At 39.5% G+C, this 144,179-nt stretch overlaps 2 protein-coding genes across 2 annotated transcripts; both read right to left on the bottom strand.

Annotated features, from left to right (window-relative positions):
- Positions 1 to 63,282: 63,282 nt before the first annotated feature.
- Positions 63,283 to 113,402, bottom strand: IL17REL (interleukin 17 receptor E like). Its single transcript, XM_067289974.1, has 17 exons — positions 113,301 to 113,402; positions 95,272 to 95,299; positions 87,056 to 87,205; positions 86,160 to 86,269; positions 84,606 to 84,720; positions 81,224 to 81,268; positions 80,245 to 80,384; positions 80,008 to 80,079; positions 77,690 to 77,744; positions 74,235 to 74,398; positions 71,770 to 71,817; positions 71,058 to 71,115; positions 70,560 to 70,705; positions 67,907 to 67,966; positions 66,826 to 66,883; positions 64,390 to 64,444; positions 63,283 to 63,310 (listed from the first exon to the last, which is right to left on the bottom strand). The coding sequence occupies exons 1-17, from the start codon at positions 113,400 to 113,402 to the stop codon at positions 63,283 to 63,285; spliced, it is 1,434 nt and encodes a 477-aa protein (XP_067146075.1).
- Positions 113,403 to 122,690: 9,288 nt separating this feature from the next.
- On the bottom strand, positions 122,691 to 142,492 carry TTLL8 (tubulin tyrosine ligase like 8). Its single transcript, XM_067298865.1, is given in 12 exon segments — positions 122,691 to 123,221; positions 124,387 to 124,825; positions 125,718 to 125,964; positions 126,845 to 126,993; positions 128,369 to 128,558; positions 130,373 to 130,495; positions 133,470 to 133,584; positions 135,386 to 135,514; positions 136,785 to 136,828; positions 137,906 to 138,059; positions 138,838 to 138,929; positions 142,414 to 142,492. Coding segments are annotated over 12 exon segments (2,292 nt in total).
- Positions 142,493 to 144,179: the final 1,687 nt, after the last annotated feature.

Below are 144,179 nucleotides of genomic sequence, written 5' to 3'. Positions count from 1 at the left end.
CATTCAGAAAATAATAAGTATATCAACAGAGAAGGAGGGGAGAGGAAAAAAGTTATGGAGGAGGTGGCAGGGAGAAGGGGAGAGGAAAAAAGAGGAATCCTAAATGTAATTTGTTAGAATCTGAAGAAACTACAGGAATTCTTTACGCAAGTATGATCCAAATTCATATGAATTCCTCCAGGATGGCATCTTGTTAATATATAGTCTATGAGCACTATATTTAATAACACTGATGAAAAGTTAATTTATCATAGATTTGACCACAGCTGTACATAGCAAATCTCAATATTGATTCAAACACTGAATACATTTAGCAAACATTAGAACACAGCAAAATGGTTTGCACTGCTATTGAATATTACAAGATGCTATCATTTTTATATCCCATATCTTTGGAGAATATCATAAGAGATAGATGAAGAGAGCAGAGATGCTTAATTTTTTAATTGAAATATGAAGGAAATATCGAAGCAATTCCAGGAGATTCTATTACTGAACACAAACTCCAGCCTCAAAATTGACAATAACACTAGCAATGAAATATTGAAGGACTGTGGAATGCAACTCTGACAAATTCCCTTGTCTGGACTATTTTCCTTTATCCTGTATTTTAGAACAGAAATAGTTGCATTCAAAGAATATAAAAAGAGGTAAAAAGCTGGGAGGGGAGACCATTTAGAAAGCTATAAAATATTTGTGTAGTTAAAGCAATTTTTTGCGTACCTACTTGAACAGCTGACAATACAGGCAAGATGATGCTAAACTAGTGAGCAGGCTGCAGCAGAATTTTGAATCCAAAGCATACAAGAGGTGCTTTACTCCATTTCATGCATCTCTGAAAACACTAAGTTACAGAAGCTCCCTTGAATATAACAGGCAAATGCATTCTTAACATCATAGCATTAACATGGCTGAATCCAATCACTTCAAGAAATAAGCAAAGAAACAGGTAAGAAGAACATTGAACAAAAAAAGCTTGGCAGGAGCAACCTGTGCAAAGTTAGCTATAAACCAGAAAACCACTGAGCTGATCAGGCAGAAGACACCTAGAATAGAAATAAACAGGGTTTATGAACTATCTTGCATTGCCAGTTTGAGGTTTTTTTCTATTAAAATATTAAATATTAAATTTATCTTCTAATAAAGTATGTATTTGTTGTTTCTTTTAAGATCCTTAGGTCTTCTTTGGGGACGTCACTGAAAGGAAAAACTCTAGGCATATCCACCTCATAGTTCTGACTAACTCACACTTCAGCCTCACCTAGGATATACCAAACAGTCTTCACCAATTCTTGAAAGAGATCTTTGCTGAATTCATGATTATGTTGGAATTTCTCCTAATTTAAAGGATAAAAGTACTTCAGTTCCTTTTTTATGCAAAAGGACAAAAATTGTTTGAACTACTGAGATTAATTTTTGTATTTAGTTCTCATGTCTCTAAAAGCGCTGCAAGGAGACTCAGGTGACTTGGGCAATGGAAGCCATATTCTTCAGTTATCTTCAAGAGAGAAAGTTCAGAAGCGGCTTCCCATTCTTTTTCTAGACTAAATAAAATATACTATAAAGATTACATTTTTAATACCTAATAGTTTGAAACATCTTTCTTTAATTATTCCCTCTTTCTTCTTCTCTCTTGTCTCCCTTCAGATATCTTGAGTGGCGGGAGTTCACATCCTTTACTTTTATTTTTGTAAGCAAACCCTGTTGGGAAACAATCCAGTAGAGATAATGTAGCTGCATGGGTACTTCATAATTCAGCTCTACTGCCATAAATTGAGATTCTGTTCCATAAGCTTCAGAATAATGATTCCTTTCCAAATATAAATATGGCAACTTAAAGTAGATAAACTGGAGAATTTGTCCGATAGTCTGTAAATCAAATGCAATCAGAATATACTAAAAAATAGAGAATATTAGTGTGGTCAGCATCATGGAACAACACCACAGTTCCTGCAACCGCCCTTATTTTCCAATAGAGACAGTCTGGAAGGTCTATTTTCCCCATATTCTGCCTGCAAAGGAAGTTAGGAAATGTGTGGGCTCCAGTTCTTTCACACACATCAGTTCTGTCTCGGCAAACTTGGAAATCCTATTTAAATGTTTACAGGTTCTGCCTTGTGGGATCTTCAGAAGGCACCTCTGAATTTTGTTAAACTGTGCCCTCAGCATAAATATTGCAAAATTATTTCAGTATGTGGAGAGACAGAGACAGAGACAGAGACAGCATTCATTAGCTTTACAAGATTTAGAATTCTATTTCTCCTTCGCTATAGAAGACCATCAGAAAGAGCAGCTTGAAGATCCAATGTGCATCCTGCTTCCAGGTTGATAAATTGTGTTGTGCTGCAGTTCATTAACTGGTTGCCTCCTGCATCAGAATGTAGCAACTTTTGTTTGCAACTGAGGTGCCCCAGTCTAGAATGTCCTTCCTGCAAGCGTCAAAAAGGTACAATACGAGTCAAAGCTGCAAAGACCCAAGCTTACCTTACTGCCCACTTACTTATGTAAGACATATGTAAGACATATGCAAGACATATGCCTACCTTACTCCCTACTAATGCAAACAGAACCTGTTCATAACAACCATTAAAATTACATAATGATCTTTCCATTAGCTCTGCTTTCAGATGCTACTAGCTTCCAACAGCTTCATCTTCTGTATTTTTCCATTCCTTATTTCTACAGAAATTTTCAGTGGCAAAGTTTTAGCACAAGCTGATGAGGTTTTTTTCTTTTTTTAGTAGGCAGATAGTAAAAATGTGTAATTTTCTCCATTTCTTCCTCTTTTATAAAATATGTTTGTGGAGGGGTCTTATCTTTCTTTTTGCAATTATTCCTCTGCTACATGGCTGCAGTCTGAAATAGGATATGGAAATAAGCTTCCCTAAAGAGAAGTGACCTTCAGGAAAGCTATCTCCATTTGCCTTAGCTGAGTTTCTACTCTAGGAAATTATGAGTTTTTTTCACAGAAAATGGGTTTTGCCCAGAATGAGTTTTAAGATCTCATAAAATTCCATACCTTTGTGAGCACTATGTTATACCACTGTGTTCTTCCACTGTGAAATGGTCTGTATTCACCTGAGTTACACAACTTATCTAAAGAGGGGATTCTCAATGCATCATAAGATGGCCTACATGCCTATAGATGTTCTTTGCAAAACATCCTCTCTGTGTTGTACCCTTAAAACTCTGGGGGAGAAGGGGTGATTTGACACTCAACTCTTATCTTGGAGTATAGATGATGAAAAAAACAACAAACCAAAAATGAAAACAATAAAAAACTAAAAAAAACAGAATGAGGGTGTATTCTTTGGAAGACAAAGCCCACACCAAGTCCCAAGGGATTCTGGACTTGCCAGAATACTGCAGACTGGGTCCGTTCCTTTCCTGTATCTGAGACAGGGAATCCTATCCAAATTAGCTTTTGATGGCACATAAGAGTAGGGAAGAAAAATATACATAGGACACTTCTAATTATAAAATCATTTCTCTAAAGTGATCTTTTGTTCTCCTTGCTAACTAACCCCCTACTTTCAATAAAACTATGTGGCCGCATACCCTGGAAAGAGAGAAATGTAGCTGAGTTGGCCCAGCTCCATAACAAGCAGTTAACAGAGGTGGGATTGTATCTGGGTCCCCATCTGGGAGGGACAGAAGTGCTTTTGTTTTATTGCAGCAGAATCCTGCAGGAAGGTTAAACAGCAGACAGAGAACACGACAGAGAAGTGATAATACTACATAGGCTACAACCTGTGCAACACACACAGGAACAGTAGTATGATTTATTCATAATTAAATTGAGATAACTTGACTCTTTTGTCAGTGCCCATGAACAAACTGATTGCCCTCAAGCTGGCTGAGGATTCAAAGAAAATGTTTACAGGAAGTGATTACAAAATGTGATATGATGAGTAAAAAAATTAAATTACTGAAATATTCAAATATTTGTGGAAATTCTTTTGCAATACTTATTCAGCTCTAATGGAAAACTCACTTCGAAACTTATCAAAAGTTGCATTTTAGTGCATATTGTAATTGCAGGTAAAACAGAACAGAGCACACTAGGAATTTTCAATAAGCTCAAATTCAACCACTGCATAGAAAAGACTTCCCAGAATTTAAACTATAATTTCACAAGGAGGAGCCTAAATATATAGTTATGCTAAGAACCACAACAACTTTGGAAAGACAATGCATTTCAGAAACTGAATAAAATGTCTAACAGAAGTGTGGGCTCATATAACCAATCAAGATGTCTGCTTAAAATAAGAGCTCTTTAAACCGATTACACAACACATACAGTAAGAAATGACCTTGCTGTACATGTTCACACAGCAGACTAGAAGACATTCTAAGTTACTATTATGGCCTATTAGATGCATATGTAATTTTCTTCAGAATTCCTTAAATATACATTTATCTATTAGACCAGAAGAAATTCTTTGTAACTGAATTAGCTCCACACATTAGCTCCTACACTACTGAAACATAGAACATGCAGCAAACCATTGGTGCAATTTAGCTAATTATCTATATCAGACAATTGATAATCCTGTTGTTTCAGCCCAAACTGTGCAGCAGGCAGTAATAGGATAAGCATGACTATAGAGAGAACCCACTCCTAATTAACAGTAGCTGATCCTCTGGAAATTTTCATTTAAAAAAAAAAATTTTATCTTTTCAATGCAGGCGCATTTCACAGAAGCATATCAGGAGGGTAGACAGCGAGATGCACCAAAACAGCCATGGGGATCCAGGCTCTGTTCCCTGGACTGTCCAAGTGAGCAGGACTCTACCAAGCTGTAAATCCAGCACATCCTGACATAGTTGTGCTTTCCTGAAAACATTTGCAAGGTGCTGTTTTCACTGAAATGTTGAGGACGACCACAGGTAGAATGCTGGTTGCTGAATATGTACTTAAAAAATTAAGAAGGTACATAAACATGCCTTTAATATTAACTATTCAGCACTGGTTATTAGACAGATCTAAAGAGGTTTTGTTCAATTTTATGGAAAATGTTTGAAGAAAAACTGTGCATACCTCACATGGCACATCCACACACATTACATTATGTATTTAATCTTACAGTATGCATTGAGTTGTCCAGTCTCAAGTGATAACATCATTATTACTAAATAGACATGTATATTTGAGAGTTCAATAAGTTAGCATGCAACACCTTTCTTAATCCAGTTGACTATGCCCCTTGTTAAACACAAGCTGAGATGTTCTTGTTGCTTCTGTTACATCATGCATGGAATGTATAAGAATAGCGAAGAACACCATTAAATGATTTTATAATGGACCTTCTGAGGAATTTGTACTGTCCAAATAGGGGCTTCAAAAGATTATGCAGAAATTTTAAAGCCACCATGGGATCTGCAGTGAAATATAAAACCTGGTGGATTTTATATTCATCATTTCATTGTAGCTTTTTCACTAGGCCTGAATGTATTCCATAACATAAGAAATAGTTTAAAATTACCTTAAAAGATAAAATAATGGTATATGTAGCAGCTTAGCAAACTTACTACCTTGACGAGCATATGGTCAGTTTAGCCTATATGCTACTATGCAATAAGATAGCTAGAAAATACTAGAGATTAAAAGATTCAGAAGCAAAAATGATCTGGAGCTTTCCCAAGACAGAATGCCCAGCCACAGAACAGCCCAACAAATACACTTGTATTATTAATAGATGCATGTATTTACCTTGTATGGACCAATATAATTAATATTCATAATGTGCAATCAGCTTAATAGATGAAATTATCATTTCATTTTTTAAACTGATCCCCCAGTTCTCTGCAGTGGTCCCACTGGACACTCCTGCTTCCCTGTTCATGCCGAGGGTCGATGCCAGGGCTAGCGATCACAGTGATCGCCCCCGCACAGAGCTATAGGATGGCAGTACCCGGCCACACTCCCCTGGGGTCAACCCCTGGGATGGGAAGAGCGGCGGCGTGACGAGTGGCCCCGCGGCCTCTCCCAGTTCCCCATGAGTGCTAGAAGGAGCAGCCTCCTTCCCAAGCTACGGGGCTCACTGCTAGCACTACCAGCCAGATTTGCAATATTTTGCCTTGAGGGAACTTTTAACATTAGGAGTGCCAGGAATTTCATTAAAACGCAACATTGACTTAACAGCTCAAATCTCTGGCAGTTTTTCCTGGGAAAAAATGGCAGGATTGGTTCCAGGCTGCTCTTTCCTTTACACAAAACCACTTTGCTTCCTACACAGACTACTGACTTAAAGGGATGCTTTTAAACCTGCATTACTCTTCCCCCTAGAACAAGGTGTAGTTTTTAATAGCTGCTAATAATAAACCAGTATTTTGATGATTTAGAGTGTCACAGCTGATTCTCAACTAACCTTTCATTATTAAATTCAATGCAAATTGCTAGAGAGGAAAAACGTCCTGTGAACATGAATTGGAAGAAAAGGTTTCCTTCTGTGAAATGTTTAAATTAGGAAAAAGTCTACTTTCGTCTTTTTTTTAATGAATATGCTGTTAATAAGCATTCCTAATTCAGATGCTGCACACAGGCCGGCGGCTCCTAGGGGCTGGTGTTGGTGGGGACTCCTCAGGGCCATGGTGAGGCTGGAGCCGGCACCACTGTGGCATCACAGGGCATGGACTAACGGGGCCGGGGCTGGGCCAGGGGGAGAGGCCCCAGGGGTGGGCAAGGACAAGGAGGCCTAGGGGTGCCCTCAGGGTCCGGATACCTATCCCCAAATCTGTGGGGTCACAGAATCCCTCTCCTTGGGGCTAAGAAGAAAAAGAGGAGAGACAGGGAGCAAAGGACGAGGAGAAAGAAAAAAAAAAAAGACAGAGAGAGCTTATATCTTTCAAAAATAGCACAAGAAATTACCAAAAGTACAAAATGGTGCATCATGGCTTTCCTAAATTTGGAAACAGACTGAAACAATAGATCAAGGAATGATATAAATGTCTAGTACAATGACTACATCCTTATGATGTTTAATATTTACACTCTGTCTCTTCCAGGGGAACATTCAGCTACTAACATTGTTGTCAGTAGTGGATCCAACCAGTAGTTTATCAGTGCTGGATCCAAGAAAGAATTTGGTTGCCATCAGTGGTAACGTATGTACAGAACTGCTCATGGGGGGAAAAAACGCAGACTCAACCCTTTCAGACTACAAAACAACTCAACTGCTTTAAGAAAGTTTACCCCAAAATTGTTCCCAGTCCCATTTATCTCAATGCCAAGCATCTCAGTTGTATAAATGTCAGATAACAGCAACTATGGATTTTCAGAATAAAGAACTGCAACACATAATACTTTGAAATTGGAAGTACTGTGTAATAACCTGAATTTTGTGTGGAAAAACAACATACCCAGATTTGGAGTGATATTATATGACACATAATTGATTCAACAAACCTTGTTAATTGGACATAGAATTTGTACACAGTGTTGATCTTTGCTCTTCCAGAGTGTCTCAGAAAGCAAGCAGCTTCCTTGAAAAAAGTTACTCCTAATGGAGAACTGAGCTTTCCTTTTTCCCCCCTGCTTTTAAACTAGATAGTGGGTTAGTGAGTGGTTCAGAGCACAGATTTGTACACTGGAATAGTCTTTCATTATTGCTTGCTCCAAAAGACATTAATCAGACCCCCTCAAACTTACAACTTAGACTTGAGACACAATATAAGGTTTTTTTGTTTCATTAAGATTTTGGCTTCTCCCTGCTTACGTCCAGTGCAATTACTACCTCACACAGTCAGCTTAAAATGGGAAGCAGAGTTTGTCTTCTGCTCCCCAACACTAGTTTCCTTCTCAAACCTCACATCTGCCTTCAGGTTCCCTCTGCCTCCCACAGCGGTGGCCCTGCAGGTTGAGGATGGGGTCCCCCTGCACCTCCCCAAATTCCCAGGCAGGTGAGCCTGACACTGCCCTTCCTCAGCTCTTCCCAGCATTTCTGCTTGGAGACATCAGCAGAAACAAGAGAGTTCTTCATTCTCACTTTTCAAATCTACAACCGTAAGAAAGGGGGAACAGGAAAGAGGGAAGTAACAACAGATGATTTCAATTTATTTTTGCATGAGGATGCAGAAGCAGATTTTCCCTGAACTCTGCACTCTTTCTGTTCACTTTACTATTCTTGGAGAAGAAAGCACTTCCCTGTATATCTTTCCTGTCTGAAAGGTTTCTACTTTTAAGGGGTAGGAGAGAGCAGAAGCTCCCTGTTAACTGAACTGTTTCTCCCCTGGAGGCAAGGAAGTGCAGAAAGCAGCCATTTCTCTGGACTTTGCACTCCAAAATCACATGTAGGCTTCCAGCATCCTCAGGAGCTTGAATAGAGCAGGGGTCAAAAGCTCACTGTAATAAAGACATGAGAGACAGCAGCTCTGCTTATTTTCTATGAAGTGTGCAACATTGTGAGGCCTCAGAACCTCTGGACACACAGAAATAAAACTAATAAAGTCTGATAACTGCACAGGTAGAAAACTTAAATGACTATACTTTCAGCCTAAGTATCGTCTTTGGAGTTTTATACTTAGTCCTGTTGAATAAAAAACAGTACCCAGCTGATCAAAGCTGCATTTGCAAGAGCACTGTCAACTATGAAGTGCTTCATGAACTTTCAGAAACATTTCCCAAGTCTTGTAGTTTAGCCTTGAACCTTCAGAATTAAAAAAAAAAAAAAGATTTTGAATGGCAATACATCAGCAACATTGTACCATATACATTTGTTCTGTTTGTACTGTTTCAACTTACTAATAATATTGAAGGAGTTGCCTAGATTTAGCTTTTTCTAATCCACTAGAAACCCTACTGTGACGGAAGACAAGTTCCTCAGCTAAGACACATGTTTTGTGGTCTCCTAGCTCTGAGTCCTCACTGTCTGTCCTTGACAAACCCCAAGCGATGACAGAAAATTGAACCCTGCCATCAATTAGCATTTAAAATAGACAAGCATGTGCCCTAGTAAATGTTATTAATAAGAAGAAAAATCTTAAAAATAGCTACTGGCACTCACAGAGAAAACACAAGTATCAATCTGTTTATTCAGAGTTTGAAAGTAAGTTAGTCCAGATCAAAAATCTGAGACTCACTTTAAGAAAAACAAAATATTTTGTTTCTGGAAGGGTCAATTTAAAATTATAATACTTTTTCCATATCTAAAAACATAATGAACAATGTGACAGACCTTAAAATGTAATAAGTGCTTTGTTTTTTTTACCTAAAATAAAAATACAGAAGAGAGGAAGATACTGACTTCTATATAAAATACAAATCATGAACTAGAAACTAAGAAACAGATAAAAATGGACAAACCTAATAGGAAAAAGAGATGACTCACTGTTAAGTAGGATATGATATGTGATTCACAGAAATGGATACAGTTAGGAAAAAAAAAGTTCTGGTTTCAGTTCACCTAGTTAGAAAAGTGGGGCATAATTTTTACATTTAGGATCCACATTTCTAGCTTCCTCCTCCAGCAAAACCCGAAACTGAAAACTCTATCCTATTTTACCACAGATCATATATATCCCAAAACAATACATTTCAAGAGGAAGAAAGAGATTCTGAAATTCCTTCTTCTCTAGCAATGTCTTTGAAACAAATAGTAGGTTTGTTCACTTTATTTTTTTACTGCAGCATTTCTTAGTCAGCAACAATTTTTATGACAATTATGCAGACATTTCTCAGGCTTAATCAGGCATTTTAAGCATTTCTAGCTACCAAGAGATGGCCCCAGACAACATTTATTCTTCGAATTTCTGCCATCCCTACAGAAAAAACATTTTGAAACAATGACAATGTCACATTGCCATGCACAAACCCTATCATTCATTACCGTAGCAAATTTCTGGACAAATACATCTCCAGGTGTTTTTTTAGATCAGCATGCTGTACACCCCAACATGTATTTTCACAACAATTATATGAACAAAATGCAGACACTTTTGTTTTAGAAATACTTATTTCTGCTGCTTAAGCCCCAAAAGGTAAACATCCATGATAAATATATGCCTTTAGATATACAGTGTAGCAGCTTATATTTTATCAAATGAAAGACTAATTTTCTCTCGATATACAACAATCATTCTCTTTAGTCAACATCCCATGTCTAGTCCAGAAAGTTTCAATACAACTATTTCTAGTAGAAACAGGCACACAACTTCTCTGTCAGCAGCATCTATTTCTACCACAACTGTATCTGTGCAGAAGACTAAACCCACAGCTCATCTCACAAGTATTTAGACAAACTATTAGCAAGATATTCCACAGAGAAGTGCATAATGGTCTCATTTATTTTACTTCATTCTTCTAGGCCCAACAGATGTGAAATAACGCATAATCTTCCATTTCTAGTGACCACTGGAATGACTTCATAAAATATCATCAATTTAAAGCATACGGAATAAAAGACTAAGCATATATCAATGCTGTATTAAAGGAGAAGGGAAAAGTACACTTTCAAACATTTCTGCTTTGACATATTAGCCTACCAACCATCTAGCCTACAAATAAATGGATTTATTCTTTTGTGGATTATATTCTTTCCTTAAAAAATTGACTGATTCATCATTATTATTGTCAAAAAGATGATGTTTATTGGCCACGTTTGTCTTTCTGTAGGGACACATCAACTTAAAAGAAAAAAAAGCCAGGCAAGCAGACCATTAAAATCCAAAAATCAGATATAAAAATGTAACCCTAATTTTAGTTAAACCTTTGTTGTTTTCAGCTTTTGATTGTTCCTTAATTCATTATAGAATGAGAGTTGTAAACACTATTTTTCTGAAAACATTTTATGTACTCATGCAAACCAACAGATCTTGGAAACTTGGAAGAGCCAAATCCAAAAATGACCTAAGGTAATTTATACATTAGGAGGATCCATTAATCAATACTATCTCTTTCAATTATGCAAATCCTGTATGTTTAAATCTGACCTGATGTTGTTTAACACACTCAGCTACTATGGTTGGGAAGTTAAATATTTGTAAAGGAAACCAATGTTGCTACCTACTGCTTGTTTCAAAATTTTTTTAAAAATCAGCTCTGATTTTGACATTAGAAGCATAGCAGATGGACCAGCAGGTGATCCAGACCCATATACACACACACAGGTGATTTATACAGGTGTCCACATAAATATTTTGTATTCCCAAGTTCATTACAGGAGATTTGTACTGTGATCTAAGGTTTGGTTTAGTTTTAATGATTACTTCCTCATTAAATTTGAAATATACTAAATAGCCAATATGCCAAAAGACTCCTTTCAGCAATTTGGCCATCCTTTTACTAAGAACTGATGTGTAGGCAATAGGCTTAATTTGAAATAGGCACAGCACTAATAATAGATGAAAGATACAGGCAAAGTGATATACACAAGAGCTAAAAATTAGCCTTTTGCAGGGAAATAAGAGAACGTTTGTAGAGCTAAGAAATGTGTGCAGTACCTGTATATTCAAGCAGATGGCAGCAATTTAATAGTGACCCACAGATTTGTGATAAAAAGAAGTACTTTCAACATTGAACTTACATCTGGTTTATCTTTGAAAGCATCTATATATAACAATAATTCCTCTATGCAAAAGCAAACTTCTCTGCTGCGATAAGAGACAAGCTGCTGTATCCTTCTCTCTCTATAAATACCTCCTGTATACAGCAGTTCAGATGATCAAGGCTTTCAGTGTGACATTTACAATAGGAAGTTAGGCCACAAGAATCCTTGCATATTGTAATATCGTTATGGAAAACAAAGGCTGTGAACAGTAAGCTATAACATAAGGCAGCTGGAATGAGACTGTGCACTTAAAAGCATATTCTTACCAAGCCTATTCCCCTGAAATTTCAGGACAGAAGTCGTCGTATACATTTACTCTGGCTTCTTGACTGATGAAAGGTTTTCAGGACAGAAAATTTTTGTTCAAAATGAAGCTATGTTCAACAGAGGTGTGAAGTCAGATAATTCATAGCAAATGTAATAGGCTTGCTTAGAGGATTTGTTGTGCATGGAGGTCACCTGTAGCAGAAAAACAAAAAGCCAAACCATTAGCCAGCCTCAAAGGATGCAGAAGAAAAAGGAGCTATTGCAGCCTGGTTTTGCATTTCTATCTTACACACACAAGCTTTCTCCTAAACAAGTCTGCTTCTAAATGAGGCATTATGTTTTCTTTGCCTTTTTTGGAGCAAAAGGAAAGATATGAACTAATAATAAGCTGGAAGAGCAGCTAAGTTTCTTAAGGCACTGCAAGAAATCATAATATTTTTGGTGTTTACAGAGATGAGCTAGCTTGTTTAAAAACATGCGTAAAGGTTGTTTTGCAGATGAACAGTTCTCAGTTCCTTTGTGTAACCAAGCAAATGAAATTCTGTTATTTGGATTAAAACCTCTGAAAACTATAACTCACTGAAAGACAGATTGTGCTATGTTTTGAACTGGTGTTACAGGTTTCAAAGCCTTTCAGATGCCTCTTCAGTTTCTAGTACAGGTGTTAGGCTACTATCAGTCATTGAGTACAGGTCTGGAAAGTAAAATCACCTAGTGAGGATCAGGAAACCTTTCTAAACACAAACTACAATGTTTGGGAAAAGGGAATAGGGAGAAGAATGAAGAGAAATGGGCATTATAGCATTCAATTCTCCCCATAATGCAGAAGAAAATGTGATTGTCTGGATTCCAGTCTCTCCAGAAGTTACAGATGAGACACATATGGTATCAGCTATGGCTAAAAGCTCCCCTTTGTCCTTCATAGTTTGGCAAATGTTGCAAAATGATTTATGCTCTTAGATTCAGTGAAAGGGGCAACAAGTTACTGACTGAGATACTGAGAAATGGTTAAAGCTCTAGAGGGCAATAAGAGTGCAAGTGTAGGAACAAAAATGTGAACAGAACCTCTGCTATTTTCACTGTTACCTGATGCTCTGCTTACACTGGAGGGTGGGAGATTTTTGATCTTTGGTCATGACAGTTGTAACACAGATGGGCTAGTGCAATTTCTAGGACAAAGAATTAGAAATGGTAAAATTGATAAAAAGCTAAAAACAAAAGTTGCAGCTGGCTCAAAATTTCTTCACAATCTCCTCTGTAACAGATCAGGAAATATGGCAGCAAAAACAAACTATTATTCTAGGGAGAGTATCGGTGAGATCAGTCTTTGAGCCATTTACTCAGATCTTGAGAGGCGATGAAATTAAAAAAATATATATGCATTCAGCTTATTGCAGAATTTGGCTACTGGCACCAACCTCAGAGGTTTAAAAAATGCAGATTAAATTAACAAGTACAAATTAAATACAATTAAAAAGAAGACAGAAATCAGACTTATTCTTACTGCCAGTAACATGACTTGCTGCTTTCTGAATCGCTCATTGATGATTCAGAAGTCAAACTCCCTCCGGAGTGTGTGTGCTCAGTTGCCTTGATGGAGCATTCCCAAATCTCTGCTTAGAGCTACTTGTCCAGGTCCCTCTAGCCAGTTTATGATCAATGGGCAGAATCCTCTGCTCATAAAGATGGGGCATACACTTTTAAATGATTACTGAATGCTGTTGCTCCTTCTCCATGACCACCTCAGTGTTTCATCTTCTTCCTCCTAGAATATTCTGTCACACAGCAAATCCTCCTACATTGCAAGCATGGTGCTCTTACAGTTTAAGCAGACAGAGAACTCCCCTTGATTTAAGTAATTGTGAATTAGGTTCCTCATCTGTACAGTGAATTTCCCAGCACACGTGCTGTTGCTGTAAAAAACAAATGGTGAGCTCTTATTCACTCTAAATGTAGTAGAGAATTACTAAAGTCATCAGTGCTTCACATGTTGAAGCTACATACTTTCAACAAAGCTGGCTAAGGATGGCAGTGTCAGGGGAAAAACTGATTGCATGGTTGTGTTTCCCTGGCAATTTAAAGATACAAGTGAATCTACTTGTTACTTTCAACACTCCTCAAAATTCTACCAACTGTGCAAACAATATGTCTAATGGCACTAGACTAGCAGAGCCTGCTTGAAATTAGATATGTGCTCTGAATAAGAATGTCATTGGAATGCCTGTAACAAAAATTCCCCTTAAACTACAACGTGAAGTGAAGTATGATATATCCCTTGCTATCATCAGTGGAATCAGAGCAACAGTGAGCCCACATCCACAGCGGTGCTGAACTCTGAGGAACCTGAACCTGGGTTTGTGTTTTGCAAGAGTCACAACCTCTGAGCTAAATCAGAACTGAATATCCAGATACACTCACTCTGACCTTATGATATACTATTTCTTGAGAGGTAATAGTTCATGTAATTAGAGATTGTATGCACAGATTAAGGCACAAGGCTGGAAAGCAACATTTACTTTGAGCTAGACTGTGACTTGGATTATATGTCTCTGTGAAGAAGCAGCATCCTGACCTTACTGCAAGTGGAATATTTAGGGCATAAAAGCAGATCCATTTACTCTGGTTAAATATAGGTGGGGACACCTTCATTCCCTAGGGCAAGGAAATAGTTGACTCCTGATAAAAGTAAATCTCAGACTGTATGCATCCTGTATGCATCCTGCACTACAGAAAAATAAGGAAGAGAAATAATGAGAAAAATATCTACATTAGTGAGCAGAAAATGTTAATAAATGGGATTCTGAAATCCCACCTCTCCCAAAATTGAAGATAATAGCCCTCCAGCACAACATACATGCTGTGTGAAACTGCATGGACAATTCAACACTTTTGCTAGAACTTATATCATTCCTGTAACCAAAAAGAAAAGAACAAGCCAGTTATCCATACAAATGGGGTGTGACACTGCAACAGCCTAAGGGTTAAAATTCAGTCTTCTCCAATTACAGAAGTGATGCTTACCTGAAGCCCAACATCTCCAAGAGTTTCTAATTAGATGGCACATGCTGCCAACTGTGGCTCAGAAATCTGTTTTAATTCTCATGGTTTGACAAATGTTGCAGAGTGCACTGTGGTCTTACTGTACTTCCTCCCCAAGTAAGAACTGGGTCAAGGCATTTCTCAGACTCTTTGCTTTCTCAAAAGAGTGTCCTCACAACCAAGCCAGAAGATATAATGAAGGGAGTAGCACTCCTCATCCCTGCTATTGAAACTTTAAAAAAAGGAATTCACAATTTGTAAGGCCAGAAGAAGAGATCAGGGAGGACCCTAATACTACAGACTAGTGGTTCACCTGCTTTGGAGGAACCTGAGATTCTGCCATTTCTTCACAGGACAGTTGCTTTTGTGTTGCGCAGTTCCTGGGTAAAATGCAGGCAGTATCAACAGCAGAGACCACACCAACAGCTATTGGCTGAGCTCTTTTGGAAAGGAATGGTTTAATCACCTTTGAACAACAAGTGGGCAAGCAACCTAAACCCAACCCATCAGAAAGCATCCAGAAAAAGCCACTCAACACACATGAACAACTGCAGTGCTATGAATGGAAAACAAGGCGCTGTGAAATCATGCTGATGGCAGATATGCTAGGCAAGGTGTATCTCCTGGAACATAACACAGCCCCCCAAGTGAAAAAAAGAGACTGAAACATCAATAAGCTGTATCATCATCCCATCTCTCATGGGAGTCTCCAAGTCATCTGACAGAGGTCCCAAGGGAATAAATCATGGTTAGTCTGGGTTAACCTGACCACAAAGAGCCAGTGCCAGAGAATGCTATTCTCTGCCACCAGGTGACTATTAATCTCTAGGTGCAGCATAACCTGTGCTTTATTTGAAGAGAATCCATGGGGATTTAAGAATCCCAGAAGCACAGGTATGAGGTTCAAATCTTATATGAAAATTCCCAAGTAATGTCTGACAGGCATGTACTAGTCAGTCATAGAGCCAAGAAAACCAGGATTCGCATTGCCCTATCTATATAGAGAGGTGCTGTTATTAGAGAACAAACTTGGAAAAATGCAGGTCTCTAGTTTTTCATTGAAGAATCTGAGTTCCCTACAAAGAGACATCTCTGGAGAAAGCACACTGTTGAATCCAGCAACAAACCTGTCTTCTCAAAGTAAAATACAAACCATTAGGTTTTATCCCTAGTTTAAAATACCATATGCTTCTGAGGATGTGCTCCTGAAAGAAATCAAAACAACTGTGATCATCTACAACGAAAAGCTTTAGTAGGTTAATTATAGTATTTCTTTTAACCGAGGAATATAATTGATGGTATTTGGGCTGAATTTTGAAATGCTTATCATGTTTCTCCAAATATGAGATTCACATTTGCTCATGCTGTGCATTGGATTTCTGTTTGAAAGAGAGAGACAAGAAATATTTATCAGAGTGAATTCGTAATATGGATGTGTTGTTCCAAAACCCGCAAGCAGAACAAAGATATTACTCTGAAATGAGACTCACTACTCTAATCAGCAAGCCACTTCAAATTAAATCTAAGAATAAATTGTACTTTCAGTCCTCTCTGCCTTTTCTGTTTATAAAAAACAAGTAAGTCTTATCTTTCATGATGTCTGCATTTTTAAACTAAAATTGAGTTTTAAATATTTAAACAACAGCTAAATAACACTGATATGAGCTGATGTGGAGAAAAATTAGCATTTAGGAACTGCCATCATTGTGTCAATAATAGTTTTTAACACTACAGAACTTGTACTGCAGGACATAAATCTTTAATTAACCTATGAACAGTTTATTATACATTAATCCGTACTGAAAATGTCATTCCCACAGCAGAACCACACAAAGACAGAATTATCACCACATGGAAACCATCTGCAGATAATCCAAGTTACCATTGTTTAGCAACTGACTGATAAGCTATAGGTCTACTTAAATGTGTATAAGAGCAATTTCTTTTCATCACATCCTATTTCTGTCAGACTGACATTATGACATGAAAAAAATGTAACAAGACTATGCAGCACAGCTGGACAGCTCTTCCAGGCTTTCAGACAAAACACAGTGTAAAAGTTATTGTCCAATACACCTTTCCTTTCCATTTGCTTATATGTCACTGCACAATCAGTGTCTACAAAGCTCCTACTTTGTAGAGCACCTTGAGATACATGGCTGTTTTAGAAAGCCAGGTTCTTTCTCTCAAGAAGTTGTAATGATAGAAGTAAAACCATCTTTCCTTTAAGGAGGTTTGTAGCTATTAAAGCAGTGAACAAAGACAGTACTTGGTCTGAATTTGCTCAAAATCACATACCAGGAAATAAAGAATTGCAAGTTGCATTCATGTGCAAATGTCCACATTAGTCTTTGTAATTTTACACATTACTCCTGCTTCCTTTTACTTTTCCCCATTATAATTACTTATCATTCAAAGCAGTAAGTATCCCTGACAATTTTACTTGATTTTTCAGCAGTCTGATATGGAGGTGATGCTGATATGCCTGCAGGAGGCGTTACAGCTGAGCAGGATTACAATGGCTTGTTCACTCCTGTTTGGTTGCTACAAGATGGTTGTAATTGGCATTTGTTTCTGTTCCCTAAAGGCTTTTGTGAGTGAGGTCTCACATCATTCACTCTGGTTCCCTCCCTGGTGAACATCCTTGAAGGAACCTGAAGTGTTCAGATATTTGTACTTATAACACAAGAAGAGGCAGATTTGAGGAACTAATAATGAGCACCCTCTCCCCAAATCACACACATTAAGACTGTAGAGTTAGAGTATTTGAAAGATATGGGATATCTGGTGTTAGAGTATTTGTGGGATACAGGACTCCTCCACTTCCTAGGAGAATTTCAACTCCCATCTCTCTCCTCCCAGGGAGAGAGTTCCAACCACGCCAAGGTATTCTGAAGTGTAGGTCCAGATTACATAAAATACTTAAATATCCACTGGGGCAAAGAGAGAAAAAACAGGCAAGACAACTCAGTTCCTGTCCCTTTTCCACTGAAGGGTTTGGTATTCTGTGCAGTGCTGAACATCATTAACAAGAGTACTTGAGAGAAACCCACTCTGGAGTAACATATACAATAGTGGATAGTGAATTCTGGTGTGAGATATGGGCTCAAATCCCCTTGAACTGCAAGGGAACTGAATCCAGGTCTCTGACATCTTCAACAAACATTCCAGTCCGTAATGACTGGATTGGAAAAAGAAGACAGACATTCTTCTGTCTGGCTGTTTAATGAATGATGCACATCATTTCTTCGTGCCTTTACCACAAACGTGCAAAGATACAGTTGTACAGTTGTCAAAGCTGGTCTTTTTCTTTTGGACACAATGATTTGGTGAATCTGGCATTAAATTCGTTCATATTTTTGACTATACCAGAACTGAATTTTTGACAAATGAAATAAACCCCCCAAATATTATTCCTGGTTCCACTTATAGTTTAAAAAAGAGAGCATGCAAGGACTAAATAGCTCAAGTTTTCCTTGTGCAAAAATGTGTATGAAGGCAAGGACATTGGAACATATGCATTACAACTGACAAGTTAATATTCTTGAACTATTTTTGACAGTTTCAGTGGTACCTCGTGGGTAGTGAATACAAGTTGTAGTGAGAAACCTGCGGAAGATCTGGCAAGGAGTCAGCAACTGGCAGAGTATGTGGTAGCAGGCCCAGTGTGTGAAACTACACACTGACCAAATTCCTATCAGGGCCAGGCATGCATATTCCTTTTTGTCAATAACATTTAGCTGCTTCCGGGGCAGTAGCTATTCAAGATTAGCACAGCTGAGGTAAGGAAATAGTTCTAGTAGATTTAAGGGGCCCTTACAAACAATGAGTTGAGTACCGTCCATGCGTCCAACCTGCGCGTCCGACCCATAACTCCAGCAGCCTCCCATCGGCAACCTCTCTTTGCGGTTCCCAGGGCTCCCCGTGCAGTCTGTAGTGTAAGTCCTTTATTAAATCTCTCCTGTTTAACCCCTTATGAACCTTGAGTCTCTCTCTCCGCCAACATCTGATCGTCTCTTGCCTGCCTTGCGGTCACACAAGTGTTTACTGACTGCATTTTAGATGCTCTTGGTGCCTGTTATTAGAGCTAACTCAGTGCTTTTGAGAACTGCAGACAAAAACTGAACTTGCTACCCTACATAGCCTTAAGGTGAGGGACAAGATTTCATCTTCATCATAAAAGGGAGAATGCAATTTTGCAGCCATGGCAGAGTGGATTCCAGAGGAGAGGAAGGAAGAGTATCTCTCTCACTACACTTCTCAACCACTTACTCTGGCTAATCTGGTCTACTTGGGGAGAAGTAGGCAGTACTCATTTTTAGGAGTCTTGCATTGTGGTGCCAGTGAAAAACAGTATTGGCTCAGGCCCAGAATGGAAGAGGCAGAGGAGGTTTTGCCCTGCTGGCTAAGAGGATTCAAGATCCTTCACCTAACCTAAGAATTTTTGTGTTTCCTTTGAGACCCACTCACCTAGGCTGCTCCTGTCTTGGTCCCTGCCCAGGTCTCTCTGCATCTCTGAAGTAGCAAGGCCTCTTCTTCCTATATCTACCTCATAATTTGGGACCCATTTCACCAGCCATCTTTTCCAGAAAGACCTACTGACACCCCTCCAGCACCCAAATGCATATTTATCCTGGCCCCAGTCTGCTTTGCTTCTATGTCAGAGCCAAAAGAATAAGTTTCCAGCCCCTCACAGCACTGGGTGCAGGGGAAGCAGAAATTAGGGCTTGGTCCCTCTCCCCAACTTGCAGTTCAGCCTCAGGTGAGTCTAACATACAGAAAGCAGGCTCTAGAGATCCCATACATTCACCTTCTCTAACTAGAGCCTGCCCCACCTATTACTGTTCTCAATCGAAAGAGATTTTGCAAGACACAACTGATTGCTGTGCAATATGCATCAGTTAAGAGCAGATGCAGGAAGGTTTCCAGAGTAAGCTTTCTTTATATGTGAAGATTTCCTGTTCCATGAACCAAACTACCATATTCTTCAACTTGTCTTTTCTTTGCAAAGCACACCCTTTAAGACAGTAAGGAGAAGGTTTCTCATGTTGTGTTGGAATTCAACATTAGTACAGTAAGAGACAACAGTGTTTGTCAACATGTTGATCCAGAAAAAATCTTTCCAGCATTCCTTCAGACTGTAGAGTATAGTTAATACTGCAGCCTAACACTATCAAATCAGCTAACAAACAATCCAAGTAACCCTGGTGCAGTAAGCTGTAGACATACTTACATCAGCCATGAAGTACTGAAACAAGCACTCTGAAGTGCCTGTTTAATTTGGTTGACTTTCTCCAATATCTACCTCTTCCAGATTAAGAAAACATACTGAAATGGCTCTGAGAGCATCCCTGCTCCTGGAGGTTTGTCTGCTGGAGTTCAGGGCCAACATAAAGATAGCACAGCTGAGGGCTGACCCCTTCTCTTGCTGGACAGAGCACTCCCAGGCAGTGAGGTCCCTGCCAGCCGTGGTAGCCCCCTCGGCTGCTGGCTCCCCGACCCACAGGGAGCAGCCAGCTCTCACTGCACCCTGAAACATACCTAACAAAAGCACTCATGACATCCCTGGTTCTGAATAATATCAGCCAAACAATTCAGTTGTTTATGAGAAAGAAGTTAAAACAAGTTTATCCTTGAAAGCTTTGGAACAAGCTTTCAAAATAGCAAGGAAAATGACTTTTGCCACCCTCAAGAAAAGTCTGCGTAAAGTGCAGCTGACGAAAACCTCTAGGAGAAGAGGAATGCAGATTGCATGTCTTCAACAAGCACTTCATAGCCCCTAGCAGCTAGTCTCTGAAGATGGTGTTTTTGCAGACAATGATTTGGAGCTGAGTTTCAATCAGCTTGAATCAATCAGCCCAGTAGAACGAGCAGCCCTTTCAAGACTTCCAGTTCTTATTTCCCAACCAAACTCTTTCTCCTTCTCCCACCATTTTCCATGTAACTCTCTCCTTACCAATTGCTACTGCCTTTCTCCTTTCCAAAGGCTACACTTTGCCAGGCCAAATGGAGGCTATATGTGCTGATATACTGGCCACCTGGCAAGAAGTATGTAATGACTGGCTGGTTACTGCTGCTTCTCAGCTCTTGGGAAAACCAAGGAGGCAGCTTCGGAAACTCATCTGGCCTCTTATAGCTCTTCCTGCTTTATAAGTGATGCAGGGACCATTCCCACAGACTCACTGAAAATACTACAGCCAAGGGATACAGGGATTTAGCCAGACAATTTCTTTATTGAGTATTTAGGACCAGAGTGAAGACAGGCACTGCAGTGAGAATAAAAAACCTCATCTGTCTTATGCTTGTCTCTCCTGACTGCTGGCAACCAGACAGTACTAAGGAGGAAACCACTACATTTAAATATTTTGCAGCTTCAGTAGTATTTTACCTTGTAGTGTGTGTAATTTTCTAGGATCATGAACAAACAAAATGAAAAATTCCATTGTTTTATCAGACCTCAGAAATGTTGGTCTGCATGTTTTTAAGTGTGCATTACCTTAAAAGCAGTTTACTGGTAGTCATCTTCTGGTTCTGTACATCGGGTCAGATATATCTGCAGCTTTTGTTGTTCCAAACACAAAATTATCTCCAAAATCCATTTTCCCATCCATCATCTCTTTTGTTCGGAACAGTAAGGAACAGACTACAAAAAGATGTAGTATTTAGCATGTATTAAGTACATCATATGAAAGAAACAGGTCTAGCTTGGATCTGTGACTTTCATAATTTTATTTCATTGTTCTTGTCTTTGCCAAGTCCCCAAAACAACATAATTCAATTTAATACCATTCAAATGACTGCCACTATTACATGATTAATATACACTACCAGTGTCTGAGAAAAAAAAAAAACAAAAAACAAGAGCAGATGAACATAAACACCAGGGGATGATTCATTCTTGGTGTAATTTCAGTGTCAATGGAAAATACACCAGGGATAAATTTGGCCCCATGACGCAGAATTTCCAGGAAACATGAAGCTATTGTAACTAGAAATCTCTGCTGACGTATAAATTGAAAAGCAAAATAGAAACGAGGCAAATTCAGCATGGGCATAAAAGGAGTGAAGCCAGCTCTCTTAATTACCCAACTGAAAGAAGATAAAAGCCTGGATCAAAATAACCTAATGTACAGAAGGAAAAGGATGAAAACATGAAGCAAGAACAACAGGACGATGAGAGATTTGAGAAGCAGCACATAGTAAATAGGATGACTAAAATGGAAAAAGAAAGTGTTTTCTATGACATTCAGCATTTAAGACAAATCTTTGACTTCTGAGAAACAAGCTTCACAGAGCATTCAATGAACTATATCTTTCAATATACATCCTTTATGCACATTAATAACCAAAGTAGTTTGCTAACACCACACACGCACACAGTTTTGAAGAGATGGCTTCTGACCTGATGAAATTAGGGTAAAGGTGATCTCTTTCTGCATAACTGGTACTGTCATTTCCACCACTTCAGAAGGGCACGAGTGCCAGCTTATCTCAGGAGACATTCACACATTCAGTCTGAACTCACATTAGGATGAAATATTGGCAGTGGAGAAGGGTACAGAAGAGCAAAGGTCAATATGCATTTTATTTCAAATAAACCTATCTTCCTGGCAACCTTGATTTCCAAATTTTATAAGAATGTCTCAAAATTTTCAAATACTTTGCAGTCCCAATCTTCTGCACTGAGACACCTATGGGAACATGTCACACCTTCCTCTCTCCCTACTTGTCTGAGTGTCCTGCCAGCGGAGGATGGTGGAGGCTGGCCACCCACATCTTACTCCAATGTAGGGTTAGACACAGCCAGGACAGGCACTTGGTGCCCAGTGACAGGCAATAGCACAGGAACACTAGCTGCGCAGCAGCAGGTACAAAGGATCAAAGTAGGCTAGAAGAAGCAAGAGAGAGGCAGCATGAGTCACCAGACTCCTTACTACTGCTTGGCCTGAGAAACTTCCTAGCAGCCCAGTCTTCATAGGAACATGGACTTCACCACTATCAAAAAAGTTTGGGAGGGTCTCTAACACTGCTAAATATTTGTTCCCTTTGTACTATATTTATATTCAGTATTCAATCCCATTCCAACCCTTTGTAATATGTTTATACAGACCCTTGCACAGCTGAGTCCTGGCTTCCAAATTCCCAGTCCAGGACAGTATCTCTAGCTTCCCCACTTCTGCTTACTCCAGGAAGTCCTAAAAGTGTAGGGATAACTTCACTGACTGGCTATTCTAATTTTCCCTCCTTTTTTATATATATAACTGGGAATATTTTTCTCTCAGTGAATTAACTTGCAGTTTCTAAATTTCCTGTGTGCCTGTGGTTAGAGAAAAATGTCTTATGTGATTTGTGTCAAATTCTAGATAGAGAAAAACAGAATAAACAATTTGATCTTTGTTTTTAATAGAGATGCAGTGTTACTACCCTCTATTTTAGATAGGGCTTAGCCTGTTCTGTTGATAAGGGCTTGAATTAGTGCACTTTTGTGTGAAGCTGATTCACAGTCCAGCAGTCTGATTTATTAATGTAAGTCAGCACAGCACCATTGCTGCCTCTTTGTATAGTTTCTTTTCCCCCATCCTCACCCATTATCATTGCTAGATATATTCAAGGCCTTTGTCATCTCCACTAAGAAAATAATTCTCTCTCCCTCATGCCTCTCTTAGCCACATCTTCAGCTCAGTAATCTTAGATTTCATAACCAGGCTATGCCAATCCCTGCTGGAGCAGAAGCATCCTGGAGGATTTCAGGAACAATTGCTTTGGTTCTAAACCGCACTCTCCTTTTCTGTCTGAATTACCAGCTTTTGTTGTGTGGGGTCTCTTTGTTCTTCATTACCACACCACATAACCAAGCATATCTCTTCTCTGTGACTATAGTGTAAACCTACAGCAGGGGATAAAAAACTAAAAATCTGCTCTACCCTACTTACGTCCATGACATCCAGCAGGGCTTTTAGGGAGCACCTATTCTCTGTTAACTCTGTATCTGGATACTCCTGCTATGTCACTGCATGGGAGATGTGCTTTGAGAGACTAGGGATGCATAGCAAGCAGAAAATAGTGGAATGGTCACATTAAATTTAACAATAGAGGCACCTCCTAATTATAAAGCAATATCCCTTATTTTCAATGCAAATTTTTCACTATAAAAAATAACTATCTGTCCCTAGTGACCTGATCTGATCCATGTGATCGTTATATGAGTAGCGCTACAGATGTAGGGCTATTTTTCTGTATCTTAAATTTATTTTGCCTATATCTAATATTCTTAATATATTATCTAGCCAACATAAACATGAACACACTGTTCCATACACATCGTGTTGATGGGGGAAGCTATGTATGAATTGGTGACCTTGTTAAGAAGTTAGCCCCATCTCCTGTGGTTTTGTCATCTAAAGAAATTTATGCCACACTAGTCACCTCACCAATAAAAACATAACATTGAGAAATTGAGGAAGGAAATGCAAGGAAAAAGTGATGAGAAAGAGTAGGGGTATAAGCAGAAAACATAAAAAAGATGAGGATTATTTTCCTTAGAAAAATGGTAAATAAGAAACTACGTGATTAAAATATATAAAGAAGTACAGAAGAGCAAGATTGGGAGATACCGCTCCTCTGTGTTAAAGCACAAAAGCAAGGGGCTGTTCAATCAAAATAAAATATCCTCTCACAAATAGAATATCCTCTCACATGACATTTACTCAAACTCTGGAACTACATTTCCAGATGTCACAAAGATCAGGAGCATAGCAAGATGGAAAGAGAGATTAGATGTTTAAAAGTAGTGTAAAAAAATACAGAACAGAGCTCACAGCATTTCAGAGGAGATTAAATTTCATGTTTCAGGGTGTAGTGAAAAAATGTCTTAACTAAAAATGGACATTTCTTTCCTGGGGTACCTGAGCTAGCCCCTGTCATAGTAAAACTGAATGTCTTCAGGCCACCTGGCTAGACTGATATGTTAGATTAACATCTGGGCTAGTCTTCATCAGCAGGGTAGAAACTCATTGAAACTAAGCATGGAACAGCTGAGTTTTTCTTTCTGCTGTAAAAAGCCAGCCAAAACCTACAGCTGCATTCACTTTTCCACCCCAGTACTATATTTGCTTACCAGCCTACTATCCATACAGTGAGAGATTGCCTTATCTTTCCCTTTGAAATACTGCAAAAATTCCAATACAAAGAAAAGCAACAAGGACAAAAAGAATTTTAAAGATCAAAAATACATGTGTTCACATGTGGAAGGAAGAAGCTTACTTTCACCTGCTGAAACCAGATTTATTTTGAACTCATAACTTCTGCAGGAACCTGGGAATAGCTATGTATGCAAGATATGGGACATAAAATGGTCTGAGTAAATCAGGCATGTGTTATCATTGCAAAGAGCTGGAGGGACATCTAGTGGACTTGATTACAAGTAGGAAGGCCTTGTGTTATCATTCTACTGCACTGTTCCACATCAGAGAAATTTTGTTTATATCCATCTTTCCACTAAATGAGCATATGAAATGCCAGAATAGTACTAAAATCCATGTCATGCAAAACAGGCAGCCACCTATAAAACATGCTGCCACCAACTCTAGATCTGTAGCACCATTCTCATATCCAAACCAAGCTACAATTTAAAGCCAATCTACAGCTTACTAAAGTATTAGACCAGAACTACATGTTTAAAATACAGACCTTAGGCATTTTAACTATCAATATGAATAGCATACATTGTGCCAGGCTTCCAAAAGGTGTTTATGGTTTAACAGCTATGAAAATTCCTTTACAGGTTGCAGGCAAGAGATAATTCTATTTTAAATATCTTCTTTAGGGGTAAGAGAGAACTATCTTCTGACTTTACCCTAATCCTATTGGCTTCAAGAGGAGTAATGCATTTTAGAAGGCAGAATGAGCCATTCAGTAACATGTATTTTATAGACACCTTATTCTTACCCAAGCTATGAATATTTACTTCCACTGGCCTTGCTCAACAATGTGTCTGAACATTTGCAAGCTTCTTAGTAATGCAGTTACAAGCATACTTGCACATTTGGGGAAGTGAATAGAGCAGAGCTGGGGAGTGCTCTGATACCGGGGAGTACTCCTACTAATTTCAGGTACCTTTGGAAATCCAAGTGCCCCTATATTTTAGTGAATAAACATTTTTAGAGCCTAAATCCAATGGATGTATTTAAAGACAGTTAAACATCTGCAGCTAAACATCTGCATCTTTAAGAATCTAATGTTTTGGTAATCTGTTTTCTAACTCCCACTAATTTTAATTTGGGTCTCTTGACCTGAAAATGTTTTCAGCTTTGTTCCAGAAATTGGAAATTTATTTTCTATTTAACTGAATTCTTAAAGTATTTTAGATTAAGAAGCAACTGAAAGAGAATCAGACAAAAGCCACTTTCCTCTACTCTCTACCTGAGTGAAAAGCTAAGTCTGCTTTCTCTTTGTTGAAATTATATAAGCACGAAAGTCCTCCAAACAGTGAATTTCAGCAACATTTTCAGCTTTTCAAATATAAAAGTTATTTCATTCTATGGTCTGTTGTGATTAATGTGAAACAGGCCAATGTCAAATTAGGCCAATTAAAGAAATTAGAATGAAAACAATTTCTGCTGAAGAAGCTGATAGCTGAAAGGAAAAGGCCAACTTCTCTCAGATGCAAACTTATTAATTTACTGACATCCTCCCAATCTGCAAAGTCATACTAAAACTATAATTCTTGAAAAAGAGGAAAGTCTCATGGCAGTGGAAACAAAGATTAAGAATGAAACCAGAAAACAAAAAAAATTAAAAATCTTTTTTAAAAATCCCCCAAAAACCTCAAGTGTCTTTTAAATGATTTTGCTGGAGCTTAACAGATGGTTCTTCAGTCCCTGACAATGCAGGGCTTACAGGCATAAGGTGAAAGCTGCATGCTGATAGCTCCAAGCTATTATCCATTTGAGCTCTTCGATCTGTCTTCTGTTTCCATCTGGAAGTTTTGTCCAGGCAGACCTGTGAGGACTTCAGGAATCTGAGTCAAGCAGGTGGTCATTCAGGTGCACCACAACAGCAGACATACAGTCACTCTGACCCAGATGGGATTCAGTGGATCCTATTTTGGTTGTGCACTTTATGGCAAACTGCATGCTTCAGATCTGCTATGAGTGATCCATTTCAGTCTGGAAGAGCAAAAAGAAACACAGCAACTCTACCCTGAATAAAAAGCTCAACAAGTATATGCTTAAGTTACACAGCTACACTCCCCAGCGGGAATCTCTTTTCTTCTCCAGTCCTCACAGACTCAGTTTTCAGGTCTCCCAGGTATTCATGATGCTGCCCAGAAAAGCAAGGACTGCATCCGGTAAGCAAAGAGATCCCTTTGTTCCTAGTCTGAGCATAAAATTTGTATCATGTATTTCTGACCTTGTTTCCCACCACGGCTTACTTCCAAACTGGATGACCCAACACTGTGCTGGGACCCAAAGCAAGGAGACTCAAAATGCTGTGATTAAAGAACTAGACCTTGGAACAGAGACATACTGGACCCTGTTCAGTCTCCACAGGGACAGTCTATGGCACACATTACAAGAAAGTTTAGAAGAGGGACCTTTATCTGAATAAGACTAATTTTTCATCACATTAGTGAAAATACAATTGAGAAAGCTACTTTTAGAAAACAATTACTTTTTCAGACACCTGCATTCCTCTCTTCACCCTGTGGCCCAGAGTCCTTGGTGTTGACTTTGTAAAAGAAATCACTAAGATTTCTCTCACAAGTTTTTGACCTTACAGGGGGGTTTGCTCTTCTTTTCTAGAATTATGAACCTTGGCTACACGATGATAAGTAAATAGAATCAGTGTGACAGAAGGTAAACATGCAAACAAGACAATCACACCGGGAAATTTTACTACATTGTTGGTTGTTTCATACTGAATAGATATCTGGCACCACAACATTAATGGGCTGTGGGAAAACAAATTTTATATGCATTATTCATTAGTGGGAGGCTAGGAGGAATCTAATCTTCAGACAACTGTGAACTCATATGTCAAAGAAGATACCTACCTTAAAGAAAGTGAAATCTTTGTTTGAATCTGTTTCTCACGAAAAATGCTCATTTCAGGTTATTTTGCTGTGCTTGAATAACATGGTCATCTGTAATCCAAGCACATTTTGCTACACATCCTCATGCACTTAATCCTTGCATTAAGTGGAGCTCTAACATGTCAAGTTTTAGGAGCTAAAACACAGGTCTATACACCTGAAAATCATCAATGCCTTTCAAAGACAATCAATAGTGGCCTCACAGGGCCAATGGCCAGCTCCCTCAGCACTTGTGGGCGCATCCCATCATATCCCATGACTTGTTATATCCAGTTTGTTTAAATGTTCCCTGACCTGATCCTCCTCCACAGAGGGTAAGTTTTTCTTCCTCCAAATTTTCCCATAGGTCTCAGGGTGTGGAATTCCCCAAAGCAAGTCTTACCAGTAAAGACATAGGCAAAGAATGCATTGAGTACCTTAGTCTTTTCCATGTCTTTTGTCACCAGGTTCCCTGATCCATTCAGCAGTGGGCCCACATTTTCCCTAGTCTTCCTTTTGTTGCTGATACAGCTGTAGAAGCCCTTCTTGCTGCCCTTCACATCACTCACTAGAGTCAAATCCAGATGGGCTTTGGCTTTCCTAATCCCATCTCTGCATGCTTGGACAGTGTCTCTATAGTCCTTCTGGGTCACCTGTGCCTGCTTCCACCTCTTGTAGGCTTCCTTTCTGTGTCTGGGTTTAGTCAGGAGCTCTCTGTTGCAAGCCTCCTGACACCTTTGGTTGATTTCCTGCATGCAAGGATGGACTGTTCTTGAGCTTGGAGGAGGCGACCTTTGAAAATCAACCAGCTCTCCTTGACCTGCTGCCCTCCAGGGCCATGTCCCATGGGATTCTTCTAAGCAGATCCCCGAACAGGCCAAAGTCTGCTCTCTTGAAGTCCCAGGTTTTGATTCTACTATTTGCCTTGTTCCCATCTCTCAGGATCCTGAACTCCACCATCTTATGGTCACCACAACCAAGGCTGCTCTCAGCCTTCACATTCTCAACCAGTCCTTCCTTGTTTGTAAGTATCACATCCAGCAGGAAGTTGTCGTCAGTGCACTCCAGAAACCTCCTGGATTGCTTGTGTCCTGCTGTGTTGTCCCTCCAGCAGATATCAGGGTGGTTAAAGTCCCTTATGAGAACAGGGCTTGCAAATATAAGGCTTCTTCCCATTGTCTGAAGAAGGCCTCATCTACTTCTTCCTCATCAGGCAGTGTGTAGCAGATACCTTCCACAACATCACCCATGTTGGTCTGCCCACAAATCCTGACCCATTATGTCTCAACTGGTTCATCATCCATCCCTAAGCAAGGTTCATCTACAGTGTGTAAACTCTATATGAGAACAAAGAAAGCATAATCATCAGACTCACTTTCTAAAACAGAAGCCTGTACAACTAATAAAAGAAACATATGTTTCCTGTTACACTAATGCAACTTAAAGCAAAAAAACTGTTGACCCATGTCTTTACCAAACATGAGACAACATTTTATAGTCTGCAAAAGTATGGAAAGTATGGTCTTACAGGTAGACAACACTTCTCCACAGCAAGCTCAGAGATACAAATACAGATTAATGAACTTTTGAACTATTATGAACTTATGAACTATTGATGAATTTGCTTTCATCAATACTGTGACTAAATTCTCTTTTAGATTTTTAGATTTGCTTTAATCAAAACATGAAAGCAAAGCTCTTGAAATCACAGAATCACAGAATGGTTGAGGTTCTGCTGGGCTCCAGTAGCTCAATGTCTCTCTTGTACTGGGGAGCCCAGAACTGGACACAGTACTCCAGATGTGGCCTCCCCAGGGCTGAGGAGAGGGGGAGGATCACCTCCCTCGACCTGCTAGCGATGCTCTTCCTGATGCACCCCAGGATACCATTGGCCTTCTTGGCCACAAGGGCACATTGCTGCCTCATGCTTAACTTGGTGTCCACCAGCACTCCCAGGTCCTTCTCCGCAGAGCTGCTTTCCAGCAGGTCAGCCCCCAACCTGTACTGGTGCTTGGGGTTATTCCTTCCTAGGTGCAGGACTCTGCATTTCCCTTTGTTGAACTTCATGAGGTTCCTCTCTGCCCAAATATATATATACATAAAAATATATATATTTCAGATCTGCTATGAGTGACCCATTTCAGTCTGGAAGAGCAAAAGAAACACAGCAACTCTACCCTGAGTCGAGAATATATACATAAAACTGAAAACAATCTCATTAAAAAAAGTCTGAGAAAAGTCTGGACAGATTTCTATAGCTGGATTTCCTGGTTTGTTTGTTTGTTTTCTTAACATTCTGCACAAAACCCTGAATGGACTAATAATTTCTGTCATCTCACAGTGTTTTCATGGATGAACACAGGAATGGGGAATAATAGCAGCATTTGGTCAATGAATTTTCTAATTGGATCATATAAAAGACACTCCTCGAAAGCTAGACAGGATCAAGTCAACTGTTGAATAGTTGTTAACAATGTAGAATTTACAGAAAAGTGATTAGGAGGATTAATAGTTACCCAAAGCTGAAGCTGAGGTTTTCCTTGAATAAGGATCCTGCAATGCGCAGTTTAACAGAGAAGCTGACTGCTATGTTCCAGAAAATTTCAGAGAGCCTCCATCTGGACTGCAGGAGTATATTGCTGCAGTCTGTATTGCTTGATGTTCTAAATCCAAGTCCAGATCTACACTTTAAAAACTGATTTTCATTCCTGTGGCATTTAAAATACATAGTTAAAATTAATTTCTAAAAAGTTGCCATGAACAAACCCATGCAAAATATTCAAACAGCAAAGCTTGCTTAGACCAACCTGTAGAAGACAAAGAAACCTATTTATTGCTAATCTCACTGCTGAAAGAGGCAGCCAGCCAAAACACAAGGTTATTCCCAACAGATTTAGAGACCAGCAAAAAATCCCCATCTCAGGCTTACAATCCTTTTGACTGAGTAATAATAGAAGTACTATGTCTACCAGCGCCCTTCCCATTCTTATTCATATTTCCACCACAGCAAATTCAACAACAAAAGGAGAAGAAAAATCTCTATCTGTCCAGCCTTTAGGATTCAGAGAGCAAAGAAAATCTTCTCCTCTCCTACTACCTTTTTCTTTTTCACATTTCTTTTTAAAAGAGGATATGTCTCTTGCTTTAAAAGCTCTTTCCTAGAATCACAGAAGGTTGGAAGTGACCTCTGGAGATTGTCTAGTTCCAATCCCCTGCTCAGAGCAGGATCAACTAGAGCAAGTTGCTCAGGACCACGTCCAGCTGAGTTTTGAATATCTCCAAGGACGGAGCCTCCACAACCTCTCTGGGCAACCTGTTCCAGTGTTTGACCCACCCCCACAGTAAAACAGTATTTTTTTATGTTCAAATGGTATTTCTTGTGTTTCAATTTGTGTCCTTTGTCTCTTGTCCTTTCACTGTCTACCACTGAAAAGAGGCTAGTCCATATTGTTTACTCCTTGCCTTTAGGTATTTATACAAAACGATAAGATCCCTCCTGAGCCTTCTCTTCTGCAAGTTAAATAGTCCCAGCTCTCTCAGCCTCTCCTCGTATGTGAGGATTCACTCTAATCCCTTGACCATGTCAGTGGCCCTTTGCTGCACTCACCCCAGGCTGTCCATGTCTCTCTTGTGCTGGGGAGCCCAGGACCAGACCCAGCACTCCAGGTGTGGCCTCACCAGCACTGAGCAGAGGGGAAGCATCACCTCCCTCGACCTGCTGGCAACGCTTTGCCTAATGCAGCCCAGCATACCATTGGCCACCTTTGTTGCAGGGACACACTGGCTCATGATCAACTTGCTGCCCACCAGCACCCCCAGGTCCTTTTCTGAAGAGCTGCTCTCCAGATGGTCAGCTCCAGCTCGTGCTGGTGCAGGGCATTCCCAGGCCTCCCCCAGGGCAGGTGGGAGTTCCAGCAGTGACCTTTTCTTTCACTGTCTGTCTAGGACCTCACAAATACTTTCATGTTGCTCTCCGTTATCACACCACTAGGACAGAAAGATGTAGCTAGTAATCATTTGAAAGCCCAGCATGGAAGATTTTCTTTTTTTGATATTTATTTACAAGTTTAGGAGTTCTGGCTTGAGAAATGGAGGGGAGGAGGGAAAAGGGGTCAGGTTTGAAGCCCACCACTGTTCCACCTCTGAGCCTAAAAAGCTGTGCACTCCTAGTAATCAGCTTTAAAGTCAGCTCAGCAATCATCTTGCCCAACTTTTAAATGCCTCCACATCTACCAGGAATCACTGTGTCCAAGTGAAGTACCTTGGCTGCCCTATAGCAAATAGCTGGGGAGATATAAGCATCCACCAGTGGGATCACAGAAGTCGGTGGGGAAGGGAAAAGCAGGACCCAAAAGGTCATGATAGCTATCAGGAAACACTGAACAGGGGCTTCTGTCTCAAATCCCTCCTACTGCTGAGATTTAAGTTTCCTCCACTCTGGACTCCAAAAGCCCTGCACACTTTTTGTCATGGTATAGCTGGAAAAAGAAACAGGAGAATCTTTCTTTTAGCCAGGACTTCGTGTTATGTCTGATGTATTGAGTCCTAAAGTTCTGCATATATTTCAAAATCTCTAATTAAAATATGAAAAACAAACAACAGATATTTTTAAAGTGCTGAGTAATGGTGAATTGGACAACTGCAAAGGGCGTAAATACAAACTGCTGATTTCTCTATAGAAAGTAATACAAAACACTTCCCCAGGGTGTGATCATGTGAACTAGAAGGAATAAGAACCCGTAACATCCCAGACAAGAAGCCTAAACACAAGAAGTCTATAGAGGAAATTCCCACTGATAAAATTTCCATTTGTTGTCAGAAGCATATGATCTTTTTACTGGGTAAGAAGTATACCTGGCAGAAAGAAAACCTGCAGCTGGTCTCTAAGACTATTAATACAGAGTCATGAAAGGCTGTGTGGAAGAGGACTGGATGCCAAGACCTCCTTTCCCAAGTGAACACTGGCCAACAGAACCATGCATATGTTCAGCTAACATGATTTTTTTTCCATCCCAGTTGGAGCATTTTGTTATTCTGACAGAAATCTGAAATCTAGTCTCCTATTTGCAAGAGGAAATGAGATCAGAACCTAAAACCAAACTGGACAGAAAACCACCTCCTTTGTGACTCCCCAGGGGACTCAGGTACCCAGCACTAGTACTCAGCACTGCTAAGGGAGAGTTGGGGATGGGTCTGACTCTCGGCCCATTTGCTGGGCCTCCTCCCGCCCAGCCCCGGCCCCATCTCAGCCCCGCTGGGGCCGTCAGTCGCTGCCCCGCGACACTGCAGCAGTGCCGGCTCCAGCCCTGCTATGGCCCGGCCCCTGCTCAGACACGGGACCCCCGGCCCCCACCCCGGCCCGGCCCCGCGGCAGTGCCCGACACCCCCGGGGCTGGGGCTGCCCCAGCTGCCCTGGGCCCTGCTCCCTTGGGGCAGGGGACAGGCCCTGCAGGCCGGCCTGGCCCTGCCTCACCAGCAGCCCCCAACACCGGCCCCAAGGAGCCGCCACCCCACAGCACCCTAATGGACTGATGTAATTTGAGAACATGTAGGAAAGCTGCTACATTGCTGCTATACAACTCTACTTTATAAAACAGTTCTTAGACAATAAAATTCCCTACTGAACCATGTGAGATTTTAGACTACTTTCTACTGAATCTTCTCAGTTAATTCGTGGTAAATCTGCAAGGGATGATATAAATTTGGAGAACCATCTTTATCCTGTGCAGTTGTTTCCCACATCTCCATCAGAACTGAAGAGCAAAGCCAGAGTCATCCCTGTCAAAAGCAGGGCCTCTAGGGACGCGAGGCTCGAAAGCAATTGCTAATGTAAGCAGACGTAAGACCGATCACCCTTCATGCTTCCAGCCCGCAGCTCTTGAACCCGGGTGTCGGGCTGATACCCGCATTGGCCACAAAAGCAGGCCTGGCGCGGATGCCAACCAAGCGCCGCGCTGCCGGGGGTTGCTGCGGGCCGGGTGCCCGCCACCCGCCAGGTGGCGCCCGCGGGCTGTCGCAGCGCGCCGCCGCCCCGCCCCGCCCCGCCCCGCCCCGCCGCGGGGGAGCCCGCGCCCGCCTCGGCCCCGCCCGGCCCCGCCCGGCATGGCGGGGGCGCGGGCGGGGAGCGCCGGGATGGCGTCGGGCCGCGGCGCCCCCGGCTGCTGGGCTCCTGCGCCGGGAGAGGGGCGGTGCGCAGCCCCGCCGAGCTGCAGGGAGGGCGAGGAGCGTGCTGAGGGCTCTGCCCCGGTAAAAGGCGGGAGCGGGTCGGAGAGGCAGAGAGGCAGTTAGCGGGTCAGGGGCACTCTGACTTTCTGGGTTTTTTTCTGGCCAAGAGAGGTGAAATCCCGGAAATACAGTTTCACATTGTTGCCAGATGATACTGACCGAATCGAAATGTAGTGAGTTGCAACAGTTGGGGATTGTCTCTGGATCAAAACTCCGCAGGAGTTTTTGCGTTTCAGTAAACAGAATATGTGTAGTTTGAAAAAAGAGTTGGGGGGGGCGGTTTTGGTAGAGCAGCTGACTTACAGAGAGGATACATTTCCATTTACAAAACAATCTCCAGGACTGACCTTTGGTGTGAAGCTATATTACTTAAAATTTATGTAAAGCTTTTTTATTCCTTGATGATAAAGCAAGAAGTGAATATCAGCTTGGAGTCATTGCACATGAGGTAAAATAAATCACAGAGAGATTAAATAGCTCATTTTAGCTCCCAAACTAAGTAACAGGCCAAGCACTGGCCAGCAGGCAGATTCACCACATCCCCATCCTCAGCCCTGTACGCCAGCATGCTCTAATACTGCGCTTGTACGGCAGTTCACCCTCTCCCACATCACACGGTTTGATGTGGTTCAGTGCGCTACACTTCCCTTGCACGGCTTTAGGCTCCTACAGCAACTTCCTTTGGCAATTTCCAAACCCTGTACGATACAGGGCACCTTTTCTGAGTTGAGTTTGGGAGGCGGCCCATCCGCCCACGTCTTGTCCAGTGCGTGGCATTAGGTGGACGGAGGCAGCATCTGCGTCTAGCTGGAAGTGCCAGAATTAGGGGCATGGTACAGCCAATAGGATTTGGGTTGCCCGAACTTACACCCCACAGATGAGCCAGCCGCACCAAAGTCCCTCCACTTCGCAGCCAGGTAAAGCACAGACGGAGTACCAGCGGTTCCAGAAGACTGAGCAGGCTCACCGTCCATGTGAAGACTTTTACTCTGCTTTGAACTAAAGGTTGGCAACATGCCTCATCTACTGACCGAGGTCAGGTGGTAGGTTGTCACCACTTGGTCCTGCTGTCTCACTCAAGGCCAGAGGACCTCACAGGGTCCACACCCTTCTACAACACCCAAAAAAGAGCAGACATTGGCTCAAGGGGACCACTGGATAGGTCTCCCCTGACCATTAGTCGCTCAAACAGCCGACGGGGTAGACAAGCAAAGCCATGCCCGCTCTCGTAGTAGACATGCCGTGTCATATCCAGTTAATGTGTGGTTGATCTGTTTCCCTGGGCAGGCCAGAGTCACAGTGATGGTCGTCAGAACCGCCACCACACCCATACATTGAAAGATCACCACTGGACCAATGGCATTGAGGGGGGACTGGGACACCTTTTTACAAGCGCATTAGGTCCCCCCTTTACTGCCAAAGATTGAAAAGATACTTCGACAGGGCAGAGGCAACTACTAGTCACCACCATCACACTTGGGACAGCTGTGCCCTTAGTTCCCCAGTAGGGCTATCCAGCAGGACCACGAGGAGGTGTCACAGCCAATTCGAGCCCAGCCCTGAAAACTGTTGCCTTTTGGGGCAGGAAGGAACCATGACCAGTTTGGGATACTAATTCTGATCTGCAGTCTCAGACAGCAACTTTATGTCTACAAATAAAGTATCATGGTTCCATTAGAGCCAATTCCTGCAGTTTCAGAGAGTCCAAGAGACCATTCTGTGTGTGAAATACTAAAAAAAAGCATTCAGTTCAATACCCTGGGAGTAGATCCTTTTCTCGGTGCGGAGATCAAACTTCCTCTGAAAGCAGGGTTTAAATTATACAAAATGGCTAGAGAGAGATGATCTATAAAAGAGGTATTCTTCCTGCTCTCCCCACCTTCTCTCTGGCCATGCAGTCCTAACCCATCTCACTAAACAAGCAGAAGACCATTTTTTTTGCTGGGTCAGTTTTCTGCCAAGTAAGAGAGTTAAATCAGCTCAGGGTCAGACATGCAAGTTGATGCAAGATGAATAGTGAAATCATACTGCTGAGAACAAGGGGAGAGAAATGTAGGAAGAAGGGCCTCAATCCTTCAGCTGGGATGAGTGACCCAAGCCATCTCATTGACTTAATAAAGTCACAAGTGAGGACCCATAGCTGAAGAACTGTACAGACCACCTCATCCTCCCTGAGTGAGGATTAGCTTTAGAGCTTCTTATAACTAGATTCCTTTTTCTTAGGTCTTTAGGTCACCTTAGCCTAAAGGTGCAAATCATGTTCCCCAAAAAAAAGAGAATACAGCTTTCAGTCCTTTCATAGGGGCTTTTCTCAACAAGTTCTATTAAAGACAAAGTCTATGAGCAAATAAATCTCCCCAAGTCCCAAGTGCAGCAAATTGTCCTAGCTTTAAGTACCATACTCTCTCACCTAACTTAAAGGCAAAACAGTGTTGAACCATCTTCACAATGAAATGGAAGCACTCACTGTTCCTAAATGAAATAGCCCAGTGTTGCAATGTAACTTCCTATTTTTGTTTTTTTTTCCAGCTTCTCGGAATCGTACTTGCACAGAAAAGGCAGCAGTTACCACTCATGCTTTTGAATTCTTACCCATACTTGAGAAATACTTCGGGTTTCTACTCAAGCTGTCTCACCACAGCTGGAAGACAGTACTATGCTTGGCAGCACTGTAGATTCTCACGATGGTGACCATCCCCCCAGAAGAGCAACGGTCTTGCGTAGTCTAGCGTTCTCCCCCTGCACACTGGCACATGTTTGAGTGACATTTCCGTTTACTTCAGTGGCAGTACCAAGCAGATACCAGAAGGAGCAGGACTCCCTGCTTCTGCACTGCAGTACGCTTGCACTTAGGAGTATCATTTATCAAGACATTTGGCTGTTCATTAAGATCTGACATATGTAAACAGGCAATACCACCCTGTCAGAGGAGATCTGCAGAAACGATGGGAATATTGGCAATGCAAGCTGAAGTATGAAGGCAGTGAGTTCAGGCACATCTCAGCTCAGCTGAGCAACAGATGATACCAGCAGAGAGGAAAGCGCAGGTACCTGTCCTTCAGCCTGCTATGGGAGCACATCCATGTGGTTTATGGACAAGTCGCAGGAACATCGTCTTTCCATTCACAAGTGCAATTTCTGCACTTCTGCTTGTGAAAGATAGAGCTCATTGACATGACCTGAATGTGTCTTCACCTAATTATTATCCTATTAAAATAATTATACTGCAGTTTTGAGCAGCAAGCATTTTTGTCCTATACCTTTGCACACATTAAGATCTCCTGCCTGCTATAGTGGATGCAATATGCAATTATTTCGTTAGGATTATGTCTTTGTTGTATTAAATATCTTTTGCATTGCAGTTATAATTTCCATGTTCTTGGCAGCATGAACTTTGATGCGTAAATACTTCAAACAGGTTCTTGGAATAAACAGCACAGCTTTCTGGAATCGCCAAAAATACCTGTTCTGAGCAAAATTTTGGAATAAGAGAGGCTGGGGAGAGTGGGAGCCACAGCTCGGACTAGCCTCTGATAAGGGATTACCAAACTGTATAAGCAAGTCATGGTGCACAAGCAATTTCAAAGCATTGTTATGTGGGAAGATGCAGTCAGAAACTGCTGCTGCTGCCAAAATGCCAAAAAGAAACAGCAAAGTTTAAATTATTTCTGGAATTATTATGAAGTAGGCCAGGTAATTTCTAGTTACTACGTAAAATGTGACTAAAACCTCTGACAGAGGTTTCCACTTTCACTAAGATTCCTGTACATGAGCTAAGACAGCCATAGTTTTAAAACATTTGACATGCCCAGTTCCTGGGAACTCAGCAAAGATACCTCATTGCTTGTGGACAACACAGGAACATTTGGAAACCTTTAACATGGAAAAAAAATGGCTGGTTAAGAGTTCTTACAAGTGGGTTTATCCTCAGTCATTTTCAGTGAAAGAAGTTGAACTGGGATCTATCAATCAAACCTATCTTACATTATTTTCTTTCAACCCATTTGTCGTATAAAATGTTAATAATTTGCTCAAGTGTTCAAGTATCTTGTTACCCAGCAGAGCTACAGATAAGGACAGCTTTTATTATCCACTGGCAACTGGCTTAGGGTAAAAGAAATTCAGTCAGTTCTCCAAGAAAATCCAGACTTTCATTTTTAGCTATGACCTGAAAAATAAGCTTCAGAAGCATAGGCCTCAATCTCACAAGTAAATAACACACAAGTGCTTGTTTGATTCCACTGTGTTCCACTACATCCTGATTCCACCATTACAGGGGAAGGACTTGGACTTAGACTGACGCTGGTATATTCTGGGGTGGTAGTTTGCCTTTAGGGACATTCATGACATGCACTTTATTTCTCTCCCTTCAATGTTCTCTTTGTTTAAACCCATTTGTTCAGTGCATTGCTTATGACTGGGGAAAAGCCTTTTCTTCAAAGCCTGGAGAACTTAATTTAATTTCCTCAATTTAATTTAATTTTCCCACAGTTCTGCAAGGAAGTCCAAAATAGTGTGTGTTTGTGCTTATTTATTAGGGATCCCCAAGGACCGAGCCTGGCCAAGAGACTGAATCGTCCCTTCTGCCAGTCGATCCCTAGCAGAAAGGTTACATAAGTGAAGATACCAGTTACCATCTCACTGGGCTGTGAGTCATCAATGAGATTGTAAAAGAAAACCAGTTTTAGAAGTGAGAAGTTATTTTAGCAGCGAGCATGTGAAACTATGTAAGAGCTCTTGGCTCTTGTACCTGGCCTCGCAGAGTCTTTGCTAGGCAGTGTGTATGGTTATATAGCTATACCTATCTATATAGGTATATAATAGGTGTAACCTCTGTGGTGATTCATGCTTTTCAATGGGGAAACAAAGGACAGAATGTGCCTATAACATAGCAGTTTCCCTTGCTGAGGAAAACAAGACAGGTCAGGGTAGGCAACACAGTCTGAAAAACTCCAGCAACTTTAACATGTTTCCTTTCCTTCCCCTTTGAGGGGATTTTCTGCTGTGGACCAGACCAAGCTCATGACCAGTGTACTTGGGGAACTGAAGGAGAATAGTGATTACATTAATGCTTTGCCAGCTATTAAATTTAGAGGTTTCTGAAAATGTGTCATTAGAGATTTTGGTTAAAGCATACATGTGCCCTCCAAAGACCTTTTTTCACTGAAACTGCTGGGAAATCTCTGACGCTCTGTTTGCTTCACTGTGTGAAAAAAATAAATTTAATTAGCATAACATCAACAGGAAATGGTCCATTAAAAATGCTCCAAACACTATTACAATCATAAGTCCATCCTGACCATCTTGTAAGAGCTCTTTATGCAACCTGCTGTTCTTTTAGGAGAATTCCTAAATTGTTGAAGAAGGGCATATCCTCCACCTCCATTATGGCCACACAAGGAGACAACCAAAATATTTGACCTGAAGTCAAAGAATAGGATACATCTCACATCTAGAGTTTAGAGCAGTATTTCCATCTAGGATGTGTGAGCTCTGGTGAAGAATATAATTGAACCTTTTTAGTTTATCTAAGAATCTCTGACCATTTTCAGCAGACTGTATTTTTAAGAAATACCTTGTCCAGGTAGAAATCATGTAGTCAGGATCTGCTGACATAGCATGATCAAATTTAGGGACAAGCCGCTTCAGTACTTCTTGCATCTCCAGAAAGTACTTTACGGTTTAGAGTTACAGTATCTCACACAGTGTTAGATATTCGGTCACAGACAGGAAATCTTGTTAAAACACCAGGTGATTCTGCCTATCAAGGTTTCCCTGATGATGATTAAGGTGGCAAAGATTAGTGGACAGTAGTGTCTCTAATTACAAACACCACCTAGCTTTAGGCTGTGGGGTGATGAGATGCTTTTCCTCTGCCCTCCATTCTGTGACACCAGAACGGGGTACAGAAGGTTTGGGTTAGGTGGGTGCCAGTCGAAGGTTTCCTGTCTGATTTTTCAAAGAGCTCTAGCAATCCACAGAAGCTGAGAACAAGCATATAACAATTCCTTCATTATCCATGAGAAACTGGAAAGGCATACCTAACTCTGAGCTCTTCAGAAATAGAAACATTTACTTTTCTTTTTGGTTAGTCTTGTAAACAAGTCAAACCTTCATAACTACAAAAAAATGCCTTGCTGTTCAGAATCTATGCCTGTTCACTTCTGATATTAAAAGACATGTCTGATTAAGTTATCCACCAGACTCTTCTAATAACTGCAACACAGCGTGTTTGGATGCCAGATGCATGAGTTCAAAAGCTTGATTGCCTCCTGGCATTCAGAAGAAAATCTTCTGAATAAATGCCTCTCTCTTCATTGTCATTCTCTGTCATTATTTATACTGATTATCCTGAGATATGCTACAGAGATCACTCAGACCTTCTGGACTGTTTCAGGCTCCAGTGCTGGAGGAGATCACAGAGAATGCCTATCTCTCAGGCAGTATAGGCATTAAAATACCTAACAGAAATGTACCTAAATATGATAAAATAAGAAATGTAAGTTGAATATGTTTCAGGCCTGCCCCTGTGTCCTTTTGTCTCCATCATGTCTAAAGTAAACATCTACAAAAAGATTGCACCCAAAAAGGCCTGTTTCTACTCATTAAAATTACCCAGAATTAGATCATTAGCTCAGTCTCTCTGTGGGTAAGTTACATGCATAAAGTAAACCTTGTTCATTTTCCAAACAGTGCTTATTTCTTTCTGATGACTATAACAAGAGTGTAGACAACCAGCTATAGATGTCTACACCTGGTAGACATCCCATCCTCAGCCAAATCATTGCCCTAACTACTACGTTAGAGGCTTCTCAGTCCCTACATTTTCCATTGCAAAAATGTCTTCTTTTGATCACTCTGCGTAGTAATATTACTTCATTATGCTGGGTGTCTGATGGGAGGTGAAGAGCTGGAAATGAATCATTGGGCCAACTTCAATAAACCAAAATGGATTCTTTGGATTGCGGACTATGATAACATTTCAATTAGATTTTAAAAACAGTAGAAAAACTACTAGATTTTTAATTAAACTTTTGTGGCAACATCTGTTCTGTGAAGAACTACACGCTTCACATTTTTTCTTAATGTCTAACAAAAGCAAATGTTGAAATGCTGGATTTTGCTTCAGATTGAAACCCTGGGTTTTGTTTAGCTGCACTAAAAACATACTAAGTTCAGCCAATTAGGTCACCAAGTTACCAAAGGACATTACAGCAAAGAAGAACCTACAGTGTTTAAACAGCTTTGTAGCATTTTCCTTTGACACTTGCTTTAGTAAACCATAATACTGACTGCTACGAAAGACTAGCCACATCTGTATTTTTAAGTTGGGCAGGTGGGTCATTTTCTGACTGTGCAAGCAAGACAGCATGGCTTGCACCAGCATAGCCAGACCCTTTTCCTCTCCAAAACAGTGTGGCCTTATCTGTACTGCCCACTGCAGTCCCTGGCCTCTGCTATCCTTCCAGCCACTCCTGGCCATCATCTGAGAGAGTGCTAGTGGTCAGGGGCCAAAACTGGGCCAGGGAGAGTGATAGTAAACACCAAGTACTGTGAACGATAGATGGTACTTCTTATGCCTTGATCCAGTTTAGCTTACTTTAGGTTTGCTTTTCTTTACTACTGCTATATAAAAGAAGACTCAGGGTGGCAGAGACTGGCTCATGCCCAGACCGCCTGGGGTTAGTTCCCCTCAGAGTGGACTAGACTTGGGTCTCCCCATGCCATGCCCTCATACTTCTAAGATACTGTTACTATTCTGTGTGCTGTCTTGTACTATTCAGTTCAAAGGGTCTAAAATAATGTAAGAGGTGTATTGCAGTCCATCAGCATGATGTTTTTATAGTGAGCAAGATATGGTGTAAGAGTGTGTGGAGGTGTGTGTGGGGGCAAGGCTGCTGGTGTGTTGTGGAAGGACTGTACAGGGGAAGACAGCCAAAGCCAGGGTAGCCTCATGCATACTGCCTTTAAGGAAAAGACCCCCAGAACTATGCCTGGGCTCTGTATTAGCAAAAGCTGGTTGAGGGCCAGAACAGAGCCAGGAATGAAACTACAACTAAACAGAGTGGATGACCAAGGTCATCCCTTGCACTTGTTCATTTAGCAGCGGCACCTTCAGGTTGCTGAAGGTCAAATCAAATGTTTAACAATTTCCATCATTACCTTTGGGGACTCCCCACAGATTGGAGAATCAGATGCTAGGGCCAAACCATGCTTAGCTCTTAGGTTCTCTAAAGCCAAAGCTTTCCAATGTCAAAACAAAATCTTATTTTCAATTTCAGAACCAGTGAACCTACAGTTTATGAACAAAGGATAACTTAAACATTTGCTGCTCCAAACTGGAGCATGTTTGTGTATGCTTACTGGCTAGGCCTTGGAACAACACTGTGTTGCATGGTAACAGAGAAAGTGACACTATGATCTGTCTTGTAGAGATATGATTTTATTACAGTGGTGCCCAGTAAAGAGCCCCCTATAATAAAAGATTCATAAAAGTCTATTTTCAAATGGCCTTATCTGAACCATAAAATTTATCTTCAGGCATGTGCTATAAAATAAGACTGTGGCACTCAAGCATGGTTTTATATCTTTTGGGAGTAGCATAGACAGTATATTTAAATCTGAGTGGATTTGCTTAGATTCAGTCTTTTTTGGTAACTTAAGGGATGTCACAAACTATATCACATTTTTATAGTGTTAGATTTTAAAAAGAATTTCAGAAAAACCCAAAAGAAGGCTTGTTTTATGCCTGTAATTTTTATGGACCAATAAATCTGTGAGATGGACTGATGTTTCACAGCCAAATTCCAGCTCTGTGCATGCATGTTATTTTCATTGTCTTCGTAGAAACATTGATTACTGTAACCAAGACTCTGTACAAAAGCTTGTTGATACAGGTTTGTAATCTACTGGGAAACACCCTGAGGAATCACTTTTTTTACACATAGTCTTTTATGTTTAAAGCTTAACCTGACTGACTGGGTGGTTCTTCACAGAAAACTATTGCTATTCAGAGCAATAGCAATAAACAGTGTAATAAATGGGAAATCATTTCAGATCTATACGGTAGCGTCTTCTGTCAGTTAAATGAAGAAGAGTTCTTCTTTTTTATGCACAGCAGGGCCTAACCCAGTTCCCTGGGCTGGAGGTGGAGGGGGCAGGAGTTCTCACAGTGATCCAGGGACTCTCTCCTTGCCAGGCCTGGCACACTTAGATGTTTATCTCCAGCAACAAACTCCCTAAATACCCAGTATTCCCGTAATTGCTTCAATACCTGACAACTGCACCTGCAGCCTGCCTTCCCCAATCCCCAGTGCATCATCCTCTCTCATGCATCATCCAAAATGCCTGTTAATTCTGGGCCCTTCCACCACCACCTCCACCCCCAGCACCACAGACACTAATGTCATGCATAATCCCTCATTTTAAATCCCTTATCTGCCGCTAGATCTGCCACACTCATCAGCAAAGTCATGCAATTGCTAGCTACAGAGCAACTGGGCTGTAGATCCAACTGGGAGCTGTGCAGCCAGGCTACACAGGACACCCACTGATTTGCTATACTCTGTGTTTTTTGACTTCAAGGTCCCCATTTTGGTGGGTATGGTGTGGAAAGAGAGCGACCACCAAAACACAGAAAGAAATCTCAAGAGATGCACTGACAATGATATAACAAGCTTAGGAAAAAGCTAATGCTATGAACCGAGGTAATGCATAAGTAGTTTGGTTTCTAGGAAGAAGTCATATTCCAAAAATACTGAGATTAAGATAAAACCAGGGGTCACCCAAATGATCAGGATGATCCCTGCACTACCGAAAAGGAATTAAATCTAGAAATTAAAAAAAAAGCTAATATGAAAGGGACATGACCAACTAAGATGTAGTGCTGTTCGCATGGATACAGCCATGAGCTATATGAAACCAAACATGGGAGGGATATGGCTGAACACAAGTTATAAAATTTATTCATTATATTGTATAGGTAACAAGTGTGCTGGCAAATAAGTTGTCTGCACCCCTTCCCTATCCTCACGCACTCAAACATCTTTTTTTTACAAAGCCAACAGTGTTGCATCTCTGTAATTGAATGTTATCACTATTGAGTTCACCTATGTTCCACCCTTACTATTTAAATTAAATCACAGTTACTAGGTAGACCTGCTTGAAATGTGTAAGGTTTTCCTGCAATTCAGAGTTTTCAAAATGAAAACAGTTTCCTTTTCTTTTTTTCAAAACCAGGCTGTCGGTTCCTGGTTTTGATAGGAGGCAAAAATTGAAAGTCATCTTTCCTTTAACTTCAGGGAAGGGAAATGAAGAAAAGCAGACAAGGGAGTGGAGATATTGTGTCCCGGAGAGAAGAGGTGGAGGAATTTCTGTAAATAACCTTGTCAATTGGTGAGAAACTCCCAGCTGTAGAGGACAGTTCCTTACTAGTATTAGGTACAGGAAGAGAGATGAGCCCAGAACACAGATACAAAGTACTGAACAGCTGGTTGCCTGAAGCCATCTCTTAAAAGCCTTCCAGCAGCACATGGCAAGTGTTTCCGGAAGAAAACGTCCCCGGGAGTGACAGCGCAATATTACTCGCACTCCAGTCCTCAAGCCTGGTCCTATCTATTCCTGTGCTGGAAAGTCACAGTCACTGAACAGTTCTGCGGATGCCTTTTCAGAGAGGCATGCATTTCCTCATTTCACAAGCCTGATTATCTACACCACGATACCAGCATGTTGCACTTAGCTCTTTAAGAGCCTAGTAAATAAGATGGATAAAGCCTTATCCTCTTTATTTTCATTTCCCTGTCCCCAGAGGACTTTTCGCTGCCTGTATCAGCATGGAAGTTGTTAAGTTTCTACTGCTGCTGAAGCGGCACTGATGCCACTTGAAAAAGAAGCGCACAAGGCACTTCGCCCTTCTTATTTAACCCTATATGACAAATTATCATAAGGGGGACACTTCTTTATGAAAGGACCTATTATAAATCTTTTTGGCCTGATTAGGACTCGCATGACCACAAAAAATCCTATTTTTTTTGTCTCGTCCAAATTTGAAATGTGTATTACAGATGTGATCAACTCTGTCATGATTCAAAAGCTAGAAAAAATTGTTACACTTTCCTGTTTAGCATAAATTTGTTATGGATATTTCAGATAGGTCTAATCAGACTGATAGAAGTAATTATTTTCTGAAAAAGTCATTAGACAGTGTATTAGCCAAGGAATAGAATGTTTTAAAGTCTAAGACTGCAAAATGATTCAGCATACACGTGAAAGCTGAAAAGTTCACCCGAAAGAGGAAGCTGCCATTTCTTATCACCTTTGATTTGCTTACACTCATCTGGCTTACTGCATATCAGCAAGAAATTCCTGTTAAGTATTTCCATAATTCATATTGCTGTGTCATCATCCAGCAACCTGGCGTGAGCTAGCTTGCAGCAGAGCAAACATCTAGAACAAACTGAACATATCTATCTGTGATCGATCTCTCTCCTCGACTTTCGTAGTTCATATGCCTCATTAAAAATGAAAATGATGGTTCATTCCCCCCATACCTATGTGCAGAGGAGCGGTGATAAACCACGCAGTTTGGAGTGCATTCAGCATGACTGTCCTCAGCAGCCAAGATCTTTGAGGCCCCTAAAGCTCCACTGAAAATAAAACCGTTGCAGTATCTCCTGACTACAGTTTAGGAACAGCAACTCCCTGTGTTATTGATCTGCTGGGTAACCCCAAATTTCCGGTTCAAAATGCCAGCAGAGTTAAATGCTGGTGGGAAACCATCAGGCCAGCCACTGCAAAGCCTTCAGCCTACTTCCTGCAGAAAGCAGTGTACTGGAAGGAGTAGTTTCTGATGGCAAGGTATAGACTAGATTGGGATATGCTTAAGGCATTCAGATGTCCCAACTATCCAGGGAGCTAGGACACTATATCCTTGACCTCCTCTGAAGGTTCTTTATCCTGCTTCCTACAGGGAATAATATTAGGAAGAGTAAAGTCTGCAGAGGGTTTTAATTTTTTAATTTGACTTAACTGACCTTGCAATTTGAGTAGCTGCTAGTTGGTTGAGGACAGGATTGGTTTGCATGGTAAATAACAGTGATTTAGATCTTCCCAATTGATCTGTGCCCTTCTTAGGTGCAGTGATTTTTTTCGGTTCTACAACAAAGCAGTTAAGAGCATTCAGATGAAACAGTCTCAGCAACAACAGTCCCTCGAGGAGTGCAGGAGTCCAGCCCTCAAACACCAGAGTTTGTTCAGAGTTATCTACGTAAATTCCAAGGGGGTTTCTCATCTGAAATAACTCATAACGAGCAGAGAAGAGGAAGTCACGCTTCCTTATACACCCACATAAAAGATGATTGATATTAATGACATTTGCTGTATTGCTGGAGTTTCTCCTTTTGTCTCACTGTGTTGCTCTAATGGTTCTGTCAGGGTTTCCCAGCACAAGCTGACTTGGTCTTATCATGAAACTGTTAGGGGAAACTTTCTTTCCTGTTGTTACTGTTCTTCAGGATTCACCATTTAGGATTATTGCACCAATTATCAGAAGTACTTGTTAAGTGGAAATTCCCAACTTTGAAGAAACTTACACAGATTACAGTCTACATTATATTTGCATAGTTTCCTTATAGGAAACTGGGTAGTGGTTATGCTTTTATTATTAGCTGGTTTGCTTTCCTTGAGTTACCATCCTCCGAAAGTGAATTCGAAACTGTGTTGAAACTAGTAAGAGAACAAGGACAAGGAGTTCTGTAAAGGGGGATGTGTCAGATCACTCCCTGGGTCATTGCCACGCTGGCACCCAGGCTCAGCTCCCCAGCACAGCATACAGCCATGCGAACCAAGGAAGTAACCTTGTTACCTGGCAGAAACAAACAGCTCTTACCCTGCAGTGGTACAGCCACAGTGGCACAAACATTGATTATATGAATTGCCCCCTGAAATCTTTGGCATAGTTTTCATACAGTCTACTTGAAAAAGTGCCTGGAAACACTCTAAGCATCCACTTATACAATTGTCTGAAGTTAAAAGTCAAATTCTGGAACAAGATCTGACATTGAAATGATTGCTATTATTGGTGAGGCTCCAGTTAAAAATCAGTTCATTAATTCAGCTTGAAGTTAACACAGTTTAAGAATTGGAACAATTTTCAATGAGGCCTAGAAAAAATAAATAACGCAAGAGGTAAGCAAGGATAATTGGTTTCAGGTTTTAGATTCCTGCCTGTTAGTGAAACAATTCTGCAAGACAACTCTGAATATTAAAAAATATTAAAATATTATTCATATTTTTGTGAAATTAAAATTCATATGAAAGACAAACATAGATGCTATGTCCATATTCATACCCAATGACATATTACATCCTTCTGCAAAAATAGTTGGAGAATGTAAATGACCAAAGTTAAATAGATAAGTGCTAAAAAGAAAATGCAGAAATTACTTTTGAAGCCAGTACCTTACAGTGAGGAGCATATAGAGCAAAATATACATTTGAAAATCTCTGGCAAAATAAAGGATGAAGGGAACAAAAGTTAAGCAAACAAGTGTATCATCACAATTCAAAAAAAACTATGTGGGGTTTTTTGTTTGCTTGTTTTCCACTGAAAACTAATAAAAGAGAAAAACCAGAGAGGACACAGAGATAGAAGTGAATCTTTGGTCTGTAGGGCTGGATCCAAGAGGGCTATAAGCAGACTGAGAGATAATTCTTTGTGTAATACTGGGAGATATATTAATACAAACTACTACTAAGCAGGGAAAACCAAGACAGAAAAGCCAAGTCACTTTGGATGTCAGGATTCACAGCCGAGCAATTTCTCCTTCTTAGCCATCACTTTTTTATGTGTGCATGTGTGGTCCCTCAAGGGTTGCCTCTGTAATCCATACTTCGGTCATTACCTAATAGGAGAGGATAATTTGAAGGGAAATTTATCCTTTGTATGTTGTTTCAAAAGGTACCAAATTAGTCATAGGTTGCGCAGTCCTCTCATGCACATTCCTCTCTTATATATCATTTTAGCATTCTCCTTTTGTTCCCCTTGCACCTATGTGGAATTGAGATTTTATAGAAAAAAAATTTTTGAACTTGCATTCATTTCCCCATTTGTGTCTTTGCAAAGTGGAAAGACCTCCCTCAGGGTCTGACCTTGCTATTTTAGGAAGTAAAGTTAATCAAATATTTAGAGTTAAAAAGCTGTGGAGTGAAGTAGAAATGGACATACTTGCTGTTTTGAGTGTGGCTTCAAGTTCGAACTGGGAGAATGTTTTGGGATCTCCGTAGCTGAAACAGAAGCAGCATGAAATGGAAACTGCAGGGTGATCTGCAGTAGATAGAAGCTGGTAGGAAATGTAGTGTTTGAAGACAGATGAGAAACAAAAGGGATCTGGAAAATTTACTCAGATGCCTTGACAAAAAAATATTGGAGGACTGTGGATTTAAAGCTATACAAAAACATTTATGATGATTCCCCACCAATGGGCCCATTTTCCCTCTGAAAGCTGTCTGTGGAGTAACTCTAGGGAAACCAGAAGAGACACATCTATGGAGAGCGCAGCCAAGCCCCACAGCCATCATGACCACCACTGCTTTTCATGAGGAAAATAATTCCCAATAAATAATATTACGAGCCACCACAATATAACTATTTAATATGCAATTAGCTTTCATTTGGTTTTGTGAACCCCTATTGCTTTTTCCATGAAGCAGCAGAGAAGCCACCCCCAGAGAAATCCCTGTACCTCGGTATGAACAATCACTCCTCTGACCTGGACCTGCTCCCTGTACTCCTGTGTTAATTGACATTGCATACGTATGTGTTTGCTTTATGAAATACATGTTAGGACAGGAACGTAGAATATTTCATATGCCTACTATCTAGCCTCTTTTCCAAATAAATGCTTAAGAGGCATTTTCCTGGAACTTGGTAGGCTCTCAGTCTGTGAGCTGGCCCAGACCCCAGGTTTTGCCATCTATCTTCAGCATATGCAGCAGGAATTCTGCATTCCCACCTGCCTGAGAGTGCTCCCACGAAAGCTACAGTTCTGCCTTTATAAATACCACAGCATAGCTGTATATTCAGGTGCCAGCTCTTGTGCTCTGCCTGAGAGATTCCCGTTTCTTCCCATGAGTTACTGAGATGCAAAACAAAGGCAGCCCAGAGACACATCAGTTTTGGGATGTTGGTCATAGCCCTCCCCCTTCAAGTTTGCTTTGAGATTCAGTCTCTTCAGTCCCCAGCGAGAATTTCCAAGGCCCTAGTTTACATTTACTGTTGCGTAGGGACTGGAGCCCCTCTTCCCCCTCCTCTTTTCTGCGAGACCCAAGAGGTGCACTGTTTGTTTCCCAAAGTCTGGGGACAGGGCATTACAGAAAGTCAAGCTCTAGATGAGGCCTGATACCACAGCTCAGAAACATACTGCATTAGCAATCACCTGGCTTCACATGCTAGTGAATAAGCTACTAAGAAACTTCCAAACCATCATACTGTAACCTTCAAGGCTCAAGGGCAACAAGAGAGGTAAGGAATCTGTTCCTTCTTCTGTCTCTCTCTCTTTTAAGAGGAAAGAGTGGTTAGGTTTCTGCGGAGGAGTCCCATTGGGCCTTGAAAATACATGGAGCAGTGGTGTCCAGAAAGAGTTTTCCAAATGACCTGTCTCTTGAAAAATCAAAGAGACTGAAGGATGACAAGGAGTGAATGAATGAATAAACAAATAACTAAGTGTCTGAACAATGCATGGAAAATTTGGCTATGCAGTTTCAGAGGAACCATGTGACTGTAGAAGTAAATTTCAGCACAGATTGAAATTTCCCCTATCAGACTCCCAAATGCAGCAGAACTTCAGTTTAGGCCCAATGTGTAGTCTCTTCTTTCCTTGCCAGTGATTAGGGTTTGAATGCTGTGTTCAGTTTTTCACAATTAATCAAATAAATGCTAAACCTACGCAGCTGTTAAGAAATGCCTGATAAAAATCACAGCTGAAAAGGTAAAGGAGAATGACTAATCCAAAGCAAACACTGCTTTGCATAAATTAAGAAATAAATATGGAGTGATATATTGTAAACTGCAGAGTACTTTCCTTTGGAGCACTCCATGGCTAATTGCAAGCCAGTACAATTCCGCCCCACAGTTGTTTTTTTTATGGCCCCAGCTGTGTTGTTAAGCAATCTATCTGGAGACAATGATGTCTTCTAGTGACAGCAAATTGAGGGCAGGATAGAGGGCATGGAAAATATATCTAGTAATTTAAGAAGGAATATTGATGGAAATTTTTACCATTCTAAGCACGTGTTGGTTTCTCAACTGTTCAACATGCTCATAAATTATCTAGGCAGCAAAATAAACCATTTGCTGATGATACTAAGGTATTCAAGCTGAATATGACAAATTGCAGATGGGTTTCACAATGAGCAACTAGTGATAAAATGGTAGGTGATATTCAATGCTAATAAAGAGTGATGTGTGTGAGAAAAAAAAATCTTGATTTCACTGATACAGAAAACTCCATTGACACGGTAACCACCATCACCACCCCGACCACAAAAACCTTAACTTCAGAATGCCTCCTCTGCTGGCTTACAGTAACTTAGTAGAGTAGTGAAAACAAAAGCTACCCTACATGAGTAGGCTGCAAAACTTTTCTAAAGCTAAGGCCACCTTACAGAACAATATTGTATTTTGTACATGATATAGTTATGTACAGCCTGCTGCATCTGCAAAGCTTGCACTAGATAAAAGTGGTTTGGCCTGGAGGATCAGGACCATTTTCCCTTGAAACTTGACTATATAAAGAACATAGAGTTATAGCAGTGCACAGGCACCATTGTCACGAGCAGACACAACCCACTTACCGTCCAAACATCCAGGTAAGGACTGATCATCCTCAGGCTGAGTGTTCCCTGCATTTTGGCACATATGCATATTAATGTGCATGTACATGCTACCAAAAACTTTATAATATAAGGCAAATGATAGCAAGTATCATTTTATTTTCTTCTGATTTTGTTTAGTTAAAGAAGTAATAATGAAACCTGTCTCTATTCTGTCCAGTCTACACTGGGCAGGGTCTGCCCAGAGCATAAGGCTCCAGTTTTTTAATAACATTACATGGTGATAAACTGATTTAGCCATAACCAATAAGGAGTGAGATCTCAGATTTGTAACAAACAGTTTCATGTAAACATCAACTCAGTACTTAGCAGTACTGGTCAAAAAGACAGGTCTAGTGTTAGGGATTATTAGGGAAGGAACAGAGAACAAGACAGAACATAACTATGCCATTTTATAAATCCAAAATGCACCCACTAGCTGAACAGTTTGAATACTGTACACAGTCCAAATGGTTTCCATATAAAGAACGACTAAATGGACCTAAATTCTTCAGATTGTCAAGCAGATGAGGAGGTGATAAAATAGAGGTTGACAAATCACAGGGGATGTGGAGAAGACAAATAAAAGGAAACTGTTCATTGTCCTTTACAGTACAAGACCTAGAGGACAGTGAGTGATACAGTGGCTGGTGACAAGTTGTAAGCAAAGACAGATACTTCTTCATATATCACATACTTAACCCATGGAGTCCCTTGCCACAAGAAATTGAAAATTTGAGAAATTTACCAGAGTTTAAAAAGGCTTAAATAAATTCAAAGAAGAAAAAGCCTTCTAGAGGCATTAGAAACAAAAACACTACTTTTCACTCATCAGATTCTTAAGACATGGACTCTGAGGTGTATGACCCTATGCTTGTCCTGCCTATCTGCAAATGGCCCTGTAAACAACAGAGTACAAGCTAGATGAACCTTTGATTTGGCTCAATACAAACTCTTATATGCCCTTATATAAATGAAGGGCAAGACTTCATGACGCGATAGAAATTTGAATAAGATAATGGTGCAGAAAAGCTCTACTGAGAGCATGCATTGAAATCCTGGCTGACTCATCAGGACGGGCTTTGGTGTCTTCTGCAACAGGCAAGAAAGGATGGGATTTACAGGGGAAAGGATTTAACTTTTCCTACTTTGTTTGCCATTCCTCACATTTACCACACAGCACTTTTTGCTTCTTTGGGCTCCTCAGCCCTGTTTGCCCAGATACAAATGATCACCCACCAACCATATGTGGGCTCCCAGAACACGAGAGAAGATGTGTTTTGTATGGAACCAGGGAATATGTACCTCTAGCTCCAAGACCCACAAGACCCACAAGATCCCCCAGGATGGGCTACATTTGGAGGTGAGGGAAAGGGAAGGGGCTTTTTTCATCATGTGACACAACATGGTTGAAGGAGGAACATCTTTGTCACAGCACATAATCCTGGCCACTGTGAAACAAGAGCTACCCCCACAAAAAATCAGGACTACATCCTGCCCTGACTCAGCTCAATGGTCTTATAAGCAATTAGGGGAACTGGCAATGGTGATAGCAAAAGTATGGAAGCCTGTAATGTCCCGTTCCACAGCCCATCAAAATTTGTATACTGAGGAAGAATCTTTGATATCTCTTATGCTTCTGTACCATCTGTATCATTTGTACTCTCTGGCCAAAGCCTAAAATTACCCACATTTGAAAAGCTGTTCCATGTGTCTCGTAATCAAAAAAGTGCATTGTTTTCCACTTACCTGGAAATGAATCACTGAACTTCACAGGCAAATTAAGAGCTTTTGTGCCTCTGGGAAATAAAACTCGGTAGTGTGCACATATTGCCAAGCAAAAAATAGTACATATGACAAACAGAATCCATCTTTGACTGTAATTACTACAGATGACTTACAGATCAGAGGCATACTTTCCCTGAGCTGGATAAAGTCTGTCTTCTTCGTGACAATACTAAGTGAGCAGTGAACACTGTTATTTCTGGCAAGCACAGGGACTGTTGCTCTCAAGCACTGGTTCACAGGGCAGTTAATACACAAGAGAAAGTTTCTCCCACTGAAGTTCTCTTTCTTTCTCTTCCTTTGTCTCACAGTCACACACATGCACCCACACACCCTTCACAAAAATTCACAGCCGCCAGATTAGGGGTGGGATGGGAATTGTGGTTGCAAACTATGTTACAATGAACATTCTTTAAGGGCCCCTCCCACCTTTGTTGTAGTTTTTCAGAATTCCATAAAATTGACTTTTAAATTTAAAAGCAGTTTCTTTACAGACCTTAAGGTATAGATAAAGGAGTGCTGCTACCCTGTACACTCAACCTTACACAAACCTATCTCCACGAAAGACTTGATGGAACAGTTGATCAGCTCATGCTTCGCTTCCGTGAGCTGGAACCAAAACGTTGGGGTGTTTAATGGAGAAAGAGAATGAAACTTTGTGAGGATCCAAATTAAGCCAGACTGTAGAGTTTGGATCTTATAAATAGCCAGAAACATAGACAATGGCTTATGTTTTTTAGACACAGTCACTACTTTTCTCTTGTAATGGTGACAGAATATTGCTAAGCAGGAGTACAGTAGAGCGCTCTTTCAGGAAGCACAGAGACCTCTCGTCTCAGGCAGTGATGCAATAGCAGCAATTTCGGTACAGCTATTTCCCACGGTATCCAATGTCTCTGCACCAAGCAGATAACAACAACTGATAAAAAACAGCCCTTACAAGTATATTTATGCTGTTTTTGTGATCTGTGCCATGGAGTAAATCTTAGTCTGCAGTATCATCTTGTGCAGACTAGGTTGTATATATACAGTTCAAGGGCTCTTTCAAGAGCAGACTGGCTATATCCACCCTCCCTGAAGGGAGAATACCTTAGAATCTAAGCTGCGCCCAGGCTTTGTCTCAGATGGGAAAAGTTGGTTTGCTCCATATGAGAGCCCTGGAGTGAACTAATATGTATGTAATGTGGATGATCAAAACCGTGAAGTAAACTGAAACAATGAAATTTCACCCTAGAGACCGCAAAGTATTTCTTAAACAAAATAACAAAATATTCAAGAATTTTGTGTTCCCCAAAGACTGAGGGTCATTTCACAAAGCCCTTCCAGAGTCAGTTTCCTTAAAAGTTGGGCTTGTATCAGTTTTAAGTTCCTGATAAGAACTTTGTAGCAACTGGAACACATTTACCTCAGCATTCTGTTGATGTTCGTCTGTCCAAAGTATTCCTTTAAGTTAGTTCCAGCTGGCCATAATTGAAAGTCCTGCCTTCTCAGAGGCATTCTACCTCCTGGGACACAGCAGAAAATGTCAACAAGAATTTAAATATAGAGAAAAGAAAATACAAGTTTCTAGCTCTGCAGCTGAACAAAATAGGAAGACAAGAGAAAGATATACTTGCTAATCATTCATATGCGAACAGATCTCCAAAGCTATTTCTGGACTACAGAAAGGCAGAGGAACAAAGGTCCCATTCTAAACTCCAAGAGCTCTGCTCACAGAAGAGAAGTGGAAGGATAGCTCATTAGTGAGGAACTAATACAAACTTCAGCTACCAAGGTATCACAGAATCACAGAATCACAGAATGGTGGAGGTTGGAAGGGACCTCTGGAGATCATCTAGTCCAACCCCCCTGCTCAAGCAGGGTCACCTAGAGCACGTTGTACAGGATCGCGTCCAGGCAGGTTTTGAATATCTCCAGAGAAGGAGACTCCACAACCTCTCTGGGCAACCTGTTCCAGTGCTCTGTCACCCTCACAGTGAAGAAGTTTTTCCTCATGTTCAGATGGAACTGCCTGTGTTTCAGTTTGTGCCCGTTGCCTCGCGTCCTGTCGCTCGGCACCACTGAAAAGAGTCTGGTCCCATCCTCTCGACACCCTCCCTTCAGATACTTGTACACGTTGATAAGATCCCCTCTCAGCCTTCTCTTCTCCAGGCCCAGCTCTCTCAGCCTTTCCTCATAAGAGAGATGCTCCACTCCCCTAATCATCTTTGTAGCCCTTCGCTGGACTTGCTCCAGTAGTGCCACATCCCTCTTGTACTGGGGAGCCCAGAACTGGACGCAGTACTCCAGATGTGGCCTCCCCAGGGCTGAGGAGAGGGGGAGAATCACCTCCCTCGACCTGCTGGCAACACTCTTCCTGATGCACCCCAGGATACCATTGGCCTTCTTGGCCACAAGGGCACATTGCTGCCTCATGCTTAACTTGGTGTCCACCAGCACTCCCAGGTCCTTCTCAGCAGAGCTGCTTTCCAGCAGGTCAGCCCCCAACCTGTACTGGTGCATGGGGTTATTCCTCCCTAGGTGCAGGACCCTGCACTTCCCTTTGTTGAACTTCAGGAGGTTCCTCTCCGCCAACCTCTCCAGCCTGTCCAGGTCTCTCTGAATGGCAGCACAGCCCTCTGGTGTATCCGCCACTGCTCCCAGTTTGGTATTGTCGGCAAACTTGCTGAGGGTGCACTCTGTCCCTTCATCCAGGTCATTGATGAAGAAGTTGAACAAGACTGGACCCAGTACTGACCCCTGGGGGACACCACTAGCTACAGGCCTCCAACTAGACTCTGCACCGCTGACCACAACTCTCTGAGCTCTGCCATTCAGCCAGTTCTCAATCCACCTCACTGTCCACTCATCTAACCCACACTTCCTGAGCTTGTCTATGAGGATGTTATGGGAGACAGTGTCAAAAGCCTTGCTGAAGTCTAGGTAGACAACATCCACTGCTCTCCCCTCATCTACCCAGGCAGTCATTCCATCACAGAAGGCTATCAGATTGGTTAGGCATGATTTCCCCTTGGTGAAGCCATGCTGACTACTCCTGATCACCTTCTTGTCCTCCACATGCTTGGAGATGGCCTCCAGGATGAGCTGCTCCATCACCTTTCCAGGGATGCAGGTGAGGCTGACTGGCCTGTAGTTCCCTGGGTCCTCCTTCTTGCCCTTTTTGAAGACTGGGGTGACATTGGCTTTCTTCCAGTCCTCAGGCACCTCTCCTGTCCTCCATGACCTTTCAAAGATGATGGAGAGTGGCTTAGCAATGACATCCGCCAGCTCCCTCAGCACTCGTGGGTGCATCCCATCGGGGCCCATGGATTTGTGGGTGTCAAGTTTGCTTAAATGATCTCTAACCCACTCCTCCTCCATCAAGGGAAAGTCTTCCTTCCTCCAGACTTTCTCTCTTGCCTCCAGGGTCTGGGGTTCCTGAGGGCTGGCCTGACCAGTAAAGACTGAAGCAAAGGCGGCATTCAGTAACTCTGCCTTCTCTGCATCCTTCGTCACCAGGGCACCCACCCCATTCAGCAAAGGGCCCACATTTTCCCTAGTCTTCCTCTTGCTACTGATGTATTTGAAGAAGCCCTTCTTGTTGTCCTTGACATCTCTTGCCAGCTTTAATTCCAAACGGGCCTTAGCCTTCCTCATTGCATCCCTGCATACTCTGACAACGTTCCTATATTCCTCCCAAGTGGCCTGTCCCCCTTTCCACTTTCTGTAGACTTCCTTCTTCTGGCTGAGTTTTGCCAGGAGCTCCTTGCTCATCCGTGCAGGTCTCCTACCTCCTTTGCTTGACTTCCTACTCATAGGGATGCACCGCTCCTGAGCCTGGAGGAAGTGATGTTTGAATATTAACCAGCTCTCTTGAACCCCCCTTCCTTCTAGGGCCCTAACCCATGGGATTCCTCCAAGTAGGTCCCTGAAGAGGCCAAAGTTTGCTCTCCTAAACTCCAGGGTTGTGATCCTACTTAGTGCCCTGCCTTCTCCTGGCAGGATCCTGAACTCCACCATCTCAGGTTCTTGACTTGCCCCGCCCTTTGCTGGATTTTGGACATGTCATGAAGACCTGAATCGCACCCAAGCTATCCAGTTCAAGAGCTTCTGAGCTCATTTTCATGTGGAAGGCAGATGAAGCATGCAGTGGAGCAGCTCCCAAGAATGAAAATGAGCAAAAGAAATTTAAAGCTAATGCAATACAGCAGCATCTGAAGGTTTAACAGCAACAGTTGAAGAACATACAGCCAAGCAAAAGAAAATGCTGGTTGGATTTGTGACTGCAGTAGTTATGGACAGACTGGGAATCCCTGCTGCAGTACTTCCATTTGGGAGTGGGGAGGATGTCTGGTGAGCTGGCCAGCAACTACTAGCTATTTACTGAAGATTCTTCTTTCAGTAGAAGCAAAAAAAACAAGTCTGATCACTGATCACCTTGGAGCTTACAAATATAGATTATCTGTAACAGACCCTTAAAGAGATAATAATATGGCTCTAGAAAGAAATCTGGGGTCACAAAACACTGCAGAAGCCAGCAGCCAAAAATTGGCCAGTCAAAGGAGTTGAGTCAGGCCAGATATTTAAGCAGTTTTCTGCTTATCAGTAACCCACAGAAACTTAAAGGAACATAGGAAGGCTGCCTCAGCTTGGATCATTAGAAAAACCTACAGTCTGTATGAAAGGACCTGAAATGAAGTAACTCATTTGGCTCAGCTCAGTCTCATACCTCAAATAAGCCTAGACAGAAAGAGCTAATTTGGAAAACCCAGCTCTAATAACATTATAGAACATATTCACTGAAAACAGACTGAAGTTTTGTTTACACAGAAAGGTGAGGGCAGATGCCAGATTGCTGACTGCACTCCGAGTTTGCCAGAGCAAGTTAGCCTCAGTCTGGAAACCACATTAGTGCAGTGCTGTGGTCAAACTGATCTATCCTGCCTTTCAGTAAAGCTTACTAGTTCAGGCGTATTGCCACATAAACGCAGTTAAATGACTTCCAGGACTGTTATATACAGCCATCTTAGAGACAGAACAAGCTTGCATGGCTAGAAATACTCTGAGATATTCAGACACTCATGTTTGTAAGGTACATCAGTCTCAACAGAGGGCACAGAGAAGAAAGTGGAAGGGTAAAAGAAGACATCCATGAACAACCAGAAGACTTAAGGACTGTGGGTTTTAGTATCTGCAGACATCCAGAGAATCATGCCTTCCAGGATTAATTGGGAGCAGTCCAGTTTGAAGGCACTCAGCTGGCTAGGGTCTTGCAGATTTTAAAAAAATCCGTGAATAGAAACTGCAAATTTAGGAAGCAATTCTGGTTTTGACAAAGAATGTAATAGCAGAAGAGGAAGAGCCACTGGAGAGGAAAATGGAATCAGACTGCCAGATGCCATAGACGTCCAACACTGAAAGAGAGAAAGAGGCTTATGATATTATTAAGTAATTAAAGAAAGGGAAAGTTCTACTTCTAAAAATAAAGGGAAACTGACAGTAATGCAGAAAGTGAAAGAATCAGTCAGTGCTACTACTTTTGAGGGGGAAAATGGTTGCAAAAGGACTATTAAAAATATATGGCTATTGTGTAACTCAATGTTTCTCCAGTCATTTGAGTCACATCCTTCTTGCTTTTCTCCTCACTGTTAGGACTGTTATTATTGATGGAGAAAAAAAAAATAACTGACTGTTTCCAGTACCCTTTTAACTCATGCACTGCACTTAGGAGCTGAGGCCAGTTTGCAGAGGACCCAATAAACCTTGAAGCCCTGTGGGGGAAGAAGCCCGCAAGCACTCTGAAGAGGACTTCCTGTCAGACAAGGAGGTTCTGGGGCAGTTGCCTGTCACTCACCATGATGTTGTGCTCCATGAAGGAGGGGACAGGATAGCAGGGGCAGGGATGAAGGTGGGAAGCAAACAGGTAATGCTAGTGTATGTGCTGGATGCAGAGCAGTACAGATTTGGTTCTCCTGCACTCAAGTTCCCATTTTACCTGGAAATTCTGAACAAGAAGTAGATTGGAGCCAGCAACATGAATTATCCTGGCTCGCTGGCTTCACTTTCTCCTTCCTTCTCCTGCCCAACACTCTTTTTCTCCTCCAGTCCATCTGCCCTGTCCCACCTCCATTCATCCCTGCTTCTGTTTCTTCTTGTCCATTTTGTCCTTCACCTTTTACAGGCTTCCTTCTGCAGGCTTCATATGCACTGTTGCCTACTGAGTGCTTCTTCCTACCAGTGCCCATAGATGGCTCAAAGGATGTTCCCCCCATCTTCTGTCTACTCTGGGCCTCTTTTGCCTTTTATCCTTTCTTCTTCCAGGCACATCCCATCAGAGAACTTCACTGCAAAGGGAGTTCAGCCACTGAGCATATACTAGAAGCTGCGAAATATGTGAGAGTAGTGGACATATTGGCTCAAAGGCAAGAGGTTTTTTGATTGTGTTGGGTAAAGGATTAAAAGATCCAAAACCTTAGTGCACTCAGGTGGAGAGAGCAATGTGGAATGTGACCCAAGCTGATTTTGAAAACTGGACCTTTCAGATAGGAACTTACATAGCTGAAAAACAGGATGGGCTAATAAATTGTTTAGGTTTCATTTTAGTCAGTAAGTATGTAGCCAGTGCCAGGAAATGTATCTTACAAATTCCATCTGTTGAAAGATATGGTCTGGATGAATGAAATCTTGTTTGCAATGGATTAGCTGCCCTGTTTTTATTGCATCAGCTATATAATATGGAGTCTTTTGATCCAATGTAAGATGGGGAATGGGTGAGATCTGTTTTGAGATTGATGGTCTCTAGGGAATCATAACTTCAAGAGTTCTTGTAAATCCAATATAGGAACTGATCCTTGCTCATTTGGTTAAAGTTTTTAAAAAGTAGCACCTGGTAGATAAAAAGGGCACATTTCTTCAAAATGTGAACCAGTGATACTGACTCCAATGGCTCGGAGTAGCTAAAAGCAGGAACAGGGATGGGAGTAATAGCTCCCACCATTGCTACTGTACTTGGTCCAGCTCACACTAAACACAGCAGCATTACATGTCTGCTCTGAAGGGTTTCCTGGATAAGAAGGAGAAATTGTCTTCGCAGTCCAGGAGAGAGATTTCTGTGTACAATAGAAAAGTTAGCAGGGATATGAAATATAGTACAAAGTCACCATTTTTTAAGGGTAGCTGGAAATAGGATGTTTATGTGTGCTTACCTGGTATAGAAGCAAGGGGGAACTTGCTCACTGAAACTTTTTCCAGTAAGTTGAAGCAAATATATTTTCTTCTGTTTGCTAAGAACAGGTACATGATCAGGTTGTCATGTTACATTACAGTTCAGTCAACTTGCTATCTAGGGAGCTCACAGCGGCCCTCTTCCACTCCCCCATACTTAGGCTACTTCACTTGTGCTGGCTGACATATACCTGACTTTGCAGTTCAGGGAGTGAAATCAGCAGAAAACCAACCCTACAAAAGCAGCCATTATTTCTCTGCCTATTTATTTCTCTGAAGCAGTTTATCAGAAGGCCAGAAAAGGGATGGGTCAGGAACACACCAGTAGAGCACTGGACTGGGTTTCCTGTAGCTGTTACTATGGCTCAGTGAATATACAGTTATTCATTAGGATGTGACAACTCAAGCATGTCTCTCAACTATAACTTGCTTTAGAGGAAATGTATCCACTACCACAAATAAAAGATATGAAAGGTATTGCATGAGGATCAGTCTGGTTTCCCACACCAGACCCAGTATCGGTGTGGCAAGTGGAAATAAATGCCTAAATAAGTGAAGGAAAATAGCTTTAATTTATGTGGTAACTTAAAATGATATTTTCAGGTTTTTACAATGCACTGGACACAACTGAAAGTCTTTTGAAGAGATTACAAAGCATCCATCAGCCTTTTTGTAATACCTCAGTGATAACCTGGTATATGCTATTGTCTTGGAAGAACTGGAACATTGATGCTGTGTGATAATAGTAATATGAAATGGAAACCAAATAACTGTGAGTTGTCTCAAAACAGGGTGATCAGGCTGGGCCCACAATCAGCAAGAAGGGAATTTCCATCAACAAAAAAATGGAGGCTTTACAGGATTAGCCAAGTCTATAAGCAATCACACAGGGGATTTTGGGATTTGGCTGTTATTCCAGCATATTTACTTGTGGTTTGGTCAATATTGTAAAACAATTGCATAGTTTGGGTGAGAAAAAAGAAAACATTTCTGTGGTCAGCAAAGTGAAATGAATACTTTTAGAACTGGAAAAGGCTCTTGTACCTGTGCCCTTCAGGCTTGTGACTTGGACTACCAGTGTTTAAAATGCCTTGTTAAAAAGAAGAAGAAAGCTTTGTTTTTGAAACTGTAATGTTAAAGGACACAAGTGCCTGGCAGCTTAGTAATGCAAAATTCTAAATTCTCTAGAGAAGGCGCCATCTGAACAGAACTCCTTGCAGGGCATCGGATCTGTAGGGTAGTTCAATCACTATTTGAGAGAGCAGGAAGAGCTGCTCTCAGATGGAGCAGAAAGTTTGTGATCAGAAGAGGCAGGGCTTACCTGAAGTGGTGCATTAGAAACAGGACTTCTAAGGATCAAGTTGGAAGTTAATTAGAAAAACTACCAACAATTTTTTCACTATACAAATGTAAACAAGCAGACCCAAACAAAGTATGGAAATTCTGTTAGGAACTGTTTGCAGACATTGCCTAGACAGCTACCTTTGAATGAACACTTAACTTTCAGACGGTTAAGTTAAGAGATATGTCTGCTATACTCATGGTGCAGGCGTCCCTGTAGAACAGCATCAACGTGATCACAACCAGCCATTTCACATCCTTTTTGGTATTTCCGTTGTTGCAGCCAATAAGTAAACAAAATGCACTCCAATAGATTTGCAGTCTGTGCAGCTGAAACAGGATCTTATAATTGAAAGCATCCAGCAACCATTCCTACAGGTACTGTTGCTTCAGGACCTTATATGAACTTGTCATTGGAGGTGGTGCTTTCTTCAGATCCTGCCACACATATATAATTCTCAATTCATTTTTGGCCTGTGGACATAGTCAAAAAGTTGATCTTAAGATTTCACTGCAATAAAGAGCACACTAAACAAAACAACCCTTCCTACACAAAAGGCTTTTCCACTGGATAAAACTGAAGAGAATAGTGTTATGATGCGCTCTCAGTTGATTGTCTTGTTTCTGGCTGCAGTCTGGAGGAAATTAAAGGAAAAACAGATGTCTGAGTAGATCGGTGCTTCTATTTCACAGCCAAAGCTCTCCATTTTCAAATACCTAAATGGTTTAGGAAGGCTGCCTGGCCACCTCTGTTTTTGGAGCTGTAGCACTGCATGGAATAGGAATATATCTAATGTATGTGCACTTCACACAAAGAAGCTTTAATATCAAAGGAGCCAGGCAGCATTGTCCTCTCCAGAGCCCCTTGAAAATCAAATTTTCAGCACTACAGATATGTCTTCTACACCATATTTTTCCTTTTGTAAATTGCTCTTTGAAAGTCTTAAAATAAAAAACACATGATGGAATTTTTTTTTTTTTTTTTATTGATCAGCATTGTGTTCCAGATCTTCACTCCCCCCCCTCCTCTCCCTGATTCCACATGAGCAATTCCACATGGTTTCAGGATTTGTCATTATTCATCTTTTACCTGACTTTATTTCCGTGTTACACAACAGGAAGTAAGGATGGCTGACAGGAGCATTCAGCGAAATAAAGGCCAAATACTTGATAATCAGTACAGTGTGTAATATTGTTCTCAACTGTTGAGTATAAATACTGATATAATGAAAAAAAATACTTCAATTCTTTCCATTAAACACTTTCCTTCTAGGCTGGATTTCCACATGACAGATTTAAACAGCTATCAAAACAAAGACTTGTTCCTCTTCAGACAAGTAGGAAGGTTCTCTCCAAGTCAAATACAAATGCAAACAACACAGAAGACAGTTGTTAGATAGATTTCAGGAATACAGTCTTTCACAGTGAGGTCATCAGAATGGCATCAGAAAACAAAGGAAATTACAAAGCAGGATAATGTAACAAAGCTGAAAAAACTTCCTCTATTCTTTATTTCCCAACAACTTTTGCTTATGGCTTAAAAAGGAAGGTTACAAATAAGAAAATCTGAAATAGTCATTTTGTAGATACACAAGGTACTATGAAAGTGCCCATTTATAGCACATTACATATAAAACATTAATTTAGAAGGAAAACGTGAACCTGATTCTCTAACTACATGATCTAAGACATTTTTTCTTTTTGAAATACTGGGAAATGAGGAATCATAATCCAGCTTCTGTTGAAGATGTTAAAATAGGCTTAACTTGCTAAATTTTTCACTCAAGAGAATAATCCCACAGTAATTAGCAGAAACTATTAACATGAGAGAAAACCACTTACAGAGGGTTTGCAAGTCACACCAAAAGACAACTTGATGTTGAGGAGATACTAAGGATCTTGAAAATGTGTAAGTAAATTCATCTGTATCCATCTTCAATGCAAGGAATGCACACTCTTCATTCTATGGGAAAAACAGAAAATTAAAGATTGTTTTTTTTTCTCAAGTGGAAAAGAATTCATTGTATTCATATATGGTTGGGATTAATAATAAATCTAACCATTTATCTACAGCTTTAGGACTTGACTATTGCAGTCCAAGCAATACTGACATGAACAAATGAACAAAAACAACATACTTCATCCTGAATGGTATCTTCTGACAAGGAAAAGAGGAAAAGACTGCCTCAAATCAAAGATGGAAGCACCTTCTCAACCTTCCCAACCAAAGGTGGGAAATCACGATTTCTTCAAGGCTGCATTTTTTTCCCCATCTTTGTACAAGGGCTTCTCAGAGTATCTCTGTTCCCTCTGGAGCAGATTTCAGGTACAACATCTTCTTCACTAGTGTCACATAGCATGAGATGGACATGAAACATCAGGCCGTATGCTGTAAAATAACCACTGCTCTAGGTTGCCTCTGATGGGGTGCCCTTAAAGGAAGAGCTCTTCGAAGAGCACAGGGTCCCACCAAATCATATATCTGTTGGTTGCATTAATTATTTTGGCCCACCTCGTTTGTTTACAGTCTAAGTATTGCTGTTTTGCAGAGGGCTATGAGAATGGAAGGAAGCACTGAAACAGCTGAGGAGACTTCTCCAGTGAGTGAGAGCACAGAGGGGACTATGATCCTCCTGAAAATGCCAGGGAGGAAGCACGAGGCAGGTGCTAATAATATGAATATCATGCTCAGCAAATCTGAGATTGTTCCCTGGTTCTTGAAGGTTGTTTCATTACCTTCTCACTTCCTTTGGTTATTTGTCTTCCTCTGTCCTCTCTCTTCTGCAGCAAGGAGATCCTACTACCTCTGACGCCAGACTGCATTGCCATACAATATGGAGAAAGGAGGAGCACAGAAGCAAGAGGTGGTTTCAAGGGGGACAAGGAATGAGGAGAGACAGGAACCTGATATTCTTGCTGGCAAGTGCTAAGTTCACTCAGACATTGCCCATCTTTAGAGAGGGTAATGAAATATTTTCAGGGTTAACAACTCTATCAACTCTTGAAAATTTTTTAACTATACTGAAGAAAGTGGCTAGATACCTGTGTGTTATGGCCTTTGCTGGGCTTCCATCACTGTATGTCTGTCTGTGAAAACCTGAAGAAACAAGTTCAAATGTAGGTTGCCATTTTTTTCATTATGGTTCATATATTTATTTTCATATTAACTGATTCCGGATATTGGTTCATTCAGAATAGATACATTTCTTTTTTTAAAAATTGAAATAATGCCTCAAAATGTTTGTGTACGTTAAGCAGAATCTAGAAAACTGGCCAAGGAAAAATAAAATTTAAAAAGAACACAAAGTTTTGCCTCTACATAAAACACAAAAAAAGGATTTTATTTCCATCTTCTCTAGAGCAAATAAGGTTAAGTCATTCTAATTCCAAAGCACAGCTACTGATAGAAAAATACAGTAAATTACAGTATAATACGTTATACATGCTAGAAAACTTCTCTTCCATTTGGAAAGAGAATAGGCTTCATGATGGTTAGCTACACTGTTTTTTATAAAAGATACTGTCATCACTGGAATCCTGTTTTTGAGGAGTAAAATACATGTTAATAATACCACCGCTGTTTTGGGCAAACTGATGCTGCATGATATTTTTAATAACAGGAATATTTAACAACATAAACTTCCATTTCACAAAGACATATACAATAAATATTTTCACTGTGCCATTATAGGATTAGTAGTCATTCACTTTGACATTTTGTGTAATCCAATTTGTCAAAAATCATGGATGAGTCGTACATTTAACATTCCCTTCACCCTACGTTGATTGTACTTGTTAACATTTTATGTTCAAGGACAATCATAATAGCATCCCAGTATAAGAATTATCACTCTAAGTGATATGGCCTTTAAATAACTTTCATCATCTCTTGACTCTGAAAAGTTAATGCTTGAAAAAACATCTTTGTTAAAGAAAATGAGAATTTGAGAATAAGAAACTCCTTAGTAGTAATGCTATTACTGTTACATTCAAAATCTTACACATCATCAAACAAGCAGTTGCTGGCCCCTAATGAGTCATTAAGAACAGGAATTACAGCAATGACCCAGACCCACTAATCCAGTGCTTTATCTTTGACACTGATCAGTACCAGCAGCTACAGAGGGAAGTTTCAAAAACCCCCTCCTGACCAACAGGCAGAGGTGGAATCAGCCACTCACTACATGTGGATTTCATTATACAAAAAACATACAGTCTGGCAGAAGCCATAAAGCATGAGGTTAAAATGCTCCATATAACAAACATAGTGATCACATATTACAATTCTGATGCTCTTGATATGCACAGTTTCTCTTTTTTCTTTTTCCTGAATCTCCATAAGTTCTTCACCAGAACAAAAACCTGTGACAAAATCCACATTTTAATCAAATACTGTGCACAAAAAGTTCTTTACTCAGGTTTGAGTGTTCCTAATTTTCATTTAGTGTACAGACCCATTCACTCCTACTGTTAGGCAGAGGGGAATTCCCAAACTGCCATCTCTAGAACACTTCATTATTTTATACACTTTTGTCATATCCTTCATATTTGCTGAATGGAAAATATGAATAAGGAAGATGCATCCAGACTACATGAATCACAACACTCAGAGTATTTAACTGATTCACCTTAAGTGGGTTGTTAGGAGTTTTTAAATAGATAGGAAACCTGAACTACCATTAGGCAGATGCTTGTCCGGAGAACTTGCTCTGAAATTCAGGCCCCCTCTTTTTTAGTACTGGGCTTTCAAAGCTTGAGCTATAGCTAACCATGAGGTATTTTTAAAATACTGAGAAAATCTGTGATAGGAATTGCCATGTTTACAATGAACTGAGGGAAGGCAGATTGTTTGGGGGGGGTTGAGTTGGGGGGGGGGGGGTTGGCAATGCTCAGACTGAGTCTTCCCTCAGCTTTACTGCCTTTAGACTTCTTAGTTTTAAGCTAATGAATCCACCCTGCTGTGCGCTTCACCTTAAGTCCCCAAGCCTCAGTTTACTCTGAGTGTATTTCAAATCGTAATACAAATTATCCTCACAGTACTTCTGTAATAGAGGGAATTACTACTGTCCCATTTGCAGAGGTGGCAAATTAACAGTAGGGCTGTGCTGCAATCAGTGCAATGACAGCAGTGTGCACCTGCTTGCCAGGGACTGTTTTTAACTAGTTACCTCATGTACTCACTGCAAGCTAAATATAGGTGTGGTGCACCCAACTTGGCACAGGCTGAAAAATTCACCCAGGAAGCAGAGAAAACAGACAGCCACAGAAGTTGCCCTTGCAATAGCTAATTAAAAGCTAGTTTAGGTATATGAGTCCATTGTCTATAAAGGAAGCTGAGCATATCAAGCTCCCATATGGGCATCTATATTTGGTCAGATGAATCCCATGTCAGTCTACCAGTAAAAACACATTCCACCTGAGATGCTCTCTTCTATACAATCCAGATCTAATTTTTCTTTTGTTATCATTAGTACTTACCACAGTGGATATCACAGATCTGTAGTGGAACTGAATAATCTACATCTGTCCTCCAGCCCTTGTAAAAGAAAGAATTAAGTCTTATTCCCCTTTCAGCACACTAGTACTGAACATTTGTCTTGACAAAATGAGCACTGCTTTATTTGTTTACTCAGCTGACTGCATTTTTAATCTGTTTTTAAATAAATGCACTAGTGGACTAGTGTACATTTAGCAAGTCTAATCACTTTTAGGTTTATAAAAGGTAAAGTTAATCAGAAATTTTTTGTTCAGAACTGTATTCCGTCAGATAATATCTTATTTACACAATAGACTATTTAGTCAGGAAAATATCAATTTTGCTACCAAATCTGTTTTCTCACTGGGGAAAGAAAAATCCCTCCCACTGCCCAGAAGGCTCTTGTCAGGCTCACTTTCATCTTGTGCCTTTCTTCCAGGGAGCAGAAGGTGAAGCTGACAAGGGCCTTTCCGGGCAGCTGCTGGGGCCCGGCAGCTCTAGCTGTCAGTCTGGTGTCCCATGATCTGCCAAGACCACTGAACTCCAGAGTGGGATCAAACATATCAGCTTCATGTTCATTTTCTATTAACATTGTCTAATAAAGTTCAGTTACACAAACAGTGTGCAAAAAAGTCAGAAATGTTTTGCTCAGCTCTGCTTTCAGGAGTGCTAATTCTAGCATACTATGTACTTACTGTGCTGCTTACTATATGCCTAACTTTTTTCAGTTAATGTCATTTTTGAACATTAATCTACTATTCACTTGGATCTTCTGACTAACTTTTTATTACAAAGGAACATATAAAGACAGGATTAACAATTTCCTGTTGCTATCCCTTTATCTGCTACCAACAAAGCAGCAAGATCAGGAAAGCAACTTCTGTGTTAATTAATATCATCTCAACGAGAGGTGGTGGCAGCACATCAGGCTATAAATAATGCTCTTTGCCAACTTCGTTTACAGAGTAATCAGATTTGGCTAGGAGAAGGAAGCCGCAAGAGTGCCTGCTGGTTTTCTTTCTTTTCTTTTTTGATGACTTGTTTATTTTGTACAGTGCACCTGGCAAAAATCAAGACACATACCTGAATGCAAATTGTTGACCCACACATTTCCCGTGACATAGTGATTGATACAGAATCTCCCTAATGAAAACAAAGTGGAAAACTATTATTTTCCATACCCTGGGACAGAGAAAATGTATTGTCTCTCCAGCTCTTTAGTTCATTTGCCAATAATGCTACATGTTCCACAGCCTCAGAAATTTAATACAGTGTATTTATTATGGAAGGTTATTTATTTTCAGAGGTATCCCTGACTCTCAATGACCATATGCAGCTGATGTAGTTTTGCCAAGCACAGTTTGGGAAGCACAGGTAGAGGGCTGATGTTCCTGCATTTTATGAAGTATCATAAGGGAGGACGCCACCCCCATGGCTGCTGACACCATGTTAGCCACTGAGCATCTTCACTTCTTTTCTCTAGTGTACATGAATTTGAAGGAAAGACCATTTCTTTGCAGTTCTTGTGGATTTCCCATCACATTGTACACTGAGAACAAGTTCAGCCTTAGGCTAGACTTGTCCTAAATGACTGTTCTGACACTTAAAATGTGATTGTTTATGGTTTGTCCTCAAAAGAATATGTTAGTTACTCCACTAATAACTACACACCCTAACACTACTCTCCTTAATGCGGCAAAACTCCTAACGAAATTTGGGGTAAATTAGGCTAATGTGGTCTCATTCCAACAGTATTGAATAGGGATCACTAGCCAGAGAAAGAACGCCTGTTTCTGGGAACACAGAGTTAAGTCATAATGAAAACTTTGTGGATATTGCTCATGGTGTTGGACAGGAACTGTATGTAATTTAGGCGGGCTCCCATTGTGTCACAGCAGCAGAGGATATAACAGTTTTGTACCAATGGGAAGAAAATGAGCATTTCTAAATGCATCAATGCCCTTCATGAAACGCCCAGTACAATACCTAGATGTGATTTCTCAGTGCTCTCCCCTTACCCTTCTTACCTATCAATTCACACAGGGAACCTCTAAAACCAGGAGGTCTAAATTGCACAGATCTTATTCGGAAAAAAGCCAGATGAAGGGAAGTGCCAGTGGTAAGTGTTCACTGAACACAGTGTTTGACAACTCTTCTACCATACAGATCTCCACCTCTGCCAGTAATACAGCATTTCCCCAGACATCCTGCCCCATTAGGACAGACTCTTACTAGTCCCACCAGTGCCCTTTGTGATCTGTGTTGATTAAGAGAGCTGTTTTTTTCCCAGGCCTTCTTTCTCAGTGATTGTGCAGCTCTGGGATCTCCTGCAGGACTAGTTAGCATGTTTCACTTGAGCATGTGCAACGAAGTAAGCTCGAAGTTGGGAAATCCTGTTTTAACAGCTTCTCTGTTAAGCTCAGAGCCAGAGATGTAATAAAAACCTAAATGGATTCATTAGAAGATAAATTCAGCTTTCAGTGCTAACCCCTTGAAGTTTAAGAAGTGCTGATTTATGGCTGTCTGCTTGCCAGCTACCCCCTGGTATATGCACTCTGCCCACTGAAAGCATCAGAGGTACTGGAAAAACATCACACAGTTGCAGCTCATACCTGCACACAGTGGCAAAGTAAGAAGTACAGCTGGAATATATCCCGAAAAGAGTACAGGTAGAAGAGGTACAGCATGCTCCTGTCTTCCCTGAGCCCCCTAAAGCACAGCGAAGTAAATGAACACAGGCAGAAATAACCATAGAAATCACAACATAGAGATTTCTCAACTTCTCCATATTCATTGTGTGGCATCTCATACACGTGGTAGATGGAGTACAGGACAGGAGCACACATTTGGGAGTGATCATAAGGCTACTGAGGAGCTAGCTGCTGAACTGGAAGGATTCCTATCAGCGTGACAGTCCTAGTAGCTCCTAGGACCTATTCTAATATTTCTAATATTCTCCTACTTGAAGAATAATGCTATGGCCACTCTTCTGCTCTTTGACCCCACTTTCCAGATGTACCTCTCAGTAGATCACAGGTCAGGCCAACAAGGTAACTCTGGCATGCAGGGTTGAAGGGCAAGGGCAAGCCACAGAGCTGCACTGAAAATGTATGAGATACAGGCTTAGTTGCAAGAGAGGAATGAGGCTCCCATTTCATGAGTAGCTGCTGCCTGAAACAGCAATACTCCCACAGTCTTTTTCCTCTCTCCCCCCACTTTTGCTGGAAGAAGCAGTTGTATAGTCACACAGCTGGATCAAAAAGCTAATTTGGCTGAAAACTTACCTTTTTGTGTGCTGAGTTAGTTTTGGCAGCCATGGGATTTAGAGTGGCTTGAGATCACTGTGGAATTATGCCTTAAGTCTTACATTTCATGATGTGAGATTTGCCAGGTCTGCTGCATCAGTGACCCATATGTGAAATGCTAACAGTAACTTTTCCTATGTACATAATACATATACTACACCACAAAAATGATGTTAAAAGAATATTAGTGTTCCACTTAATAGTCACTTTGATGTGATTCATTTGACTTCAACATCCTTATTTATATCTTTCTTCAGTGTGAGATCAGAATTAGAACTACATGCTTTAAATATGTTCCAGTAATTGTTCCAATACATACATGCATGAGTTTATTAATGCATTCAGGCTGCAGAGCGATAAATGGAATAATAATGAATACAGTTAAACAAGTTAAAAAGGTTTACAATGTCTAAGAAGTAATATATACAAACCACAGAGACTGAATGGTACATCCCAACAGATTCACATGAGGCCAGCTGCGTCCTGTTACACACAAGCACTAAGAATTGCGCCTTGGTTTGAGAGGTGAAGAGAACTTGTATCTGTTCTGCCACTGCAGCAGTTCTCATTTTCCAAGCTGATATTCAGGGAAAAAGACTTACTTTTAGAAGTACAAGGACCATATATTATATTTAAAATTGCTGTATTTAAAATAAAAGCCGTTTTAATTAGTTGAATACCATCAAATAACATGCAAGTAACTATCTTGATTCCAACAGATTACTTTTTATACTGATAAGCACTTGATCTGCTGGGGACCTTATACATAGAAGTAATGAACTGTCAAATCCCTTTGCTATAATTTACAAGCTACAATGATTTGAACATTTGGCCAAGGACAAAGCTTGTTTAATGGAGAAGACTCATGTCTAGTGATTGATTTAAGTATCTTTCACAATTTAATATTATGTAATAAAACTATTACTTACCTGGGAATTCTCCATGAGCGAATGGACATTTAACCCAAGAGTCTTGCTTGGTTGTAAACTGAAAGCAGAGAAATCTGTTAGGAATACTGTTTTTTCAGTCTGAATCTGTGGCTACAGGTTCAACTAGAGATGATCACTGCATTCCAGCAGGGAAGAAGGTAAATCCACAGTGTTCATGCTCTGTGGTATCTTCTAACCCTTGATTTAAACTGGGCTGGGCTAAACCCCAGTTCTTCAGACATTGATGCACATGCAGTTCCATTGACTTAACAGTAATCTAAAAGAAACCAATAATATGCCTAGATTAACTTTATGTGGCATTTTTTGTGAACTAGAACAATACAAGGTACTCCAATAAATGTAGCACATCAATCATTCATTTCTTTTATCAAATATTTAATTTGGAAAACTTTACACATTAAATTTAATATGTGCTCTAGAGTTTGCAGTGTGTGACCTAAAACATTTTCTCTGCTTTTCTTAAGCAGAAAAAAATGGCGGCACAATCTGATTTGTGTCACATCTATCATTTCTCTTGCACTTCCAAAGAACCTCCTTTTAATTTACTCTTTCACACTTCCTTCATCCTTACTTCCTATTCATCAGAGATATAAAAGAAAACATTCATGCTAAAGAATATTAGCAATTCCTTCTTTCATAGCTAACAGAAAGAAAGGCAATAAATAAGTCATTTACAAGACAATCACTTTACCTTCATGCAAAGCCTTGGGTGAGTGTCCACACGAGAATATTTAACCTGCTTGAAAAGAGAAGACTCAGCATTAGCTAGTTGCATTAGCTAGTTTCACAAAATTCATTATCTAGAATTTTCTGGATTTGATTACTGAGAAAGAAACTGCTTTTTTTACTATATAAATATCTCAAAGAGTTAATCACATAAAACAGTAACAATAGGTGTCACACTGCCTTGGGTTACTGAATAAATCACTTGCTTCTATCTGTAACAAGTAGCATTTTTGACAGTCATTCTGACCTAGTATAGCTAAATCAATTGATTCTGTGGTGACTTGTTTACATAATTCTGATTACAGAGTCTTCTTGTTCCAGAGCCTTATTTACCACACATCACCAACTCAGCAGAACAGTTAAACATATTCTCAAAAGTGCTGTTGAATTGAGGCTTTCATCTTCAATTTAGGAAATTCTCAATTTTCAGTATCCCTATTCAAGAAAAAAACTTAAACATAGACTGAATATTTGACAATCACTTAACTGACTTATAAAATGTTTCTTTCATGAATCACAACCACTTAAACCGCCAAGGGCTTCAACATAAAAAGCCTTGTCTAATATAAACAATTACTACCCATACAAGTGATCTTACTTAAGTGACTGTCGCTCAAGTGACTGAGGGCAATGGGCCCTACACACAGCACAGCATCAGGACCAAAGTAACACCTCTTTCCTGTAACTTTTTGAGAACAGCCTAAAGGATGTCCTTTGGCTTGTCTATGGGAGCAACAAGAGAGTCACAGGAAAAGTTCCATAAGAGTCAGCTCAGATACGGAAACAGCATTGCCATGGACAGAGAAAGACACACAAATTACAGAGCAGAGTTTTGTAGCTTTTGGGCCTGAGTCAGTACATGTGTATATTATTAGAGTGTGCAGCACCATGTGGATTTAGTGGGGGACGTTGACACTAACTGAGGAATCTCTTCAGTGATCTCCAGCACACTATGGAGATGTTCTTCATTATTACAGTCGCGTGCAAAAAATGGACTAAATTCAGCATCAAATCTTTTAGGAAGAATTAGAAAAAAGGGAAAATTCATCCAGTCCATGAGTATTAATATTCAGCCATTAAAAGCAATGGGTAAATACAGGAAAACACTCATTGTCTGGTACTAAACCAGTATCGGATTGTGTTATGGGTCATAGACATGACCAATACCAGGCCAACCTCATTTTAGGCTTCTTTCTTTTTTTATTTTCCTGAAAACAATGAGTTTTGCTTGTTGTCAGCAGATGGTGAACTCCACAGGGAGCACTCACATATGTCAAATTAAATATATTTGGTTTTGCAAGATCAAAGCTTTGTTGAAAGTTGGGCAGAAAATGGTGAATCTGAGTAAGCACTAAACATTTGGCCAGAAGTTCCTAATCTTTTCAGTGTTTCTTCTTCAGTGTTTATAAGACCAAACATTCAAAAGTCTTGAGTCAACCCCCACAAATCATCTCATCAGAATAAGACTCAAAGTTTCAAAAATTAAGAATTTGTATTTGGTTTTATTTGCCTTTTGAGTTTTTACCTCAAGTTTACTAGCTTCTCTGCACAACCAGGAAGGCCTGAAACTTACTTTTCAAGATGAAAGCGGGAATTCTAACAAACCTCATAAATCCAGTGCATTCAATATCATGAGACTTTAGATTGAAGTATGAAGCAGTTTGTGCTACATATAATCCTTTTCAGTTTTAGAACATAAGTGCAGGAAGAGCTGAGGCACTCAGTATTTCGACAGCCACAATTTCAAGATGTTGGACCAGGTTCAAGAAGGCACTTTGAAAAGATCTTAAGAGAGTAAAAAATAATCATGCCTATCGAGGTACAACTACACCTCTCGTAAGACATAAAGAGATTTAGATTCATCTCACTTATGTTTTAAATGCCTAAATGTTAACTATATAAATCTGACCTAATCACAGTAGACTCCTGTCACAGCCAGTGAAGAGAAACAGGTACTTTCAGACATCCCTCTGACCTGTCTTATATGCCTATCTTCAGATGAGAAGAGTTGTCCTCTGAATATGTCTGCTTCATTTATTTACTTTAAAGGGAATCTGGGGTGAATAGCTGAGACTTGGACACCTATCTTTTAGACAGTAAAGTCAGGGCAGATGAATCATGCCTTTACTATAAATGAAGAGCAGACCATATTTACGCCAAAGAATTTTGTAAATATTACTAGCTTCACAATCACTCCACTTTTTGTTCCCTAATAGTGAGTTAGCCAATTCTGAGCTCTCTGAATAAAGCATGTGGTTACTGTACAAGAACAGACTGTGATTATGAATAGTTTTAAGTATCAGAGAAGAGAGGAATTTGCAACTGCCCTTAGTCCAAAGTCTAGCTGTTCACATTATGCGTTGGATTTAGTCACGGCTTTCTAGCACGGCTTTCAATCTCACAGTTTGAAAAAATCTGCATGGCTCTTACTTTCTCAGGAGAATTTTTGGAAGTGTTTTGTATATCTTCACAGTGGTCGTTAGACTTCATTAACCTGCACAGGTTGACCGTGACAAACACAGGACAGGCTGGCTCCCAAGCTAGGGTTTGTGTGACTGGATTATAAACAATATTATCCCATAACGCCTTCGTATCTGTGCACAAAGAGTGGAAACATTATTCAAGATATCTAAAAATGAATCAAAATCATTCATAAATTCGGTACCTATATATGTGCTTAAAACCAAAAACATTGCTTTTCCATTTCCTTGTCATTTCCACCAATCAGAACTGCACACATGTTCTAACAGTGTAAAACCTGGGTTCATCCTACCAAAGTGTTGGCATTTAGCTGAAGTACTTAACAGTACTATGATGCCAAACAGGCATCACCAGGGAATGGCACCTCAAGTCTGAAGTGGGCTGCACAGGCTCCTGAAAGTGTATTCTCTGCCCATCAACTACAGAGGGAGTGCAGCACAGGTGGACTCCTAACCGAGGACCTTCACATCCTGCAAATACTTGTGAGAGAAAAACTTGAAAATTTGGCCATTTGGATGTTCAAAATGAGTGAACAAATAATACCTGTGACTCTCGAAAATGTAGCAAAGTGAAGGAGCGCAGTCTACATCAAAGAGTGGAAACACAAAGCAGCAAAATTCAACTCCCATCAAGCATAACAATTCCAATTTTTATAGTTTCCTTTGGAAATGTTCTGAAACAAAACCTTTTGATATTTTCTATTAGGAATCTTCCAGACCCCTTAATTCTGCAAAACCTTGTGCTGTCTTAACTTTCTGTCCCAATGAATATATATCAAAATACTGAAACTTTCTATGAAGTAGAAATTTTGATTCTTTTTTTACGACTACTGTTTGTAACAAATGGATAGGTGCTATACAGTTAATGTTTAGAGAAGATTTATTCTGACTGAAAAAGTCCTGGCTCCCAGCAGTTCTAATAGAGTTTTCACGGCTACATTTTTAATGTTGCAAGAGTCTGTAATAATGTAGATATAAGTATAATCCTAATAGAGCATAGCACCACAATTAAGATGGGCTGTCTCTAGGCCTTCTCCAGGCCTGCTCACTGACTTATTAAATGACTTTGCTTCTGTTTTATTCCTTTGTGGCACCCATTTATCTATTTCATAATAAAGATGCTCATTTAAAGTATGTTTTTACTTTTTTCTACTACTTCATGTTCCTCATTCATCCTCAGTCTCATTAAATTGCATTGTTTAGTAACCAGTAAATGCCCTTCTTTCCTTTTTTTCTTTTCTTACTTAAATTAACACAAAAGAGTTATTACATAGAGGAACTTCTTTCTGATACACAACTGTTAATTAATTCCTGCTACAGAACTAACTATCATCCCAAATTTATTACATCAGTGATAAATGCACCAGAAAGAACCAGTCTGCTTTAGATATTCCAGTGCACAGAGCTGTCAGTTTGGAAAAAGAAAGAGTTTAAAAATAAAACAATTTGGCTTGAAAGTTGGAACTCCACAGTGCTTTATAGTCTAAATAGCTGGGTGCTAGAGACTGAAAAATTCCTTGAGATCACTGGAAGGAGGATAGTTGAGTAAATGAGAAGTGTAGTTTTAAACCGGTATTTCTTATATTCACTTCCTCATCAGAGCTGTAAGCAAAGGGTCCAATTGTTTTTGCCCATTGAAACTTCCTAAATGGACCAAATCAAAGCTCTGAAAGCCTGGATGTGCCAAAGCACATAGGCTGCCCTTCCTCTGACTACCTAATGCTTTGTAATCTATGCTTCAGCTATCACCACTGGGCTTCTCACCTCTCTGATCCAGAGCTAAGATGTGTCTCAGGTTGCACGAGGGTGTGAAGGCAGCCTAAAGGCCTTCTGAGCTAGTCCTCATTCAAGGGCAACAGCGAGAATGACTGAGGTAGGGCAAGGAGGAAAAGAACCAGAAAGCAGAAAGAAGGAATTGTGGTGTTCACAAGTCCAACCTCCTGCGCTGGAGAAGCATAACAAGGTGCCTTCCAAGCACAGGAAAGAAAGAGGAAGAGATGGGAGAAAATTTGGAAGAAAACAACCTGTGCCCCTGAGAACTAGCCTCAGGCTCAACTGCTACTAAGGACAGAAATTAGGAGTTCATACTGTAGATGGCTAACAGGCTTTACTTTGAATATGACCTTGAAGCTAGATCTGGCAGCAGGATGTAGACATAGCTACAGGCATAGCTTGAGTGTTCCTATAAATGCTCTCTGTTGTATAAATAGTATCCTTTTTCCTTTTTATTTAGTCAAACTGCACTCCACTGCTGCAAAGGGAAGATAGCGTCACAAACACTGCATTCTGCCACAATAAAAAAAATCAGAAATGAAGGCTGGGCTAATTAGAGAGGAGACTGCTTCAATTTTGACAGAAACATATTGGTTCTGCAAGAATGTGAAAGAGTTACAGTGAATATCTATGCAGTTTAATGGAATTTGGATAAACTGTTATGGGTTGGTGTTTATAACTGCTCTTATGGTTCTTTAAAAATCAAATGCTAAAATCCCTTAATGGGCTTCTTGGCACAATCTGGGACGAAAAGATTGTTGTACTTATGTTGGGCTAAACAAAATAAAACACTTTTTCAGGTTGCACTTTTTTTTCTATCATTTGGTAAACCTTTCAGTAAAGAACTATATAATGTGAGAATTTCATTTTCAGCTGTCACCTCTGACCGAAATCTGACTTTGCTGGAAAACTTCATGTGAATAACTTCCCATTAAGTAAGGGGTCTGCACTCCAAGTAACTGTTTGAAAATAATTTTGCATTTATTGCTGGTTTCCTGTTTATTGACCTTCACTTATATCTTATTCTTGCCCTTAATGTTGAGATAGCTACTGTAATGAATTAGGAGACACACTGATTTGCATTGCCTGATTATCTACTATCCTATTGTGAGTAATGCTGAAGGAGAAATTTAAAAAGCAGCCCCCTCTTCTGTATCAGCACAAGCCCAAGACCTTTGAGATTTTTGAGTGAAGAAATTCAAGGAGACACCTCATACTCTGCTCTTTCCTCTTATCACTCTTGTATGCAGTTAACTGTGTTCGTTCTCAGCTCCCAGTTCCCTTCTTCAGGCTGGTGTCAGGTACCTCCTTCAAATCTCTCCTTAAAGCCCTCCTCTTACATCATCATTCTAAAGCTGACCTCAGTGGCTTTTCTTCCTTCCGGCCAGTTAGTGTGTGATTTAAGAAAATGTGGGAAATTACAAGAAAGTTACTTAGTGTTCATATTGTCATAAACTTTGTGAACAATTTGATCTGAAGAAAGTTATTTCATCTATCCACAGTATAACAAAACAATTTGACAATTTCCTTAAAGTTTTGCAATATATGATTTTCACCTTAGATGCATTTCAAATTGCAACATACTACTGGAACTGCTAGAAACTACTCAGAGAGTAATCACACAATACTTGCCATTTTCAAAGGGGCAAAGTTGTGTTCTCCTTGCATCTGGAATTGCCAACCAACCCTACAACCCAAAAAGTCATCATTAGCTAGAGATTCTCAGATACACCAGTCTTTAACATTTCAAGACAGAATGTGACAAAACAACCTTCTCACCAAATGTATAGATGCTGTGCTTATTATAAAGCTTTGGGAAGCATTTTTAAGAGGATGTTTTGCACTAGACATTTACAGCATTGTTCTTCATTTGGGGGAAGTGGAGTTGAAGGACCAGGTGATCCTTTCAGCACTATGTTCCTAATATTTCTGAGTCATATATTCTGCATAATTTCATTTAGAAAGTCTGTCAGTTTAATATTTTTGTTCATTTTTTTTACACTCATTATTTTCTAGGGGTATCAGAAGTCATCCAAGGACGATGCAATACATACCACCTATTTAATACTATCAGATCTCCTAGCCTTTCTTATGGTAAAAGATGTATCTTTAAAATCTAGTGACTAACACTTAAACCCAGTCCTGCAAATATCTGTGCTTGTCTTAGTCACTATGCCCTAATTATTTAGATGCACATGCAAATGTTTCTATTACTCACAGTTGTTAAACACCATAATTTCCATTTATTTGCCCAGCACTAATCATGTTATGGAATTCATTGTATATATGTTGGGTGCAATAATATTATTTTAGTGACCTCCTACCTTTCAGAATGGAGTAAAACAAAACCCCTATGTTTGCAAGAGAGCTCCTGGTTCAGCTCTAAGATACCTCATTTTACTTGTCTATAATGTACACATCTGAATGTGACTAAGGTGCCCTAGTCGTAAAATCTACTTAGCGCAGCCAGTGGAGTCTACAGTGCTACTCAGCTCATCCCAAAACAGGCATCTCCATTTGGTTAGCTGAACAGCTTTATAGGTTCCATTGTATTAACTAGCTGTCCACTGACCATAAGAGCTTGGAACATCTAATTCAAATATAGATATCTACAGCTGGACATCTACATTTAAGAATCTTAATCCACAAGCTGAATCCCACTGCAAAATTCCATGAGAAACTAGGTCACATAATATCTTTACATCTTATCAAGCTCTTTTTAAATTGGTTTGATCAGTTTTTATTCCTTTTTCTGAAAGATATTCCAAAATCTCACTTCTCAGGTTATCAGAAAAATTACTGTAGTTATCCTGAATATATTCATGGAATGAAGTTTATTCCCCTTCATTCTTGTGGCAAGATGGGCATTTAGCTTAAAAAAAGCTGTTCTTTCTCCCTATAAGTGGCCCTTCTGATGTGTATTTAGACAACAGTCGTATTTTCTCTTTGCATGTGTTTTACCAGGCTAATGAAAACAAGTGTTTTTAATCTGCTTTTTAAGACAGTCTCTCTATTCTTCAAACATTCTAGATTTTTTATGTACCTCTTCCATTTGAATTAATCTTTCTTAAATATGGATACAGAAATTTTCTACAGTATCCCATAGAAGGTCTTGCTCGTACTTTCCTATTAGCATGGGAATCATCTCACCTAGTTTTTCACATTTACATCATGTTTGTTTAATATTAATAAACAAACTCTTACACCCAGATCTTTTTTGCGCACTGTCATTTTAAATGAGGACTCACATTTTACAGCAAGAATTCTTTTTATTAGTGCAAGTGCATGAACTTGCACTTGATACCGTTACACTTCCTCCTCCTTTAGTTATTTCACCTACAAAGACCTCTAGTCTCTTCCAATTATCCTAATTCTCTTCCATTTTGGTTACACTTCTCAACTGTATTATCAGCAAAATTCGTTAACACACTCCCACTTCTTGTGGGAATGCCACTGATGAAAACATTATAAAAGAACTGTTTTAAGTTTGGTCCTTAAATAACTTTTCTATCAACACTGCCCTATTCAACAGGAGCTGTTGAATATCCAGCTAGATATTTATCTACCCTACAGATCTTGTTCTAACCCCCAGTTTCCTTAATTCATCTGCTATTTTCCCATGAGATACTATATCAAATCCTCTGATGAAATTCAGTCTGACTAAATCTGCTGGCTCTTCCTTGCTTATATATATTAGTCAAATTAGCCTTACACAATACTTTTGGTAAATTAATGTTAATTGTATTCCATTTTCCTTTTATCTCCATGTTTTAATCTGTCTTTCCTAAAAAAAATCTCAATTTGCATAATCATAAGGTCAGGAAAGCCTTGGTCAGAAACTTAGGTCCAGAGCCTTTCTCTATAGATTTTTCTTCCTTGCTTAGGACACAAATCCCAGATAAAATTTCTTAATTGGAAACACAATATATGTCAAACCCAGACTGCATTACCTCAATACAAAGACAAGGGAGTAGCTGAGAATATCTCAGAGAAACTGATTTTAAAGATTCCTTTCCTTTTATCTGAAATGAAAAAGATAATCATGAGTCCAGGACAGTAAATAACTTTTAATAAAGGTAAATAAAGATATAGAAGGCCTGTTCCTATAAATATGATCTCAGTGAGCATTTCTACTTACAAGTCCCCCCACTCAGTTCAACAAAGCAATACTTTCAGCTTTAACTCACCACAGCAAATGACCCTACATCTTCACAGCTAAACCATTTGTGACATAAGCGAACATAATAGTCTTGATCTCGAAGAAAGTTGGATACATTCACTGATATGACTTTCCTTGCCCGGTCTACATTATAATCTAACTTTCCACCTGAGAAAAGAAAAAAACATGAAATTATTACATTTCTTTATTACTTTATATATTTCTTACTTTATTATTTCTTATTTAGTGTTCAGAATGTATTTCATAACTTGATGGAGATGAAATTCAACATCTATAGATTCTTATCTAGGATGTTTGAATTAATCCTTTTTAATATCTAGATCTTCCTGAACATAATCTTATTTTATGATATATAATGATTTTCATGAGAATAAATATCAATGATGTTACTCATTTTTAAATTAGCACTGTCAATACTGAGGTGCCAAGACACCTACTGATTGTAACTCAGCCTCAATATTTGAAATCTTAAGTAATTCATGTATAGATATTTGAAGCATTAATCCTGATACTACTACATACACAAGCTGATTATCCTCAGGTTGCAATTTTATTACATAGAAAATATATGCAGCTATGTTAGACAAATACAATATTTGAGGTTGTTTAATATTTTATTTTTATTCACAGGTATTGCAAACTCGGGACAGTCATTCAGCAAAATAATTTCAATATAAATGTGAGGTCTGTCTATAGACAAAATCTGTAACAAGTAATCCAAAGTGCATGAAGAGAACAGAAACCTGTTTTTAAAAGTTTAAATATTAAATAGGGTGTCAATATCTTTATCTGCTATCTAACGTTTCCAAGTTAGTATAAAGAAACACTTAAATTTTCCAGGACATAACCTACAGCTATCTGATAATTACAAGTAACAGTAGTTGTATATCATCAGTTTTTTCTGCTTATCCAGCTATGAAAACATATCATTGTATAGGCCACCAGAAATATTTCACAGCTTTAATGTACATAGAAGATCAGCTCACCCAAACAGCCTGGAATATATTTTCCCACATCATTGTTTCTGCAATCTGCAAAATAGAAACCAGAATTTTCTTCAGTGCTGCTTTATTTATATAGCTTTGTAACTAAGACCTCCAAACTATCCAAGAGCTTCTGAACAGGAAACCTGTCCCATACACCCCTTTTTAAAGGCAGATTTACATCCACTTCTACATAAACAGTGAAAAGAATCTGTACCCTTTCCATACACACTGATTATGTCATAACTTGCATTAAGGATCCTCTCTCACCAGTTTAGTGTTTTTACTGTAAAACCTCATCAGCAGTTTAAATAATTCAAAAATCTAGGCTATAACTCTACACTTCTTTACCCAGGACCCAAAAATAATTTCAGTTATAATAATAATAATTTAATTTATTGTTTCCTTGAAAGCCACTCCAGTAGTTTACCAGGGTCATTCAACTGATATAAACGATTGTGAATTTTTGCTATTCTGATTCCACTGTAGGCTTACTAAAAAATACCCCAGTATTTCCCAGACAGCTTGCCAGAATTAGAGGGCAGCTGACACCTCCAAAACTAATATGTTTGTATCTCAAAAACTTAAAGCTTGATTTGAGAAGAACACTAAATAGCTGATAGACCACTTCCTACTGTTTTCATCTCTCTTTGCTTAACTCAGTATTTAGTATTTTGTTTTCTTTTCCCCACACCATTCTTTTCCCCAGGACAATATTTTCCTTTGTTTTCCTTTGTTCACTCTTCCATGTAAAGTGGCTTAAAATTGGGTTTTATAAAACCTTATTTTTCCCCTCTGTATTCACAAAGTACATTTTTCCCTCAATAATGAGGCAGCCGATTTATCATGAATACAAAAGGGTTTTTTTAAATACAAAGAGGCTTTACTTATATGAAGGTGTGTAACAGCCATAACACATCTGATAGTGTGTGTAAGGGATGATACTGCACCAAGTGCTGTGGGCAAGGGCAGCCCACTCGCAGGCTGTGCCCATGGGAAGGCAGGACAAGCACAAGCACTGGACTGAACAAGGGGTCCCATTTCATTTTTTGCACCACGACTTGCTTGCAGCAGCCACACCGTATCTTGGTAGCACAACAGTGCTGAATCTATTTTTATATACATAGAGTAGGCACTTTAACAATGTGGAACAATGCTATCTTATCCAGTTACATTGAAACAGGTGATAGAACAGCAAGCTAAAGAGAAATTTCTTTATACTTTCTTATTAAGCTTTCCTCAAAGGGATGTAGCACTTCAGTCATTTCCGAAGCCATCTGGGGCCTAGCTACCAAAAGACAGCAGAGGCTCCATCTTATGCACAGAGAGCCTTTGTGGGCCCTTTGCTGAATGGGGTGGGTGCCCTGGTGACGAAGGATGCAGAGAAGGCAGAGTTACTGAATGCCGCCTTTGCTTCAGTCTTTACTGGTCAGGCCAGCCCTCAGGAACCCCAGACCCTGGAGGCAAGAGAGAAAGTCTGGAGGAAGGAAGACTTTCCCTTGGTGGAGGAGGAGTGGGTTAGAGATCATTTAAGCAAACTTGACACCCACAAATCCATGGGCCCCGATGGGATGCACCCACGAGTGCTGAGGGAGCTGGCGGATGTCATTGCTAAGCCACTCTCCATCATCTTTGAAAGGTCATGGAGGACAGGAGAGGTGCCTGAGGACTGGAAGAAAGCCAATGTCACCCCAGTTTTCAAAAAGGGCAAGAAGGAGGACCCAGGGAACTACAGGCCAGTCAGCCTCACCTGCATCCCTGGAAAGGTGATGGAGCAGCTCATCCTGGAGGCCATCTCCAAGCATGTGGAGGACAAGAAGGTGATCAGGAGTAGTCAGCATGGCTTCACCAAGGGGAAATCATGCCTAACCAATCTGATAGCCTTCTGTGATGGAATGACTGCCTGGGTAGATGAGGGGAGAGCAGTGGATGTTGTCTACCTTGACTTCAGCAAGGCTTTTGACACTGTCTCCCATAACATCCTCATAGACAAGCTCAGGAAGTGTGGGTTAGATGAGTGGACAGTGAGGTGGATTGAGAACTGGCTGAATGGCAGAGCTCAGAGAGTTGTGGTCAGCGGTGCAGAGTCTAGTTGGAGGCCTGTAGCTAGCGGTGTCCCCCAGGGGTCAGTACTGGGTGCAGTCTTGTTCAGCTTCTTCATCAGTGACCTACATGAAGGGACAGAGTGCACCCTCAGCAAGTTTGCCTACGGTACAAAACTGGGAGCAGTGGCTGATACACCAGAGGGGTGTGCTGGCACTCAGAGAGACCTGGACAGGCTGGAGAGGTTGGCGGAGAGGAACCTCCTGAAGTTCAACAAAGGCAAGTGCAGGGTCCTGCACCTGGGGAGGAATAACCCCAGGCACCAGTACAGGTTGGGGGCTGACCTGCTGGAAAGCAGCTCTGCGGAGAAGGACCTGGGAGTGCTGGTGGACACCAAGTTAAGCATGAGGCAGCAATGTGCCCTTGTGGCCAAGAAGGCCAATGGTATCCTGGGGTGCATCAGGAAGAGTGTTGCCAGCAGGTCGAGGGAGGTTATTCTCCCCCTCTCCTCAGCCCTGGGGAGGCCACATCTGGAGTACTGCGTCCAGTTCTGGGCTCCCCAGTACAAGAGGGATGTGGCACTACTGGAGCAAGTCCAGCGAAGGGCTACAAAGATGATTAGGGGAGTGGAGCATCTCTCTTATGAGGAAAGGCTGAGAGAGCTGGGCCTGTTTAGCCTGGAGAAGAGAAGGCTGAGAGGAGATCCTATCAACGTGTACAAGTATCTGAAGGGAGGGTGTCGAGAGGATGGGACCAGACTCTTTTCAGTGGTGCCGAGCGACAGGACGCGAGGCAACGGGCACAAACTGAAACACAGGCAGTTCCATCTGAACATGAGGAAAAACTTCTTCACTGTGAGGGTGACAGAGCACTGGAACAGGTTGCCCAGAGAGGTTGTGGAGTCTCCTTCTCTGGAGATATTCAAAACCTGCCTGGACGCGATCCTGTACAACGTGCTCTAGGTGACCCTGCTTGAGCAGGGGGGTTGGACTAGATGATCTCCAGAGGTCCCTTCCAACCTCCACCATTCTGTGATTCTGTGAGAGCGCACAGGACTGAACTGCAGGCAGAGCCAGAGCACGTGCCAGTCACTGGAAGGCAAATTAGGACAAACACATAGTATAGGTTGACCACAGTCTCTGTTTTTTTAAAGCAAGTGAGGCATTTGTATGCACAAAATAAATCATCAAAATGTAGAATAAAATAGATTTTCAGCTGGTAGACATTGGTGCAGGCTTGCATGATCTAGTGTCGTTTAGATCAACGTATCCCAGAGGAGATTTGGCTTTGTGTTTCTTTTTTTTTTTTTCTTTGAAACATCACTTTAAAGATATTTTCCTACCTTCAACATAGTATTCCTGACTCAGCTTTACTTCACAGTAATTTGGTACTGTTTTCATGGTCACATAGATGTGCTGTGCTACATTGACTTCAAAGCAGTTGAATTGTACCTGTACCTGTTCAAAACATATATAAAATGAAGTTTGTGAGTGACTTCTAGAATACAAGAAGACTACTGGTTATCAGAGTTAAGCAAGCAATAGTCATTATTCAAATGGACTTATTGCAGCATTAAGAATGTAAAAGAAGCAGATACCATTTAATGAAAGGATTTCAAAGAGTGTCATTACTTCAAATCCAGGAGGTTGCTATCTTCTTCACTCCCAGAAGCCCAAATATCTACAAGCTACCAAATAATCCTAAAACCACAGAGATACAGGTATCTGATGCTCACTGAGCTTCAAAAAGAAATGGTCTTTCATACTAAAAAAAGTCCCAGTTTATAGGCATTTTACAAGCACAAACACTTGCAGAAGAGGAAGAAATGTCTGTTTAAACATTTTGGCAAATTTATTCATTCTAGTTACAATTTGAGAGAGAGAAGGTAATTTAGGAGGCAAAAGTTGAGGTCCAATTATAGCCGGTCATTCCCTCGCTGATACAATTATTACATTCCTTGTAACTTTTCACACTGGATATACTCCTATCTGGTACAAGACATTTAGAGAGTAAAAGACATCTTATGTCACCATTCTACTCACTGAACTAAAACTAAGAAAATCTAGAAAATATGTTTTTTAAATCATGCCTATAAAACTTACCTTATTCTTAAAGTTACCAATTGTTCATTGCCAGCTCTGCATTGCACATAGGGATATTCAATTATTGAGCAATACACAGTGTAAATTGAAATTGCAGTTTTGCACATTCAATCAATATAACATTTATAAAGCAAAAGAAGTAACCCATTTTGTATGGGATTTATAACAGTTATCCATCAATAACTGAAAACAAACTATCATCTCTTTTTAAACAGTGGGTCAAGAATGGCTCTTTTTTTTCCGGTTGCAAATTGTAATAATACTTCTAAGCTCAGTTTAGCACAAAATTGTACTCTGCCGTTGTAATTATTACCATGAGCCTAGGACAGATATGCACAAGTATTTAGGCACTTAGCTGTCTTCCAGATGCATAAATTCTATTGACATGATTGGAGCAGATTAGGCACCCAAATATTTTTGTGTCATACATATGCACTTAAAGGTTCTTGTGACATTGCTCTCCCTAGCAACTGGAGGCACAAAATCTTCCCCACAATTTGGTGGGCAGAAAAAGAAAGCTAACAAGTTTGATTTGAAAATTAGGCTTTGCAGAAGCAGCTCCTCTTGCAAAAAGATAAGTGGAAGAAGTATGAAAATGGTAGAGAAGCAAGGTTACGGGTTATAAAAGGTCATTTTGTTATCATCGGCTTTCATTTGACACTGCTGAAGCACACATTTCATTGCAGTTTTCCAAAAAGTCAACAAGAGAATAAAGAAAAAGAGATGCAAAATATATTTTTTTCTCCAAAGACTCATAAACATTTAAATGATAAACAACCAAAAAAGGAATCTACCTTCTTTCCATTAAGCATCTTGCTTTTTTTCCTAGCAAACCTCACATTTGTGCACTGAGATTGCTGTGTGTCCAGCGAAAAAGAACATATTTCCAGCCCACGAATATTTTCTGAAATGAGTTTAGAATAGATTTTAAAAGTTTAATTTGAGCATCTTTAACAAAAACAAAAACTAAATTAAAACAAAATGTACCATATCCTAAGTTTTCCTTCGAAGTGAAAGGCACATGTATTTTATCTCTTCAAAAAAAAAAAAAAAGGAACAGGACATTACATATATACACACATGGGGGTGGGAAGGATTTAATACAGTTTGCTCTAAATTAAAGCTTTAACTATGCAAACTTATGCAAATGATTAAACCCATTAACTCAGAGTGAAGCACACCAGGAAATACCTAAATGGTAACACACTAACAACATGAATGGCAGGGTGTTATTAAAAATAGGCTATGCCAAAAGAGTTTTAGTGTTTTCATTTTATTTTGATGCAGAATTATAACTTCAGACACAAAGACCGTTTCTCCTTCTCTTGGGAAAGTCACTTATATCAATTTGAGTTACCAAGGCACATGAAATTTGTGTGTGTGTGTGAGACAGAGAGCAAGAAAGAAAAAGGCAACAGGGTGCTTGGGTAACTGGTAGAGGAAAATTTAGGTTTAGCATATTGGCAGTAAAAATTCTGTTGTACTGAATTCATTATGTCAGTTCTCATTCCTTTGAGTAAGACCAGGGCTTTATCATGGATTTTAGTTAAACAGTTCCATAAGAAATCTTACTGATATAATCACATGAAAACCACTTGGACACAAACATTGCAACGTGGAACAAAATTTGGCCGAACAGCTACAAACAAAAAGTGAACAAAAATGATTCAGTAGCAAATCTGCTTCCTACCATCCAGACTCAGTGTTCCTTTAACACTTAAATGAAGAGAGCACTGGGTTCCTTGGACACATTTCATCACTGTTGAGATCTTCATGCTTTTCATCACCACAGAAGATAAAGATGCAGGAGCATCATGGCAGAAGCTGTTAAAAATACCACCTGCAAATGCAAAATACACAGATAGAGAAATCTCACTTTGCACACAGTGTTTTTGAAGGAGTGCACTAATACTGCCAGAAGCCCCAAAGGTGAAGCCTCAACTCTACTGAAGTCAGTAGGAAAGTCAGTATTGACTTGAGCAGAGCCAGTACTTTACCTAAGACTTTCACATGACCAGAGCAAACACTTGGTTGGCTCCATTAGCAATGCAGTGAGTGACTGCATTACCTTATAGACATGGTTTGAAAATTTCCTGGTTTAGGGAAGGAGTCACTTCGAATAATTATGACTACCAGAACACAGCTAGACTAACAGTGCTTTTACATAATTAGATCTGCCAGATCATGGCTGGACTAGTAGCGTATTTAAGCTTTTTTCAAAACCTGTATGTTTTGAGCACTCTTATAGGTAGTATTTTAATTTTAGAAAAGATTGCCTGATGGTCTCAGCTGCAGTTAAAATATCATTTTCACACAAGGGGGCACCATTGCCTTCCTAGTCCTGGAAAAATCCCTCACACCTATGGGATTTCCTTCTCCTTTAGACCAGAATGATGAGAACAGATTAAACATTATCCACGCCTTCTCCAAGCTGTAAACGGTAGGCACAGAACACATTTTATTTTCCAATGACAATTTAGACATGACTAAAGTCTCAGGACATAGGTTTGCACAGCAGCCTTCTACAGGATAATATAAAAGAAGAAACAGTCTTATGGCCCCAAATCTCATCAGTTAGCCATACTTCATCTCTTTCTACTTCCCAGACTCCCCTGCACAGAAATCAGTTATTCAGTGCTGAATTTATGTTGGTGGAGCGGATTTAACCTCTAATGCATTCCTTAGGCATTATACCTCAAATATATTTTTTGTAGTCCTGAATGAAACATTAGAGTTAGAGAGACTGTCAGAATAAATAGCCAGGCAATTGGGTTTTGTACCTTGGTTTTACAACATACAATGGAGCAAACCTCATTTTAGCTGCAATGAAAGCATGGCAATTTCCTTGAAACACCTACCTAGCTTCAGGACTTAGCAGCATGAAAGTTAAAAAACACCCAAGTAAAACAAAATATTTCATTGTACTTTCTCCTCCCCTTGGAGAGAGGCTGAGAGAACAAAAAAAAGAAATTTGACTTTTATTAGTCATACTGCTTTACATACTCCTAGGAGGTGCTCAGCTATCATGGTGAAGAGCATATGCTGATGAAAACAGCAATGTCATGATGCTGCACTGTGCTTGCCATAAAATACAGGATAATGCTGCCACCTCAGATCAGCAGGAAAGAGAGAATCCCTCAATGTACGGCCAAGAATTATTGCCAAGCATGGATGTCCATTGACTCTCATGGACAACACATCCACAGTTCTCATAGAGGAGAGGTAGGAGATGGAAGAGGAATGGCAGAGGTATATCCTTACTTACCTCTCCAACCATGAAGAAAAGTGCCCTAAATTCACAGGCTGAAGGTGCATGGACCTGTACAGGAGCTCTTTCTATAGTATGAGATCAGTCCTCACTTTGACAGCTTCCAGTGGGAGCAGAAGCCCACTGTCGGGCATCAGGTGCTGATACATGATAGTTCGCGTCACCTTATGAAAATAGGTGAACATAAATGTGGTACCCTGGCTTGAATTTGTCAGGCCTTAAGTTGCCCTCACACCTGGTATCAGGAGGTATATATCCTGCATGATACATATCAAAAGTCATATAAGACAAATGCTTCAGATCTGAATCTCCACTCTGTTATCTTAGCTTTATGCTATCAAAAATCTTTTGCAGACAATAGGATATGCTGATATGAAATAATTGTAGAAGATTGCAAAAATCAGAATACTTTACCTCAAATCAGAGCAGAGTCAGCTCTTAATTTTCCAAGGTAATATTGGTAATGAGAGAATATAATTTGTACAAAACAACAAAAGAAAAAACAGATAATTCAAAAATATACAAATTAGGCTTTAAGAGCACTAGAGTACCATGACTTTTGAAGAATTTGTAAATATGTTTCCACAGAGATGAGGTAGTCTTAAGTACTGTGCACAGCAGGCAAATGTGAACATGTATAGTCTATCTTCCAAGAGTGGGTGGTGCAATAATCCTGAAGGTATCTCAGGATGGAGAGTTATTCTACAACACCCAACCAATCCACCCACAGTTAATTAGGAGATTATTTTATTGCAGAACTACCTAATAATTATTACTAGTAACATGCCAAGTGATGATCAGTTTTAGCTTCAGCTCTTTGCTCAAAAAATACTATTTTCTTGACTGCATCATATGACATGGAGTTGTTCACACCTGCTGTAAATGACCAGACTATGTTGTTTGTCTATGAAAATGAATAGTACCAGGAGCAATTGCTTCTCCTTAATTCTTTTGTTGTTGGTATAAATTTCTTGATCCAAGCCTAATTTTGCCTATTTCCATGTCTGTGCATAGATGATTTAGGGAAGACAATGGATATGCAATGTTAAATGTTACAGTTCTTCACAAAGTATTCTGTTTGGGTGAATTTGACAATGTTATTTGTCTCAACATATTTGGTCCTTGTTATTACTGCCTAAGGTACAGTATTATTAGATGTAACAGGTTTAGGCCTATCTCAGGAGAATTATACGTCATACCTAGGTGCATTATTTACATTGGATCAGTATCAGGCAGATGCACAAGTACAGTTTTAGGCACTACTGTGTATCCCTAAACAGGGACACTGCTTTCCTTGATCATGGTTTGTACCTTCAACCTGATAACAGATAAGGAATACACTGGAAAAAATGAAATGACTCTTTCACTTCGGATTTTTTTTAAATTAATTCTATGATACATTTTGAGAAATGCAAAAGACTGCAAAACCCATTAATAATAATTTAAGTGGATCATATCTTGCATGAGGGCATTAGTTTTGGATCACAATAAATATATAATACAAGGAAGAAACAATAGAAAATAATTTCCCTTCTATAAATCACAGAATCACACAGAATCACAGAATGGTGGAGGTTGGAAGGGACCTCTGGAGATCATCTAGTCCAACCCCCCTGCTCAAGCAGGGTCACCTAGAGCACGTTGTACAGGATCGCGTCCAGGCAGGTTTTGAATATCTCCAGAGAAGGAGACTCCACAACCTCTCTGGGCAACCTGTTCCAGTGCTCTGTCACCCTCACAGTGAAGAAGTTTTTCCTCATGTTCAGATGGAACTGCCTGTGTTTCAGTTTGTGCCCGTTGCCTCGCGTCCTGTCGCTCGGCACCACTGAAAAGAGTCTGGTCCCATCCTCTCGACACCCTCCCTTCAGATACTTGTACACGTTGATAAGATCCCCTCTCAGCCTTCTCTTCTCCAGGCCCAGCTCTCTCAGCCTTTCCTCATAAGAGAGATGCTCCACTCCCCTAATCATCTTTGTAGCCCTTCGCTGGACTTGCTCCAGTAGTGCCACATCCCTCTTGTACTGGGGAGCCCAGAACTGGACGCAGTACTCCAGATGTGGCCTCCCCAGGGCTGAGGAGAGGGGGAGAATCACCTCCCTCGACCTGCTGGCAACACTCTTCCTGATGCACCCCAGGATACCATTGGCCTTCTTGGCCACAAGGGCACATTGCTGCCTCATGCTTAACTTGGTGTCCACCAGCACTCCCAGGTCCTTCTCCGCAGAGCTGCTTTCCAGCAGGTCAGCCCCCAACCTGTACTGGTGCCTGGGGTTATTCCTCCCCAGGTGCAGGACCCTGCACTTCCCTTTGTTGAACTTCAGGAGGTTCCTCTCCGCCAACCTCTCCAGCCTGTCCAGGTCTCTCTGAATGGCAGCACAGCCCTCTGGTGTATCCGCCACTGCTCCCAGTTTGGTATTGTCGGCAAACTTGCTGAGGGTGCACTCTGTCCCTTCATCCAGGTCATTGATGAAGAAGTTGAACAAGACTGGACCCAGTACTGACCCCTGGGGGACACCGCTAGCTACAGGCCTCCAACTAGACTCTGCACCGCTGACCACAACTCTCTGAGCTCTGCCATTCAGCCAGTTCTCAATCCACCTCACTGTCCACTCATCTAACCCACACTTCCTGAGCTTGTCTATGAGGATGTTATGGGAGACAGTGTCAAAAGCCTTGCTGAAGTCTAGGTAGACAACATCCACTGCTCTCCCCTCATCTACCCAGGCAGTCATTCCATCACAGAAGGCTATCAGATTGGTTAGGCATGATTTCCCCTTGGTGAAGCCATGCTGACTACTCCTGATCACCTTCTTGTCCTCCACATGCTTGGAGATGGCCTCCAGGATGAGCTGCTCCATCACCTTTCCAGGGATGCAGGTGAGGCTGACTGGCCTGTAGTTCCCTGGGTCCTCCTTCTTGCCCTTTTTGAAGACTGGGGTGACACTGGCTTTCTTCCAGTCTTCAGGCACCTCTCCTGTTCTCCATGACCTTTCAAAGATGATGGAGAGTGGCTTAGCAATGACATCCACCAGCTCCCTCAGCACTCGTGGGTGCATCCCATCGGGGCCCATGGATTTGTGGGTGTCAAGTTTGCTTAAATGATCTCTAACCCACTCCTCCTCCACCAAGGGAAAGTCTTCCTTCCTCCAGACTTTCTCTCTTGCCTCCAGGGTCTGGGGTTCCTGAGGGCTGGCCTGACCAGTAAAGACTGAAGCAAAGGCGGCATTCAGTAACTCTGCCTTCTCTGCATCCTTCGTCACCAGGGCACCCACCCCATTCAGCAAAGGGCCCACATTTTCCCTAGTCTTCCTCTTGCTACTGATGTATTTGAAGAAGCCCTTCTTGCTGTCCTTGACATCTCTCACCAGATTTAATTCCAAACGGGCCTTAGCCTTCCTCATTGCATCCCTGCATACTCTGACAACGTTCCTATATTCCTCCCAAGTGGCCTGTCCCCCTTTCCACTTTCTGTATACTTCCTTCTTCTGCTTGAGTTTTGCCAGGAGCTCCTTGCTCATCCGTGCAGGTCTCCTACCTCCTTTGCTTGACTTCCTACTCATAGGGATGCACCGCTCCTGAGCCTGGAGGAAGTGATGTTTGAATATTAACCAGCTCTCTTGAACCCCCCTTCCTTCTAGGGCCCTAACCCATGGGATTCCTCCAAGGAGGTCCCTGAAGAGGCCAAAGTTTGCTCTCCTAAACTCCAGGGTTGTGATCCTACTTAGTGCCCTGCTTCCTCCTCACAGGATCCTGAACTCCACCATCTCATGGTCACTGCAGCCAAGGCTGCCCCCAACCTTCACATCTTCAACCAATCATCACAGTCATTTCCATAATCACAAAATGAGACTCATTTTTTGACTAATTCTTCAGTAAAGTCTTACCTTATCATCTTTTAATCCCCCTTCCCCTTACATAGCTCCCTCTGGAACACACACCTCTATCCTTTTCTCACAAGCAATTTGATCTACACCCCAAAAGACATAGAAATACATCTTGCTACACAAATCATCTGCTGAATAAATCTTGCCTAGATTTTATGTTTGTAAATTATAACTGTAATTAACCCTACACGAGAGAGGGATTGTTGCTGTAATAAAAGATTCCTTAATTATGGACACATATAAGCCCTGGCATAAAAAAGCCAAGGCTTATTAGTCAGCATATAAACACTTTTCTTGTACTTTTGCCATCAGCTCAACCACAGCAGATTATTTTTTATCTGATGATGCAGCAATCAACCCAGAACTGTCATGACAGCAAAACACACCTTTAGCTTCTATTATCTAAGTGTACTTAAGCTGAGCAATGAATATGCAATGGAAATGATTAGATGAATAATTTGGAGCCTCAGGCAAAAAGATGAAATTGGAGAACAACAAAAAAATTGCAGAGAAAACCCATTAATAACAGGCCCAGGCCAACACCCAAAAGAAACTCTAACTGTTTTTTTTTTCTGGTATTTCTTCCCTAAAAGAATTGTAAGAATCCGAACTACTTAGAATAGTGACAGTGCTAAATCTGTGAGAGTATCTACAGCATGGTAAAATTGCTTCACCAGGGCATCATTCCGTGAGTGTAAATTACAGTAGCATTTAAAAGCTATTTTGTATATGTTTTAGCACAGTATCTTCTGCACCTGTGCATTATGATGTTTCAACAAACTTCATAAACAAACTAGATACACTCTCCTAAGATAACCACATGTTACACTTCTGTTAATAAATACCAAAATTTGCTACTTTAAAAACACCAATTATGACATTGATTAGATTTCAAGTTGATGGTGTCACTTTTAAAATAGATTTCAATGCACAGTAAACTCAAAAGGATTTCACAGTTGTGAAACCTTCAGAAAGTATTTTGAACTTTGAATGATAATGAATGACAAGGTGTTATACTATGCCAAATGTCCTTTCTGAGACTGTAGGATTTTTTTTTTTTTTAATCAGATGGCAATAATATAGTACAATGAATTTCAAATACTATGTAGCCCTTATGTCCTACTAATTGTTGTGCAGAACTGGAGGGAGGAGGCAGGGCCAAAACTACATTGCCAAATACTGCTAAACTGACAGCTGTAAATTCTAGGGAATACAGTCATCTTGTTGTTGCAGCTGAAAACAATGACTACTGCAGAGGTGCTGTGTTATACAGTTAAGGTCTTTTGAGGTAATTTTACATCAACTAATAAGAAGCATGACTATAGAAAGGGAAATATGGAAATGAGCATACACCCATTGTTGCACAAGTGAATTAGGATGAAGACTAAAAAAGTTTTTTCAACACTGCTGTAAGGTTGAGTCATCCTACATGTTACTTGTATTAAAGATAGTTGATAAGTCATTGTCAGGTAGCACCGAAAACCTAAAGGCAGCTCCACTTCATGTACATCACATTGCAAGATATGGATCTTTAGTTTACAAACACTTCAGTGCCCAAAGTCCATATCCAGCTCAGAGTTAAACATTTAGTTTAAGCTTATGTGCATCACCTAGGCACCTTTTGCAGTCAATGGAGAGGGAGCACCCCTTTCCCTCCCTCCCAGAAGGAAATTCACCTTGTCTTAAGATGGGTGGGATGAATCATCACCTGGTGGTACCTGTGGGGACAGTCTCCACTGTCTAGATCTGTATTTGTGTAATACCTAGCACAGAGTTTAACTCATAACCAACAGTGTTGCAAGTGTCCTTCCTTTGAGACCAGGGTTGAAGGGTTTCTTCAGCCTGTGTTGCCCAAAAGACACTAAGGCATGCTTCAGCCAAGCACAGTAAAGGTCAATATCCCCTTTTCTCTCTTCTTCTATGACTCCTTCCACATTGTTTGTGTAATATCGCCTCAGCTATATATATTTTATATATATACGTTATACCTATCTGAATAAGACCCATTCACAATCCTTGAACCAGCCATTGATGGCTCACTTTGCTGGTTAGTAGAAGACTATCGGCTTTTTCAAGTGTTAACTCCATCCCTTCCAAAGCTGTGTGAATTCTCTTCACCTCAGCAGGACGTGAGCCCTATAAATGTCATGCCTTCAGAGTAAGATTCATGCTACTTGACACTCAGCTCACTGCCCCATGCTATAACACCAGAATCTCACCCACTTGGAATCCAACACCACAGCTTTGCCCTTTTTGTGGACTAACAGATGGATCCAGGAAAGGAGCTGTAGAGAAAAGCAGCATGCAGAGCTGGGCCTCCAACCAGAGCTGTCATCCCAGGGGGGACTATCTGAGTGGCATACACCTTGGCAGCTGCCCAGTCCTTCCTTATCAAGTAGCTGTGCGCACTGAAGGTTGCGATTGCTGAAGGCTTCAGATAAGTCAACAGCCTATATTATTCCTGTAGCTAATAATACTAGTTGTAATAAAAACGTATGAGTGAAATGACTAAGGAAATTCCCTCAGGGATCATCTATGGTAAGGAAAATTGCAAAGCAAAAGTGCACAATCATTATTAACCTATTATTTACTACAGTCTACCAATTCCCAATGTTTTTAATAGGGAAACTGGTGGTAAATACCATGTCCAATGACACAGTGACAGGACCAGGAAAGTAAATTTATTATCTGCAGTAATTTATTTTTATTGGTTCGAAACCAAATGTAGTAAAGATGTGAATGATGTATACTCACTGGAAGGTTTGCTTTTACAATGAATCCCCTGCAAACAGAAATAAAAATATTATAAAAGCTGTTATGAGGTAACAATAAATATAAATATTGCTTAATCATTAAACACAAATATAAACATACCTTAAACAAGTAAACATTTGAACAGTCCACAACAGAAATCACTTTCAAAATAAAAAAAAGATTTTCAAATACAGTGAAATTGCACACCATGACTGTTTATAAAGGGCTACTAAGTACAGGGACACAAGATCAACATTATCCATATTTTCAGGTATTTTCTATTGAATTATAACAGTTATAACAAGTATAACAATTCCATCAACTACAGACTTCCTTTTATCAGGTATTGCCATTTCATACTGACTGATAGCTTATTTATTGTTTTGTTAGAAGTTTACAATGGAGTGTTTATAGTTCAATGTCAAGATAACTGGGCAAAGAAACCTATTGATTTTTTAACGGAAGATATCTAGAACATTTCTGATTATTAGATGAGTTTTTAGAAGATCACACTAGGCCAATGGAAGGAGGTATTACAGTCAACTGCAAACGAAGTTAAGAAATAAGACATGCCTTTTTGTTTTTGAGAATTATCTGCTCCAGAATCTGAAAATGAAATTACTCAGGCACATTACTTACCATGCTCAAGTGGGCAAGTGTTTTTGTAAGAGATAGAGTGAACCTGACAGTGAGATTTTAACAGGTTTCCAGACATCTTTCATAAAAAACAAACTATGTTTTCATAGTAAAATAAACACTTAACCACACAGTAAAATTCTGTGGAGTATAACCATAATATCTTATTTTGAATACCATCCGTGATATTCTAAATAAGAACTATTGCAAAGCAGCAAATACTGTTTTCTGCTGTTCTGACGTTCAAATTTCTGACATAACATTTACACCAGTATTCCTTAGTATAAGAAATAAAACATGTTCCCCTTTGCTTTCCCTTAAAACCAGATTCTCATTCACAGTGTAGTCACCAAAAGGAGCAGTCACCACCTTGTCTCTTCTGTTTTCAGGCAGACTGGCAGCTCTCAGTCCTTTCAAAACATTTTAGGACCTTGTCGATAAGCCAACAATCTGTGAGTTTTAGAGCCAGCAGAAGTCTAGTCTCTTGGTGGGCATTTGGCAGTTCTCAAGCTGTAGGCAAGTACAGAGTCTGTAGCCTGTATAAGGACATCATAAAATAACTATTGCTTGGTCTTCCATGAGGCTTTCATCTATAGGCAATTCTCTCCTCCCCATAAACAGCTGAAGAGCAAAATTATATTATTGCTTAAGGTGCGAAATGACAGCATGTTAGCTGTCCAATGGCAGTTTCCTGTGTGTATGGTCCTACCCTAGAGAGTGCGAGAAGTTTTCTGTCCTTCATCTTTGCATCAAAGGTTTTAACCTGGACAAACTTGTTTATGAAGAAAGCCTTTAGAAAACCAGTGAGTAGTACCTAATCTGTATTAATTCTCATTCCCCTCTATTCCTCTGCCCTTTCAGGATTTTTTTTTTTTTAATATGCACTTTTGGAGGTAAGTAAGTCGTCATCTTTACAACTCGCAGTTTGTCACTATAAACCATAAAAATGCAGATACATCAAATGTGGTATTTTAAACCACTTTTTAAAATAATAAAACCACATATTTTATAGATAGCCACATATTTTCATTGACTGAAAATTACAAAAGTTACTTGTGACGCTGCTAAAAATATTATGTTGGTTGCTTCTATTCAATACCACATCTATACCTAAAGAAGGAAATATAAAGGAAATCAAACTTCTTTACATAATTGTTCCCAAACTGGGATACTTCTATGTCAATGGTTTCAAAAATTCCTCAAATCCCACTGAAGGATTGAAAAATGTAACTGATATGACCTCATTTCTGCTGCAATGTGTTCAACAGAAATATTGGTACATGTATGAATTACTTCTGCAAAAAAAGCTTCAATGGTAGTTTGCTGATTTATACTCCCAAAGCAGATTCATCAGCAGAAAGAAGACTATAGCTTTCTAAATAGTTCAATGAAACATTAAACCAAAAAAAGTGGAACATGCCAGCTCATATAAAACTCCACTGGAATTTTAACTGCTGTTTCACAGCCCCAATTTTGAATTATTTCTAATCAGAACCCTGCAGGAGTATGCAGAAGGACAATTTGCATTCAGTTTCATTCACCTGACGTTCTAGATGGCCTTAGGAAATGTAAGAGACAAACATACAAAATGACTGCAAAAAATGGGGTGAGTGAGTTAGGGAGCTAGCTTTCTTGGTGAGAAAACCTAACCGTTGGATCAATTAATTGCTGAGCCACTGCTCATTGGAAGGAATTAATCCCTCATGAGGTTGATAATTTAGCAATTTACTTCCCTATTTCTACCTTCCCATTTTATAGCCAGACTATTGAAAATATTTTGGTCAGGTGGCTTTACAGTTTTCCCTACTGCCAGTCAAAATTTCTCAGAACATCATCTTTAAACTAGTTGGCTATCAACTGCTCTCTGTCTAACCCTTCTTTCTGGTTATAATCATGGTGCAAAAATACATTAGAAAAAAATCAAGATTCCATTGAAGTTAACAACACAAAACTCAGAGGATCCAGCCTTTCATTTGCAGAATACTTCAGATTCCCAAGTTATGGCACCTGAAGAATGCAAATCATATTTAAATAAATTATTTTTAGTTTCAAACATGAAATGAGAAACAGGAGGCAGGTCCCTACACCTTGAAAACAAACTACCAACTTTGGTGGGGCTACAGGATGATGCAGAAATGTTCCTACATCTTTTAGTCTATCCAAATTAGTTCTTAAATTGCACTATTGCTGAGAGGACTCCTGCTATCTAAGCACCTTCCAGTAACTCTTTGTGTTTATTTTCTTATCTTCTCCACGGGAAAGGAAACATATTCAGCAGTGGGTTTTGTTCTGGTAGGGAATGTTTTGTGGTCATTGGGCATTTAGGTTTGTTCCGCCTGAGGAGGAGTTGGGAAGGTTTACGTAAATAATCAAGCCTTTGCACAAACACTTGCCAGGAACAGCGAGCATTTGGTCACAGCCCAATTCCTTTTTTTAATAAGTGATTTCTTTTTATCGTACAATACCAAGGGCTTTTTATTTCCTTTTATAAACATTTTGCAAAATAGTCAAAAAAGACCATTCATCTCAAAGAAGAACTCAAATAAATTAACGAAGTTCCTATCCCAATTTCTATATCTTTTTTTTTCAGGAATTTTCTGTGATGAATGCAATAGAAAAACATAACACACTAAAACCATAATGGAAATTTTCTTCCCCTTTCACAAATGCTTTGGGTGCCTTTTATGCAGAAATAAGATCTTGAACACGATAGTACATTTTACTCTGATACAGAGAGCATCTTAGATTCATATCTGCTTTGGCAAAGAGCCTAAGCAAAATATACTTACACAATGCACAAACAGTTAGGGATTTTCCTATTTCTCTAGGGTTTTCCCCATTTGTGGTATTACTCAACTGCAGTTAGAGGTTATCTGAAGAGACACCACCAACGTGCAGCCTTCTGAATAGAAGGTGTGGTGCCAACATTTTAGCTAGCACAGCAACTTCTCTGCAAACTAAGTCAACTGTAATATCACATCACTTTGTTTAAGGACTGTAGAGAAGAAAGTGAGATCAGCAGAGGAAGACTTAGATTTTTGGTGGGGAGGGATTTTCTTGAAGTAAAATTAATGAAGAAAAAACAAAGATTAGACCTATTTCCCATTTCCTGTTACATCTCCAGGCAATGTGGGAAAGCAGAATTATGGAAATTCTGCACTGAATATTCTGTCATGCAGGAAAGAGTTTGAGGCAAATTTGGTTTCACAGTCTACCTGTTAGCTCTGTTGTACCTGGTTCACACAGAGTTGGTGGTAACTCTTCCACAATTCCATAAAGAGTAGAAATGTTCTTGAAAATGCCTTAAAATGTGTTTTCATCTTAATTTGGAGCCAGACTGTCAGTCACTTAACAAGCATTCATTTAGATGCCTGAAAAGCCAGCAAACATGGAGGAAGCAGTTTCTTCTCCTTTTGAAAGATCATCAGTGGGAGAGTTATTATCTACGCTTCTACTATAGGCCAAACTGTCAGAGTGATCATATTCAAAGTTTCCCTCTATTCCAGCAATTTCTACTCTTTGACCACCATTAAGAGCAAGCATGGAACTGTACTTAATCTTACAACACAAGGAATGAGATGTCTTAATGTTGAGTGGCCTTACAATAATCAGTTCTCAAATTGTAGCCAAAGGCTGATAAAGATGATGAATCTAGTTGCGTTCTTTCTGATTTCCAGTTGACAGAGAATACTCTTCATAAATTCATCTTATTCTACAGAGGAATACAGAATTAGAATGGATCTCTTAGATCACTGGGTGCAGACCCATTAACCACAGATACTACATCATCTAATCCCTTTAAAAACTCATCAAGTTCCATTTTAAAATCAGTCAGGCTTTTGTGTGCACTGCTCCAATGCCAGGGCTGTTCCAGAAGGCCAGTTCTCCGGCAGAAAGAAATATTTTAATTTCTAAGGTAAACACAATAATGGTTAGTTTATATTAACTTGTGTTTGTGTCAGTTATCTTTTCACTTAAATAGATGCTTTCCACCCTTGAATTTACTTTCTGTTTATCTGCAGTAATAATATACTTTCTCTGCAGTAATATACCTTCTCTCTGCTTTTGCTTCCCTAGGCTACACATGCCAAGCTCTTTTAGTCTCCTATCATAAAACAGGCAGTCCTTTTTACCGCCATCCTTCTCAGCAGCTATTTCTGTTTAACACATCCTTCCTAATGGGGTGACCAGATTCATACACAGTTCTGAAGAGAGTTTCCCACTAGGGTTTATTTGGTGCCACGTAAAGTGATAATATTCTTTGTCTCTATTGCGAGCCATATCACATTTTGCAATCACCCTGCAGTACAGAGTGAGCTACTTAGTGAGTTATGTAGTGAGCTACTTCCCTTTCCATGGAAGCAATCCACATCTGCCCTTCTTTTCTCCTTCTGCTCGCCTATTCCCATACTATTTGTGGAGGGAATAGCCTCTAGATGATGAGCCATAAAAGAGTCTTAAATGATTTCTCATGGCCTCTAGTGAAAAAACCTGACAATGCTAGTGGTCTCAATCATCTCCCAAATGAAAAAGGTCTTTGAGGAGTGGACAGCCACAGTCAAAGGAAGTGCTATGGATGTATGTAATTTTAAAACTTTGGGTGGAAACAGAGGGGATTCAGATCTGTATCATAAGCTCCTCGGACTTTCAACAAATGGTCATAATTTCCTACACCGAGACATTCAGCCCCAGAAACCATTTAAGGAAAACTTCACAAAGGGAAATAATTGAGTATGCTTTATGTTTTCCCAGAGCTATTTTCATAAGCCAAGGAGATAACGACTTAGTACTTAACATATCCTTGGTGCTGGTGGGGATTGGAACCTCGCAGAACTTTCCTCATTCTATTCTATTTTAAGGCAGATATAAATGTCACCCCTGTATTTATCTTATCACATGTACGGAAACAGAATCATCTGCAGTAAGAGAAAGCACAGACATAATTCCTGTCCCACCAAAAAAAATTCTTAACTAGATCAAGGTTAAGTATTTACACAAAGAAGTATACCATTGAAAGTAGATGAAAAGGAAAAATAACAGGCCTATAGAAAACACTTGGCAATTGAATAAAATTGTGGCAATGTTTACTGAGGGCCAGAGGAGTTATAATGATTAACACACAAAATATGAAAATTTAGAACAGTTAAGGATTCATAGTTAGTATTACTGATACAGTGTCCCAAAAGACCTGTTTTCAAAAAGAGCATCTGTATTTGTTTTGGTGTCATCTGTAATTACTTTCACTGCCAAGGTAAAACTGATGATCCTTATTTATTTTTGGCAAACCACAAGGTTGGTCCTCAGCTTTCGCTGACAATGTGGTAATCAGATGCATGTGAACAGTGTATAATGGGATCAGCTAAGCAATTGCAGAAGGACTGTTATCGCAGTTGGACTGTTATCCATGCAGAACAGAATCAGCACCTAAATCTATGGCAAAGCATTATTTTGGACTACTGCTTCTACAAGACAGCCGGGGATGTTGCAGGGTTTTTCTACAGAATGCTAAAAACAAAACATCTGACTCATGACTACACATAATCCATCTCCAAGCAGGAACTTAGTTTCTCTTCATGTGTTTCAAGCTGAACAAAAGCCACTGATCACGTTAGTGCAGTGCCGAACCTGAGAGAACAAACACTACTGAGAAGTGGGATATTAAGTTCAGGTTCAGTACTGCGCTAATGAGGTTACAGAGTTTTTGGATAAGAGCTGGCATGTGTCCAACAGAGCAAGTTGATGTCTGCCTGTGTTAACATTATGTTGACCTGTTTACAATTAAACAGTGAACAGAAACGAACCAACAGGGAAGAGAATATTGGGTTTATTGAAGATTACTGGATAATCCTTAGTAAGGTTTCACAATGATCTAAAGCATAGCCTCTTACCAATTTTTGTGTCCTGCACCATTTGCCATTTAACAGATATATGCAAATGTTGTATTTGCAGGTATGAAATATGAATAAATTTTGTGTCTGCATGGACCTAGTACTGCACAGCTTGCTATTCTTCAAAACTGACAGAAAACATTTCCATTACAATCAGCAGTATTTCAGTAATGCAGGAACACATGACTGACATAAGACACTCAGATTCCTAAGATTTTTGTCCTTCTGTTTACCTGCTACTGTTCAGGAGAAATATAGATTTCTGTCTTCAAGAGCAAATTCTTCAAGATGCTTCCTTTTACATTGTATTGATGCAGAAGACTCCTGCTCCCTTATTTTAAGGACTGTTATGTGGCATATAACTTCCTCTAAATGTTACTGTGGCTGTTTGGCTGTATCTCTTGTACAGGGCAAAACAAGTGAAAGAGTTGGCAGCATAGTAATTATATTTCTGGGAATTCTTTGCAGCGACATGCATTCATCCTGTAAGTAAATGTCCAGACAAAACAATATTGCTTTGAGGTCTCACAACTGGGAAGAACGTTCCCCTCTTGTATTTTAAGTGAACTGTATGTAAAAATAATGCTGTGATACAAAAAGGGCCTGGCCTGCATAGAAACCACTTGCTCTTAAATTTATTGGACTAAAGGGAGTTATGACAGTTTGAAACAAAATCTGCCCATTCTATTGTGTGCCTCAATTCCAGGGCTAGAAGCAGAATTTGCTTGGAGGAACAGTACGCTCTAGCTTTTTTTTTTCTTTTAGAAACAAAAACAAAAAAACAAAATAAAACAAAAAAAGTTGTCAATCATTTTGATGTCATGTTTCCTAAGATATTAATACAAGTTGTTAACAAAACAGAATTGCATACAATAGACAAAGTAAAATTAAAATGCATTTTGAACGCCATACCCTCAGCTGGTATAAATCAGCACCATCCCATAGATAGTCAAAAAATTTCAAGCCACTCAGCTACTTGAAAGGCAACTAATCTACCAAATCAGCACTTCCAGTCTAACAATGAGATGGGGACATGGTGAATGACTGGAGATCTCATACAGAGGATGCTGGAACAGAATCAAAGAAATGATAGAATAGAATCAAAATCAAGAAATCAAAAAAATGGTCACCAAGTCCAGCCTCCTGCTAGAGGCAGTACTGTCACCAACACTAGACCAAATCAGCCATGACTTTGGCCGTTTCTTGAAAACTCAAGGACAGGGATTCTACAACTTCTCCAGAAAACTATGGATGTCTAGTGCTTCACAGTTAGGACGGTATAATGCTCTTTGTAGCATGGAAGAGGCTACAAGAAAAGTTTAGTCAAGATCCCTCAGCAGCAGAAACAGCACTGGATCTTGCAACCTCAGAGATGCCTGGAACCAGGGCCCCCAGAGAAAAGGGGGGTGGTGGGAAAGCAAGAATTGAAGTGAAAATCATGAGAGACCCCCTGAGCTAGATTTGCTGATCCTGCTGCTGCTGGCAGTGACTACTGCTTGTGGCATGCCTGAAGGTTTTTGCTGTTCCAGTTGCTGTCTTCTCATACATCTCAACACTATTCCTCAGCAACAGCAGGAGAAGCAAGCCTGGCTTTCCAGTGCTCTGGCACGTGCAGCAGGGCCATCACCATTTTGGTCTAGGCAACTGCTTATTTTGCTTATGCTTACAGTTAGTCCCAGGAGCAGAACACTGCTCCACAGTACACTGTGATCTTTATAAACAATAAATACCATCCTGCTCACATTCACAGATTGCAAAAGACTATGATTTTAATTCCAAACACCTGAAAGTCAGTGAAATTCTTTCCAGTGATTCAAATGAACATTGAATCAGATCCAGCTGGAGAAAAAGCTTTTTGCCTATACAAACTTCAGCACTGCCCATGAGAAAAGTGTCACTAACATTGTTTCCAAGACAATTTCTCTGTCTGAGTTTAACATTACTACTGGTAGTGAAATGAAGCCAAAGTGTGCAGTCATTTGCAAAATGAGATTGTCAGCTTTGTGGGCCAGATGTAGGTACATGAAACAGGACTTAAGCAAACCATTGTCATCTCAGCCAAACACCATGATCCATAATGCCTTATTAAGTGCCACCTAAGACTAGAGGTGTCTAAGCTTATTAGGAACCTCTCTTTCTGATCTGAAAGCTACCTGGATGCTTGTGGTTCTGTATCTCATGACAAGAACTCAGCTGGAATGACATCTATCTCGTGCCTAACTTCTATCGGAATGGCATATATTCACTTGTGAGACACCCAAGTGCCCCAGAGTCCTGGGTGGCTGGAGAAGATTTAAAAGCAACAGAGATCAAGTTAACACAGCTCAAGCCTAGTTTCTCTTTCAAAATGTAAATGTTAGGGGAGGAAAACAGAATAAGGGTATGTTCCAGCTGTCACAGTCCAGCCGTTCAAGTTCCTACCTCTAGGGACAATCAGATTCAACACTTTCCTTAACCTGAAGCAGTTTAACCTTACACAAGTTATTGATTTGCCATGCTGATCAATAAATGAGAGAGCTTCCCAGGCCTCCTGTCAAAGCAGTGATAGGTAATAAAAGAGTGATGGTCTGAAAGAAGAACAGGCGAGAGGCAGTGTAATTTTTAAAGTTGAGTGCTTTCAGCAATCGAAAGGAAGATCTGTTTCCCACTTCAAAGGCTATTTGCATTTTCTTCTAAGCAGTCATCAGGAAAAAAAATCAGGAACCCAAACTTTGGAATAGTGGTTCTCAGTATCTAGACTGAAGAGAGAACTTCAAACTCTGGCTCTTAACTCAGGTGCCTACACTCTAGACAGTGGAGTTCAAACTAACCTTGTACTTAGCTTTTTCATTTGGCTAATATGAGGCAGCACCATGCTGAGCATGCAAGTTTCTCATATTGCCCTGACAAGTCTCTAATGCTTTCTCATGATCTCCATTTAAGCTCTGTTTAACACCTAGGAAAGGAGCACAGTCATGGAGTAGATGAATCTTCCTCAGATATTTTACTTTTTTTTTTTATTATTTAAAAGCAATAATGAACTTGCCAGTCTCTTCCCAACCCTCTGGTGTGGATCACAGAGTCATACTAAAATAATAGTATTTTAGTATGCATATGCATACTAAAATGCAATAAAGCATACTTGGAAGTAACTTCTTATAACAGTTTCAGGACTTTGGAGGCTACATGTCAGGGCTGAGACACTGATGAAAGCCATGGAGGGGAACATGGGAGCAGATGCTTCTGCTGTTCATAGTTCCCATGAAAATGGTGTAGCCCCCTCTTCTTCTCAAATAGAGAAAAATCTCAGACTTAAACTTAGAAATACCCCGATTACAGGAGGTATTTCTCCTCCTGATAAATATTTTAAAAGATTTACTTAGTTTTTACTCAAGACTTAGCTTGCTATGTTGTTGTGTAAGGATGTAAGGATGTTCAAATGATCTCTCAGGCCGTGCTAGAAGCAGTGGTAGTCTCCGGTGATGAACGTGAGAGGCCACTGCGTTCCTTCCTTGTGCTGTATTATCAGTTAAGGGACTGTTTTCATTAAAGACTTCAGGATAAAGGTATCAGACAAGCTCTAATGTGGTTGCAGAAATACTTTAGCCACAGCAGAAAAAGAAAAGTCTTCTTAGTGCAAGTACATAAAAGACTTTTTTTTTTTTTTTCAGCTGTACACTTGACAGTTTTGGAGACAGAGGATTTATTTCTTAACTGTTAGTATGTTAGTATTATTATAGCACTCAAAGTCTTAATCCTACATCAGAAAGCTTACACCAAAATCCCTGCACATATGCCTTTCCCCTCCTATTGGGAGTAACATAGACCAATAAAACCTTTCCCTGAAACAGCTAGCAGTGTGTGTACCTGAAAAATTAAAATACATTCAAGTTTTGCCATGCAGAAAAGCACTATTGAAAATATCTGTAATGTGCATTTCAGTTGAAACAGTTGCAGTCTGAGATAATTGATATAGCAGCTAGATATGAATAAATTTGGAAGTTTTAACAAAGAATACATAATCTAAAATACAAGATAATAATTATTTTCAAAGTCATTACACAGTCAATTTCTCTTTTGCTGCTAACACATACATTACTGCAAAGTCAAACCATTGTTTTGAAAAAACAAAACCATGGAATAATCATATAGTCTGGTTTCATGTTATGGAACTTCCACATGCTGCAGTTGCTAACATCAGCGCAAGCCAAATTAAAGGAGGCAGAGGTCCAAAAGAAGGGGTCCAAAGAGGCAGGATTCCACAAACTTTACAACAGCAGCATTGTTTCACCTACTTCTCGTGACCACACTACTGTCCCTAGAGGCAGCACTAAGTTCTGGGCATAGGCCCAGTTTAATAAACCCATCAGTATTCAGTACCTTCATATGTTGCTTCACCCTATGTCTCATTTTTAATGATAGCCCTTACTCACTGAAAACCACCTAAGCCACACATTCTCCTAGATAGTGGGGTTTTTTCCAGAGTGAAGGAGAAAATAAGCTACAAGGGCAGACTGAATGCTAGCACAGATGTGACCATACTCTAAAAATGGTAATATTATATCCTATAGAAACACAATATATAAAAAGTCAGGAAGAATATTTTAAAAGAGCACATACTGCTGATCAAAAATAAGCATGAAGCATATTATAAAGAGAACTGCTAAAATACAAAAAATTATAAATTGGGAAAAATTATAATACAAAGATATCACAGTTTAAAAAGCAATGAAGAAATCTGTCATTGCAGTCAGTGAAGGAAGAACACAGGTCAGGGAGAGGAGGAAGTGGAAAAAAGATCAAGGAAGTTTGCATATGAAGAGGTGAAAGGGAAAAACAAAACTGGAGACAGTGAAATGTGTTAAGTGCAATAAAGTCTATTTCCTCAACGTTCTTCCAAGAAGAGACAATGAATGCACATTTAGTACTGTACAATGTTGTTTATATGATTCATACTTTCTGAAAATACGCAGGCAAGTAGAGGCAACTCCAAGACAATCAGTTTTCCAGAAATGATTGAAATTTGCCACGCATATTCAAAGCAACCAGGCTGAAAATTTTTCCTTCAAGAGAAACAGCCATAGATCATTTGCAAAGTAAAACTTAAACTCCGAGGGAGCAAAAAACATACTGTTTCTTCATTTTCGTACAGACACTTCCTCAATGAGATTGTATGTCCCATACAGTTTTCAGGGTGAATCCCATATTTTGCATGCTGAGAGGTCAGAATATGAAATGCATTGAGACAGACTGTTGACTGTTCCAGAGGAGTAAGTTAAAATACCACTTGAAAGGCCATCTTTAGATTCCACAAAAGAGAAAATCACACATAAAAGAAGAAATATTAGAGTTAGAAAAGAACTCCAGATGCATGTACTCTACACTTCTGCCTTAGGAAGAATGATCTTTATCTGAGTCATGTCTGAGAGATATTTGCCTAGCATGTGCTTACATCTCTGTAAGCTCCCCAGGCAATCAGTATCACCAGTTACAATGACTTTCCAACTTATTCATGACTCTCCAAAATTCTGGCCCACTGAGTTCATATAGTTGTGAGGGCAGGGCCAGGTCTGTGATGTATCAGTATCACATTCCAATATACATAAATTTATCAATTCTGGGATCAACCCTAGCCAAAATAGTTAAGAAATAGTCTGGAACTTCCTTGGCAATACACAGCTGCTTAGGGCATAATTTCTATTTTTTGTTTTATTTACATTTTTAAGAAGTCAAATAACTTCCTGGATTTCAAAAAACAGCCAAAAAATGTTAACAAAATCAGGAAAAAAGTTTTACAAGGAAAAATATTTTCCTGAGGGTATGAAAATTACTGTGAAAATATCTGTACCAAAACTGATGTATAAAATGTAGGTATTTCTTATCAGAATGATGGTAACACAACACATTGAACTTTTAATGTGGGTTCCTGTTTTATACAGCTCAGAAACAACAGCAAGACATTTGGACATTTATGGTTCTCAGAATCAAATGATTTTCAATCAAGGATAGGAGGAAACTCCTTTCTTAGGTCCACTTTCTTGGAGTGAGGCCTAGCACTTCAATGCTGAGGCAAACCCCATAAAAACCAGCAGACTATCTAAAAGTATCCATAGACATAAGGATTTTTTAATCTTGTTTTGGTCCTTCTCATTTTTAATCATCCCTGCTTCTCTCACATGCACACACATTCTGGCAAGAGTGGAAAAATGGGAATATATAAATAAACATGGCAAGGTAACAGGTACAGCATTGCCAGCTCCAGCAAGTTTACAGATTAAGCTACTTCTAGACCTCGCTGCAAGAATTCTAGCTAGGTCACACCACCTCGTCTGGTAGAAGTTATTAACTCTGTTTTATCTACAAAGTTGTCTTGCCTAGATTGGAAGGCACAGTTTAGACCAAATTACAAGTGGTGCTTAAGGGCAGGAAAGAGATAGAAATATGCTGTACTCTACTTTTATTTTGTTAAGATGGGAAGAGAATTCATCTCAGAATGTCTCCAGGAACACCCCACTCCAGCAGCTGGCCCGGTGAAGGATGCTGGAACAGGATCTGCTTTCCCTCACAAATGCATGGCTCTGCAGAAGAAAGAATCTTCTAGGTCACAGCAGACACCACTTGTTTCAAAAGATGGAAACACGACACTGAAATGACAGGTTATCTAGTGCTTCCCTCATGGTAAGATCTTCCAGTACAGTGAGAGAGATCTGCACTCCATATCATCTTTAATCCAGCAGCTTTCCATCTGCAAAGCATGGCTAATCAGCAATGCTCTGCAGCTGTGGAAAGTATCTACTGCTGAACCACAATATCCCCCACTGAGCTTTTGGCCCAAGTGGAGCTGAAGGATATCTCCCTTTCCCAAGCTCAGAACTCAAAGGGATTTGTGAGCTATGATCCCCTGCCTATAATAAAGGATAGCTGCTCCCAGCTGCTGCTGAGCTTGCATACATACCCCCTTTTTCTTTTAATTTCTACCTCCTGGTACAGGCACTGATTAAACATATGCTGATGTCTGATGGTGGTGAAGCTTCTAAAATTGCCCTGCATTCTAAATTTCAGGACACCTTGTCCTGTCTAGTTCCAACTTCACTTAATTTTGTGTCCCCAGCCTTCATGACTGTCTATAGCGCCTCTGTTCTTGCACCTCCAGAAGCTCTTTGCTTTCTGTGCCCTGAGCCTTTTTCCAGAGCTCTTGAAGAAGGGAGAAGTGAGGAAGAAAAAACAGAGGGTTACTGTTGCATTTTTTGCAAGTCCTGAATTGCACAGCTTTCTCCATTTCCACAGCTTCTAAAAGAAGCTATAGTGGATGCTATAGCCATGACAAACCCTGAAGAGTTTTATGAGTCTCTGGCAGTATCCATGTTTGGCTGTTTTTTTCTTAGGGATGACAACTAACCGATAGCATAGGATACAGCAGGAAACATGGAAGCTAAGCTTCTCATGTCTTTGCTGAGCTATTTTTCACCCTGGAAAGGGCAGATATAAATCACAGTCCAAGAGATAAGTCACCTAACCTTCTTAAAACACAGCTCTCCTGACCATCAGCAGAGAAGGTAACTAGAGATATCTGAGCAAATGGGTTAATATCACTCTAATATTTAAGGGGCTCAATCGTGTTGAGTCACTGTATGAATGCTGTGACTAATGAACACTTAAGTATAGCATTCAAAGTACTTAATTAAAACACATAATTAAGAAATGCCACACAGAAAGGTCAGCACTATTTTGTATGTGTGAAAACTGGAGAAGTGAAATGACTAGGGCCATACAAGTGGGCATGACAATGAAAAAGACAAGCAGGGACGCAAGATCCAGGCTTTCAGTCTCAGGCACCCTCTTCTGGATTGCACTTCATCATAGCATGTTTTAGCAGAGGATATGTTTGACACTTTTTATGTGTCTCCTCCTGTCATTAGATATATCTTTGCATATACACAAAAAAGTATGGTGAATCATCTTCCTTTCTTGTGACTTCACACTGATATTTCTCTCCCTCTCTCTCTCTGAAAAAACCAAGCCTCTGATTTTGATCTACATTTTCAATGTCTAAAATTAATTTTTCAAAAGAATTTTAGAGAACAACTGAATTATGCCACCTAGATTCTTATTTTCTTCATTTTTAGAGGTTTGGGATCACTTTTAAAATATTCATTGGTCACCTTAACAAAGAATAAAGCTTGCCATTACATATCAGCTGAGTTACCAGCCTAACAGCTATATTATATCACTGATTTTGCAGTGTACAATATTCAATTAGAATAGCCTGATCCATGGCATAAGTATTCAGTAAAGCAACGCTACTTACTTGGATTAGTAATATTATGAACAGGCAGCAGCTATATCAGCAATTAGCTGCCAATATCCTTTATAATTGCAGGGAAATCCCAGATTCCGTTTAGGGTTTCCTTCTTTACCCATGGACTTTGGATACATTACTACATTTAATGGGAGACAATACAAATACTACTTCATAGTTTTCTGGAGAGTTTTTTTTTAATGTAGTACTCTTGATCTTTACCAGCTGTTGATTCAAATTTGGCGTAAGCCTATTTCTTTGTGTACAGCTTGCAAACAATGTGGATTGTAAAATGAGTAGGGCACAAACCCAATTTCAATTGCAGGCTGGGATTCCCCTATGCTTTCACAGGGAAGCTTGCTTGATAACTGTGTTTGCTATTGGGTGAGACATGGAGACCAAGCCCATTGTATTTAACCTTTGAATACCAGAATATCATGAGAGTTCTAAAGCCAAGGCATTAAAACAAGGAAGAAAAAATAAATCATAATATATAATAGGAGCTTGGTTGTTCTCTGCCCACATTCAACCCACAATTTTATATTTTCATGCTTTTTAAATTTTTATGTAGTGCTTGCATAAACTTCCAATGTCTTTTTGTTCCTTTCTTTCCTGTACTGGACAGGAGTACAACAATCTGTGGTGTAGTAATGAAACCTGAATATTATACAAGGCAAGCATGCCTTGCTGAATACTCATGGTAAACTAAGAATGATTCATTAAGTTGTAATAGGATCCATAATTTAAACCAATTCAGTGTGAAGCTTTTTAGGCCATATACCTCAAAACAGTTGTGTCACTATTTCCTTCTTAAGACATACAACCAATGCTTTAGTCTGCTAAAGAACACCAAAGGATGTCAAAACTGCTTACAAATAGTCGAGAGACACAGCCACCTTAAAATCTAGTCCACTGCTCAAACTCAAAAGTTCCAGTTATTAAACCTGCTCAAAACCCTCTAACAATACCCATGGTTTGAAAAATGCAGAAAAATGCAAACAAATTGTTTTATGAAGAATGATACAGTCTCAGGGTTTACTTTGCAGAAGAGAAACTCACCAAACTTATGGGAAAAAAAACACAAAGAAAAATATTTTTTTCTATAATATTCACTTATAACAATAGCAGCTACAGAAAACTTCTGATAGTCAGTTTTAAATTTATAGTATCTCATTATTTCATAAAGCAAATTTCTAGACAAAAGGCAATTCCATTGATGCTCTTTCTTTTCAAAACACTAGTTTGTGACCTGATATGCAGGAGGCAGTGCATATATATTCAAAGATAAATTGTAACCTCTACTTAATGCCCCCATAAAGCCCATTGATTTAGGAATTATGGAGAAGATAAACTGCTCCCTTTTAAAATAACTCAGATAGGAGTGAAACTGAAGACACAGATTGTGGTAGATTATTTAGGAATATTGAGATTATTTCCAAAGGAAAAGAAAGAAGGAGTTTTTTCTAACAGGCAGTCATGAGACTCTAAAGTTCATGTGGGTAAAATGCTTTGCACTGGATTGAAAATGGTAAGCTGGCAGTAATTTGTCCTGTTGGGATCATTATTGTTCCCAGTGAGAAACCATTTTTGTCTTAAAAAGTCATTAATGCATTCAAGATTCTACTGAATACAGCTAGCAGAAACATTACACACAGAGCATGAACTGATGTCTATCTTTTAACATCACAACTGATCTTTATACCTGATTCCGTTATACTGGAAACAACCTGTTTCCCCTGTAAATTAAAAAAAAAAAACACATTTTCAATTATCCAACCTTCAGCATTGGAAAAATTTTGAGACAACCTTTTGAAGGCAAAGAAAGGGATCCAGTCTACCTAACATCAGGACTGTGTTTACATATTAGGCATCTAGTGAAGCAGTCTTCCCAATATACATACCTGAGATGCAACGGAGAAAGATGCCCTTGAACATCCCCAGAGGAAAACCCTGTTCGCTAGATTGGATCCCACCCAAAAAGCTGTTATTGTTTTTTATATTTGAGTCTGACAGTCAGCTACTCTGGCAGAACAAATTAGAAAAGTAAATTATATCTATTTTAAGCTCTCTCTGTAGCAGCCAAAGGAGAATAAATTATTTAAAATGAATGTGGTTTTGCATTTGTAAACCCACATACATAAAATTTGCTGAAAAATACTGAGGTATATCAAGAGATTAATCTCTTATGAGTGTATTTTATTATTTTAAAACATTCTATAAGCAGGTAGGCACTGTACAGAATTCCAATTCAGAAATATAAAACAACTTTAAATATAGTGTTTTTTTCCCCTCAATCTAGCATTTTTGAGGCATCTTTATTCCTGATATATACTAGGACACGATCATAAAATATAAAATAAATTGCTGTAACATGTAGTCACTTAATATCTGGGTAGTACTGCCACATTTAGACAATCTTTAATACATCTCAGTTGACTGCCCTAGGGACTACAGAACACTGTGACTTTTTCAAACAGCACTCTGTACATACAGCCAAATTCTTTCGTGCCATCAATGCCACTGCCCCATAGCAACTAAATAGTTATTGTCTTCTACTAAGATTGAAAATCAGATTCTCTACTATTTTATCTTATTTTTTTACTTATCTTTCAATTTATTCTCTTACTAAACGTTCAGAATCGCAACAGAAGCAGACTATCTCGATACTGCCCCTTTGTGGGCATATCTGGAAACGTGCAAAATTCAAAGCCATTAAAGAGACGGTACGGTTCACATCCCACTTTTATGCACACACATAAGTCATTAAATTTAATAGCAGTTACATTCATACCACAAAATGAAAAACAGGTTTTATTCTTTCTCATGACGTAATTCACTTATTCACAGAAAAGTCAATTTTTTTGTATTCCTAACATAATTAGAAATTTCTGAAACCTCCTCTCTCTCCCTTTCCCCTTTGGCACCAGTGCTGTTGTAACAACTGAATCTCCAAAGTAATGAATATGGATTAAATCATTTCTATTATTGATTTCCAAATACACAAGACAGATTAAAAAATCACTAAGAACAACAGCAGTTGGATTTAGTGTAAATTTCATTTTCTTACTGCCTTGTTAACAGTCATCTTTGTCACTTTGGATACTTTGGAATGTTCGGGACAGTTAAAATATTTTTCCATTTTTGCTTCCACAGTTTGTTTACAGTTCTTTTGGTAGCATACAACTATTACATTAATAGATAGCAAATAGGAACAAGAAAGAGATTACCTGAGAACATGAAAGTCCACATTCTTCAATCCTGGGAATAATCTGACTATCAGAATTCCAGAAAAGAATTATTAGAAGAGTCTGAACATTAATACTTATCATCCTAAACTGACAAAAAAAAATACAAAACCTCAGAAGAAACCTTCTACTCTGACAATTCTCTCCCTCATGCCAAAACTTTAATATGAATTTTAGTCCCTCCCACAGCACCTCTGAGCTCCTCCCTCTAAAACTTTCCAAAGTCAGAAAATTGCTACTTGTGGGAAATATAAAGCACGTTTGACTAGTTCTTATGTTCCTCACTGAAAAATGGGAAGCTTGAATTTCTGACAATCGCAGTAAAAAAACCTCTTTCTTCTGGATTTCAGCATGTCAGATTTGGATGAATTTTAGTAAATTTATTCTCTGCAAATTCTAAGTATAAATAGGAATTTTGTTTCTAGCAGTGATATATCAGGTAGGTTTGCTGGACTCCAGACACGGTCTTCTCTCTTCTTACTTTCCTGGGTTTCTAATATATTGAATTCAAAAAAAAAGTTGCGTTGAGGTAAGTAGTCTTGGAAGACTGGTTTCTTGTTTCTCATCAGTGTGAAAGGCAGCTTGTTTTATACTGGGAATCTGAGCCTTGAATTTATTTAACTAATTTTTTAACTGTATCAGCAGAATCTTCTCGTTCTATAGCCTAACTATCTCCAGTATTTGGATTTTCAACATGCTCTGGAAGTATTTATACTTTGCAAAAGGAGCTAAACACCACCAGCTCCGAAAGCAGGGTGCGAGTGACTCACAACAGCTAAACAGTTGTACACGTAACAAACATAACAAAGAGCAGAGGAGTGTCTTTCTGGGTGCCCCCTTACCTTGTTCCCCCACCTGTACAACCACTACGAACAAGCATTTGAAAGACACACTCAGGCTGAGACAGAGGCTACAGGCTACTTGGTGTGTTATGCCCATAGGAGGAAGAGGTGGGTACTTCTCCATGGAGGGCTGGCTCCAGAACAACAGAGATGTGTGAACCCAGGCCCTCAGTGCAGTTGCAAAACCTTTCCCATCAGCTGAAGTAGAGGATACGCGATTAACACCATCTGCTAGGATCTGGCTTGATGTATTTCTGGCTTGAAGTATTTCCTTTAAAAAATAGGTAAAAGATAATGTCTACTCTGCCAGTGCAACTACAATACTTGTATTATACATACTTTCATGTGAGTCCAGTTTGTCACTACTCCAGTGAAACTATTTTTGGGAGATGAAGACCGGTATTAATCACAGTACTCAACCAACCATCACTGAACTATTTGGTTAAAAATAACAACAGTTAAATTTTGCCATTCACACATAAAAATACACCAGATCAATGATCCACCTAGTCCACTTTCCTGTGTCTAACAGAGTCAGTAGCAAAAGCTTAGGAAAAATAAAAAAGAAGTCAAGTATACTATGCTACTTCCACATATTATTTTAACATATGTTACCAAGTTCCAATGATCTACAGCTTATGGATTTCCTGACCTATGTGCACACCACTGTTTTTAATAGCTATTTCTGGACCTTTCGTCCATGAATTTATACAATAGCTCTGTGCATCTATTTATGCTTTTGGATTTCAAAACATCTTGTGGCAATGAATTACACAAACTACGTGTTTATTTGTTTTTGCTTTTAAAACTGCTGCCAAATAGTTCAATTGGGTTCCCCCCTTGTTCTTGTTTTAGAGAAACAGGGAGCATCTGTTCTCAACTAACCTTCACACACACCTTCAGCACATCATTAGTGATTTTATTAATTTCTAGCATATCTCCCCTATTTTTTCGAAGATGAAGAATACACTGGTTCATTTTTACTGTACTTTTTTGTGGAATAGGGTCTCCAGAACTGCACACAATATTCAGGAGTGACCAGATCAAAGATCATTTATATAACAGCATAGCAATGTTCACTGAATTCATCAGTGGCATGATTGCCCTCTATCAAAAAGCCATTTTGACTCTCCCTTAATGTATCACATTTACCAATATGTCTGCTGCAAATGAGCCACTTCAGTACACACTAGAGTTAACAGTTCAGCAGCTTCACATGTGAGAACTTGTAGAATACTGTTTCAGTACTGTTGTACAGATTTCTCATACTCTTTTGGATGTTTGGTTTTAAACTTCTGCTAAAGCTTAGACCTGAGACAATTCCTCCAACTTACCCCTCAGTAAGTTTCCCTGTAATGAACTCCAGTGCAAGCAAGCATTTCATTTTGTCATTACGTTCCTTGAGCATAAGGTGTCCTTTCATATCTCTATCACCAGTCAGCCCATAGACTTTTTAGGAGGCTTCCTCCTCATCTTTCAGTAAAAAAGGAGGGTATTCACCTTTCTTAAAAGTATTTTTGGGTTGAGAACTGAGAAAAGATGTTTTCTTAATGGTGGGGGTTTTGAGGATATCTTATATGCATGTTGTTCTGATCTTTCACTATGTTACTTTTGAACAAGCTCCCTGTCCCTGGAAAGCCTCTACCCTTTTAGTTGTTCCTTTTAATTGCTTTTTGAAGACTTGCTCATTTTATATAATTCTTTTTAACTTATACATTAGCATGGCAGATTTGGGGGGATATTGGATTTGTGTCACTATTGAAGAGTGGCTTTTTGAGTAGCTACTTGGAAAAGAACCAAGAGTTTTTTCTCTTCCTATGGGGTCTGTGATTACTTGCTCCAAGCAAGTCATTTATAGTGTTTAGTTTTAGATACAAATTTAGTTTCTGCATCAAGGCCTGAGGTAACACTCATCCAGTTTCCATATGAATGACTGATGTGTCTCAGTATTATTAAGTTTTCTTCTCTCTCACTCTCTCTGGTATTTCATAACACACCTCTGTCACCTTCTGAATAAAGTGATCAGTAATGTTTCCCAAGTAGCAAACTCTTTCTATACAGGAACAGAGTTGCTTCCAGAAAGTTTCTGTAATACTTATGTTCGTCAGGCAACAACCTTGTTGTTATTTATTTTATTTGACAATAAGCTTTTAAAAAATTATACGATACCATGTCTACACTAACAGAACTTATTTTTCCATTCCTATGTAATTTGTATCTTGGAATTACAGTGTTCTACTCGTTTTTATTCCATCAAGTTACTGAAAGAAGCTGGGCAGTACAATTGACCCACGCTTTTTTAATGTAGAAGCATCCATGCCTGTGAAATTACTATGGCCACTAGTTTTTAGGTTCCCTGCTCAAATGCAAATTTATTTCCTGATAATAATTCTTGGTAATAATTTCTTGATAATAATTTTCTTTTATTTCTTGTTTTTTACTATATCTTATTGGTATTTTAATCAACATTTGTCTTGTGTATGATGTTAAACTTTAATTACTTCATCCCTGAAGAACTGATGATAGCAAATTATATACTGTGTTGCTTCTAGCAACTCTCCCCCAGTCTTAAGAATAAAGACTCTTAAAAAACCCTTTAATAGGAAGTGCCTCCTTTTGAACTTTGCAATAGAAATGCTGTGTGCCCAAAAGCTTTATTAGAGCACTGATCAAAGATGTAGGAATGCCAAAATCCAAACACTTCTCAGTCCAAGTAGGGTTTGAGTCCAGATCTTGCACATTCTAGGATGGTAGCCTGACTGTTCTGCTTCTTTAATAAAATGCAGGAGCACACTCTGGAATCCAGAGCAAAATCCAGTATTCCCCATTCTCCATTCTCTCTTGGCACAGCCCTCATCTCTGGACGATCAGTTCAGGTTCCCTCTTGATAATTGTTCTCTGGCTTCACAAATCTTCATGCTTGGCTGTACACTGGCCCCATTTCAAGGGAGACAGCTAAAATAGTACCATCTTTGTTTAAGTGTGTAGGAGCATTATCTAGAAGTGAAAGTTAGATTAGGTATATCACCAGACACAGCTAAGCAGCCAGACAAGGCTTCTGTGACTTGCTGTGTAGAAATTTAGACACAGAACTCTTCATAAAATTCTACCTAGGCTACATTTATCCTGCTTTCGTTGAGATGAATATGTCAATGTCCAGGCTGCAAGGCATGTCCCTGTCACATCCACACTGGAGAGGTCCCAGCCTCCTTTGGAGCATAATAGCTACATTCACACTACATTTTGCAAGAGTATCTTGTGGTACAGCACTACATACTTTCATGTCTCACCAACACAGGCACACATATTATTATTCCAGCTGTCTTGAGATGAAGGGCCACAGCCCACATAGTCTCATGGCTTCTCTTTGAACTTGCTGTGCAGTAATACTGCCTGCACCAGGCAACTGACACCTTGCCTCAGGGCCACTCACATCAACCACAAGACAGCCGAGTGTATATAACTTAACAGCTTCCTGTCATGTTAGGCAAGATGTGGAGTACAGCTGTGTGAGGTGCTACTGTCATCACAACAAAATGCTCACAATGATTCAGAACTACTTGGAGCTGCCAGTTTACAGAAGTTTACCTACATTTCCTATCCAAAGTGGGCACACATTGGCAGGGCAGGCACTAAATGGAGGGTGCCAGCAGGGCAGTGAAGTCCCACAGAGCCACAAGACAGGTTGGTGGAGCAGGAGCTGCCCAAGTGCTCCTGTATCCAACATGTTATTACTTCATTGTCTAAAGAAAGTCCATGAGAGAAAACAATCACTCCCTATTTTGTCTACGTGTTCTAAAGAGAGCCCACCACTCTCTTCCTCCGCCTCCATCCCTTTCCTACAAGAGTGCCAGGTATTCAGCAACTGTGGCCTGCCTTACAGTAGGTAGCAAGTTAGGTACCTGCAACCTGCGAAATCAGTCAGAACACATCCAGCACTGCAGGCAGAGACTGAAAACTAGGGATGAGAGAATAGGAAATATGTCATTCCTAAGCAAGCCTGCAGTACAAGGGGGCAAATGAAATGCTCAGTGGGATGCAAGAAGACAGGGTACTTGGCACTACTATTCCTCCTGGCTCATGCTATACTAAAAGCAGGTACTTATAGCCTTATATTGATAAGATTACACAGTTTTTGCAATTATCCTGTATTTTGCCCTTGGAAAATGCAACATTTAAAACGCAGCCTTAAACAGAGGCAGGTAAGGTGCACTAGTCATCTAGGGATTAAGTCCCATGTATGCAACTACTTGTCAAAATAATGCATACTGTGTCTAGCCAGCAACGGTCTAGTTTGAGAAGTGATTTGCTTCCAGGAAAAACTGCTAGCTAGTCTATTGTGTCCAACAATATCGAATCCCTGTCAAAGCAATCAAGTATCTCTTATGACTTATCTAGAATTCCTCCTTGTATCTACTTGTCCTACCCTTACCCATACTCCCAAGGGAAACATAAGAAAAGGTGAATTGCTGCTGGAAGATCGTCCCTGCCCTCAGCCTTCTCCCTCCAATACAAATACCTACATCAACACACTTGTCTGCCGAGCACTCTCAATGGCATGCACTGACTGAACAGTCCTATTTACAGAATGATTCACAATTCACAGAACAGTTGAGGTTGGGAGGGACCTCTGATGATCACCTAGTCCAAACCCCCTGCTCAAGCAGGGTCACCTACAGCAGGCTTCTGCTCCTTTGAACTGTTACCAGGGCAGTTAGGAACTGGCACCTGGTCTAAGCCAATCCTGAAGTCTAAAAAGCAGGCCACTACTGAGACTGTTCATCTTAGGTTCCCACATTTAATTTCCAAGATGCAAGGCTAGAGGTTCCCTACTCCATTCATTAGCTGCTTCAGCCATTCAGAAGAAAATAGAGTTGCTTCACAGCATGCTTGACATGCCCTGTTATCATATCCAAAAGCAGTTTGAGTTGTGGCATGATGATGTACAACATACAGTAGAATACCTTTCTACTAAGACTCAAGATTACGGTCATTTCATTATTAAATTATTATATTCATTAATACAGTCTGTGAAAATATACTTTTTTACTCAGTACAGTTAGGATTATTCTCAAAGATTATGGTCACTGCTTGGCTAGCATTTTTCCCTGTGTCCTATTATTTTAGTTTTAGTTTCTTCCGTCCAAGTTGCTCCTACTTCTTTTCAGACACTTGTTTTAATATCAAAACTGCTATGTTTTTCCTCTACATTTTTCTGAATCTTCCCCCTCCGAGGAAAGTATAAATGTAGCACAATCAATATTTTGAATTAGTATGTATTCAGTTATCAATATGAAGTTTTTGACTTACCAAGGTATCATCAGTTGCTGGGCTTTTTCCTCCCCACACAATTTGTGAACTGTTTCCATTCTCTTCTGTCCACCTCTAACTGTTCACAGAAACAGCTTCAGGTGTATGTTACATAAGACAACCTAAACAACACTTACCGGTGAAGGGGCAATATACTGTTCTTCCTTCACCCACTCCCAGCAGTACCAGTCTGACACTTCAGTAAGATGACTGAACTCTTTAAGCCAGTAAAAAACTTACCCTGCAAAAAAGTGCAGTTTCCTGTATTCTGAGCTTTCCAAAAAAAACACAAAAAATTGGCTACAAATTACTGGCTGATAGAACTATCAGCCTCTGTGCCAGTCAGCAATGCTCAGTTTTTGCACAAATACTGGTGCTAAATATTTAAGGGTTCTGTTTAAAATACGACAAGCTGTTGATGGCAAATGATCTTCAAAATCAATTTATTCAAGTCTTGCACAGTTCTATTTGTTAAAAAAAAAAAACAGAAACAAAGAAATCCCACATTTTCTTCAACCCCAAAGCACTCTGAATGACTTCAGATAAATGGATAGAAGACACTGCTATCAGTGATCATCTTGTTGTCGATCTTTTCAGGATTAGAGCTGGCATTTATAGGTAAATATGAATGTTCTTGCAAAAGGAGCTACAGTGTTTACAAGTTTTCTTCCACTTGAAAGTGTTCCCACATACAAAGCATGGCATCTTCTGTTTATAAATCTGTATACCTCCAGAGAGAAAAAAAAAATCATTAACCCGCATTTCAGTTGAATTCTACAGCTGAAAAATACTTGTTATAGAGATGAAAAATATGCTTGGATGACAGCTGCCTACATATAGCAAGTGCTCTTAGACTTTCAATGGCTCTAGCTACGTAAGCTGCAACTTAGGCACTCATTCCTCAGAAACAAATCTGGAGCCTATATTTAGATACCAGGGCTCTCTTTGTAGTGTTTGGAGAGAATGTAGAGTATGGAGAAGAAAGGCTGAGAGAGATGGGCCTGTTTAGCCTGGAGAAGAGAAGACTGAGAGGGGATCTTATTAATGTGTACAAATATCTTAAGGGAGGGTGTCAAGAGGATGGAGCCAGACTCTTTTCAGTGGTACCCAGCAACAGGACGCGAGGCAACGGGCACAAATTGAAACATATGAATATGAGGAAAAACTTCTTCACTGTGAGGGTGACAGAGCACTGGAGCAGGTTGCCCAGAGAGGTTGTGGAGTCTCCTTCTCTGGAGATATTCAAAACCCGCCTGGACGCGATCCTGTACAACGTGCTCTAGGTGACCCTGCTTGAGCAGGGGCGTTGGACTTAGACGATCTCCAGAGGTCCCTTCCAACCTCAACCATTCTGTGATTCTGTGAATGCAGAGGTTGAAAAGAGGATCGAGAATTGCAAGCATCCTGCAAGCACTGCCTAGTGTGAGACAATTGGGAAACTCTAAGAGGGTATATTTAAACCCTTTGCTACCTGTGGAGTTCATGACTCAGAAGTGCCTTTGTTCATTTGGTAGGCAAATCTCACAGTGCCTAAAAGGCACTTATATCTTCTCTTAAAGCACTTATATCAAACATTAGAAAGAAAAAAAAAAACAGAGCATTTTGCATTAATAGTGACTGGATTAAAAAAAAAAAAAAACACAAATTCTCAAATCATATCAAAGCAAAGACTAGACACATACACAATCTATGATGGCTTCTGCCTCCACATCACTCAGCCTATTCATCTACAAACTGATAGTTCTCCTGTCCCTACAAGGGAGATACAAGCTTAAAACCACTCCAAGCTGAGAAAGGCACAGGCTCCAAACATTCATCCTCTTGAAGGAGTGTTCTAGTCCCCAGACTAATACCGAGAACAGGGGTATCAGCACTTTGCTTAGAGCAGCCACAGCTGCTTTTTGAATGGGACCTGATCCAAGCAGTGCAATAAACGTGCTTCCAGAACAAGCCTTTTAGCCAGAACATTTCCTAGGTCTTCCTAGACTCTGAGAAAAGCTAACTGATAGCTAGATCCATCTGAACCTTTGCAATGAAGGCTGAATTACAGATGCCTAAATTATTTTTTATCTCATGAAGTGCAGAATCCCAATAAATAAATATATATCAATAAGCAGAGAAACAAACTCTATACCCACCACCAGCTTGGATAAATGTTATAACCCTGACTTCCAGCACTTATTTGGATCTAGGCCTGCTCAACAGTAATTTCCATATTTAACTTTTTTCCCTATGTGCCTCAGATAAATGCACAAACCCCAATAATATACATTTGCCATGATCTATCATAAGTCACTCTGAGAGCCTCAATAAACACATAAAAAGCTTCAGCTACAATATTTTAGATGGCAAGAAAATGGCTTGTTTGCTCCTGGTCTTAGCAAACAGTATCTTAAAGGACACATTTTTATGCTATACTTGACAATGTACTTAGTAAGAAGATCCCTCTGGTTAATCCACAGGGAACAATGATAGGGATACAAATTTAATGTAATGTTTGCGCAACATCTTCAACATGCCTTAAAAACAATAGGATTCTCTCTTTACTATTTTTTTTCTTTTAAATCTAAACTAAGACTCCTGTGAGAGGAGTTTACAGGCCTACTCATACCCACAGAACAGTTACAGAGAGTTGCAAAGGTTTCCCTCCATCTCCCCCAGTCACAGACTTCCCAACTGCACAGAAGGAACAAGTGCTAGGGCTGAGAGCTTAGTTCAGACCCAGCCTGGCTTAATCTTCGCCATCTCTGCTAAGTTGCAGTTCTGTGCTGAAATAAGACAGTGGTTTGTAACGCAAACTTCATTCTGCAGAAACCAGACTGTGGTCAGAAACAGCCACCAACCACTTTCAGTGGCTACAATTTAATCAATAATCATTAGAATACATAGATTTTCATCTCTAACATCAAATCTCTTGATCCATTCAAAGATAGTAACATAGGAGATGAAATAGCTATTTTTATTGACATGTTTTTCCTATAATGCAATCAGAAGTCCTTCAGAATTATTTGGGAATTAATGTTGCCAGCTAATGAAAAATTCTGCTGTACAGACAACAGGAATCCAGAAGGGAAATAAACCAAATAAAATACAACTACACATGAAAACTGGATTGAAAGAACAGTGGATATGATACAAATGTACAACAAAATAGACAAATCAAGTAAATACTTATACTGTGTTACTAGCATCAAACCTCTAAAAATGCTGCTCATGACACTTACACTTCAATATCTGCTGAACAAATACTACCTGGTATTTTAGAAGACTGACGTAAAGGCCAGTTGAAAGAATGCATGCTTGGAAAGGAAAGACCTGCTTGATGTATTTTCCAGAAGTTTGCATCTTTTCTCCCTTTGCTTTTGTTTATAGGTGGCAAAAGTCTTTGATCTGGAATGCTTTGCATAGATTGCACAGGAGAGTTTGGGAAATTGGTGTGCCCAAAGGATTTTGTCCTTACATCTTTTACTTTACATTTTTTCCCTAGTTGCCTCTTAAGAAGCTCTGGTGCCTTACAAAGAACATTTTTTTCTTTTTCAATTTTGAAATTTTGTTTGCCATAATCTAGAGGTACCATTGACTCTTTTTGCTTTCGGCAGCTGGTTGAAGAATTCTTAGCTGTCTCTTGAGGTATCCTTGATCCTATAAAGTTAACATTCATGATGGGAGTAGCCTTCTGGCTTGATCTTTTAATACCAACTCCTTCTATTAAAAGATCTGTAACATTAAATGGAGGCAGATCCAAAGGAGCCTTGAGAGAAACAGAGACAGGTATCACTAACAGATTCAAAATATTTAGTGATAAAGACCCTACAGTCTTATATACTAATTCTAAATGCATAACATAGAATATGGCAAAACCTACAAATTTAAGACCTTAAGTGTACAATAAACACAAATTAACAGGCAAAAACAGTGAAGTATCAGCCTTTGTGGTCAACTATTGGTAAGTATTCCTTCCAAACCCTCTGGGCATATTTGCCTGTCTGTTGCATTTTTCTTACAGCTAGCAGGTAAGTTTTCAGCAAGTGATTATCATCTTTGCTATCAGTCTGACAGTGTGTCCAGCACAATGTGACTTAGATCTTTTGTTTGACTTCCCAAGCACAACTGTAATGCAAAAAATAAAAGCAACTCATGTCTACAACAAGTAGAAAAAATATGAGAAAAAATATGTATGGAAATTTTAAGAAAACCAAAAAGGCAAATTCTATTTTGCTCATTTGATATAGGATGATATATCGAATATTGATAGGATACAGTGGGTACAGTGATTCCATCTATTTATTGCAACCTTCACTGGAGGGAGTACCCACTATAGATCAGAACTTCAGTCCTAAGTTCACACACAGCTGAATGCTTTATAGACAAGAGTCCAGTGAAACCATCAAGCCCCTCCCAGGACTGATGCAAACATAGTATGCAATTATGCCATCTGATTTCCTCCAAATAAAGGCAGATTATTCCTGCACTACACTGATTCCTGATCTATATATAGTATATTCAGTTTTACAAACTGAATACAACTAAATTCCACATTTAAGTAAATTATATGAATGCAGATATAAAACACATACTAAAAATGAAATAAAACTAATAACATCTTCAGTAAGATTCAAAAGCACAGAACATTTTATTTCTTCTGTTCTAACAATGATTTTGGGCCAAACTACAGGCTACAGAGTTCCCAAATGGCTGACCTCTGTGAAGTCATTGTCTTTAGACTTGTTTAACAGTGGAAGAAAGAATATTTAAATTTTGCACAAAGTCATAGGAGTATTCTGTTACACATACAATTGATTTAAGTGTTCCATTTTAAAGTGAATCTACTAGATCAATAAAACATTACTTAGACTTCAAAACAACTTCCAGGATAGATTCTCCTTGAACCGAATGTAACGCTATATCCTCCATACCTCTTTCCAGAGAAGTTCAAATTTTCCTGTATCCTTGTTTTTGCCAGTTTTTTTACTACTGAGAACAACCTTGATTGTATCTTCTTGTACCTGGGTACATAGTTCTGCTGTGACTGGGGTTGAAGGAAACATCGTTGGGCTAGTGTTGATTTCAATCAGCCATGGTTTAAAGTCCTGCCCAAGAATAAAATCTGCCCCATATAACTCAAAACTGTTCTTCCTGGGTTCAACACTCTCTTGAGCTATCTTCATTGTGTAGATGATGGCTTTTTTCATTGATGGGCATATAAGCCTTTGCCACACAGTGCCATGACCTTTCTTTTCTAAGTACTCTTGAAATTTAGTGCTGGACCACATATTGCAACATGGCAACAGAGTATTCCTATTTGAGGCATTTTTGTAATGTTTCTGGATAGAGATATTGCAGAGATGAACTGAGCTGTAAAGAAAGCAGATACAAAGCTATTGCCCAGTTGCAAACAGTGCAAAACTTGAAAAATGCAGATTAAGGAGAAATGCAGAACTGATCACAAGGGAAGCAAAATTGTCTTTCTACTAAAAGCCACAGAATTTAGACAGTAAGCCCATTTTCAGGTTCTTTCATTTCCTCACATTTGAAATAAAGAATAACTTTTTATTTAAACTGCCAGAGTGAAGAGAACTGGATTCACTTCCTGGGTCTTGGATAAGGAACTGGGGTACAGAAAATTTACACAGTGAATTAAGTCTGGCTATGCTTTCATCCTCACCAGAGTGTTATCAAGATACCCACTAAAGGTTGTAAAAAATTCCTGCTTGTTGAGCAATGACAGATAATCAGTGGAAAACACTGTGGACACACATTAGTGATATGCCTCATTAGGCACCACATATGAGACAGAGTGTTAGCAAAATACCAATTTATAGAATAATGCAAAATTTCAAATAGAAATCATACAGAATTTTCCCACACTGTAGCAGCATCCATCCCTATCCTTAGTATTTGACTTTAAAAGTGTCATATATTCAAGAGTGAATCACAGAACACTATAATTTTTTTAAGGTCACAGCATTCTAAAATGCTACTAAACTAAACTTCCTGTATTACTCAAAACAGACTAAAGATTCTTAATGTGACATGTTATAAAACACAACCTCAGACTGAGCTAACAATACATAGCATATCAGCCCACTCTGTGTTGAAATGCAACTTCAGAAACTCTATAACAGGTAAAATATTACAGTACCTGAAAATAACCATAATGCTGTATCTGATATACTGCAGACGTTTCAGTCTAATCTTGCTCATTCATTTTTGCGCACATAAATTTTGCTTATCCTCCCTTAGTTACCTGTCCAGATCATCTAAGGAGAAATGTTGTGTAGAAAACCTCAGGTAGCTCTCTTTATAAAACCATATGATTAGAGGATTCCAGTCGGTAACAAGAAACCATTGTCTGATGTCAAACTTGGTGTCATAAATTAACAATGGTGTCTCAATGTATTTCTGAGCAACCCATTCATTTTCCTTTACTGAACATCTCTTTGTCACCTCTATTAGCCTCAGGATATCATTCAGTCTATCTTTGCATACAATATCTGAAAGAGAAAAAAATTGAATGTAAGCTTACGAGCACTAGTGTACTGACAGCTGATGAATGAAAGGGTAGGAATATACATGTAAAAATTTCCATTAATTTTACTCACATGCAATATACTGTACAATTATACTTGCACAGTAGAATAATATTAGGGATTATCAGAAAAAGATGACTCACAGGAGAACTGGACGCAACAGCCCTGTCTGCTTACATGAATTAGGTGAAATAATAAATACAAAATGAAAACAAATTGTTTACATTATTTGAAGTCAACTTTTGACTTTTATCCTTAAACATTTAAGCACCTTCTGGTTCTCAAGCACACAGTTGGCTCCATACTCACACACTGAAGTGAATGAGAACTTACATGTTTTCAGTTCAGCATACACACAGTATTTTGCTGGATAAAAGTATTCCCCCAGTATGGGAAGCTCCTCTACCTCTTAAGTGCACTAGCACACTTCAACCAAAAAAAGTCAGAGTTTTATAATGACAAGTCCATTTCACTCACCATCTCAAGAGTAAGAGAACTAGCTTCTGCTCAAAACTAAAGAAAATAAATTCTCATGATCCTTGAACAAACATGTAAAAATTTTACTTTAAATGTGAAATAAAAGATAATGGCAATTTATTAAGTTAAGAATTTATCAAGTTTTCTCCTCCAAAATATAGACTTCTCACATCTTTAAGCATAAGGTACTAAACGGGTTCTAATTATGGAAAAGGAGAAGATTCTAAGTAAAAAGAATTATACATAGACTATTTGAAAAAGTGTAGATTTTTACAAAGGTGCAAATATTGCTTTGCCAACATTCTCCAGAAGTTGATTCTGTAATCAGCTAATGAACTTCTCCACTGAAAGATGAAGAAGTTATTACCTCTGCCACGAGATTTTGCTCCTGGTTTAATAATCCATATGTTGAGATTACCATCAACGGCTTGCTGTGGATTTGCTGACATGATTTTGGATAGAATAGTTTGACACTGGCTAACATAACTATATGCATTGCAAATGACAGCACCCTCACTGCAAACAGAACAGTATAAGATATTAGTTTACACATCACTGTGCTAAAAGAAGCAATTTATAAGGACTTAGTCATATTTAATTTTTTCCTAACACCATAAAAAGATACTTCTTGTATTGCAAATAAATAAAATCACATAAAATGAAACAAGCATAGAAGAACAAAGATTTAGGGGGGTTTCTACCTTTATGCCTTCCTCATTCCAAAAGGACTAGAAAAGTAATCATGTGAAAGTTGGGAGTGTTGCGAGGGAGGTTTAATTTTAAGAAGCAAGCCCTCACTCACACATTTCAGATAGTATTATGGTCACATGACAAACATACTGCCATTCTTGCTATATAGTATCTTTCTCAAATACAAACTTAAGATTAATTTCAAAGGCAATTTCAAAGTGTCTAGGAATTGGAAAATTTACTTTTAGTGCTATCATGAAACCAAGGATTAATAAATATAACAGTGTCAGTCTTCTTTCCAAATAATAAAACTCCTGACTACAGATAACTGGCTTATGAAAATTTGCAATAAGGATAACATATGAAGTAGGAACAGAGTCAGGGTAGCTACAGTAAAGAGAAAGGGAATCATTCCTTACATCAGACATAGCAGACCAGAAACTAATATTAACACCTAGGGAAAAAACAAACAAGCATACTAGTTATTCTCCTTATTGACAGCACCAATCCTTATGCTTTGTGCAGGCCCAGGCTAAGAGGCAAATGAATTAGTGCATATTCTAGTGGATTTATTTTGTCTGCAATGGAGTACAGCATTCAAGTTTGTCCTAAGGCTATGGTCTAAACCCACATCTATTATACTGCTGATGAGTAGCCATAAGGCTATTCAATATTTTGGGCCTCTTCCTCAGTTTTCCCAAAGAACTTCAGTGACAACTGCATTGTACAAACCAACACTTCTGTGAAAAAAAAACCAAACTGCTAAATCAAAAAAAATTCCAGCAGCAGAGATAAAATACAGGTATCACAACTGCAATCCATCTGAAAGAATTCCATACTACTAAAATAAACTCTATAGTTTGCCCTTCCCACTGTGCATTATGTATATGCTTATTAGTTTCACAAAAGAAAATACATTTCATCTAATGGGGTTAGATTTTCAGCTTACATTGTTTTGCAAGTTTCTTCAAGATGAATGAAGCTCTGAATGGTCAAAATAATTTCTTTTTAGTTAAAATGAACAATAGAGTTACTTTTCTGACTAGCCAGTTTCAACATTTAGGATCAGACCGTGATACATCACAAAGTACTTTACAGTAGCACAGGGCTATTTGCCATGTAAAGTCCTATTCATTGTTGTAATCTAACTTTTAGCCAGGACTTGAATTTAAAGTAGTTAACTGCAGCAGTGAAAACTTACTGAACAAGAGAACAGTAATGATCAAGTAGTTCATTCCATTTCTCTTCACTGAGTATGGCAGAACAGTCAGCTATTCTGTCAATGTCTTTATGTTGCAAATGCTCAAGGTAGGTCTCGCACACAAGACAAGCCATGTCTACTAGTTTTCCAGGAAGCTGTTTGACCTTCATTTCATTATAACATTCAGAACCTTAAAAAAGCAACGAAAAAAAGAAAAAAAACAGGGGGTGTTAATGGTATCTCCTGACACTTTGTATAAGCACAGATATAATTACAATAGGAAATCTTCCAGAGCTTAAGAACTTATTAACTGTAAAAACTTACCGTATATCTGATGGCTATCTTCACACTAAGGAGAGGTTTGGATTTTGATTGAGGAATACATTCTTTGCTTAGGTTGGGATATTTTCTTTTTTAAAAGAGGAATCAAGTTAAAAAAAAATTCTTATATTGGTGTTCATAACATCATGCAGTGAAAGTCACAAGGACACTTCCATATATAAAATAGAATCAACACCAAATTTGAGATAAACTTGCCACTTCCTTAGAATACACTCATGCTCCTGTCCTTCAGCCAGAAAATGACATCTGGCATATGGCAATATTTCTCCATTCTTCAAACACTGGGTGTCTTAAGGCATGTACTGGGGTTTATTAACACCATGAAAATACATTTTGTAAATATGGAAGAATCCACTCAGCACCTCCTGGCTCAGTGAAGCATGATTAGATGCACAATAAATTCTCTGTGCAAATATCTAGCCCCTCTGGTGTAAGACAATATTCACATCTGGCAAGTCTTTCCCAACCATCCACTGAAAGACAGGATTCCAGTGGCTGGCACCATAAAAACACTGACACAAATTTGCCCAGTACCCAGGCAATCCAATAGTCAGGAGTTCAATATGTGCCGACTATGGCATGACTGGGGTTTTACCTGTCTTTCTCATAGTTTTCTTCTGACAAATATCTCTTTAGAATTCCATGCCTCAGCCTGCCCTTACTTGGGCCAACATCCCTCTCTCTTGAGCATATTTTGTTTTATGTCTGCAGTTCCCCACAGTCCTCCTCTCTATCATTAACCTGCCATCAAGGAGTAACTCATGCCGGCATCCATTCAGCCTATCATGACTATCTTCTCAACTCCCACTTCCGCAGCAGATTTGAAAAATCCTTGAATGGTATGATTATATCCTGGTTATATCCAAAATATAAACCTTCATCTCACAGTATCCAGGCATTTGTAATTGGATCATTTGTTTTTTGGGAAATCCCACGGCATACATCAACATCATGGACAGCTGATTAAGTTCGCAAATACCAAGCTTCTGTGCTTATCCAGCTCTGAAAAACCCAGCCATCATCCCTGATCTAACTACACTGGAGTTGACAGCAAGAATTTCTGCTGCTGTCAAGGGAAGCAAGTGTAATCCCCATACATTTTTTTAAGACTTCTTTGCTTAGTTAGAAGCCATTTTTATATATAAGATTTCAAGAAGATTAAACACACACAAAAGGGATGCAATAGAACATCATTAGCTGGTAAGGGCTGTGAAAATGCAACGACATTATGTGACATAGCACCACATGCTATACCAGTATGTGCCAACAGTAGGTAAAAGGTAGATTGTTCCTTTAACACCTTCGTTTTCCCCCCATCAATAAATCACACTGTGGATTGCAACAGAATGGAATAGAAGCACTAGAGTAAGCATATTCAACTTGCCTTGCATTTTTAAAATGTGATTTGAGTTACACTAAGAATTCGGGACCCTCAGTAGGCTTTTCTAATACTTCTTATTTATAATAATTATAAGTGATGGAGAAAATGTGATCCCTCTGCTACAACTACAAGGGGTTGTGACAGTAATAAATTTCAAATTCCAACCATCTTAGTTATGTTAGCCAAAAAAAAAAAATTGTCCCTTAAAAATGTACACCCTACAAACTATTCTTTGGCCACTTTTAAAAATAAAACACAATATAATGATGCTCAAGAAATACCTTTATCTGGGTTTACATCTCTCTTGTTCCTTTTTTCTTCAGCCTTTTGTGCTATTCTACTGCCGGCATTCAGACCAACAACCCACTTTAGTATACTAGAGGCTGCTGTGTTCCGGAAGTCCTCTAAAAGTTCTATTTCACTAAATAAAGTTCTAAAAGTTCTATTTCTAAGTTCTATTTCACTAAATCTAATAAATCCATTAATAATTCTAAAGGAAGTTCACTGCCTATTTGCCCTCTGGAAATGAAACACTGGTAAATCTCATAATCTCTTGACCTACCCTCAACCAATATAGAAAAAATAATTATTTTGGACAGGGGACTGGCAGAACTTGACTGTTCTGTTGAACTCTGTCCAGCCTCCTTAGTTTGAAGCACTTATCTGAACTATATCAAGCTCTAAAATTAAAACCATGCAAAGTTCCTTTTCCTCATACCACTAACCATTCATTCATTGAAATACAATTAAAAAGACAATGCTATTCATGTGCCACTTAAAAAACCTTAACATTCACAAAAAAGTTCTATATATGTAGGCTTACATATTTGGGAGACAGTAAATCTGTGCCCATGCTTTTTGAATTGTTGCATAATCTCTCTGTTTTTATGCTTAACTACAATCCTCCTAATTAAAGGACTCTGGGGAAAGGCAGTGAAACAACCTATTATTCTGCATGGCAGTGAAAAAAGGGAGGAATTTTTTGTATAAAGATTATAGGCTGTATACACCTCTAAGACCATCCTATTGCAGCCATTTTCGACTTCACCACCAGTGAAAATCTAGCAACAATATGTTTCCCCAGTATAGCAAAGCCTTTTAGCAGTGCAAAATCAGCACTGGCGTCTCTGGCCAAAGCTTTAAAAAACACCAGGTGCTTTACTGATCCAGATGGCTGATTGATGGAGCACATGAGGTCAGACAAGCCTAAGGCAAGAGTATGTATTTTATAAGATAGGCTGCCAGTGGAACACATGCCTTATAACTTTTCTGGGTACTGTTTATTCCTAGTCAAGTAACCAGGTCTACCATGGCACAAAATAGGAGTAAGATAAGACTACTTTAAATTAGCTCCTCAATTATTAAACTAAAATACCTTTTTTCCCTTCAATGCCAATTATTTACTGTGCTTGAAATATCTGGCATGCTACCAACACTTTTCACTGGCAAGGAGTCTCTCTTATCTTGAAAATTTAAAAAGAAAGCCATATGCTCTAAAGACAGGCCTAATTTCAGCTTTAGTACAAATTAGCAGCATAACACTTTTAGAAAAGTAAGAAGAAAAAAAAGATGTCTCCACTTTTCAAGTAAAAGATAGGTTATGATTACGATCCACTAATTGATCTATCTCAAAGGCTCTGTAAAAATTACAACAGGCGTAGAATTTGTGCACTAAAAGCTCACTTTCAAAAGGTAGAAAATTTCATTCTCTTCTCTCATGCAATAGGAAGAAAGGAATGTGTCTTTAAAGCCAATCTTCTCTCCCATACCATGGTCATAGGCAAGCTCAGGAAGTGTGGGATAGATGAGCAGACAGTGAGGTGGATTGAGAACTGGCTGAATGGCAGAGCTCAGAGGGCTGTGATCAGTGGTGCAAAGTCTAGGTGGAGGCCTGTAGCTAGCGGTGTCCCCCAGGGGTCAATACTGGGTCCAGCATTGTTCAACTTATTCATCATTAGCCTGGATGAAGGGACAGAGTGCACCCTCAGCAAGTTTGCTGATGATACAAAACTGGGAGGAGTGGCTGATACACCAGAGGGCTGTGCTGCCATTCAGAGGGACCTTGACAGGCTGCAGAGATGAGCAGAGAGGAACCTCCTGAAGTTCAACAAAGGCAAGTGCAGGGTCCTGCACGTAGGGAGGAATAACCCCAGGCACCAGTACAGGCTGGGGGCTGACCTGCTGGAAAGCAGCTCTGCGGAGAAGGACCTGGGAGTGCTGGTGGACACCAAGTTAAGCATGAGGCAGCAATGTGCCCTTGTGGCCAAGAAGGCCAATGGTATCCTGGGGTGCATTAGGAAGAGCATCGCCAGCAAGCCAAGGGAGGTGATCCTCCCCCTCTACTCAGCCTTGGTGAGGCTGCATCTGGAGTACTGTGTCCAGTTCTGGGCTCCCCAGTACGAGACATGGAGCTACTGGAGAGAGTCCAGCGGAGGGCTGCTAAGATGATTAAAGGACTAGAACATCTCTCATATGAGGAAAGGCTGAGAGAGCTGGGACTGTTCAGTCTGGAAAAGAGAAGTCTAAGGGGGGATCTTATCAATGTGTATAAGTATCTGAAGGGAGGGTGTCAAGAGGATGGGGCCAGACTCTTCTCAGTGGTGCCCAGTGATAGGATAAGAGGCAACAGGTACAAACTGAAGCACAGGAGGTTCTGTCTGAACGTGAGGAAAAACTTCTTCACTGTGAGGGTGACTGAGCACTGAAATAGGTTGCCCAGAGAGGTTGTGGAGTCTCCTTCCTTGGAGATATTCAAAAGCCATCTGGACACGATCCCGGGCAACGTGCTCTAGGTGACACTGCCTGAGCAGGGGGGTTGGACTAGATGCTCTCCAGAGGTCCCTTCCAACCTCAACCTTTCTGTGATTCTTGTGATTCTGTAAAACTTTAGTTATGCAAATTATGCATAAATGCTAGAATTAGATAGCTGAATGACTAATCAATCCACTTCACCTTTCTGAAAGACTCTGGAGATAAATTAGGTATTTTAAAGATAAATATTTTTGTACTCTCCAGTTGCATGGTAAGAGTGGTATTTTGGATTTCACCAGCATACTTAAAACAATAGATACTGCTTTTACATATTCTCATGTTGAAGCTCTTGCAGGAGTGAGGATACACACATAGTGAAACAGCAGAATTTTGCTGAGTACATTTGATGTTGCAAGGTGCTGAGTGTTCTGGACCTAGTTTAACATAATATTTTAGCACTTGTTTTAATGGTAAGCATATGACTTAAATGATGCCGTTGATGTTTAATACAGTATGTGTTAAGTCATTTTACTAATTATAGGCAAGTGTCCAGTACTTTCTTGGATTAAATTGTAAGTATATTAAAATACCCGTGGTTGAACACTGAAATGACGAGAAGTGACTTACCTATAAAATCTTGCTTTTCATCTTCCATGCAAATACCATAACAACAGGGAAAGAAGGTATGAGGATTTGCTTGAGCATACCATGGTAAATTTCTCAAATTTAAACAGAGTCCAATCTTAAAAAAAAAAAAGTAATATTTTATATACACACACGTTACATCTATACACATATATTCAATTATACACATTTGCTCTGACTTCACCATAACACCATAGTACTCCTGGGTGAAAAAGAATATACAAAATTGTTTGACACTCACCAAAACTAAAATGGGCATTTCTGTAAAGCATGCAGTTCCACTAAAAGGATCCTGCTTGGTGCTCTGATGATACAATTGTAATCATACAGATTAGCCAATTCAAACCTCTTGCTGCTGCAAAAAAAAAGAGGTGGTCCTCCTACCCCTCTTTCCTTCAATCTCAGTCCTGCTTATCAGGCTACCTGCCAATCTAATTCAGTATGCTGATCTCTCAGAAAACTAATCCAACACAATAAAGTGAATAACTTTGGGTCAGCTAGTAGTTTAGCTCAGAGGAAGGTCAACAGGTACAAGAGCCTTCAGGAAAAGACAGGAACACATAGCTGGAAGCAAATCAATTTGATTAACCCAAGAGGAAAAAAATGGCAGAGAGAAGGGGAGGAGGATGGGTAGGTAGAACAGAGCTTTAAAGATTAGTCCAGCAGTTAATTCAGGTCAAATCATCTCATGAAACAGTTTATATAGAGAGCTCTGTATAGAGCCTATCTCCTTAGACTCCCTCCATAGTCAATGGAAGAAGATAAGATCTGAAGTTCTCTGAAAGTCCTGTTCTCCCATTTCACCATCTAGAGACAGAGCCTAATTTCCAGATTTGGCTACTGAGATGAAAGTAACCCAATAAGTTTGACAATACAACCAAAAGCCATACTGCAGCACTGAGGCAAGCTGCAGAGTTGGGAGGTCTATGGAGGGACCTCCTGCCACCTAACCACCACTTATACAGTGAGGGATAATCCGTTCAAGCACTTTTGCTGGTTGCAAATATAGCAGTTTGGCTGAAGGTTGACATACTTTCTCAAGAAACCAGATTCTAAGCCAAGAAATGATTTAAAACAAAAAAACTAACCCCTGGAATTCCATTTACTATAGCTGCTCTCTTCCACTTGTCCTTATTTCTCTGCTGCTGTAACATAAATAGTTCTTGAGGTATTAAAATTGCAAATTAGTTAACCACCTACATGATTTTCTTATCTGAGGCAAACAATAGAGCCAACCTTGAATTCTGAAGCTAAATAAATCCAAGTAAGCTACCTGAAGCCTCACCAAATGTTTTAACATACTTTGCTTTGTGTAAGTGGGAATCTAGTTTAGGCACATTTGGGATAACTCTGTAATATTTACATTCATGTTCAAATACAAAATGGTAACATAAGCATTTGAAAAAACATCTGTGCCTTTGACAGATGATTACACCTATAAATAAGAATAAGCTTTTAACTAACTTCCTTTCAATCTCTCCCCTCTTTCCGAAGATTAATTATGACAAGGTCATGAGCTAAGCAAAACATACAGTTTCACATGGACCTTATTTGTAATTATATCTGCATGGGCTCCATACCAATAAAAAGATCTGATTACAGACTGGGGCCCTGCATACTAAAGCTAAATAAATAAATATTTATTTTAGGAATTGCAAAAGTCTAGTACTCCTTTACAATAGCCACTAATTATAGAGAAAAATAAAATCAACCTCGTTGATGGCAAGGCTGAGTATGATCCCATATTCATGGAAACCCTAACATTAATTTCTTTCCTCACTTACTGGTGACCGAGTTTGCAAAGAAACTGGATCCTTGCATATGCCTCTATGAAACCCAGAAGTACAGGTAATTGCCATCTGCAACTTGGGGCCATATGACTTCAGGAAGCAACTTACTTTAGTTGTAAAGGAGCCAGTTTTTGCAAAATGATTCAGCCTTTGGTCACAATGCAAGTCATGGCAATTAATAGCATCCTTTCTCACAGTCCAGAACAAAGAGGAATCTTCATTTCTCACCATCCTAGACTGGTATAAAAAGACAATTTGTATTATGTTCATATAGACTTAAGTCCTTGGAAATTGCTAACAATATATCGATATTAGACTCCAAAGAGTTATATACTATTTCTTTACAACGCCACAGAAATTCACGCTGCTGCAATTGCTTAGTCAGAAGAACGTGTATTTCAATGGACCATTTGACTGTCTTTGTAACGTACCTTAAGAACTCAGGTATATGGGTGACTCACTCCAGACTGCAGAGTAGCCAAAGCTGGCAGCAGACATGCTCACCTTGCCAGATGTAGTATGTTCACAGATTACTCACGTATCAGTATACACTTATAAGGACAGTCCAAACTTAGTCTACATACAAATCCCACCTGCCTTTGAGCCATACAACATTAGAGTACTGTCTAAAAGATGATCCCAAAGCCAGCTCGTCAAGTCATCATCATCCTCATAATACTCTCACAAAGGCAGACACTGAAAGTGGTAATCAGCTGGGCCAAGTGCAGGCCAAACACACCTGAAGGACTCAAACCATCTCTCCTCCCTACTCCCCACAGGCCCTGAAGCTCATCCAAAACCTCCACGTGAGCAGCAGTTTAGATTTACATATTGTGACTATAAAGCAAGCCCAGGCACATTTTTGAAATACAATATAGCCTATTGTATTGTCTATATATTCTTTGTATTGTCAAAGGAACCCTTTCAGTTCTGCCTGATCTCCAGGCACAACAAGTCTTCACTTCTAGAAGATGTGCAAAGAACTTCTGTCTCCCATTGTGGACAACAGGGAGACCGACACTGGCTTCTGCAAGTATATAATAAGACAAAGCATGAGCCACAAGTGTTGCTTTGGGTGGTACACAACATAAGCTAACTGCTTAACTGATGCAAATTAGGCACACATTTGACCATCAAATATTAACTCTGATATACAATCTGATATGTACTGATTCAACAGAGGTTCCATGCCCTTATTAATACAATTTTTATATGCGACTGCTGGACTACAAAATTACATGTTATACTTATAGAGAGAAAATTCTTTCCCATATAAATATAAAGTTACTGGCATCTCTTTCTGCTAGCCTCAGGGCAAATACTTGTGTCATGTTCTCTGTCACGTTTCTGATTCTCAGCAAAATTTGACCCATTGTGACTGTATAGCAGAAAAAATAACTTTTACAACAAGGAGAAAATTAAATAAACAGTTATCATGACAAATTTTACAAGTAATTTAAAAATACGCTTCAAAATAGAAAACCAATAGACAGGTATATTATCTTACCATTAAATTATGAATGTCATCTGAATTGTTGATGCAAATCACTTCTTCCTGCAAGGTAATTTTCTTTCCTTAACAAAAAAGTCCACAGGATTAAGAAACAGACAAGAGATTGACAGTTCCTAAAGCATTTTATAACAGCAGCTACGTGCCCCAGGGCTAGTTCAAAATATCTCAGAGCACAGACAAAACTGAGTTTTGCCGCCCTCAGTACAAAGAACCGGGCTGCGTTTGCCGTAGGAGGAGATGGAATGGTGCAAAAGCCATGGGCAGACTGGTTCGTCACTGCTCCAGCTGCCAGGGGGTAGAGAAAATAACCACTATTTTGGGACCACTATTTGGAACTACCATCACCTGCAAGCAAGAGCCCCAGACACATTAAATCTTTTCAAGAGGGCAAGTATGGCATTATGTGGCTCTGGAAGAGCACACATGTGCCTACTTTGCCTATGATTGGAACTAGCACTATTTTGCTGTGAAGCAAGTATTTCATATTTTATTTTCCTTATGAGTCTTTCTCCTCACATCAAAATACAAGAAGTTACATTGAAGGAAAAGCCTGAGTTCTTTAACTTTTGAGGCTCAAGTTGCAAAGTTCTACTTTGAAGTCAGAGTGGGGATAAAATATTTTACATACATATAGTCCTCAATCTCTCCTGGTTTTCCTAAGGAAGAGTATGAGGATGAATTTCTTTGCACAGAACAAAGAATTCATAGTTTTCTCTAAGGGGAGGCAGATGTTAAAAGCATATTCACAGATCTTCCTAGACGCCTTTCCAAACAGTTGAAGACACATCCTATTTCTAGTCCATCACACCAAACCGTCAAAGTTTAGCTTCCCAGAAGTTACCATGGGATGGGGATGAAGGGCTAAACCACTTTGTCTCTCTTCTGCTCCTTATGTCATTTGTACCTTCTGTTCTCCAAACAGGACCATTTGGAAATTCTCATCAGCCCTCAAAATTAATTCCTTTAAATCAGGGAGGAAATGCCAAAATAAGAAAGCTATAGTTAATCATTTCATGCTGCTCACTGCTATGAGAACTACCAATACTGAGAACAGAACACTTTCCATACAAATATATTTTCTCATCTACATCAGAGATGTTGTTGAGGTACCTTACCATTCTTCCCAGCATCTTCATGACAGCTACAAGACTGGTCAACTTTACCATCCTGCAAGCTGCTTCTATGAGGAAGCCTTTTCTCCACCCAACCTTTTTTCCTTAAACTTTTGCGAACTGGGTACGATCCACAGATGGTAAAGATTTTCTTTTCCTAAAAATATCAAAGAAGTGATAAACATGAGTGTTCAAAAAATTATGATTTTTTTTTTGCATGGAAACATCTATATCAGAGTTAAATCCAAATCGTAATTAACTTCAGAGTCAACAGACTTTGAAATTGCAAGCATATTTTGAAAACGAGTGAGAAAAGGTTACAGATTTATTTGTGATATATCAATAAGACCTACAGCTGAACAGACACACAAAAAAACACCTTCCCTATTCTGATGGCTGTCCTGCTCATTATCCTCTGATAATCAGCATCAATTTCTTCCCCCAAAAAACTGTTGGATAATGCAATGGAATACAAGCTAGTCTGTTGCACCCATTTAAAGCTGGGCTATAAATACACACAGCTAGATATAAATACAATACAGATATAAATCTTAATAATGTCAACCATTATCTTTTTAAGGTGTCCAATTCATACAGTGGTCTTCATTTATTCTCTAATGAACATTTGTTCAAGGACAGGCAAAAACCACCACCATAACTCAATGTTTTTGGCAGTTACTGTAACTAGAGCCCACGGAAGAAGTGTTTTTCAGTTGAACACAGAATGACCATGGATGCATAATCTTGGGGCAAATGTTTCTAACAGCAACAGGATCTTCTCTCAAGTTAAAAAAAAAAAACACACACGTAGTTTTCCAAACTTTCTAGTAGACAACCTATACCTTTGAGAACTTAAAGCTCAGAGAAACAGGAGATATTAGCAAGTACATACTTTTACGCAATTAAAAGTAAATCAACTACCAAACATTATGTACCTTGATTGCCTTTTTAACTAGAATTCTTGCCAACTTATATTTGTCTCATTTTGGAGTGGAGAGTAGTTCTTGCATATTTGTGGGGGTTATCCCTACAGAAGAAACAAAAAGCAATCACAATCTAAGAAACAATTTAAAAAGCTGCATAGGAAAGTTTTCTCTTATTTCAGTGCAGAGACTATATCTATTTATTTGGTTTTACTATTTAAATTAATTATGATGTACTGAAAGGCTTAGGGAGTTGAAATTTTTCAGATTTGATGCAAAATATTTTTGCCTGGACTTTGAATCTGCTGACTGTTAGGTAGGGAAGATAAACCTTGTGATCAAACAGTTTCATAAGATCTGACTGTGTTTAGATTAAAGTGTCTCAAAATCTGACAAATGATTATATTTCTTGAGTTCAGATATATATACTGATTTTGTTATCATCAATTATTCCCACAAATACATAATGTTACAACATTAAGGACATTAGAATGTAAAAGAAGCAACACTGAAAAAATACAACACAGTAACCTGAGTTTATTATGGGCTCACATAAACCTATTTAGTTTCCTAGTGAAAATGAAGTGAAACGAAAATTAGATGATCTGGAAAGAGAAGGCCATTTAAAGGCAAGTTCTTTGGAGCCAGTTTCCCCAATATGAACTTCAATGCATATCATTTATCTTGTTTTCACCAGCTCACAGTTATTAGTGCAACACAATTAAATACAATTTAAACAGTAACCCCTTCTTCAGTGCAAGCAATTGTAATGAGTGACAATAAACATATCCTATTGCATCTGTGGAGAACAATGATACATCCAGTTGTAGGAAAAGCTATTAGCTCTCTATCTCACTGCACGCTAAAAATAATTCTCCTGTGCTGCTTATACTGAAAATACATTGCCAAAATCCTATTGGATTATTTACCATAATATCTACTTCATTCTAGTGATCCTCAGGCTTTCAGTTTTGGGGGGTGTAGGGGGGGGAACAGGAGGATTTTTTGTTTTTAACTTCAGAATTCTCTTTTCTCAGTGAAAACCCCATGAGTAAGATTATGGCTCACCTTTGAAGTCCTAATACACCATTATTAGGACCGACCAGAATTTATAGTGAGAAATTAGATACTCTGTGATTAGATACTAGATCTATAGATTAGATTATGAATAGATATTGAAGTATTAGGTATTGATACACCCCAAAAAAATGGAGGTTAATGCGGAAGAGATGCTTCAGGTGAGGAAACCAGTAGCTTCTAGAACAGAAAATAGTCCTTCACCATCTGGAAGGGCTGAAATGAAAACTCTTGCCCAGCTATCAAGATTTCAGCTGAGGTCAGCAGGATAGGATTTCAGATTTTAGACTGTATTAACACCAGGACCAAATAAGAAATAAGCTGAGTTACAGAAAAAAAGAAAGCTGCCTGTCATCATGTTCTCCTTTGTCTCCAAATCTAGGAAAAGTTCTTCCTTGAAAAGGCTGGACCAGCAGATGATAGTGCTGAGGGCATATGGGAAAGACTGCCAGAGTGGCAACTATTAATTGTAGGCAACCGCTCTGTAGGCCTGAAAAACAGGAAGTCTAATTCTGCAGCTGAAGAGATAAAAGGCTGAAATGTCACCATTAAGCAGCTATACAATAAAGTAACAAGCATGGTGTTCACAATGCTTTAAAAGACTATCCAACACCTGAAATCTGCAAAAGAGTTAAAAAAGAAAAACCTAAAAATTTTGCAAAAGATAGGTAAGCATGAAAGCTTTCAAGTCTAGCACTTAAAGATACAAATCATAAATATAATAATATAATATAATGCAGATAATTCAAATCTGAGTGCAAGCACAACATATAATTAGTTAAAAATGGGAGATGAACAAGCAAAAAGACACAGAACTAAGAAGGGATGAAATACATTTAATAGAAGGCTCGGGTTTGCATTCTTTGGACAGCTGGAAGTCATTGTGTCTGCACAGGCAACAAGGTACCAGCCAGAAAGAAGGAATTTGGGTGATAAATCCCACCAAATTGAATCTATAATTAAAAGTAACCAAGGACAGGGTTTGAAAATATTGTAAGGAGCAACAATGCTGGCTTAAGATACTACCAAATCTGCTGTCCTGTGCTGTAGCATCTCATCCTCTCAGTTGAACTGAGGGTGTGGAGCCACATCGTAATCTCAATAAGGAAACCAATGCAGTTTTAAAAAAACTTCTTCAGAACAAAGGTTTTATTTGGGGCTGGGTGGGGGCAGAGGGAATATCTGTTTTTCTAAGGCAGATAAGTTTGAAACATCAGAGATATGCTGCTGGAGCTCCAGCTGTAACAGCAGACAGTATGGGGTAGGTCAAAGTTTTTATGCTATCTTTTTTCTCCCCAATTCAGTCTTGAACTTCAGTGCTTATATAATACAGATAAAATCATTCTGATTTTATGTAACCTTTTATATAAATCAGATGTTGGAAAGAACATAAAAATAAGTACAAAGACTCCAAGATCCTGAACCATATTGAATTAAATGAGAGTCTTTCCATAGACTTCAATGGGGCTGGGTAAATGAGCAGCAGCAGAACATAAATAATTTAAACCAGGGTTGCTGGCTAAGAGGACAGATCTTGAGAACAGAGCCTGAGTGAGTCAAGGCCTTGGTCTAGAAAAACAAATGCCAGAGCAGTTGATATTAATCTTGGATAATTAATATTGGTTAAATGGCAAGCTCAGGAACAAGCAAGAACAAGTTATGATCCCTGCACGGTCAATAGGGGCCAACAGGAAAGAAGGGCTACACATTACCACAGACAATATACAAAACAGTATGGAGACCGGGGGGGGGGGGGGGGGGCATCTCCCCTCTGCTGGCATTTCTGAAAACAACCACTGTTGGGGCGATCTCTCACAATTTACCCCTGCAGAAGACACATTGGCCTGTTGCAGGTGCTGGAAAGCAGACCTTGGTGAGCTGGCAATAGAGAACCATAGCTCCAGATTCCCAGAACGGGAATGGATTTGGATGCCCCAAGTCTGATAGTTTAGAGCACAAAACCAAGCAATACCAGCCAATCCTCCTGTGAACACACTGTTTAACACTCTTGTTTTCCCTTTCCAGAGCATACAGGTGGTAAGAACTCCTACAAACTCTGGATGTCAGGATACCTGCCTCCACAGTTCACAATAAGCACAGCAGAGAACATGGCCTGTTTAAACCTAACATTCTGTGCTGTTTGAGGAAACAGCTACTTTCAGATCTCTCTCTAACAGGTGTTTCTTAAGTTCAATTAAGAAAATGTACGTATCAGTTTTGTCTTTTTTCTTCTAAAACTGTTTATCTTCACATGATTATAACCTGTTCACTAAAGAGGATATAACTTTTGTAAGAATCAACACTGACCTGTAAATAGAGAGTTTAAATATGAAATAAACTTTGAAAAAATACTCTTGGAAAAGCTCCAATAATCATTAAATAGGGATATTTCATACCGGAAGACCTCTGCTGTCTTGAAAAAGGAAGCATGAACAGCAATTTTTGGTAAAATTTCAGTGTCATAACTTGAAATTAACAAAACCGATTAGAAATTAATTGGCCAGTACAAACTGTTTTCATCTTCACTTCTTTCTTCATCGCTTAAAGCTAGCAGGCATGGTTTTCCTTCCACATGAATCGTATTCATCATGATACGTTTAGCTCTATCATTGCTACTTCACTCTTTGGTTGTTTTCCCTATAAATTTAGAGGCAGAAAAAGAGTTTATTGTAAAATATCTCATATTAGCATTAAACAAATAACACCAGCTTAGGGGGGAAAAGGATCCAAAATTCACCTTTGGAAGATATTTTGCCTAATCATTTATCATTCATTTTATGAATAATAGCAACACTTTCTTCAGATAGTTTCTCCCAGAGGGACTTCCCACTTAGTAACAAACAAAAAATACTTCCAACATTCAAAAAAAACAGGAAATTATTATAAAACCAAATCAGTTGCCAGGGAAGCTTGACTACTCTAGTTTCTGAAACTAATTTGTATTTTTTTTTATTATTTTGATCTGATGGAGTCTCTTCAGAAATAAAAAACCCAGATCAGAAACCACGCAATTTTTATCTGAGAAATTCCTTTAACTCCAACCAGATAGTGAAATACACACAAAGCAACTGATTACATGGTCATTTAAACATTACAATTCCTGGTATGGATCATGTACAAGTCTGCTTTTTGGAACAAAGAAGGGAGAAGAGAAGGGGCATTTGACAAAACATAGGTAAGGGATGTGATGGAAAGGTAGAAAGGGAAGAAGTACTAACAAAAGTCAAATTCTACTCTGTTGATCTACCACCAATAAAATCATATCCAAGATCTTACAGAAGGCTTTTCAGTGTGCTAACTAAATCAGCAGAAACCCATTCATTTTTTATTTTTATTTTTTATTTCTATTAATTTTCTGCCAGTTTAGTAAGATACCAGTCACAGCTTGCACAAGGGAAGAGGGGGAGCATATTGGCCAGAACCTACAATCGCTTTCAGCAGTGTTAGATCAGTTCAGGTGTCTTATAAAAATCTCACCTCTCAGCTGCTGGAGATGAATGGTAGAAAAGATCTGGAAAACTCATAAAAACTCAAAACTACCCCTGCATAACATATATGTACATCTAAAAACATGTATGCACCATCCTTTTACATGGAAGACCCTCTGGGTACAAAAAGAGGTCTGTTTTCCTGTTGTGGTGTAGGCAGTGTGCTATTTCTTCCAGATCTCTGAGTATAACTGAGGATCTAAGGCATTTTAAGCCCAGGTTTACAACAGGAGCTTAGATCTGACAAAACTACAGATATACCACTCTTCTAACCATAACTAGGCACACATCTTAAGAGAAAAACAACAGATAAAAGCACGAAAGGTGAAACTTGATAAACTGGCTAACTGCAGAGTTCACCTCCTCCCATGTCTGTTCTTATGAGGAAGGTTAAAACTAAATTTAAAAATATATACATAAACAGTCAACTGTCTGTTCTTGTCCCTGGTGAGCTTCTACAAGAAATCTGCCTGCAGAAGCGCAGAGGATAAAAAAATCCTCTTGAACTGCAGAGGAATTTTCCTCTTTTGCTTTCCTAGCTTTTTCTAGCTAAATAGGTAGCTGAAGAGGGATTCACCCACCAGATTCTGGGCACAAACAGCTCCCATTTGTGCAATAGTCTCAAGTGAGTTGTGTAGATGCTTCTTAGACTAGGATCCACAAAATCACCTAAAACAGTTCCTACTTATCCTGTTGGAAGTGAGAGGATCGCCACATTTTGTTTTTCAGAAGATGCATCAACCAGATTTATTAACTGATTAATATTAATTATATTAGTATAATTAATTA

This window comes from Apteryx mantelli, chromosome 1, assembly GCF_036417845.1.
Source record: "Apteryx mantelli isolate bAptMan1 chromosome 1, bAptMan1.hap1, whole genome shotgun sequence".
Lineage (NCBI taxonomy): Eukaryota > Metazoa > Chordata > Aves > Apterygiformes > Apterygidae > Apteryx > Apteryx mantelli.
This window is presented reverse-complemented; position numbering and strand designations above follow the sequence as displayed.

Bases quoted from the DNA above. Each gene is read 5' to 3' on its own strand.
- IL17REL (XM_067289974.1), bottom strand. From the start codon at position 113,402: ATGATAAGTATTAATGTTCAGACTCTTCTAATAATTCTTTTCTGGAAT. The intron at 95,300-113,300 runs GTAATCTCTTTC...TTCTGTTTGCAG, and splicing joins GTGGACTTTCATGTTCTCAG to GGGATTCATTGTAAAAGCAA. The intron at 64,445-66,825 runs GTAAGTACTAAT...TTGTTTCTTCAG, and splicing joins GATCTGTGATATCCACTGTG to GTTTTCACAGACAGACATAC.